Genomic DNA, 113,141 nt, shown 5'->3' on the forward strand with positions numbered 1-113,141 from the left:
AGGTTTGGTCCCAGGGCCGGAACGGATCCCTTTAATATTTTTGTGACCTTTCCAGACAGCATCCAACTCTCTAACAGTAGCTAATTCTGTACCACAGGACTCTGATGTACTTATGAAAATGTTATCTGGAATTTCATGCTGAAGTTATGACATATTATACTTGCTGTCAAGGCAGCGCCACATGGGGCAGTTGCCCACAGATCCAAAGGTCCTTAGTTTGGGTCCTAGCAGGTTCTAACACATTCTCCTTAGCAGAGCTTGGAAAAGTTACTTTTTTGAACTACAACTCCCATCAGCCCAATCCAGTGACCATGCTGGCTGGGGCTGATGGGAGTTGTAGTTCAAAAAAGTAACTTTTCCAAGATCTGCTCCTTAGTGGTCTAATAAAGGGGGGGAAGCCTCATCCTCCTCTCCCAGCAAAGAAATACAGCTCCCTGTTCCTCCTCTGCTAGCCTCCAGGAGGCTGAAAATGAAAAGGACTGCCTTCAAGTTGATTCCGACTTATGGGCGACCCTATGAATAGGGTTTTCCGGGGGGGGGAACAAGCTAGTAACTCTTGAGGACTTATTTATAAGGCTGGATTATCCATTCAGCCACTTACCTTGATGGTACAATGGTGACAACAAAGACAGAAACAGATTCTGTGTCATTCATAGCTTTTCCGAGTGATAATTCCTATGCCATATAACAGAGGTGGGGGGAACCTTTGGTCCTCCAGATGTTGCTGAACTACAACTCCCATCATGCCTGTCTATTGCCCATGCTTGCTGGGGCTGATGTGAGTTGTAGTTCAGCAGTGGGCCAAAGGTTCCCCACACCTGCCAAAATGGATCATGTGAATGGGTGAATGAATGAATAAATTTATTTTGGTCCATGACTAGCAAACATGTGAATGGGTGTGGACTGTGCCACCTTCTTACATTATTACTAGTTGCAATTTTAAAAGTGCCCAACAACAGTTTCAGTATATACAATTACTATTCGCATGACCTTAATTTTTATTTGTCTCTCTGTCATATCTAATAATTCATTGCCAATTACCATTCTGTCACTTATAAATGTTCATATAGCCATAAAAAATTAATTTGTGTGAAGAATGGTGATACAGGTATCAAGATGTCAGTTTAAGGTGAACTGTCATCGCTGTCCTTTGTGCCCTGCCATCCAATGCAAACTAGATTCATCTTGCATCAAGCTTTGCCCTATCTTCATAAATCATATTTTGACATGTTTCCATCAGCAGCAACACAATCCCAGTTGATCTGTTACCTCTTTTAGACGCTTCTTTAGGAATGTGTTGGTCAATATAATAATTCCTAGCTCACCCCATAAGGCTAAGGGTTACTACTCTCCTCTGCAGCCAAAAAAGGCTACTAGAGTGGCCTACAAAGATCAGTAATAAGACAGCCCCTGCCTTCAGGCTTACAATCTAAAAATCAAGACACAAAAGGACAAGAGATTAGGAGGAAAGAGGAAAAATTCAAACTCAGCCACTAATTCTCAGTTACAGAGTTCTTATGCCAATCAGCTTGAATGGAAAGCAATTCAAGGAGAACAGGCCAAAAGTTCAAGGAGAACAGGCCAAAAGAACAGGCTACTCTCTCAGCTGAGCTGATGGAGTGGCTCTGCCTCCTTTTTCCTACCTGTACTACAGGTACTACTGGTGTAATGGCTGCTGCCGGAGGCAGCTGATGGAAGAAAAAGCCTGATTAAGGTATCTTAATCAGTCCTACAGTCCAAGGTCTGAGTGTAAAGGCAGATGAGGCTGCTATCTTGCTGAAGCTAAGCAAGTCTAGGTCTGGTCAGTGCCTGGATAGGAGACTGCCTGAGAACCAAAAGTATGCTGCCCTGGGTTTGTGTAATGAAAGAAAGGTGAGCTATAAATGTAACAAACAAATAAACTTCTCAGCCGAGCTAATGATGGCCCTTCTTTCTTTCACTTATAGCTGTACTGCTGTTTCCCAGTCATAGCAGAGGGAGGTCCTTGATGGAATGCTTCCATGATGTGTGTTCTGGCCTCTTTCATCAGTACCTTCTCTCCCCCCCCCTTCTTATTCTTGACATGAATCTAGGTATTTCTGTACCTGTGCACACATACACACCTTTATTTTATTTTTATAGGAACTGCACAAGTACAAACATTAACTGCCCTTAGTTATGTATCACAATGGGTACAATGCAGGGTTGTGCTTTTTTGGCCATAGGGAGGCAACAGTTGGTGCACTAGAAAAAAAAATACACAAGTCTTACATATTTAGCTATACTGAAATTCTGATAAAGAGGTGCTGTGCAAGATCTGTATATAGTAAACAAAATTAGGGGGGGGGAAATGTCCTGATATACTTACTGAGATTAGGTTTCAAGGTAATCCTGCAACATGTCTTGAAATCTTGAGGGAATAGGCCCTCTGATTCTGAGCTGCTGAAATGCCATCATCTGTACAGGTGAAAATCAGTTGAAATAGGCATGTTTGTATTGTTTGCGCTGCCGGAAACAAAATTGCTAGGTTGTATTAAGACAAGGAGCAAATGAGAGCGCTATTGCACTCAGGTCCTGTTTGCTGACTTCCCTCAGGAATCTGTTTGGCCACTATAACAGCAGGACACTAGACTAGACAGGCTATTGGCATGATCCAGCAGGCTCTTATAATGTTCTTATGGGCAGTACTCAACAAAATAATTGCACTAATGCAAGGATTAGAGCTAGCACAATGCGACTTCCCCCATTCCCCCTGTGTGTGCCCCACACATCCCCAAATCTGCTCTGGTGGGTTGGGGGGAAACCCAGAACAGATTCAGGGCTGTTCAAAAGGGCAAAAAGGAGGAACGGGAACTACAGACCAGCCAGCCTAACAATCCCTGGGAAAACTCTGGAGCAGATTATAAAGCAGTCAGTCTGTAAGCACCTTGAAAACAATGCAGTGATTACTAGGAGCCAACATGGATTTATGAAGAACAAATCCTGCCAAACTAATCTTATCTCATCTTTTGATCGGGCAACCTCCCTTGTAGACTGTGGGAATGCTGTGGACATAATATATCTCGACTTCAGCAAAGCTTCTGACAAAGTGCCACATGATATTCTAATTAGCAAGCTAGCTAAATGTGGGCTGGATGGAACAACTAACAGGTGGATCCACAGTTGGCTCCAGAATTGCACTCAAAGAGTGCTTATCAATGGTTCCTTCTCAAACTGGGCAGAAGTAACAAGTGGGGTACCACAGGGTTTGGTCCTGGGCCGAGTGCTCTTCAACATTTTTATTAACAACTTGGATGCATATCAAATTGGCATATGATACAAAATTGGGGAGCACAGCTAATACCATGGAAGACAAAAAAAATTCAAAGGGACCTTGATAGGCTGGAGCATTGGGCTGAAAAGAACAGAATGAAATTCAACAGGGATAAATGCAAAATTCTACACTTAGGAAAAAGAAACCAAATGCATAGTTATAAGATGGGGGATACTTGGCTCAGCAATACCGCATGTGAGAAGGATCTCAGAATTGTCATTGATCACAAGTTGAATATGAGCCAACAGTGCGATGTGGCTGCAAAAAAGGCAAATGCTATATTAGGCTGCATTAACAGAAGTATAGTTTCCAAATCATGTGAAGTATTAATTCCTCTCTATTCAGCACTAGTTAGGCCTCATCTTGAGTACTGCATCCAGTTCTGGTCTCCGCACTTCAAGAAGGATGCAGACAAACTGGAACAGGTTCAGAGGAGGGCAACAAGGATGATCAGAGAACTGGAAACAAAGCCCTATGAGAAGAGACTGAAAGAACTGGGCATGTTTTGTCGGAATTCTATTGAGTTGAGTAACGGAATGGAGAGTATTGAACGAGCTTACGTGTGTGTGTTTGAATCTTTGCTAAGATTCTACCTTCCCTGCAAATTAGTCAGACAGAGACTTTAAGCTTTAAAATAAGAAAGAACTACTTTATTCTGGAAGTACATGCTTGATAGGAAAGAGTCCTATATCTAGCTAACTAGCTATGTTGGAGCAGTCTGCACTGGTCCCAGTGCAGCTCTCATGCTGGTTGAGAGGGAGAGACAAAGGAAAGATGTCTGCTCCCATCGCGCGAGAGAAGAAGGAACTGGGATGGCGGGAAGGAACTGGGATCAACATCCTGTGCATATCAGTCTAGCAGGAGGGGGAGAGACAGCAAGGAACAAAGGACAGGTATAGCCTAGCAACAAAGAGGTCTCCTCCCTAGCTACCCTTTTTAACCCCATGCAGCCTCAACCCACCAAGTTGGAGTTGAACCTCATACATTCCAACATGTTTAGCCTGGAGAAGAGGAGATTGGGGGGGTATGATAGCACTCTTCAAGTAAATGAAAGGTTGTCACTGAACATCTGTCTGGAAGTACCCCTTATACCACATATGTCCCACTTGCCTTAAAAAAAAAAAAACACCTCTTGAATCAAATCATTTCTAGCCTGCCCTTCAATGTTGATTTTCAAGGCAGTTTATAAAACTGCAAATACATCAGTAAAGAAAAAGATCAACAAAAGCAGCAATCAAAAGCAGCATAAAGACTAGCTCAAACTTTTTTAAAACTCTGGGAGAATAAAAAGGCCTTTGGCTGATGCCAAATGCATAACAGGATGTCTTATTGGGGAGAGAAGTGGGGCACCACATTAGACAATGGTGTTCTAGTTGCCACCCACCACACTTCAGACAATGGGGGCACCCAGAGTAGAGCAGCAGGCTGCATTCAGACAGCAGTTTATTCAGTTTTCCAGGTGTTTCCTTACCTGATAATTTTCCACATTTTATTTGATCTTTCACACGCCGTAAAGGCCACATCTGGAAATCTAGCAGAATATAGTGAAAGTTTAGTCCTCATTTCCATGCTAATTGCTTCCAGAAAAAAACTATTTACAATCCCCTTAACCCAGAAAATCATGTGAATAAAGTGACAAGTGGGGTGGAATACCAGCTTACAGTTCTTTCCCGCTATGTTCATAGGGGAATCCTGGGGGAACAAAAGTGTGCATAGGTGGAAAGGCTGGGGGAATAGCAACATGTCCAATGATAGTAATTGTGTCACAGGATCCCTGCTGATGTGAATGAAATTTAGCATAAGATGGCAGAATATCAGTCAAAAGGCCACAGTTCCATAATACAACAGGCAGTGCAGTGCGAATAGGAAAGTTAGAAATCGGGACAGAAGGGCTACCGTCATCATCAGTAAAACTAACACAATAAACCCCATGTCTGAATGCAGTCATAGTCTCCAACTTTTTCAGACCCGAGACCCACCTTGAACCCCAATAGGCATTTGGGGACCCATTTGTTAATTTTTGCTACAAGGTGGTAGCTCTGCTGTTACAATCCACTTTAGATCAGACCATGACCTGATTGTGGGTCCTGACTTACCATTTGAAATCCAGTAACAATCAGCAGTTGTCCTCAGCATACTTACAAATCACAGTTGAAGCAGGCATTTCTTCTGATACCTGTGAGGCCAGCTTGTTGCAAATATACTCAAGGCATGGGGATAATTTTTTCTGGAACCCAGCTCTGAAATCTCTTTTCAGTACTAAGCTGAGTATTGGAATGGATGAAACATAAATAGATAAAAATGCCTTTGAACATATGCAGAGGCCCTTTTCGTAGAAGTGGATAGGCAGATTAAACAGAAGGCTCATCAGTAGCCCCTTAAATTTTAGAATTAAGCATTTTTGCAGTGACAATGGCTGACTTGCCAGGATTTCAGGTCACTGGGATATGGAGGGAAGAGGCACTCTCCAGTGACGCTCCGTCCGGTGCAGCGTGCTATTGCAGTTAAGAGAACCAGACCGCCCCCCTTTACCCCGGTCGCCTTGACACACACACACACACACACACTCACTCACTCACTCACTCACTCACTCACTCACAAAAACAAGCCACTACCTCTTTAAAACATTGCAGGCACAGTGTACGGTGCAGTGTGCTGGACCATGTGATAGCTTGTGAAAGGCAGTTAGAAGCTGCAGGAGCAGAGACTTGGGGATGAGAGCTGCCTGCCTGCATCAGATTTTCAGATTCACCGCAGTGAATCAAGCGCTCCTTGCAATCAAGGGAGTAAAAGTTCGTGCTGTCAGGAAAGAAGGCAGGTTTCATTCACCTCCAGGATGCCAAGAGAGACACGAGGGTCTACCTGAGCCATCTGAGAGCAGAATGGTGCCTACGCTCCCCCAGCCTGCTTGTCCTGGGTGTGAAGTGTTCACTTGGCGGAGGAAACACTAACACACATTGGACCCTGTGCAAGAGAAAGTGAGTCTGATTCTTGTACTTCTTGCTTGTTTGGGGCAATCTCTCTCTCTCTGTCTCTGAACACATTGTGCAGGGTGATTTCTGCTATTTCTTTATTTAAGTGATGGAATTTAATCTTGTGGTCGGGAAGTGTATCGAGGCAGACATATCATTTGAAGGGGAAATCCCAGCAAGGAGGTGCTGCTGCCTTTGTTACAAAAATCAGGTCTAAGCATGACAAATTTTCCCGTGGAATTTTGGACTGGGGTGTGTGTGTAGCTCAGAGACAAGACATCCCAGGAGGAGAGAAAAACCAGATTAAGGGGGGGGAGGAGGGGCTGGAGATAGTCAGAGGTCAGAGGGGTGAGTGTCAGGAAAATGTAGGGATGCACAGATCAGGAGATGGTCATTATTCCTCAAGTAAGCTTCTCCTCTCTGACCCACAGAGAGATTGTGCCACCACTGCCCCTTGAAATGCTACTGTTTTCATTCTTCCAAAACGAAGTCTGCTAGAAGAAAACCCAAAAGAAACAGAACGGTGATTTTTTTTTTTAAGTATTGTAGCATCTTAGAGGCTAGCTGCCTTATTGCTGCTTGAGCTATCGCTAGGCTTTAAAGCTGTGCACAAACAATTGTTTCACTGAAGCAATGGGAATGACTTCTCTGCTTGCTTCCTCTGTGGCACTATCACCGTGATCACTTTGTAACCATAAAAATGTAACATGACAATGGGGGCGGGGAGAGTGGGGAGAGTCTCCCTAAAAGAGGGGAAACCACATTTCCAAAAGTACTCTGGACATGTATGCGTGCGGCGGGTAGGGTGTCATTTTTCATGCCACCAATTGGCACCTTTGGCAGTCACACTAATGCATGCACACACCTATTGCAAGATTGCATGTCACACCTCTGAGGGTTTCTTTCAGCATAAAGTTTTTTCTAGGTACAAATGGAAACATGCTAACCCCATTTAATCAGAAACCACAATGGGCCACCCAACCTGAACTTGTGTGTACTGCCCCAAGACCCATTTCTTTGCACAATAAATCTGCATTTGCTTCCCATTTGTTGTGTGCAATTTGCATGTGTTCCCTCAAGGTAGCTGTCATATTGCAGAGGCGTCACATTTCCCAAACATTCATACCTTTTCAGTTCAATATTTTGTATCTGGGGACAGGTAGTAATTCCCCTGGACTTTGCTTTTGTTGCTGTTGTGGTGTGGTTGATATGGGCAATGTGGTTGTATAAGTGCACCTATTGAGTATGTGTCTGTGAAGTGATAATAGCAAGTGCACCTTCCTCATCCACTTCCTGCCACTGTTTTGTGAATCTTTGGTTTTCTTTTCTTTAGATAGTATATGCTACCTTGTCTTCCAACTCCTGTCTGGAAGATGCACATCTTGCTAAATTTTATGTTTTAAGAGGCAGCAAGCAGCTTGACTATCCCCCCCCCACATCTATTATGTATGGACAGGACATTGCACTATTGTTCTGCAAACGTTACTTGCAGAAGAGTCCCCCTATTAGCATATTTTCTGGGATGATATGGCACCCTGGGCTCCTACTGGGAGAAAAGGTGGGATACATATATATATAAGCTCCCAGGTTCAATCCTTGGCATCTCCAGTTGCAAAAACAACCAGGAAGAAGCAGGTGATGTGAAAGGCCCCTCTCTGCCTGGAGAGCTATTATCCATCGCAATAGATAATATTGTGTTAGACAGACAACATGGACAACCTGATCTAAGGCAGATACCTATTTAATACTTCCTATTGTAATTCAGAGAAGGAGGTGATTGTTGGATCAGATGATAAAACTGCCTTATGGCTCCTACAGAGAGAGAAAAACGGACACTAAGAATGAAAAGGTTGGGAAGCACTATTTAAAGTATGCTAGATACAAATGTAACCCTAAGAAATGCTACAGGTCTATATTATTGGCAATGCAAAATGATGCATTATACTATTGAATGGGAACTGATGTGCTTGTCATTCCTGTGAGTCCCAAGCACTTGGAAATAACCCATATTGATTTTGGTGAGACTGACTTACTTCCCAATGTAACTGAGATATAACAGCTCAGGTGCTGAGTCACGCCAAATATGTTTTCTGGGATGGGGGAGCTTATGAAGCAGCTGCACACTTAACAGTGACACATCAAGGGCAACTACTGATCTGCAGCCATGAAAGCACTGCATGTAGCTTTCCATGGGAAGAAGATTAGCACAGAAAAGAATGCAGAGAAATGACAGGATGTTCCAAATTCATTAATCCACCACCACCTTAGCAATATGCACATTTTGCCTAAATTTCATGGTCATTGTTATGCTGATGCATTAAAAATCAGTGGAAGAGGCTCTCCTGGCGGTCCCTGCATTAAATTAATGTGGGGACCCATGGGAGAGACTTTCTGGTGGTGGCTCCACATCTGTAGAGTGATCTCCCCACTGAAGTGCATCTTGCCTCAACCTTATATTCTTCTAGATGCCAGTTAAAATGCATCTTTGTGTTGGGCTTTTAGAGGCTTAAGAGACTAAGGCTACAATCGAATACTTGTCTACTCAAAAGTAAGCTCCATTGAGTTCAATGGGACTTACTCCCAGGTAAGTGTGTATTGGATTGCAGTCATTTTATGATGTTGTTAATTAGGCTATTTATTTAATGTTTCTGTTTATAGTGTATTATGCTTTTATCTTGTTTTTGTAAACTGCTCTGTAACCTTTGGTGAAGGGCAGTACAGAAATCTCTTAATAAAATTAATAGATAAATAAAATGGGAAGAAAACAGGGATTGTAAGAGCATAAGAACATACTGGATCAGAACAAAACCCTGTCCCAGGGAAGGGGAATCAGTGGTCCTCCAGATGTTGTTGGATTCTAACTCCCATTGGTCAGGAAAGACAGGAGTTACAGTCCAACAACATCTGGTGTGCCACAAGATCCCATCCTTGGCCTATCTAATCCAGTGCCTATTTCCCAGAGTGGCTAACCAGGTGCCTATGGGAAGCCCAGAGGCAGAACAATAACCCACTGCCATTCCCCAGTGACTGGTATTCAAAGGAATGCTCTGATCCTGGAGGTAATAAACAGCCATGATTGCTAATAGCCATGGAATGTGATTTATCAGGGAGAAAGGTTATTAGAATATTTGGGGCAAATAGGGAGTGTCCTTGATAAATAAGGTCTTGGAGCATTTCTAACTTGTCAGTATAGCTTTACTTACATAAAGACAAAATTCTCCTCTCTGCTGTCTTCTGCAAACAACATCTGGAATACAGGTGTTTTTTGGGAGGGGGAGGGGATACTTTGGAAAAGCCTGATAATCTTGTAGAAGCAATGCAAACTATATTCATTTAAACAAGACTCTTGTGAATCATCTCACCCCTTATATTCCCTGTCGATCACTACGCTCTGTAGGTGAGGGCCTCCTGCAGACACCATCTTATCAGGAAGTCCATTCCATGCAACAGAGGAGGTGGACCTTTGGTGTTGTGGCATCCACCCTTTGGAATTCCCTCCCCTTAAATATTAGACAGGTGCCATCTCTGTTATCTTTTCGGCACCTACTGAAGTCCTTCCTCTTTCACCAAGCCTTTTAAGTAGAGGACAGCCAGTGTGGTGTAGTGGTTAAAGTGTTGGACTACGACCTGGGAGACCAGGGTTCGAATCCCCACACAGCTGTGAAACTCACTGGGTTACCTTGGGCCAGTCACTGCCTCTCAGCTTCAGAGGAAGGTAATGGTAAACCACCTCTGTATACTACTTACCACGAAAACCCTATTCATAGGGTTGCCATAAGTTGGAATTGACTTGAAGGCAGTACATTTACATTTTTTTAAGTAGAGACCTTATCCCAGTCTGTGTTGGAATTGCTTTTTAAGGTGGTTTTAAAGGTTTTTAAAAAAGATGTTTTTAAAGATGTTTCAATATGTTTTTAAATATGTTTTTTAAATATATTTAAAGACTATTTTTAAGATGTTTTAGAGTGTTTTTAGTGTTTTTGTTTGTCACCCAGGGCTCCTACTGGCAGGAAGGGCAAGATATACATTAAATTAATAAAGAAATAATATGAATAGGTATTTGTGGGCAAGGGTGACCTCTTAGGAACCTTTGCAATGCTATTCTCCAACCATGTGAATCAGCAGCATTGAGAGATGCTCTCTTAGACATTACTTGAAAGCTACCTGCCTGCTGAACAGGACAGATAGGGATCGAAGGTGGCATTAGGGAAATCCTAATCACTCATTGCAACAGCCAGAATGAGCAGAAGGGCAGGTTCTCTGCGTAGCAGACTCACCCAGATTACCTTGCCTCTTCCTATGAAGTTCCTGATGGCGTCCAGGCTAGCAAGGGATGGCAAATTGGAGCTGGAGCTTGACAGGCTCAGTCAATGGTATGGGAAGAATAAGGGAGCCTCTGCTAGAACTGGGAAATCCTTGGAGTTTTTTAGAACTTGTGACGGAAAATGTGAAGTACAAGGAAATCTGTAAACTTACTGACGTATATTGGGGGAGGGGAGGAGATCAGGCTATATAGTGCTGCTCCTATTTTTAAAGTTGGCATTGTTTCATTGTAATTTTAATTATTTAACTATTTTTGGTTGCATATAAAGTCACTATATTTGTGTATGGTTTTATTATGGTAGGGCTATAGCTCAGTGGTACAGCTCATGCTTTGCATGCTGAAGGCCCCACATTCAGTCCCCAGCATCTCCAGGTAGTGCTGGGAAAGACTCATGTCTCAAATCCTGCTGCCAGTCAGTGTAGACAATACTGATCTAGATGGACCAATGGTCTGACGTAGTATAAGGCAGCTTTTCTCCAGCAGGAGAAAAAGCAGGGTATAAAAGCAATAAAGAAATAAGGTTGGGTTTTGAATGCTTTGGTGGTCTCTTCTGTCTTTAAAACCTATTAATCCGTTGATCATTTCAGGCAACATAAGGGTCCTCAAAGCACCATGCCGCATAACATCTCAGGCTTCCAGGCTGTCTACATCATCATAGAGGTGCTGATTGCCCTTGTGTCCATACCTGGGAATATCTTGGTGATCTGGGCTGTCAAAGTGAACCAGTCCCTACGGGATGCCACCTTCTACTTCATTGTCTCACTGGCAGTTGCAGATGTTGCTGTGGGAGCCCTTGTCATCCCCCTTGCCATCATCATCAACATTGGACCGCGGATAAATTTCTACAGCTGCCTGATGGTAGCATGCCCTGTCCTCATCCTCACTGAAAGCTCCATCCTGGCCCTGTTGGCCATTGCTGTGGATCGCTACCTCAGAGTGAAGATTCCAATGCGGTAAGAGTTTTGGGGAGAAAATACTGAGTTAGATTTTTGTCATATCCAGTAAAATTTTGCAAATATTATATTGGATAAGAAGGAATCGACGCTTCTTCTATGGAATCATGTGGCTTTGTCAGTATTTCCAAGATCTCAGGGTCTGTTAATTGTTTTTATTGAAAGGACCTGGTCTACTGAGGCATTTGCCAGGGCCCAGTGGGGCTGATGCCTTGCTTTTCCTTGGGTGCTCCACAGTGCCTGCCATCACTTGGGACCCTTTGAACAATTCCCATGTTCAGGCTGTGAGTGATGTTGTTTTATGTAGCCAATACAGTGCCATACATACATGAAGGAAAGTATTAGCAGACTTGGGGGAATCCCAAGATTTGCAGAAATGAACTTTTACTGGACTGCAGGAGAAGGGGGAGGAGAGATGAGCGAATAGCTCCCCACCTGTCAAAAATAAATGGAGGATATTTTGTTAATACCTCTTGTGTTGATTCTGTTTTTTGTAACTTTGATGGTTTATTTTGCATCTGAAAAATAAATTATTATTTTTTAAAAAGAAACAGAAAGAAAATAAAGCCTGAAAGGGAGGGGGGACCCCAAAGGGCCCAATGAGCATGCCCAATGGAAACAGAATGACGATTGACTTTTTGGGGGGGGAGACAGAAAACTAGGGGGAGAGGGAATGGAATAGTATGGCTGGAATCCTGACCAGCAGCACTTCACACTGCAACATTTTATTTCAGATTCCATTTGTAGTTTAGGATATACAGGTAATTAAAACATTAGAGCTCACAGCTGGGCTGCCTGTGTACAGCACGGAAGGAGCTTCTCATGGAGTTATATAGGAGAGCAAACTCTCTGTCTCTGTCTGTCTGTCTGTCTGTCTGTCTGTCTGTCTGTCTGTCTGTCTCTCTCTCTCTCTCTCTCTCTCTCTCTCTCTCTCTCTCTCTCGTGTGTGTCTTTGTGTGTGTGTGTGTGTGTGTGTGTGTGTGTTAAAAGAGCACATGCCCTTCCAGCCTGACTTTGAGTGAAATGGGGGAATACAAAACAATTTTGAGCCATTTGGACATTCTGGAAGCCGGCAAAAATGAATTTGCTTTGTATGATTTGGACCATTTAACTCTGTGTGTGTGTGTGCATGTGTGTGCATGTAGAATACCACTGAAGGAATCCACAAACTGACATGCAGAGACACAGGTGCAGATATAAAATCTAGGTTAACTGCGGGGTAAGAATCTTTTTTGTGAAGTGCACCTTATTTTGGTCGCTCATCTGGAATACTTAGTGGTGTCAGTGATGTAGCTGGCCTATAGCATTTGAATCTGGTTAACCCTATAGATAAGTACGTGTGACTCTGTATTGATTGTAAAGCACAGAACAGAGTGTGGAGTTGTTGGCTGTGCTGTGTTTCTTTCCACCCACACAGTTAGCACAGTTTGCTTTAGCACCAGATCTCAAAATAGGATTGATAAAAATTATATTTGGGTTACAGTGAGCTTTAGGTATATATGGGATGGTTGCTAACCCCCTCCTGTGGCTGAGAGAAAGGAAACCTACATTCTTGGAAAGGGGCTTGAAGTAAGTCTGGCTTGGACAACCTGGCTATCAGGAATGTGGGAATAGCCTGGTTTTAATGAGCAACAGCCAATAAAAGAAAGCAGAGACAGGGCTGATGCGAGGCATTTTGCTGCCTGAGGCAAAGGATTCCCACACAGCCCCTGGTGCACCCCAATTCTACAATCAGAAGCTGAGTGGACTAAACTGACAGCTAGGGATAGAAAGATCTGTCAATTTCAGTTCTCTCAATTTCTCATTTTTCCAATCTTGAATTCAATTCCCCACATTTGTGAATTTCTTTTTTTAAACAAATCCTCTGAAAATTCTTCAGCATTTGAGTGTGGATTTCTCCTACTAAACACATTTTTCTTTGCAATTTTGACTAAAGTACACTTTTTTTGCAACCGATGACTCCTAATATAATTCATTTTGTATTCACTAATATCTTCATTTTTATGCACACTACCCCCTAATATATGCATATTTTGTAAACATTGTTTTGGTTGGAGAACTGCACCACAAAATCCGAATATGTGTGAATTTCAAAGGGGATGGCTGTGTTTCAGTTCTCATATTGTTTCAGAAAGTGCAAGTTTGAAAGATTAGCCTTCAGATGCAAACTGAATCTAACTCCTCCCCCATCCCTACTGCCAGCTGAATCTCTCTTCAGCACTGGTGAAAAGATAGCATCTTTCACCACATCTGAATACATTAAGTTAGCTTGTGTGTATGTGTTCAGAATAAGCCACATGGCATAGACTGCTCTGTCCTTCCACCCCTTGATGCCTCTCTCTTTGCTAGCATCTGCCACCTGAGCATTGTCTAATAGTAGAGCTGGCTGTATCCATAGGGTTCTTAAATTCATGTCTCAGGGTATCAGATCTGTTCAGTACAAAAGGTCAATCCAGAGGGGGCCCTGCATGGATTCTCATTTGAAACTAAAGAAATATCCACTCATCCAAATTAAATATCAACCTCTTGTCTGCCCTGCTGATCACGTGAAGGGAAAGGCTGTTTACTTACTATTTATTTATTAGTTCAAAATGTTTGCCCCACCCTTACAAGGGTCTCCTCCCCAATCTTATCTGCATGACAACACAGTGAGGTACATTTGGCTGAAAGATGATGGTTGGTCCAAGGTCGCCCAGGGAGCTTCATTGCTGAGGCAGAATTTGAACCTGGATCTCCTGGGCTTAATCAGACCTTCTAACAACTATGCAGAAGCGGCTCTTCCTCAGTTGCCAAGAAAGCTTTCCCTTAAATCATTTGGGGCAGAAGCCATGGAGAAGTGTTCTCTCCAAAGTATCCCTTTTTGTTTCAACACAGCTTACAGCATGTGGGACAAGCCAAAACTGTACAGAGCCATGCCCGAATGCTAGGAGGGCACTTCACTTGAGCAGGATGAGTGTACCAACATTAAAGAGGAAACAATGAACCTCTGGGTGATTTCTGCAGCTCTGCTAGGGCAACACTGATCTCCTCCATTGCAACAATCACTCTTCGCCACTGCCAGGCTTCAAAACTGAGAGGGACCATCGTTTTTAAGAGAGTTTAAAATAGCATTGCTTCCCATGGTGAACTGCTCAAATATTTATTTGGACCTGTCGTCCTGTCCTTCAAATAGGTTTTGCATGGTGTTTTTTTGTATGTGTGTAGAAGCACTACAAAAACTATAGCATTTGATAGAATTGAAACAATAGTTGGGGGTTCAGAAGATAAACATGGACACATATTGTAAGAATGCATGAAGGTCATGGAGCTATGCTGGCTAGCCCTGCCCCCAACATGCGCAGTGACCACACCCCCTACCATCTGTGCATTCAACCAGCATGTGAAGGAGCTCTATGCATATATACTGATGTAGGCATGTAGATTAGAGTTCCTTCACATTTATTTATTTATTATTTGATTTATATCCCGCCTTCCTCCTGGCAGGAGCCCAGGGCAGCATGCAGGGGACTCCTGGCAAAACAGGGGCCCCCTTGCATTGAAGAGCTCTGTGTGACTGCATCAGCATGCATGCAGAGTCCTTTCACATGCCAATCTAATGCATGAATGGCAGGGGGCGTGGTCACCAGGAAAGAAGCTAGCCTGCGCAACCCTTTGCTCTCTGTGATCCTTCAATACATAGAGGTTGGATCATCTGATCCCCAAATAGGATGAGTTTGCACACCATATTCAGTTATGCCTCTATCATTTTTAATTTTCTGAAAGAACCACTGTCAGTTTCCAAATGTGGGTATTGTTGCTCCCTGGCTGCTGAATGAGCCACACGGGTGCACAGGGGTGTTGAGACTGCACAGCTGCAAGCCCTCCTCTTCCCCCTCCCCCCAACTAGGATGACCACATGTCTTACTTTACAGAGGATAGTGCTCTATGTGGATGGCTGCCACATGACAGGACAGCCTTCTATTTGAAGGCGTCCTCTATGTGAAGGAAAAACATATCAAGTCTGATTTAAAGGTAAAGAATCATAAGAGGGAGAGCAGAAACCTTGACATTGCCTGTCATCAGTTGGCACTTGGACCGTAGACTAAGCAAGCACATGGGTCCCCTGGTCGCAGCCTTCCTCACCTAGGTGAGCGGTACTGCAGTTCTATTTGCATTCTAGTAACTATTCCCAAATCTGTATCTATACATATAAATTAGCATAGGAAAATTTAACGCAAATCTAAATGCAAATTTCATGCGTTTTTTGTCTTCTTTTTTGGGGAAGCATTTCCTCTTTTATAGCAATGTGTAAGTTCCCCCTACCGTCCGTCCCCCCCCCCCCGGATAGTGATGCATGGATATGTGAATTGGTGATCAAGTGAGTTCAAGAGAGCCATTTGTCTTCCGTGTCCCTCTGCCGTGCTTTGGCATTAGAGGCAAAGGAATAATTAACTGCCCAGCTGGTAACCATATGAGAAATATTCTCCATGGCCTGTAGAAAGACAGCCAACAGTGTAGAACCATTATGTAGCATCGTTCATTTCCATTCTCTCCTCATTCTAAGCAACTCTGCAACATCCCTGTTGGCTTCAGGCCAATTCAAGATTGTTACATTATACGTGGGATGTAAATTGAGTTGTTCTTTTGAGTGCAAGGCAGACTTGGGGAAGGACTGTAGCTCATGGCAGAGCATCTGCTTTGCATGCAGAAGGCCCCAGATTCAGTCCTCGGGATCTCCAGCTAGAGCTGGAAGACAACTCTGTCTGAAATGCTCGAGAGCCACTGTCAGTCAGATTGTTGAACCAATGGCCTGACTCGGTATAAGGCAGTTTTCTATGTTCCCAACCCGTTTAGAAGCCACAATTTCTCTTAAGTTTCTCAGGAGCTTTTTTAAGCAACTTTTCAAAGGTTTTGCACTACAAAGATTCCTTAGATCAGGGCTTCTACTTGGGTTGACCTTCTTGAAAATGGGACATCAACTGCCCAAAACAGAGGCCCTCCCTAAATAACAGAGCCTGGGACAGAAGATGGTTCAAGGAGGAGTTGGAGTCCCTGTGCTGTATGAGAACCTAGTTTTAAAACAATAGAATTCTGATTCAGGGGGTATTCCTGTTGGAAATTTAAAAAAAAAATAGATTAAAAGATCAGGATGTGTGGTCTTGCCTGCTGTTTCCCCACTCCAGACAAGAGAGCAGCCAGAGAGCTTCCTGCAGAGTTTTTGTTGTATACAGCAGTCAGTATGACTCTGCTATAGTGCACAGCATTGACAGATAAGTCAAAGCCTTGTATAGTTGATAGGGAAGGGCAGAGCCGGGATCGATGAACTAGATCCCCTTAGCAATGGCAGCAAGCTGGGAGAAGGCAGTTGGGGAATATTGCAGAGATGCTGTCACCATGCCCATATGCCCCAGCTGATGGCAGGGACCAAACAGATAAATGCCAGGAAAAGCTTCCCAGCAGGCTGTTGCAAACCAGACATGAGGACAGCTGCAGCTGCAGCACACTAGGAGCCCAGCCGTGATCAGATTCTAGAATGCGTAAGCAGCATCGTGGAAATTTATGCAGAGATATTCTCTACTCAGAGGCGCATCGCAGTCCTTCTGCCCGAGCCTAACCCAAATCTGTCTGTCTGCTACAGCCTCGTGGGACTCTTGATTGACAGCAGAAAGACAGGATCAAGCCCTGGGCATCAAGGGCAGAGCAGAGAAGGCATACCCATTGTCTGTGCCTCCATGGATATAGTTTAAGCACTAATATCTTATCATGAGACTGTGGAGAATCCAGAACCAGCAGATTCTCCAGAAAAAGAGAGGACAGGTGGTCCTCTGCCTTGCCTATAGCTCCCTGCGTATGTAAAGCAAGATAACTTTCTCTGATTGGATTTAGAAGCATGAAGGGCATTTTCCACAATAGACTGAGAAGCTGCTGCCTGACTAGGTCATTGAAAGGACAAGAGCCTCTACACCTCCTTGTGACATGTTCTTTCTCAAATGTACACAGAGTCCCCCTCTCCAATCCTTTGGTCTGGTTATCAGCTGCAAACAGACTGGGCCCCACTTGCAACCTGCCTTCATGCTTGCTTAGTGCTACTGGCACCGGTGGTGTTCTGCCAGTAGAGGCTAATGCTCGTTTTCCTGTGTGACTGGTTGCTGGAGCCACTGGGTCATTCTGAGCACGCCCAAGGGATGGTGACTCATCTCCAAACAGGTTTGCAGCCTTCTGGAGCTTTGCTGCCTAACACTTGCTTTTCATTTCATGACTCACAAAGAAGGGTGGTCTCTTTGTACTCAGGTTTTTACTGGAATATTTCTTTTGTCTGTACATTATGACTTTTAAGCATAGGCCGGCGATTAACCCCCATTTTCAGCAGACATGGATATAGACATCACACCAGCCAGATCACTGATGGGAAGGGGATGCACTGTGATTTGTACTCAAGCCTTTTGTAATTGGCCTCATCAACTGTGCAAGTGCTTGCAGGTGCTCAAGTGAGTATGGGTGCTTTTTCACAGCAATAGTGGTGCTAAACATAAGGTGGGAGGAAGACTAATGTGGGAAAGTAGTGCAAGCACAGGGATTGGCGCTACTGTTGCTATAGCTAGTAACAATCCCACTAGTCTGTTTGCACTAGCAGCAATCATGGCATTTGGCAATGACTGTAGGGCTCAGGTATGCTTCATCCTACTAATTTACTGCACCTGCCACTTGCAAAAACCTCCAGGGCCCCCTCCAGACTTGTGTTTTTTTTGTGGATGTATTCTGCAACACGTCATTGATGCGGTCATAATGCATTAGTGGTGGATTTATACTGGACTGTCCACACTTCATTCCACTTTATTAGTGTTCTGCAGTGCTTCCCCAATGTTACATTGTCTAGACTGTTGCTGCAGCACTACAAAAGTGGGACCGCACCCAGAACACTTGTGGTATGAAAAGTTATGGGATTTCAGCAGGAAACTATGGTACATGCACCAATTAGAAACAAAGCAGTCTGTCCATCCCAGAACCTTTGTAGATGCAAACAACATTGAAAGTGGAATGGCATATAACTGCACAAATGAGGACAATCATGAGCACAAATAATAAAAGCACAATAAAAGTATATCTGGAGGGGTCCCATGCTGATTCAGCCTCAAGGCATAGTTGCATTACAAATTTAGGCTAGGGAAACAGATAATGACCTCCCCCCCCCGATGGCGGTGGTTTGAAAGAAGGTCCCTGGTGTTACATACTCTCATTCTACTTTTGCCACTTATATACAGGGTTTGTGGGCTGGATATGTTGTATTTCAAGGAGGTGAACTGTTTTCAGCTTGCCTAAAAACCATTATCTACCTCCAGTTTTATATTGGCTTTATATCGTTGTGAAAGATGAGGGAGAAATTTGATTCAGTTTGCATTTAAAGTCAGATCTATCAAATTTGCACTTTCCAAAAGTGCCTGACACTGATTTTATGATTTTATGCATTCTACATTAAATTTTACCCTTGTAGTCCCCTTTAGTACCTCTCTCTCTCCCTCTCTCTCTCTTTAATTTATTTTAATGTTTTTGTGATTTTGTTTACAATTTTATTATGTACGTGTTTGATTTTATTTTTGTAAGCTGCCCTAAGTGCCCTATTATAGGGTAGAAGGGGGGATTGAAATATTTTAAATAAATAAATAAATAAAATATGAGAACTGAAACCCAGCCAGCCTTCAGAATTCACACTAATCCTAATTTTGCAATGCAGTTCTTCTCCAACTAACCAACATTTACAAAATGCATGTGTGACATAAAAGTGAACATGTAATATTAGTGAATTTTTAAAAAATGTGTACAGTAGTTAGTACAGTAGTTAAAAGAATGTGTTTTATTTGGGGAAGTTTTGATGATGATGATTTTCTGTCACTTCACAGAATGGGAGGGGCCTTGGCTTAATGGCGGAGCAGTTGCTTTGCATATACCAGGCATCCTTTGCTTGAGACCTTGGAGAGTGAACATTACTGGACTAGATGGACTACTGGTCTCACGTACAAGGCAGTTTTGTATCCTAGCCCTGATTTTGCCATGCCTATCCTGGTGAAGCACTGGTGTTGCTATTTTTGTACATGATGTCATATCCAGAAATGGATTCTGACACAAGATTCAGATGCTTTCAGTGAGTAAGTGAAATGGATGCACTTCTTCTTAATTGGGCTGGTTCATACAGAGCTTTAGTGCGGGTCTGGTGCCACTCACAGCCCCTTTTCATTTGCATGGATCACACAACGTTGCACGCAATCAGCAGCTAGATTGCAGTTTTCCCCTTTAAATCCGTAGTATATCAGTGCTCTTTTAATCTGAAAAGGGAAGATAAAAATGACTTCAGTTCGTATCTCTGAGTGCTTGTAGATGCTTTACTCCGATGCTTTAGGTGAGTGTGTCAATCGTTCCCCTCTCCACGCCCACTCCCTCCTCCTCCCTTCTTTCATTTCATTTTCTGTTTGGCTGCTGGCTCCCATTCTGCAAGCCTGCTGCAAACTGTGCTTTATATTTCTTTCTCCTCTAATTTGTGCACAAAAGCACAACACTGTTCAAACAAATATTTGCATTCCAGGTGGACTGTAGCAGTGAAAATACATATAATCACACTTTATCGCACTGGAACAAACCGGTTGCCAAGGTAACCAGAGGAAGTGAAAATTTGACCTTAAGAGGGCATGGTCATTAGGAAGCTGCGTGATTAATCCTTTCCCTTCAGTGTGAATGAAAAGCTTCGGGTTTGCAGCTGGCTTTGAGCCACCTATGTGGACTGTGCAAACAGAAAATGGAGGTAAAAGCAGCGTCTTTAATGGATAAGCCCTCTGTCCAGAATCATGATCCTGGGATTGGCCTAACCGTATAGGCAGTACAGGCAGCTGCCTGAGGGAGCAGAATTCCAGGAAAATCTACTAGAGGGAACACAACCCCCAAACCAGACTTTTGGGACAAGGAAGTATGGAGGAATTCTTCCACCTCCGCCTCTGCTACCACATGTTTCCATTGCAACCTCTTTCCTCTCATACCATATTAGTAAATGGAGTAAAGTCCCTTCCTTTCACTTCATTCAATTATATCAGGGGTGGGGAACCTCAGTCCCAGGGTCTGAATGTGGCCCCTCTATCTGACCTTTGGGACTCTCCTCAGGCCACATCACCTATCCCCAAGCTACACCCCTAAATGACCCCCCTCTGCACCCTCCTTGAGTGTTTTTTTCCTGAATGAAATGCGTCCTTGGACTGTGACAATGCATCTTGCTTGCCTGGATGGAGGATATACAGACGTGTGAGGTGCAGGTGTGAGTAGACATCTGACTTTTACTACACAAAGGTAAGAGTCACATCTGTTGCTCTGTCCATTGTTGTCTCTGGCCTTACCCATCACTGGCCTCTGGAAGGTTTCCCATGAGGAACTGAGGCCCTTGGGCTGAAAAAGGTTTCCAAGCCCTGACTTGTATGAAACGGAGCCTTGGGCCTTGGTTGGAACTAGGCACATGATGCAGCAGCAACCTTGCTACATTTGAGCAGGGCTAGTCAGTGCCTGAATGGGAGACTGCTTCAGAAAGCTTATGTGTGGGACCTTTCCACTGAGGAAAGACAGGTTAGAAACCTAATAAGTGAAATGATTTTTTTGAAAATGGAAAGGGACCAAAAGTGGGGAAATCCTTGAGAAGGAAACATCACCAGCACAACTGCTGGCCACACAGAATTGGGGGCAGTGGGCGTGGAGCACAGCCGCTTTTTCTCTAGGACAGCAAAATCATTTGAACTGACTTTGCATTTCTCTCATGGGGTAATGCAGCCTGATCAAATTAAGGCAATGTACAGTCAAGTGTGTGTGAGTGACACCCCCCCCCCACTCCCAAACTTCTTTGGGTGCATTTGGGTGCATTTGTTACTTTGTTCCAGTTCCACTGTCTGCTGACAACTCCCCTGCAGACTTAAAAGAAGTGATCCCAGTTCACAGAGTGCTTTGGAATGCCCTTCAGTACATGTCGGTGTGAGAGAGCAGGCTATTTGCAGTACAGACCTTATCTGCTGCCCTCAGACAAGGATGCTGATTGCCAGAGGTTTGCTTATTTCTTCCTTTGCGTCAGTCGCTGCACTAGAAGATAGTACATGCGAAGCAAAAGCAGAGAAGACCCATCTGCTCAGGAGAAGAAACTGCGGTTCAAACTGGTAGAGCAGAACTGCAGAAGCGTTAATCCCCGTCTACCTCTGAATTGTACACAGAACGTTAAGGAGCTCAAAGACTTCCACAAAGTTGTTTGTCCCTCCCCTGGCAAAAGGGCACTTCTAGCATTTGAGATTTTGAATGCTAGCCATGACCAGGTTTTCATCCTGATGTATCACAAGCACCTGAAAGATCTGGACAACTCTGTATCCTCTAATAAATAGGCTTCTGCAGCAAAACTAGAAGAAGCTTGATTGGTCAGGGAAGGTCTAAATCAGAACTGCCTGGTGTCCTCCAGATGTTTTAAACTGCAGCCCATTATTTCTGACCATTGGCCATGCAGGCTGGGGCTCCTGGGAACTGTAGTCAGAAACATTTGGAAGGCACCAAGTTGGGGAGCACTGCTCTAAATCTCTCCCTCCCCCATGCTCAAACCAATGCCTCCCAATTGCCAGCTGATCTTGCACTTACTGCTCCTGCTCCTGCGCTTGCTGTTTCTGCTCCTGCCACCAACTGGCCCTAGGCCCGAAGCCTTGGCAGGGCAACTTTGTTTACTGATACTACAAAACAACATGCCGGTACTGTACGGGGAAAAAACACAGTGGAAGCCCTGCATGGTAACAGTTGGAAGCAAAGCAGCAAGGCCAGCAGGAACAGAGGCAGCAAATCAGTGGCGTGGTAACAACACCAGACATACTGGTGATTTGATAGTTAATTCTATTCCTGTCACAAACCTAACAGCAGTGTATAGGTGCAGGTACTGTGGTAGTTATTCAACCTCTTTATGCATGGCATCACTGACAGTAACCCAGGATTAATAACACAGTATTTATTTGAGAAACAAGGAAAACAAATTCACAGTAATGTAATGTCTGGGATGAATATCATTAGACCTGGCAATGCCCTAAATCTACACTGAGCAGTAGCTCAGTTAGCAGAGCATTTGCTTTGCATGCAGATGGTTCTAGGTTCAGCACCTGGCATCTCCAGTTAGGACTTAGAGAGAATCCAGTCTGAAATCTTGGACAGCTGCTGTCAGTCAGTGCAGCCAATACTGAGCTGGATAGACAAAAGGACTGACTCAATATAAGGCAGCTTCCTTTGTTCCTATGTACCCAGTTCGTTTAACCTGTTCTCCACCCTCTTCCTCTTTTAGCTATCAAATTGCTAACTTCCCCACCCATCCCCAAATTGTCATTCCACGCCCCCTTCAACTCCACCCTCTTACCTTAAAATTCATTTATTACAGTAGGGCCCCACTCATATGGCGGGTTACGTTCCAGACCCCCGCCTAAAAGTGAAACCCACTGAAAAGCGGAACTCATTCAGTAAAATGGTGCCCGACACCTGAAAAATGCTGTAAAAGTGGAACAAGCACCATATGAGTGGGGCTTTACTCTAAATGAAAGTCACCATATCAGCGGAACGCCACAAAGTGGGCCGCCACAAAGCGGGGCCCTACTGTATTTAGATGCTTCATAAAATCAGTTATCAAAGCATCATGCAAAATCAGTTAAAAAATAACAATAATGCAATAAAAATCCACAATGAATCAGCAAATACGGGAGCTAAAGCCACCAACCAATCCATAGGGATTAAAACAACCTCGCTCAATAAGGATATTGTAAAGCTGGAAAAGGTACAGAAAAGGGCCACCAAAATGATCAAGGTGTATAAACTTTCGCGTGGTGTGTGAGGAAAGTAGGTAGGGAGAATTTGTTTTTCTCCTTTCTCTCATAGAAGTAGAGCCTGGGGTTATCCAAGGAAGATGAATGGTGGGAGATTCAGGACAGCCCAAAGGAAGTACTTCTTCACACAGCGCATAGTCAAACTATGATGCGCTACCACAATGTATAGTGATGGCCTCCAACTTAGATGGCTTTCTCCTTGCACTTTTCTCCTTGCACTTTCGGTGAAGATGAAAGTGATGAAAAACTCCTGAAAGCTAAACAGTAAAGTTTGACTTCCCTGATCCCCTTTTAATCCAAGCATCACACAAGAATCTGGCAACGTTAGCACAGCAACCAGAAGCAGTTTGCTTGTTGCTTGTCTCTCTGTGTCTGACGTTACCTCTCAAATCATTTCTGTTTTGTTTCTGACTCTTTGGGAGACTGCTTTCCCTTTGCTCTAGCCAGAATGCCATGATCATTTGGACTTGTCTGCTTGAAACGAAAGGTGGAGATCAAGGGGGGAACAGGAGCCTTTAAAAATCGAGCCCCTAACAAATAAACTCCAGAGTCTGCACAGAATAGAAGGGAAAATAACAAGATTGCCTCCAGCTGGCTTTTGTTTGATGTAAATTAAGAAAGAAGCTGAGTAAAGCCACCCCAAGCTGGATAGCCTTTGCTTGGTATTTTGCAGATTGCAACACACAGCTGGTGAGCAGCTGCTGGAAAATAGCGAAGGAGGGTTCACATTTGCAGCCACAAGGACCAACCCATGGCCTTCCTCTTTGGCTGGTCATTGATAAGCTGTAAGTAATGGATGCCTCCAGGCTGTCGGTATTTTGCGGGAGAGATTCAAGTAGAAATTTGGGTTTGCACAACTGAAGTGGATTAAAGCAGTCTGCTACCCTAGCACAAGTGTGGGGAACTGGATCCAGCTGGCAGGTCGGATCCTGGGTTCACTCACCCTCTGCAGGCCACTTTGAGGGGTTGGTGGGGCTGACATCACCTGACATCACTATAACTCACTACAAGCCTTGCTTTTTGCAGATTTGGCTTTGCAACAAAGTCCCCCACCCCAGATGCCTTGCTCTCACTGTCAGTCAGCTGATCAGCTCCCAGCTATGAATTGGCAGTCACCTGCTCCACACCTGACATCAGAAGTCACATACCAGGGCAGGTGGGGGAACCACATCAGGTAGAGGCAGGTGGGTGTGGTTTTGGGAAACAGCCTCAGGGGACAAACTGAGACACATACTGAGCCTAATTAGGCCCATGGACTAGAATTTTTCCACCCCTGCCCTGGTGCGGTGCAATTTATCCACTTTTAGAAAGAAGCAGCCATTTTGTGGGTTTTGCAGTGATGGGGAAATGTACTTAAAAGTGTGGGATGAACAAATTACTAACAGGAGGAAGTACCTTGCAAGGAAATCAAGATGAATACAGGATGTATATTAACTGTCATATAACCTCCCCTCCAACAAATCAAAACAAATGCTCAACAAAGACCAGATATAATCTAGCCTCAGCATAAGCATTGTGCAAGCAAATCAGGATGAATGTTCAATAAATGGGTCGTCTGGAGGAGCCCAATGATATTTGACGGCAGAATCCTGTTTAACTGCACGCATACAAGTGGAGTGGGCGGAGGCTGTAGCTATTTCTAAGCCATCTGAGCAAGGCTTTATGGTCAGTCCAAGATTTCAGCATGTGAGAGGTGCTACTGCAGCTGGGAGTACTAATGCTTCATCTTATATTTCCAGACTTCAGGAACGAGTGCCTGGCATTCTGTAGCCAAAATACTTATGCACAACAGAGAGGTTCCAGCAGACTTCGGAGAAGGCTGAGATTTGTAGAAGTAGAAAAAATATTTAGGAAAAAATCTTGAAATGAGGGGTGCCTCAGGATAACCCCACCAGGATTCAATGGCGTGGATGTTGATGAGGAAAAACAGAGAAACATAGGAAGCTGCCTTATACTGAGTCAGACCATTGGTCCATCTAGTTCAGTATTGCCTACACTGACTGGCAGCAGCTCTCCAGGATTTCATGCAGGATTATTTTCCCCAGCCCTGCCCGAAAATGCCAGGGATTGAACATGGGGCCTTCTGCCACATGCAAAACAGATGCTCTGCCACATGCAAAACAGATGCTCTACCACTGAACTATGGCCCTTCCCTGAAGCTTCTGCTGTGAATGTAAATTCCAGAAAAATAACTTGGCAGAATGGAGTGGTTGGAACAGGATAGCAGAGACAAATAACCCTTTTTCAGGTGTACATTCTACTTGCATGCAAGCAAACGTATGAGGGGGGCCCTCTGGCATGCCACTTGAATCCAGTTTACAGCCCTCTAGAAGCCTGAGGGGGAAAGTCTGAACTGGGGAGCCTCCTCTACTGATGAACAGTGGCAGCTGGTGGCTCCATGTCAGTAGGGCAGTGGAATCTGCTCCCGGTTTTAGTCTGAACTTTCAAGAAGCTGTCCAAGGTGCCGAAGTTCCTTGATAGTTCAGACTAAAACCCAGAGCGGATTCCACTGCCCCACTGACATGGAGCCACCAGCCACCACTGCTTGTGAAGGCTCCTTGCACAGTCCAGAGCCCTGCACAGTCACCAAGGAAGCCTCCCTGAGTCCAGGAGGCTCTCGACTCCAGACCTTCACCCTCCAACATGTGGAAGGCTGTACATTGGATTCAAGTGGCACACCAAAAGGGGATGAGGCTTGGAAGCTATAAGGGCTACATGAGTCTATAGGAATTTTAAAAGGCCCATTTCATTGTCTGGACAGGTCATGTCTTGGTTCATACTGGGAAGTTATTTTAAAATGTCCCTAAGGGTGGAAGTGAGAGCTCTCCACAGAAATCAGTGGAGACACACAAGATTTTTTTTAGGCTCCAATGTGTCCACTGTACCACACACCCTAAAAGTAGCAGCACAAACAGTTCCTGCGCTTTCTAACTCAGTTCTTATATTTATTTTGAAACATTTTTTTAAAAACCCTGCTAATCAGAGGCAGAACAGGGCACCACTGCGCAACCAACCATCCACCAGCAGCAGCAGTGTTGCTGCAGCTTCCTGGGATGGGGCAGGGTGAGGTTGTGGCAATGCAGACACACCAGTGAAGCCAGTCTGGTGCTCCTTCTAGCATATTTGCACTTCCCCACCCTTGTTGCTACCCTGTTCTGCCCCTTCACCCTCCCAGTAAGCAGAAGCAATACTGCTGCAGGGAGGTTTGTTCTGCCATGGTGCTCTGCCAGCTGCTTCTGCTGATAATGTAAATTCCAGAGCTCTTCCCAGTTCATTGAACAGATCGTAGAGTGGAAGGAGCTGTGGCTGGGAGTGAGTGATTTATGACAGCCCTGTTCACAGTGAATATTGAATGGTGTATACTAGGGATGGGCGAGAACTTCAATTCAGTTCGCTTTTAAAGCCAAATCTATCAAATTCACACTTTCCGAAAGAATATGAGAACTGAAACACAGCCATCCTTTGAAATATGCAATTATTTGAATTTTGCAATGTAGTTCACCAACCAAACATGTTTTCCAAAATGCATATTTTAGGGGGAAGTGTGCCTAAAAATGAATATATGAATGAAACTAACATACAAAAATATATTATATGATAAGAATTTGTTTGCAAAAATGTGTACATTAATCAAAACAGCCTACAAAGATGTGTTTATTTGGAGAAATTTGCACTAAAATGCTAGAGAATTTTCATGAGGATTTTTTTAAAAAATTCACAAATTGCTGCAGAAATGTGGAGAACTAAATTTAAGGTTGGAAAAATGAGAAACTGAGAGAACTGAAATTGATAGATCTTTCCATCTCTAGTGTACACCAACCCTTCTGTGTTGTCCGGCAGTATTAGACATCTGTTGTAGGTTGGGGGCTGGATTGAAGTTGAGGGAAAACTACATCCCTGCAATGTTATCCATTGTTTTTTGTTCCCATATTGCAGGTTGGGCTGAAAGGTAGCATACAACAGCCTTGCAGTATTGGTCACAGGCTTAGGCTGGTTTGGATACTTAATCAACAACCTCCTATACCTCTCAGGTGGCAGTCAAGGTCAATCTATTGCCCCCTCAGATCTCTTTCCAAGCCAAATCAAGCACTCAGTTGCATGCAGAAGCCTCAAGCTCTATTGGCTTGCATGCAGACACGTTCCATTTGTAAATATTCAAAAACGAAAACCAAACAAACACATCAGGCAAGTCCCAAGTTAGAATCAGGACTCCTGTCTTTGATGACAACTTTTGTTTTTGTTCAACTCCTCCAGCTACAGGCTCAGGTAACACACTCACGCCAGAAATATACGACAACAATTTGTTGATGGACTCCACTAGCATACTAATAGTGAACTCAGTTCTCTGAGTGCCACTCCTTATGTAGCCGAGACAGCACCATCCATGCACAGGAGGGAGCTATTATCAGGTTCAGGGAACCCCAAGTTTTACACAAATACCAAAAATCTTTAGAAAATATGCTAAGGGGTGGGGAAACAGCCTAATGAGGACTAAGCAAGTTCAGTGGACATGGAATGGCAGTTGTTGGCGGAGAGAACCAGAAAACTAGGAGGGAGAATGGAATGAGGTATTCCGGAAGAGTGTATGTTTGGAACCCTGAACAAGAGCATTCCATGGTGCAACATGTTGTTGCAATCTCAACTCTCTTAGTTCTGAACATGGAGGCATATGAACGGAGGCTTATGAATGGAGATTTCCTGAAGCAGTATAAAATTTATTTCCCACCCTTCCTCCCAATAGGAGTTCAGGGCAACAGCCCAAGGATGCTCTCTCTCTCTCGCTCTCTGTAATCTATAGTTGTACTTTTCCCGACTTGATGCAATGCTGCTGACTGAATACATAAACCACAAGAAATGTACAATTCTGAATTCAAAGTTATTGGAGATGCAAGAATGAGAGCATCTGTCAGGAACCCCTCCCAAACAGGAACCTGTCTGCCCGCTAGTTTTCCTGCAGATCTAGGATGTAAATAAACACAGGGAAATGTTGGCCTCCTTGCTTGCCTCTGTGCAAGGGCTAAATGCTGTCATACCTGCAGGGAAGCCACAGGGGATCTCATTGTTCAAAATGAAACCAAGCAGCACATTTAAAAATTGTATTTCTGGTTTGAGATAGTGAGTAATGAAGAATGCTGAGGGATTGTGTCCTGGGAATAAAATGGAGGCTCAAATTAGTCCTCCCAGTCCCAACATAACATTTGTAGAATAATACAGGTCAGCGATATAATTAATGGTATTTTGAAGCCTGCAAAATACCACCAACAGTTCACTCCATAACCGGTGTGTGTGTATCTATATGAGACAGAAACAGATAATATGTATCATAATAGAGAGCTGATGGGGACTTCATCTCTGGGCAATTTAGTTCAAAAGATAGAAAGAGAAAGATGGAAGATCATATGAAAGAGGCATTTGCTGTTCATGGTGGGCACACTCATTCTCTTGTTACCTTTGGTAAGCATATTTAGTAGGGTTTTGTTCTGTTTCAAAGCCCTGCAAAAGTTATTTAACCTAATGAAGGCTGAGCAATCCCTTTACAATTTCTAGAAAATCTCTCTCTGCAAAAATGGGGAGAATTTTTCTGCTGCTTTCTTGGAGAGAGATATTTCTGTTATTTTTGGGGGGGGGCTGCAGTGTCGGCTGGTGGTTCCATGTCAGTGGGGCAGTGGAGTCTGCACTGGGTTTTAGTCTGAGCTTTGAAGAAGGTTTGCAAGGTGCTCCTTGAAAGTTCAGACTAAAAACCAGAGTGGATTCCACTGCCCCACTGACTTGGAGCCACCTGTCACCACTGGGTTGATGCTTACCTTACTAAAACCATACAGGGTAGCTGAGGGTTTTCTGTCAGTGGTCACCCTGGAAGCATTCCAGGGGGTGCAGCCTGCCGATAGCTATGGAGAGAAAAATTCTGCTGGATCAGGCCAGTGGCCCATCTAGCCCAGCATCCTGTTCTCACAGTGGCCAACCAGAAGCCTGCAAGCACATTGGCATTCTCCTTCCTTGTGCTCCCCAGCAACTAATATTCAAAGGCATACCATCTCCACTGCTGGACGTAGTACAGAGCCATGACTGAAAAATATTTTTTCAGATCAGTTCTAATTTGACCAGAGGCAACAGGGGAGAAAACAGAAATATGTGTGTGTACAGTATACATCTGGCAATATCACTTTCAGCTCTCTTAACAGCTATTGTCTGTCTTCAGCCTCAGTGGACTTTAGGGGCTGCCATGCCCACCAACCCAATTTGCATAATATGCAAATCTGGGTGCTAATCCTGCAGATAAAGTAATTTAAACTACGGTGCTTAATTTGTGTAATCTCATGCAGGTGCTCCATACCTATTTCTACCAAATATCAGATTGCCAGGTTCTGAGCCCAAGAATTTGTTCTCAGTCCCAGAACTCAACTGAGCTCATTGTCCTTCCACAGGAAAATCCATTCCCAAGCTTACTTCATTTTAGCAATATAATAGGTGGTCTGGGTATGAGCAAAGGGGTTGTTGCCATTGCTATTCAGAAATCCTTGCTCATCTGCTTCAAACATCCAGAGATCTACTCTTGATTTTTGTTTCTCCTTTCCCTCTTTTGCAAACCCTTTAGAAAAACCCATTTGTGTAAGAGCAGATTATAAATATGGATGGGCAAATCTGTCAATTTTGGTTTCACTCAATTTCTCATTTTTCCAAACTGAAATTCAGTTCTCCACATTTCTGCAGCAATTTGCAAATTTCTTTTTTAAAAATCCTCATTAAAATTCTTCAGCATTTTAGTGCGTATTTCTCCTAATAAACACACATTTGTATGCAGTTTTGACTAAAGTGCACATTTTGCAAGCAATGTTCTCCTATATAATGTATTTATGCATTTTATATACATTCATTTTATGCACACTTTCCCCCAATATATACATTGTTGTATACGTTGTTTGGTTGGAGAACTCCTCCACAACATTCAGAGAACTGCAAATTTTAAAGTATAGCTGTGTTTTGGTTTGTGTACTGGTTCAAAAAGTTTGAATTGTGTAGTTTCCTATTAAAATGCAAACAAAACTGAATTTCTCCCCCATCTCCCATTATAAATAATAATGACTTGCTTAGCTTCACTCTACCAAGTGCTAAAACAAATACTGGGGCAAAGGCTTTCTGGAGTTTTCTGAATTACAATGATGCAACCTCTTTGGTCAAGGAAATGTATTGGAAAAGGGAACAAAGGAACCTCAGTGAACAACCCACAAGGAAAAGGGGAGGTGATGAATTTGGACCTGTATAACAGCAAAAGATTTGCAAGCAATGAGTGTCTTTTATTGTTGGCACTGGCAGACACTGTATTTCAGGTGTAGCCAACATGGTGCCCTGCAGAAGTTGTTGGACTACAACTCCCATCACCCCTGACCACTGGCCATGCTGGATGGGGCTGGGAATCCAACAAAAGTGGAGGACACCACATTGGCTACCCTTGCTGTATTTATTTTACACTCCTCTTCCAAGGAAAGCATAAATGGAAATCACACACACAAACACACATTCTGTATCCTCAGAACAACCCTATGGAGCCGATTAGGCTGAGAAACAGTGACTGGTCAAGGTTTTTGGATGAGCTAAAGGGAACTAGAACTCAGGTATCATTGGTTCAGATCTGACACTTTAGCCTCCACCCCATACTGGCTCTCCTGTAGGTTGTGATGAAAGAACATTTCCTCCCGTGGATCAGGTGCCAGGAGACTGTATCAGATCAGTCCTGTGTAGCCTAGTAGTAGTATGTTATGATCTATTTAGTTATATTCTGCAAGTTGATCTGATGCCCTTGCCATTCCCATTTGACTCTTAATCATCAACCATGAAGGAGCTACACCCAATGTTTTATTATCAGCTTCTAAGGTCAAAGCAGAGAACAGCAGTTCTTCCACCTCATCCACTTTTGTATTACTTGGAATTAGTGATAGCAGCCACTGTTGCCAGGATTGTCATTTCCTTTTCCTCACCTGCTTATTGTTTGAGAAACTTGCCCAAGCCTGTCCTAGACATCACCAGCTTAACTAGGAGGTTGATTTGCTCTAGTGCTCTTGCTTTGGGATCCGCTCCAAGTCCCCCCCCCCCGGATGCTCCTTTGGTACAGGAATTTGTACAGTTGGCATAGTGATGGGATATCTACGGTGGTTTCACAGAAGAGGCTTAAAGCAGTTTTTTCCTAATTTGGTTTGTAATACGAATATAAAACCTTCACTAGCCAGAGTGCACATTTGAATTGCAAATGCCCCTTTGTTTGCTTTTTATCAGGTTAACAACATGTAGGCACATAAATCAGCCTTCCCCAACTTGATGCCCTCCAGATATTGTTGGACTCTAACTCCCACCACAACAAGCCAGCATGGTCAGCGTTAGAGACAATGAGAGTTGTAGTCCAAAAGATCTGGAGACCACCGTCAGGGCTGGCACAAGACATTGCACCATTTGAGGCAGGTGCTACCCTCCCTGCCCCACTTATTCCTCCCTTCCACTGTCTTACTTGTTAATTGCTTTATCACTGCTAATATGGCAGCAGAACAAGCCATTCCTCAGCCTCCAGCTGCCTCTCCCCTCTGTGTCACTCCAAAGAAGGGCAGGGGTCATTCATAGCAAGGCATTGTGGGCTTTAGTGCTGAGGCCAGAAATTCTCTTCTAAATTTTGCTAAAAGTGAAAGTAAACCCCAGCCCTTTCTGAAAGTGAGAAAGTGAGAGCTGGATTTAGGAATGGGGGAGAAATTTGATTCAGTTCTCATTTAAAGGCAAACTTCCTGAATCCACACCACCTGAAGTAATATGTGAACCAAACAGCAGCCATCCTTCAAAAGTCGGACTTCTCCAAATTTTGTAGTGCAGTTCTCCAGCCAAGTAATGTGTACAGGAATACATATACTAGGGCAAAGTGTGTCTATAAACACATATAACATACAAATGCATTGTATTAGGGAAAATAGCCTTGCAAAAATGTGTATCATAGGAACAATTAGGGATGGGATCCATTGGCCAGCACTGGTTTTGAAAGCATTCCGTCAACCTAACAGGCTGGCATCAGTTTGAGTTAATTCTTTATCCACTAGCCGCTGCTTTTACCATTCCAGTCTTTTTTCACCTAGAAAAAATACTGATGTTAATATTGATTTTTTAAAGGGAAATATCAATATTTTGAAAGAAAAAATGATATTTCCATTAAAATATTGATATTTTGAAGGAAATATTGATACATTATAATTTTTTTAATAAATTATTTTAGAGCCGGATTTTTTTTTTAAAAAAAGCCTGTTTTCAAAAATGGCCATGGAAATTCACTACATTAAAAATCCAATCCTCAATGATTCAGAATAAGTGAATTAATGAAAAATAATGGGCTCCTACTGGGAGAAAGGGTGGGATATAAATCTAATAATCAATCAATCAATAAAATTCAAATTAGCACACCCTAATACAAAGATGTGTAAATTAGGAGGTTTGCACTAAAATACTGACAAATTTTCATGAGGACTTTCAAATTCACAAACTGATGTGGAAATGTGAGAACCAAGCTTAAGACCGGAAAAATGAGAAACAGAGAGAGACCAAAACTGATATCTTTGGCCATTCCTAGCTGGAGACCAAGGCATGGCTGGTGTTACTTCATTAGCAGTTCATGGTGGTGGACACAGTGGTGGCAGAGAGGAGGAGGGCAGGGGGTAGCTCTGGAGAGCAATATACAATCTGGCAGATGGTGGATGGCTGCAGGAGGTGGCAAGACAAGCAAATGGGGGGGGCTGGGAGGATGCCAATTCACCATGCCCATCCCTTCGGACAATTGCCATTTTGCCTAATGCTTTGGGCACCATGTTGGGGAAACAAATAGTATGAGCGAGGCTCAAAGATGATTTAAATTCATGTGCCAAAAGTGCCCTAACACTTTGGACTGCTGTGCTAAAAGCCCACGCCCCGATTCATCCACCTGGGGCACCAGTGCCAGAAGTGATCCTGGCAGAGAAAAGCACTTCAGAAGAGAGGCTGCAGGGAGGCAAGCTCTGGGAGGAGGGAGTGATCATCTCTCTCCAGCCACACACTCCTTTTACTTTTAAATGTGGATCTTCCATGTCGCTCTTTGCAGGTGATTGGGGGCAGTTAGATGTTTAAACACATGGAACTGCTGCTGTCACCTCTAATTTAACACCAGATCTACACTGGTGTAGTATGGAATAAGAGACAGCCTTAACTCTCTGTACTTTTGTTTTCACATCTTTACCAACACTCTTAACTGAAAATGCAGATGATGTCACTATCATCTGGAACGAACCTTGAGAGAAAGTTGTGATTCTAACCACTGGAAACCCACAAACATGGTGCTTATCTTCAGACCAGAGACGCAGAAGGACATGTTGCTCTTTCCTGTGTGCCCTGATATCAAAAAGAGATGCATATGTTTATAAATAAATAAGGAGGGAAATAATAATAAATGTCATTTTCCTTTCTATTCCTGATAAGTTACTAAACAAGATAATAAAACAGTTATCCTTCAGTATTATGTTTCCATAATGTCAATGATTCCCATGAAACAGTTACCTAGAGGGATGATGAGTTGTCACTCACTGAAGGTCTTCAAGCAGAGGCTGGAGAGCAATCTGTCGGGGATGCTCCAGCTCTGGTTTTCCTGCATCGAGCAAGGGTTGAAAGAGATCCAGATGTTTTGGACTACAACCCCCATCAGCCTCAGCCAGCATAGCCAATACTCAGAGATGATGGCAGTTGTGGTCCACAATATCTGGAGGGCACCACATTGGCTGTCCTTGTATTTAATGGTCTGCTAGGCTGCATCTCACAGCAAACAGCAAAATGGGGAGAGGGTGTGGCAGAAGAGCTCTATTGTGACTGACAGGTCTAGCTTGAAATAAAAGGGAATTCTTTTACCAGCACTTTCTAACTGCAATGGGTTGGAGGAGGGAATGGCTTTGTAAGAGTGAAACTTGCATCTCTAAAGTTGAGGAAGAAGCCAGGAGGGGAAGGGAGACCACCTTCATGACTGCCAAATCTAGCTTGTAATTGAAGGGAATGGTTTTACCTAGAAAGCAAATCCCTTTAAGTTCTTTCTACCCCAAAATCAACTTAAGGGTGCCTAGTACAAAGCTTCTGGATCTATCTATCTGCAGTTTGGCAGGTTTTTTACCCTGGGGCCCCTCTCTCATATCTGCAATTTTCAGGCTAATTGCCCACAAAACACTGGTACACATAAACTGCAGCAACTTCTGATTCCCACCCTTCAAACTGGTTAAGCTGCCCTTGTGGGAAAACCACTGCACCTATCTTTCTGAAATGTGGCAGCTTTCATGCTCTCAAAAGAGACAACCTTGCCTGCAAACTTCATCCAATTCTAGCCTCCCAAAAATTATGACTTTCATATTTATATATGACTATATATATTCAGTGGCCATGCTGGCTGGGGCTGATGGGAGTTGTAGTTCAAAAAAGTAACTTTTCCACCTCTGAATACTGCTTACCATGAAAACTCTGTTCATAGGGTTGCCATAAGTCAGGATCAACTTGAAGGCAGTCCATTTCCATTTCATATATATTTTAAAAGTGTCCAGCACAAAAGCCTCTAGACCCATTTGCCTGTAATATGGCAGCCATAATCCACTGTGGAGGGGCTACTATGTCTGAAAATTTCATCCACTTCTGTCAAAAGGAAAAAATAGATAGCTGTTTTTTTATTTCCCAATAGTGAATTGGAAATGGGGGAACAGGATGGGGACAAAGCAGACTCTGACCACTGAGGCAAATTGGACAGACTCCATATTGATCGGAGCCTAATTGGGCTATTTTACAAATTGCCAAATTGGAGTCTGAACTGAATCTTATGGTGTATGCATACCCCCATTAGGCAACATCATTGCCACTCTACCCCCCGTGCATCACTATTGGAGCACATGCACTGCATGCAAAAGGGCTCAGGTTCAAGTCCTGTCATCTCTAGGTAGGGGTGGGAAAGACTCTGGAAGGCCACTGCAATTCGGTGTGAGTAGTACTGAACTAGATGGGCCAATGGCCTAACTCTGTGTATGGTAGCTTCTTATTTTTCAGTAAATTCCATTTCAAATAGAATGCATCTGTTCACAGTTCACACATCAAATGCACACCAGGAAAGTTGAAATGCAACCTTCTATCCTGGTTATCTATTCAAGAGGCACATATGAAATAAGTGTGGTAGAGATGTGATGGTTTAAAAAGCAGAGTCACAATAACTGGGATGTCTCATGGATCAATTTCTTATAATTAGGTCAGACATGGCTGTAAATTTACTAGGAAATAGTCACTGGAAACACAATAAGAAAAGAGAGCTTGGTGAAAATCTCTGCAGTTTACGAGCAGACAATTGGGTGGGTTGTATGCGTGTGTGATTGACGCAGGATCATTCTTGCTACAAAGCAAGTTCTCCAAAGCCACCAATCAGCCCAATGAAAGGTCCTAAAAAGAGCCTTCAGGGATACAGTAAATGTATGCTGGGAAAAGCTAAGATAGGCCAGTAGTATAAATCTTCCTAAATTCTGCTCTAATCTGCAGCAAGGCTCTGTTTTTCCTGTAGGGAGCAAGGAAAAATTCCAGACAGCTTTTGCAGCTAACTTGTGGCATGGGAAAGAATCTAGGCAAACACTATGCCTTCCCCACAGCCTATAGCAGTCCCAGGAGGGTGATGGAGATTAAAATGTTGCTTCTAAGATTTTAGGATAACTGACAGATTGATGAATAGGAGAAGAGACCAATGCATTTCAGCAAAGAACTGATACTTGCCAGCATGAAGGCAAAACCTGTTTATGATCTTATTGTCCCGCTTCATGAAAGGAAGAATGTGATGCATACCCTGAGGACAGAGCTTGGAAAAGTTACTTTTTTGAACTACAACTCCCATCAGCCCCAGCCAGCTTGACCACTGGATTGGGCTTATGGGAGTTGTAGTTCAAAAAAGTAACTTTTCCAAGCTCTGCCTGAGGAAAAAGATGGCAGGGCTTCTAACAAAGATTACACCTTGTCTGAAGGGGGAGGGGGATCTTAATTATATACCACAAACAATCAACTGCCATCATTAAGTTTGACAATGCTTTAATTTGTCACCTCTGGAAATTCCAGCCAAGCATCAAAGACAGAGTTCCATGAAAGAATCTCCTTTAAGAGTTGCTATTCATTCTTCCTCTTCTTCTTTCTGCTTATCCCTCTCATTTTGGAGGTATCTTATAAGGGAGATTTTTTGAGACCTCACTTTAAAAGATACCTTCAGAAGTATTTATAACTGAATACAAGGATCTAAAAGCCTGTTCTCAACATTCTGTCACATTCTAGTGTGACCAAGAGACTGAAGCAAAAATGTGGCTGTGCAGGTGAAGAGACAGGGCTAGGCAGGTAGGACGGAGCTACTAGGTGCAGGGAGCAGATTTAATCACCACCCCAAAGGTGTCCTTAAATGCACTCCTTCAGTTTCTCCCCATATGGGTAGATTGCTTCCATTTCCATCTATGGGGCCAAGTAAAGTGTTGGCATTAGGGGACACTTATAGTGAGGGCACCTATAGCCCAGCCCTCACTAATAAAGAGATACACAAAGAACATTGCCCATTTCTTCAGGAGTTGTGCGCAAATGTAAAATCCTTCAGACTCATCCTTTCTATCATAATGATGGACATTTTAATACTGCAAAAAGAAACATGGGAACAAAGTTTTAAATTCCAGCCATCTGGGCAATAACTTGTCCCTGGAACTTCTTCTGGTATGGAGACCTGATGCAGTGTGACAATGGGGTATAGTTTCTACAGGGACATAGATCGCTTGGGGATGCAGGTCTGTGCTTTGGATCTCACACAGTGTGTTGCCAAGAAGTCATGCCCTCTTGCCCCAGCTGTGAGCCTATTCATCAGCTGGAATGTGATGCTATTAGGGATATATATGAATACAAAGTGAGGTTCGTCTGTGTGTCTCATTGGGTGTTACTGAGATCACCGTGCCAAATTAAAATTGATTGTTCTACATGGCCTGAAACCTTAGCTAAGGTAAATCAGGGAAACCCCATTGGCTTTATTACTGATGCCAGCCTGCTGAGTTTGTTCAGTACATTCCAGTGCTTGTCAACACTTATGAAGCAGAACCGTCTTCCAGTTGGATCAGTAAAACACAGCACAGCTGATTATTTTTTAGCCCTTAACAGATATCTTGTTAACCATGAAATGGAGCGACTCATGACGTAACCGCATGTGCAGATGCTGGCAGGGCTGTGTGGGTGGGGCTCTGCTGCTCTCCTGGCTTCCTAATGCCATGCATACATCGCTGCTGGTTACTGAGAGGGGGAGGGGCAAGGGAGTTTGGCACCATGTAGCACAGCAGCAGAGCCAATCTAGTGCTCCCAGTGCTGCTCCCACATTGTGCCAAGCTCCCCACTGCCTTGCCGTCTTGGTAGCTGGCAGCAATGTTCAGCATTGGGAAGTCAGGAGAGCAACGCAGCCCCACCCATGAAGCTCCACTGGCCGCTACTGCGGCCTGGTGAAAGTTGGCTTCTCAGCTATGCCAAGATCAGGGGTGATGCTTGCTAGGAACTTAAAGGACTTGGGGTCATAGAATCATAGAATAGTAGAGTTGGAAGGGGCCTACAAGGCCATCGAGTCCAACCCCCTGCTCAATGCAGGAATCCAAATCAAAGCATTCCCGACAGATGGCTGTCCAGATGACTCTTGAATGTCTCCGGTGTCAGAGAGCCCACTACCTCTCTAGGTAATTGGTTCCATTGTCGTATGGCTCTAACAATTAGGAAGTTTTTCCTGATGTCCAATCGAAATCTGGCTTCCTGCAACTTGAGCCCATTATGCCGTGTCCTGCACTCTGGGATGATTGAGAAGAGACCCCGTCCCTCCTCTGTGTGACAACCTTTCATGTACTTGAAGAGTGGTATCATAGCTCCCCTCAGTCTTCTCTTCTCCAGGCTAAACATGCCCAGTTCTTTCAGTCTCACCTCATAGGGCTTGGTTTCTAGTCCCCTGATCATCCTTGTTGCCCTCCTCTGAACCAGTTTGTCTGCATGCTTCTTGAAGTGCAGAGAGCAGAACTGGACGCAGTACTCAACATGAGGCCTAACCAGTGCTGAATATAGGGGAACTAATACTTCATGCGATTTGGAAACTATACTTCTGTTAATGCAGCCTAATATAGCATTTGCCTTTTTTGCAGCCACATCGCACTTTTGGCTCATATTCAGATTGTGATCAATGACAATTCTAAGATCCTTCTCACATGTCATATTGCTGAGCCAAGTATCCCCCATCTTATAACTTTTGGTTTCTTTTTCCTAAGTGTAGAACTTTGCATTTATACCCGTTGAATTTCATTCTGTTGTTTTCAGCCCAATCCTCCAACCTATCAAGGTCCCTTTGAATTTTGTTTCTGTCTTCCACTGTATTAGATATGCCCCCCAATTTTGTATCATCTGCAAATTTGATAAGCATGCTCTGTACCTCCTCATCCAAGTCGTTAATAAAAATGTTGACGAGCACTCGGCCCAGGACCGAGCCCTGTGGTACCCCACTCGTTACTTCCACCCAGTTTGAGAAGGAACCGTTGATAAACACTCTTTGAGTATGATTCTGGAGCCAGCTGTGGATCCACCTGATAGTTGTTCCATCCAGCCCACATTTAGCTAGCTTGCTAATCAGAATATCATGGGGCACTTTGTAAAAGCTTTGCTGAAGTCAAGATATTATGTCCACAGCATTCCCACAGTCTACAAGGGAGGTTACCCGATCATGGCACATGGACCACAGTTTGGTCCATGGCACAAATTTCCCTCTGGGCAATTAAGATGGCAGGTGGCTGGGGCCTCGCCAGTACTGTGATTTGCAGTGTGACCAATTATCACATGAAATATCTTGTTTAAAAGGGTGGAAGGGGGTCCAGCACAAAAGACCTAGGGCTTAGGTCCCTTAGACCACCCCTTAATAATTCTCTTGGCCAGGACACTCCAGACTGGCATTTTGCCACATTTCCACACTTTAAAGCACCCACCCTGCAGTGGCCGCTCATGTGTACTCACCCTGAGGCTCTCTGCAAAGACATATTTTATGCTCCCCATTGATACCAAAACAGTTCCATTGTGCCTGTGAAAGAATACTATGGGCAGCCAAGCCAAGATTCTTATCTCAAAATGTTTGTTGAACTGGTTGAATTGATGCTGGGCCAGTTGCCATCTTGAAAACAAGATTGGTGTCCCTTTAGATAGGCCAAGTGTTCTGTGCTAAATGGTGTTAGAAAGCAGCGAACAGAGCAAGTCTGATGTGCTTACACTAGTACACTATTTGACCTTCAACTAGTTTCGGTTTCTCCACAATATTGACTTAGCAAGATGATGGCAAGTGACAAGGGCAAAGGAGATTAACAGGAATAAGTAATTGTCTGTGAAGGAGGGTATTTTGCACAAAGAGCCCCCACATCTGTGAGTCTGTGATACAGATGTTTCCAAGTTGGCTGTTATCCTGCACATACATCATAGCTGGGGCTGGAGAATTTCCATTTGGTCTGAGCTTCTTCAGACTTAAGCCATTTATATGGCTGACAAATGACTGGAAGGGGAGCGGCCGTTCATTAATCTCTTCCCCTTTTCCAAATGTTCTGCCTAACAACCCCTGCTGTTGTGCCTCTCCAACCTCCCTCTCACAGTCCTCCTCTAATATTTTTCATCACTATTCAGACTTTGTCCAACATGATCTTCATTATGTTGTCTGCAACAAAAGATTGCAACATTCACATTATTCAAACAAAGGGGATGTATTCCCAGGTATGTGCCAATTTTTTTGGGGGGGTTGCATGAATAATTTGTGGGAGGTGATGGTGGAAGAAAATCCTCTGGGGCACTGGATAGAAATCTTATCCCAAAGGCAGGATCAGCCATAAACAAGACCCCCTAGATCATGGGCAGGGAATCCTCAGGCCAAGGGGCCAAGTGCAGTTCTCCAGGCTTTTCTGTCTGGCTCTTGGGATTCCCCTCAGGCCACACCCCTCTCTAGCCCTGCTCTATACTATCCACCAGTTCTTTTGCCTGGTTGGAGTGAGTGTAATGATACCTCTTGCTTGCCTGCGTGGAGAGATGTATGCGTAGAAACCTCTGACGTCTGCATGGCTGGTACAAAGATAAAAGTCACTTCCATTACCTCACCCACCGTTGGCCTGCAGCCCCTGGAAGGTTGCCCATGAGTGAATGCAGCCCTCAGGCTGAAAAGTGCTCCCCCATCCCACTACTGTAGATCAATGTGTACAAACAAGAGCACACCACAATGTGCCACAAGTAGTGAGGTCAACAAGAGCAAATAGCTCTTGTGTTTTGTTCCTAAAAGATCATGATTGTTTATAATGTTACAGCTTCTAGTCACCCATTCTTTTGCTATATGCAAATTGCCAATTCAAAATCCAGGATCACTGTTGATGTTTAATGGTCCAGGAATAGTATTTTTGGGGAAACTCTCTGTGTTTTTGAATGAGATACTCATTAGAGCTTGAAGAAAGTGTCACTCCTACATCTGGTAAAGGGAAGATGTGTATATATGTGTGAGAGAATCAGTAGCAGCTGACAGTTTGGGGACACACAATGGCAGTGAGAGAAAGAACTGAGAGTTTCTAGTTAGAATTAGCTGAAACTGGGGGTGTAGTCGGGGTGGTGGTGCTGTAGTTGCTGTCGCAAGGATCATTTGCCTTGTCAAAGTGTCTGTTTGCCTCCACTTAAATTCTGCTTGCATATTTGCAAACACAGCAAAAGCTACAAAGATGTGTCTCTAGTGCTCTCTCATCCAGAGGAAACTAAACCTTGCAGCATCATAAAATTATATTAATTTTAGCATGAACCTGCCAATCAATAAAAGTTGTTTGAAACAGATTGCCATGTGCATGTTTTTTAAATTACCATTTAATTCCCCAATCTCCCCCTTTTTCTTCCCTTCCGCACAGTTTTTACCATGACAATGATTAATTTCAACTTGTTGGAAAATTTCCATCCTATATTCCTATCTCCATAAACACAACACAAGAAAAAACTAAATGAGCAGAAAGCCTGGGAAGAAGGGAACAAAAAGAATGGGATGGGATGGCCGGGGGAGAAGCAAGAGGGGGCTTTTGAAACAAGACTAATCCTGGTAGTGCTGGTGCTGGTTCACCCTCTCTTCTTTATGACATGCCATGGAGTTCTTTGAAGCTGGATGCTGACATACTATGCGTGACTAGTACAACCCATTCTGGTGTAACTACATTCTTTAAATGTCAGAGATCAAACTGTCTTTGGGGCAAGAAGTTGCGATTGTGCTACTAATCCCCCTCTTGCAGAATACACACTGCTACTGCTACTCTGTCTGGAGATTTGTGTCGATGACAATCCCATTAAGAATCAGGTCGCTTCTGTAAACCATGATGACGGCAGTTGAGATAGGGAGAGATTATCATAGAATAGTAGAGTTGGAAGGGGCCTATAAAGCCATCAAGTCCAACCCCCAGCTCAATGCTCAATCTGAGCTTCAGGTGTGTCATGTTCACAGTGCAAATGCCTGGGATATCTTCCTTCCTTTTGTATAGTAAACCTCTCTGTACAAGAACAAAATAGAAGATTCTGTCACCCTGCAAGTTGTGGCCCACACAAGTGGCAACCTCTGGCAGGGCAGGCACAACTAGATTAGGGGAGGATGGGTGGAGAGGGTGATTGAAGATTGGCTATTTGGTACTGTATTTTCTTTACACAGGTTCCAGTACACAGCATTACAAAATTCCTAGTGTGATCCTCCTGGAAGACCTCCATAGTCTGTCCTCATGGGACAGGATATAACCAGAGAGATGTCTTGCTATGTGCCTTTGCCATTGTCACCAAATGGAGAGGTGAGATTGACAAGACTCTGTCATCTCATTGAGGGGTGGGGTACACTGATGGAGAGAGGGGGTGCATAGCTTTGCTGTGAAGCTTTGATAAGCTGTTAAAGATTCTGTTAAAAATAAAGGGACACATGGGAAGGGGCAGGAATTGTGTCGCCTATTGGGAAGAAATTCGATTCAGTTTGTATGGAAAGCTGAATTTATCCAATCTGCACTTTCTGAAACAATATAAGAACCGAAACACAGCCATCCTTTGAAATTTTCACTTTGTGATGCAGTTCTTCAACCAATGTTTACAAAGATACATATATTAGGGGAAGTGTGCCTTAAAATGAATATATTAGTGAAAATAACGTACAAAAATGTATTATAGTAGGAGAAATTGCTTGCAAAAATGTGTATATAGGTCAAAACTGCACACAAAAATGTTTTTACTATGAAAAATTCACACTAAAATGCTGAAGAATTTTCATGAGGATTTTAAAAAAAATAGCAAATTGCTGCAGAAATGTGGAGAACTAAATTTCAGATTTGAAAAATAAGAAACAGAGAAAACTGAAATTGACAGATCATTCCATCCCTAGTCACCTATAATAACAAATTATGTCACTTGAACTATCTAAAAGGTTCTGCATTTTCCAGCAATAAAATACTGCATTTGAAGAAAAACACCTGGATTCTCCATAACTAACAGGCATGCTATTTTTGAGGGGGAAGGGCTAAATATCCTTCAACAGCCAAAGGAAGGTTGCATCCCTTTTGCACTAAAAATGACAGTATGGAAGGACCCTGTGTTCAGGCTTGCAATGGGATCCATGGCTCTGCTATTATATCATTACCCACCTGCATGAACAAATGTCTGTTAACGGTCTGGGGAAATGGCAGAGGTTGACCAAAACTGGGTGATGATCTCCTGAAAGGAATAATGGACCACATTAAAAGAGTGGGACTGAATGTTATTGGTGACAGGAGGATAAGAAGAGCTTGCTGGATCAGACCAAGACAGAGGACATCTTGCCCAGCATCCTGATTCCTACTGGGACCAACCTGGAAGGCTCACAAACAGGGCATCAGCGCAACAGCTGAGCTGCTGACCTCCACCAAACTGTATTCAGTCTCATGTTCACTCAGAATCTGGAGGCTGCATATAGCCATAGCGGTCAACAGCCAGTGACAGATTTATCCTCCATGAATCTGTGTAAACTCCTTCTAAAGCAGGAGTGGGGAATCTTTTTAAGTCCAAGGGCCGCATTGACTCATGGGGAACCTTCCAGGAGCCACATACCAGTGGTGGGCAGGGCCAAAGGCAAAAGTGGGCTGAACAATAGACATGATTCTTATTTTGGTGCAATGAGTTATATTCCAGGCATGCAAGAGTCAGAGGTTTCTACAGCCACATACAACACACACCTCTCTCCGTCCTCCAGGCAAGAAGAGGCATTATCACATTTCAGTCAGGAAATAGCAGTAAGGAGGGTGTGGAGCCGGGCCACTGAGGGGTATGGTGTGAAGTGAGGGGGATGTCCTGAGGAGGAAGCATTGCCTAGGGGGAGTCCCGAGGGTCTGATAGAGAGCCCAGGGTGCTACATTTGGCCCCTGGACCTGAGGTTCCCCACCCCTGTTTTAAAGCTCTCAAAACCCGGGGACCACATTTTGTGGCAGTGAAGTTAAATTATGCAGTGTGTGAATAAGTACTTTCTTTTGTTGGTCCAGAATCGAATGTCCTTCAGTTTCATTGGGTGAACCTGAGTTCTGTTATGGAAATATATATGCAGAAATACTCTGTGTTCTGAGCTGCATGTGTGCTAGTGTGTATTTACCTAAGTAGCAGGCTCTCATCCTGCATTTAGATCACTGAGACTTCAGACTTAGTAAAATAAGAAAAGCTATTTTATTTATAGAAGTACATAGCAGATAGGAAAGTCATACCTAGTTTTCACTAACTGACTAAGTTGGAGGCGCAATGCCCAGACTTGGGTATTGCCCTCATGGCTCAAGAGAGAGAACAAAGACAGAGATGTCTCCTCTCTCCTCAGATAGTCAAAGAAGAAGACAAAGGAAGGAGGGGCAGGTCACTTCCCCGAGGATATCAGTTTACAATGGAAGGAAGTTAGGTAGAGAACAGCACAGGTAAAGGTAGGCAAGCCTAGCCAGCTGGAGGACACTAACACTATCTTCCTGCTGGAATACAAACAAAAGAACCCAAACAGGAGTTGCTCGTGCCCCACTTCCAGCAAGTTCTAGCACTATGAGAGAAGGCAGAAAAAATCTATAAATTTCCTCCACACTATACATCATTTGATAAACCTTTGTCTTCTCTCCCCTTGGTTCCTGTCATTCCCCCCACCCAACTAAGAAGCCTTAAGTGCTTTAGCCTTTCAAGAGGGCCAGTGTGGTACAGTGGTTAAAGTGCCAGACTGGGACGTGGGAGACCAAGGTTCAAATCCCCACTCAGCTGTGGAATTCACTGGGTGACCTTGGGCCAGTCACTGTCTCTCAGCCTAACCTACCTCAAAGGGTTATTGTGAAGATGAAATCAGGAGGGGGAGAAGCATGTTTGTTTGCCACCTTGAGCTCCTTGGAGGAAAGATGGGATATAAATGTATGTATGTATGTATGAATGAATGAATGAATAAATAAATAAATAAATGTCAGGAAGGTGATCCACCACCCCACCCTCACAACCCATTTGGTTGCCCTTTTCTACTCCTTTTCCAGCTCTACACTATTTACTTTTTGAGATTAGGCCATCCAGATGTAGCTGTACCATAAATTTGTGTGATGGCATTAAAATATTGCCTAGGTTTTTTTTAAAAAACACCACCCTCCTTCCTAATGATACTTAGCATGACATTTCACTTTATTTTACCCATTACTTGAAAGTGTATTTTATTTATTTATTTATTAAATTTCTATACCGCCCCATAGCCGAAGCTCTCTGGGCGGTGCATAACAGTCAACATCAAAAATACAATGGCTCACATATAAACAGATTTAAAACTTTTTTAAACTTTAAAAATATAAAAATTCCCAGAAGAATCAAGACAGTTTTCAACACATACTAAAATGCTAAAATGCCTGGGAAAAGAGTGGAATACTGAGTGGAATCTTTTCTGTTACCCACCACAACCCTGAGATTTCTTTCCAGTGGAGTCACAGCCAATTCAGAGCCAATCAGTATATATGTGTGCTGTATACTGACCAGGGTTGATATCAGTTTCCATATGAATTGTATAATGAGGTTTGGAATTACAGTCTCTAGCCTTATTCTCCCTCTACCTACAATTCCAACAATGTGATTTGGATTTTCTGCTCCAGTGTGCATTGCTTTACACTTACCTATATCAAATCTCATCTGCTGTGTTGTTGCCCAGTCAGCCAGTTTAGTTAGCCAGTCTGTTTGGGCTTTCACCATCCTGAATAATTTGATGCCTGATCCCAGGACATTTATTAATAAATAAAATAACACAAGCTACAATACAGATCTCACTTTCCTGCACTGTGAAAACTGTCTATTCCTACCTTCCACCTCCTGTATTTTAATTAGTTCCCCAGTACATAAGAGGACCAGTCCTCAAACCATGGCTTACTTAGTAGCCTTTGATAACTCACTGAGTAATTCTTTACATGTCTCCTAAGAAGTAAATCCCACTGAGTGCAAGGTATCTTTAGTTCCTATTGAATGTGCCCAGGACTGCAACCTGAGGAATTTTTCTGAGGGGGGGGTGAGTTGAAAATGCCTACTCCTATAAATGTCTTTATTTATTTATTTATTTTATTGTTTGATTTATATCCCGCCCTTCCTCCCAGCAGGAGCCCAGGGCGGCAAACAAAAGCACTAAAAACACTTTAAAACATCATAAAAACAGACTTTAAAATACATTAAAACAATCAATCAATCAATCAGTTTATTCGACCACTTGGTCAGCATATACATTAAAACAAACATCTTTAAAAACATTTTTAAAGTTTAAAGACATCTTTTTTTTAAAAAAAGGTTAAAAACATATTAAAAAACAATTCCAACACAGACGCAGACTGGGATAGGTCTCAACTTAAAAGGCTTGTTGAAAGAGGAAGGTCTTCAAAAGGTGCTGAAAAGATACCAGAGATGGTGCCTGTCTAATATTTAAGGGAAGGGAATTCCACAGGTTAGGTGTCACCACACTAAAGGTCCATTTCCTATGTTGTGCAGAATGGACCTCTGGATAAGATGGTATCTGCAGGAGGCCCTTACCTGCAGAGCGCAATGATCGACTGGCTATATAAGGCGTAAGACGGTCTTTCAGGTATCCTGGTCCCAAGCTGTGTAGGGCTTTGTACACTAAGACTAGAACCTTGAACTTGGCCCATCAGCAAATGGGCAGCCAAGGCAGTTCTTTCAGCAGCGGGGTGACATGTAGGCAATACCCTGCCCCAGTGAGCAGTCTCACTGCCACATTTTGCACTAGCTGCAGTTTCCAGACCAACCTCAAGGGCAGCTCAACATAGAGCACATTACAGTAATCAAGCCTAGAGGTTACCAGTGCATGGACAACAGTGGTCAGGCTATCCCGGACCAGAAACGGCCCCAGCTGTCTTACTAGCCGAAGCTGGTAAAAGGCACTCCTAGCCACTGAGGTCACCTGGACCTCTAGTGACAAAGATGGATCCAGAAGCACCCTCAGACTACGGAACTGCTCTTTTAGAGGGAGTACGACCCCATCCAAAGCAGGCAACTGACCAATTATTCCAAGTGGTCCGAAGCCTGGTCGGTCCAGTTGCTCAAGAGCCCTTGGAATGTTCAAAAGCCTCCTGTGACAATTTAGCAAAACACTTTGCTGATAAAATCGAGCATCTAAGAAGCTCGATTCCGCATACCGTGAATGCAGATAGTGGACCGGAGTTGACCAGTCATAATGTGATCCAATGGGATCAGTTTCGGCCTCTTTCTTCTGAGGATGTGGACAAGGTACTGTCAACTGTGAAACCTACCACCTGTCTCTTTGATCCTTGCCCGTCATGGCTCTTGATGAGCTGTAAAGAGAAATTGGGCGATGGGATCAAGGCGGTGGTAAATGCATCCTTGAATGAGGGTGTATTGCCATTAGCCCTCAAGAAGGCAGTTATAAGACCAATTCTGAAAAAGTCCTCCTTGGATCCCCAAGATTTAAACAACTTTCGCCCAATTTCAAATTTACCATTTCTGGGCAAGGTCACTGAGCGAGTGGTGGCCAATCAGTTGTCAGCGCATTTGGATGAAACGGATTATCTAGATCCATACCAATCAGGCTTCAGGACTGGACATGGAACAGAAACAGCCTTGGTTGCTCTGGTGGATGATATGAGGAGGGCATTAGATAGGGGAGAACTCACATTTCTTGTCCTCCTGGATCTCTCAGCGGCTTTCGATACCGTCGACCACGGTATCTTGCTGGATCGTCTGGAGGGATTAGGAATAGGAGGTACAGTATTACACTGGTTCCATTCCTTTCTCTCCGGTAGACAACAGCAAGTAGCATTGGGAGATGAGGTTTCAGACCCTTGGCCCCTCAATTGCGGTGTGCCACAGGGTTCTATCCTTTCTCCCATGCTATTTAACATTTATGTAAAACCGCTGGGAACCATCATCAGGAGGTTTGGGCTGCAATGTCACCAATATGCGGATGACACTCAGCTCTACCTCTCATTTAAGTCCTCACCAGAGTCGGCTGTGGAAACCATGTCCAAGTGCCTGGAATCTGTGAGTGGATGGATGGGAAGAAACAGGCTAAAGCTGAATCCTGATAAAACTGAAGTACTGCTCGTGGGAGACAAGGGAAGATTGGGAAACATCGACCTGATATTTAATGGGGTACAATTGCCCATGAAAAATCAGGTCCGCAGTCTTGGGGTGATTCTTGATTCCGAGCTGTCTATGGAGGCCCAAGTTTCATCGGTGTGCCGAGCAGCTTGGGGTCAACTGCGCCTCGTTCGAAGGCTGCAACCCTATCTTCCTGTTCACCAGCTCCCACTTGTAGTGCATGCTCTGGTCACCTCTCGTTTAGACTACTGCAATGCGCTCTACGTGGGGCTACCCTTGAAAACAGTCCGGAAACTACAGCTGGTACAAAATACGGCGGCTCGTTTACTCATGAATAGCCGCCGATACGATAATATTACTCCAATGCTTTACAATCTCCACTGGCTTCCAGTTATTTTCTGGGCTCAATTCAAGGTGTTGGTATTAACCTTTAAAGCCCTATACGGTTTGGGCCCAGTATATCTGACGGAGCGCCTCCACCGTCATAAATTGTGCCGCCCTACGAGATCTGCCACACAGGACCTGCTCTCAGTCCCGCCAACTAAAGTGGCTAGGTTGGTGAAGACTCGGGAGAGAGCTTTCTCTGTGGTGGCCCCCTCGATCTGGAACTCCCTCCCAATAGATCTTCGACATGCCCCTTCCCTAGAAATATTTCGCCGGGGCCTGAAGACTTGGCTCTTTAACCGGGCCTTTACAACCTCTGAGACTTCTAGGGTAAATTAGCCTTGTATTGAAATGCTGATAATTTATTATACTGAACTTGTATGTAATGTATTGACTATATCTTATTTATTGTATTTTATCATATTTTACTGTAAGCCGCCTAGAGTGGCCATTGGCCAGATAGGCGGCCTATAAATTAAAGTTTATTATTATTATTATTATTATTATTATTATTATTATTATTATTATTATTATTATTATTATTATCTGAACTCGGGAACCACTAACCCACAGTGCCTCCGTCTTGCTAGGATTCAGACTCAGTTTATTGGCCCTCATTCAGCAGACCACTGAGTCCAGGCAGCTGTCCAGAGCTTGCATGGCCTCTCCCGATTCAGATGTTACAGAGAAACAGAGCTGGGTATCATCAGCGTACTGCTGACACCTCGCCCAAAATCTCCTGATGACCTCTCCCAAGGGATAGACGTTAAACAGCATGGGGGACAAGATGGTACCCTGTGGTGCCTCACAGCACAACTGCCAGCAAGCCGAAAGACAACCACCCAATGCTATTTTCTGAAAACAACCTTGGAGATAGGATCGGAACCACTCTAAAACAGTGCCTCCAATACCCATCTCACCAAGTCGGCCCAGAAGGATACCATAGTCAATGATATCAAAAGCTGTTGAGAGATCAAGTAAGAGTAACAGGGTCGCACTTTCCCTGTTCTCCCAATAAAGGTCATCCATCAGGGTGACCAAGGGTAATTCAATCCCATAACAAGGCCTGAACCCAGACTGGGATGGGTCAAGATAATCTGTTTCATCCAAATGAACTTGCAATTGCTGCACCACAACCCTCTCAATCACCTTCTCTAAGAAGGGGGTATTTGCATCCGGTCGGTAATTGTCACAGACAAATGGGTCCAGGGTGGGATTTTTCAGGAGTGGTTGGATCACCGTCTCTTTCAGGGTGGCTGGAACCACTCCCTCCCGCAATGATGTGTTGAGCACACCCTGGATCCACTTAGTCAAACCCCCTCGGCAAGCTTTACTAAGCCAAGAAGGGCAAGGGTCGAGAGGACACTTTGCTGGCTGCATCATCGCAAGCACCTTGTCTACGTCATCAAGCCACATCAACTGAAACTGTTTCCAAGAAGTTGCAGTAGACGTTGCATTGCACACCTCATTGGGGACTACAGTAGGTGTGGATGGAGCATCAAGACTGCTATGGAGGTGAGCAACTTTACCCTCAAAGTGCCTTGCAAACAATTCACAGTGGGCCTCCAAAGGGTCTAAAACTCCATTTCCTGGAGTTGATGTGAACAGACCCCTGACAATATGGAAAAGCTCCACTGGACGGCTACTTGAGGATACGATGGAGGCACAGAAGTGGGCCTTCATCTCTGCCCTCACCACCATTCAGTAGGCACAGTTATGTTTTACTCATGTCCGATCAGCCTCACAGCATATCTTTTGCCACTTGCACTCTAGCCGTTGTCTAGCTTGTTTCATTGCCCTTAACTCACTGGTGTACCAAGGTGCAAACTGGGCTCCACAATGCTGGAGAGGGTGCTCGGGGGCAACCGTGTCAAGAGCCTGCTGCTCCTTGCTGTTCCACACCATGACAAAGGCTTCAACAGGGTCACCTGCTCTGTCTACTAGGAACTCCCCCAGGGCATTCAGGAATACTATTCCATTAGTCTCTGGGGGTGGACCATCCTAAAGGATCAGAACTATAAGTCTAAACTTCACTAGGAAGTGGTCTGACCATGACAATGGGGTGACATCCACCACCACCCCATCTCCAGACCACCCCTTCCTCCATCTGGAGCAAAAACAAAGTCTTTGTTGACACTCAAAGAATTCTAAAGGAAAGAGGCAAAACTTTCATTTGCAGAAGCCACCATGATTCTCCCACTGCAAGACGCATTCTTAATAACTCTAACTTTGGTGTCACTTTTTCCACCAATTTATCTGGGACAGAAGTTGTACTAATGGACATGTCATTTTCTGGATTCCTCCTAGATTCCTTTACAAATAAAAAGTGTGTTACACTGGCTATATTCCAATCCTCTGGCATGGAAGCTCATTTTAATGACACATTATATATATATAAAATATATATGGAAGATCAGCAAATTCATATTCAGGCTGCTTAGACGCTTGGGTGTATACTGCCCAGATCCAGTGATTTCTTAATTACCCTTCAAATGTCATGTCTTGTTACTTCTATATAACTTACTTTGTTAGATGACTTTCCCCAAAACACTGCATTGAGCATGGGTATCCACCCAACATCTTCTGAAGTGAAGACCAATGTAAATAATTCATTTAGGCTGCAATCTTAACCCCATTTACCTGGGAGTAATCCCAATTTGATTCAATAAGGCTTGCTTCTAAGTAGACATAGAAGGTTTGCACTCTTGTCTGAGGGCCCAACCATCTCCTTAGCTGGTTTCCTAAAAATACATTTTAATTTTATTGTTGTTAAAATGCCTTTAGCAATGTGATCCCCAAATGCTCTTTTTAAAAAAACAAACCTAGCCATAACAATTTACTTTCCTTTTGCCAGAGTTTGTTTTGTTGCAGCCATTGAGGAGTGGGAGTGGATAATTGTACATTGTGATGATGTCTCAACATAGGTAAGACTGTTCCAACATGTTACAGAAGAGAGGATCTCACTCACTCTTCCCCCGCCTCCTGCAGGCTTTAAAGGGTTTGCATAATTACATTTTTGTGCACGTATTTTCTGTTTATCAGAGCACTTTTCACATAACATATTCAGTGCATGGAAGGGAGGGATTCTGTGTACCATTTCTGCTTACAACTTCATGGATTCAAGCTCAATGTGTGCACACATGCTCTGTGCATATAACTATGTTTCCATCAGAAATCTTAGAAAAGCAGGGTACCGACAACTGAATAGAAAGAAGCCCATGGGCACATAGTTGTCTACATTAGAGTCTATGCACACATTAAACTTCATGTATGGAGGTTTTGAGCAGGGGTGGCACTTGTGGGCCCCTTCCCCCCTCCATGTCAATAGTGCTGTGGACACTTGGTTAAGTCTCCTACAGTGTAATCCTGTGCAGGTTTACCCAGAAGTAAATCCCACTGTGTTCAAGTCCCAGGAAGGTGTGCATAAGATTGCAGCAGAAAACCTTTACTACCTCACAGTCCTTGAGCCTGGTTCCTTTCCATCTATAGACCATGCCTACATTTTTATTATTTTTTAAAACTTACATCTCACTTTTAGATCCTAAGATTCCACAAGGCACCTTATAAGGTCAAAATAAGCAATTTAAAGTAAGCATTAAGAATGGAAAGAAACCCATACAAACAAGAATAGAACCACAGAGCGAGAGCTCAAATTAAAAAAGAAAAGCCGGCAACCAAATCACCCACTAGACTGAGACCTTACAAAACAGAAACATTGTACCCATCTCCCAAAGACCAATAGGGAGGGATCAAATCTGTCAGAGGATTATGGATACAATTGTGCAATTCAGCATTTTGTAAAAGAAAGGGGTGGGATCCAATTCCAGGAAGAGTTAGCACTTTTACTGGAAACACAAAGATTTATTTTCAGAGATGCAAACCTAAAATGAAACGTGAAATGAATGTTGGTCTGGAGATATTCCTTAAACCTTGTCTCCATGAGGAATTATGGCCTGGTTCAATTCTCTTTGAATTGGGTCAATTCCTTAGAAGAGATTTGAGGAGGTAATTCTCCCTGCAGTTAAGACTAATGAGGCTTTGATAATGGATTTGGCAAAGAGAATGCACTCATAAAGACTCACTTTTCCAGTCTGTATTTGAAAAGATATGTGCCAATCACAGTATCGACTTCACTTGAAACTGTAACCATAAGATGGAGATTTGCCCCCATGCTAGTGGTGGGAGACATTTAATTCAGTTCACATTTAAAGGCAAACATGCCTAATTTGCACTTTCCAAAACAATACACAAACCAAACACAGCCATCCAGGCGCACCATTTGCAAACGAGGGGCCCAATTGGGAACCTTATGGCGGGCGCCGATTTCCGCGAAGCAGCAGAAACGGAAACAAGCACTGATGCTTGAGGGTTAAAAAAGGGGCAATTCCCCCACAAGCACGGCCCCCCTGCTAAGTCTTTAAAGCGCAATTCCCCCACGAGCACAGGCCCCCGCTAAGTCTTTAAGGCGCAATTCTCTCATGAGCACGGGCCCCCCGCTAAGCGCAGGGCCCAATTGGACCCAATCGGTCCAATCAGTATTTTGCCAGCCCTGCAGCCATCCTCTGAAATGCACACCTCCAAATTTTGCAATGTAATTCTCCAGACAAGTTATGTGAACAAAAATGCATATACTAGGGTAAAATGTGCATAAAAGTGCATATATTAGTGAAAATAACATACAAAATGCATTATATTAGGGGAAATTGTGTATATTAGGCAAAACTACATACAAAATGTGCATAATAGGAGAAATTTGCACAGAAATGCTGATGAATTTTCATCAGGATGTTTATTATTTAAAGGTGCAATGATGTGGAAATGTGGAGAACTGAACTTAAATTGGAAAACATGAGAAGTTGAGAAGAACCAAAACTAATGGATTTGCCCACCCTTACTTACGCACTATTGTCAAATATCTTGTTCTGCTCAATGGAGAAAGGAAAAGCACAGGAGCAAAATGCAGTTGCCTATTCTACGTAAGAATCTAATTACAACAATCAAATTAATTTCTGTCAACTTTTATCAAATCACAATCATTTTTTAATTCTGCTCAACCTAAGCATTCAGAAATCAATCCACTGCGCACAATCTGAGCTGGTCTGGGTTTCTTTGGGAAGAAGGGTGGCATGGAAATGTAATAAATGGAAATTTATTTACTTTTAAATAAAAGTAAATCAATCAATAAATCTCCTCCTTGCTATACCAACCTTGTTTAGCTTGTTAGAGCCAATCCAGCATTCCTACTGGTGCATTTCCACAACGCAAGCCTCACCACCATATCGCCCTTCCCGCTCTTCATCCTGTATGCTGCTAGCCCAGTCTGAGGGAGATCAGGTAATCAGTGCAGCCCACCATACTGTCCACTGCTGCATATGACCTTTTTCTCTCTAAGGTGGAAGTGGAACAGCATATGGCAGCCGCCTCCCTCCTGTCAAGGTTTGCTTAAACAAATTATTTTGGAACCTCAGGCACAAACAATTCCACAAGTGCCTCGTCTTGGGAATAAAAACATATTGAAAGTGACTATCTGAACTATATCAACTGCTTTAATATTGTTGCTTCCTCCCTGCTAAAAAAGATCAGCACAGCACATGTCTTGTTTCTGTTATTTGGGCTGATTGCAGGTGTTGCCACCACTCACTCTATGCTACCAAATTCTTCCCAGCTACATAGGAAGTGGATTGGACTGAAAGACCAACCCAAATTGTGTTTGCATTTTGACAAATGTGTAGGACAGTACAATATCTCAGAGAGGAGGTCAGGTCTCCTGCTCCCCTGGTGCATTCACTATAGCTGCCCAATTTCCCTGCTTTTTAAAGTTTGATAGAAATATCTGTGGGCTATAGGTATGTTCTTAAACCGCAAGGTTTTTTGCCTATTAGCGAATATTCATGGGTAATAAGGATATTGAAGGTTATGAAATGTGATGAATTGGAAAAATGAGAAACTGAGAGAAACCAAAACTGACAGATTAATCTATCCCTAGTTCTGAAGGGCTGCCATTCATAGCTGTCAGGCTGCACTTGTGTGCAGCCTTGAAATGGAAGACCAATGGAGCAACATTATCAAGCAGAATCCAAATGGAGAAGAATATCATGTTTCCAAAACATTCACTCATTTTAGTATGTAGGTATGTATCTTGAGATAGCTTTTAAAATATACATAGAGGAGAGCATATTCATTCAAAAGCAAGGCCATTTACCCAAATAACAAAATTGGTCACAGAAGAATCTCATGGCTCTGCTTAAGGACAGTTTCATGATGTGGTAATTAAGTCAACACAGGGAAAGACAGCGATCAGGAGTAAATAGGTGGTCAACAGGGCAAGCCCAAGACATTTTGCCTCCTGAAGTGAAGGACAATATGGCGCCATCACCCACAAGCTGATCAGACCGAACATTAAAAACTTACTAAGACACAGGCAATGGGACATCCATCATACCTAAAGGCAGGAAAGGCCATTTGGCGCACAGAACTCAGTCCTTCAACACCTCATAGCCACTGCCTGCCCCCCAGCATTTGCCACCTGAAGCAACTGCCTCACTTTGCCTAATGGTAGGGCCAGTCATGATGGAAAAGTTTGCTCTTGGGGAAAAAGCCAGTGTTCACCGGAGATTTAGGAAGTATGCTGGAAGCACATGAACTATTGAAAAGGAGGGTTTTTTAAAACAAAACAAAACAAAACAGAAGTAGTAGTAGTAGTAGTAATGCAGTAGTTCTTTTCATTCAGCACTTTGCATTCTCAAGTGTGACCAGGTATCATATTAATTTCTAGGCAGCAAAGGAAGAGGCCTCCAGGGCTTTGTGAGACATTTCCCAATCGTGGCAGATGCCTCCCTGGGGAGGTACTGGAACAAATTAATCATGTAAATACTGTTGGGAAGATGGAGTTTTCCTGAGGGCAGAGGAATGGATCTACGACAGCACACTTGGTAGCAAATTGGTAATTACATGTATGAACCCTTGGGCGGCAAGAAATATCCTTAGAGACTATAGACAGACTAATGACATTGGTAAATGAGGATGTTTAGATTCATTCTGACTGAAATGACAAGAAGACCTTCATTTGGGACAGCTGTGATGCATATAGGCACATTCATGGTGCCTCTTCTATTATCTCATGGCCTCTTTAGAGATTACTTCTTAGTGCTATAATTCTTAGTGCTACAGTGATAGGAGCAGCCCTAGTCAAGAGATCAATAATTAGGAAGCGTGTCAAGGTAGAAATGATCATCTCAAGGAGGAATCAGACCCCAGCTTTTGGCTTCTGTCTCCTGTTTCCATTCTTCATTTCAGACCATTCTTCATCCAAGGCCAGGGTATGACACAGAGATGATTTGTATTCATTGAGGTATGGAATGGTATAGAAAACGGATAGCTTCTGTTTGTGGTGAATGAGTCATATGAGCTGCACACCAAGAACAGAAAGCTGAAGAAAATGACAGCCAACATAAGTCTTCTGTTTGTGTAAATCAGCTCATAGTACATTGCCATTTAATTTCTCCAGAGGGAGAAGAAATTCTCTAATAGTTTCTCAAGGGTGAGACTGACTATTAGCAGTGGCAGTAGCACAGCTTCCTTTTTTAATAAGGCTGTTGTTGCTGCTGCTGCTGCTGCTGCTGCAAATGGCAGCAGTACCAACTGTGTTAACAGTCTAGCCACCATTTTGCATTCTCCACATTGGGTCAGACCTAGCATTGTCAAACGTTTCTGCCAATATGAAGGGATGTGTTTTGCCAGAGGCAAGAGGTTGGGGGGGGATTTCAAAGGCAATTATCAGATAAGTGGAAAAGATTTACAATGCTTTAATTGAGAGCAGTTGATGTTTTTACAGCAGGCAAGGCTCTAAACAGGTAAAAGCAACTCTTGAGCATAGTTATCTTATGTCTCCGTATCTGTTGTTGGAAACCCCAGATAACAATGGAGAGATCCCAGCTGATGGCCAACAGATACACAGCACCTCCTCCTATCTAGGTCTGTGTTGAGGCTCCCTGAACAAAAGTTAGGAGTTAGGGGGCATGGTTGTGAGGGGGTGTATTGTGACTCTCATGAAGTGGCCCTGCTCTTCTGAATTTGACACTGCACTACTGCTTAGAGTACTGCAGAAAAGGCTGCTTCATAGCATGTAAATTTGCTTGTAAGTTTAAAAGCAGGATATGACATCTCTGTGATAAATATATAAAGAAATATATTTGTCTTTTTCTCCATCTGATTGTAACAATTCCTTTTTTTTTTTTTGCTGTATTTCTATCAATTGCAAAAGTGGCTGCTTCTTTTTGCTCTTCTTGAGCAAATGTGGAACTGTGGAACAGTCTCCCTGAGGAGGTGCGCCTGGTGCCGACACTGTTGTCCTTTCGGCGCCAGGTTAAAACCTTCCTCTTTCCCAATGCATTTTTAACTTAAGTTATTGATTTCTTTTTTGTTGTAACTGATTTTTGATTGTTTATTGTTATATATTATATGTTTTTATTGTATTATATGTGTATTTTACTATATTCTCTGTTGTTCACCGCCCAGAGAGCTTTTGCTAGTCGGGTGGTATATAAGTGTAATAAATAATAATAATAATAATAATAATAATAACAATAACAATAATAATAATAAATGTAGGGAAACCCCTGGGAGTTTCATTTGTTAATTTTAAGAATACACAGGGCCGGTTCTAAAGGGTGGCCAGGTGGGGCACTGGCCCGAGGGCCCCTGGAGCTACAGGGGGCGCTCCGCTCTCCTTCCACAATCCACTGAAGCATCCACTGACCGCCATCCCCCCGCTTTACCTACCTTCCGTTGATTTTTCAGGCATGCAGATTTGCCATCAATCGAGATGGCAGCTGAGGTTTCCTTAAGGGGCTGAAGCCTCTGCCGCCATCTTGGTTGATGGCACACATGCGTGCTACATGTGCACATTGCTGCCATCAACCAAGATGGTGGCAAAGGCTTCAGCCCCTTAGGGAAACCTCGGCCGCCACCTTGATTGATGGTAAACCTGTGTGCGCCGCAAAAAACAAAGGAAAGGTAGGTGAAGTGTGGGGATAGCGAGGGGATGGTGGGCAGCATGGAAGCTCCTGTCTTGCAGTCCGCAGATGCTTAAGTTCTGCGGATCGCAGAAGGGGAGCGGAGGGGCCCAGGGCAGGCTGGTACCCAAGGGCCCCGGCATGCTTGGGGCCGGCCCTGAGAATACACATATACATTTGGATTCTGTTCATAGAACTTTATGTTGCAGCTTCATAATATAATGATGATACACATGATATAATATACATTATATTATTATTGTGTTACATGTATGCTTCCAAGAAAGTTTAATGTTAGATGAGTTTATTATGTATCTAACACATTATAGCCCTCCCTCCAAAGAATTCACACAATATGTTTGTTATAATTGATTTTAATGTTTATTGTTGTAGGTTGCTTTGCAAGGAAAGCAACAGCAGCAGCAGCACTGGAGTTCCCTAGTAGTGTCCCATCTCAAAGTATTCAATCCCTTAAGAACAGACCATGTAAAACACACCAGTTTTGACACTTATGACCATGATTAAAGATTTAGCCACCAGCCCTGCATCCAACTTTTCACTATGCTATCTCTATGTATGACTAAACTCTTTAGAGAATGCCCCCTCAGAAAAAAAGCTTAGAGCCAGTGTGGTGTAGTGGTTAAGATGTTGGACTACAACCTGGGAGACCAGGGTTCAAATCCCCACATAGCCATGAAGCTCACTGGGTGACCTTGGGCCAGTCACTGCCTCTCAGCCCCATGAAAACCCTATTCATAGGGTCGCCATAAGTCGAAATCGACTTGAAGGCAGTACATTTCCATTTACATTTAGTGCAATCCTATACACGTTTGCTTAGAAATAAGTACCATTGGGGCTTATGCTCAGGTATGCAGGTATAGATTTGTAGTATATAGTAAGAGGAATGGATGTAGCTGTACCACATTCTTCAGGAAAGGAGTCATTCTATTATTACTTCGCAGCAATCTCTCACTGTTTAAGAGCAGCTAATTTCTGTCAAAATATTTGAAAGATGATCTTGGTCATACATACCCAATACATAGATGCTAAGTGCTAACAATAAAAAGTGGTCCTGTTATCTGTGAGCCCCTCAAAGCTATTTATGGAGCTATTTGGATGTCATGGAATGTTCATGAACCTTCTAATTGCCAAAGGTGACGCTATAAGCAATGAAATGCTGACAAATTGTGCAGTTTTAGAGAGGGAAGAAAAGGTCAATTTGCTATAAGAAGCAAGTAGCATAGCAAGAGACCTTTGTGGGCCAAGGAGGTCAGAAGCAGTGAGGGAGGAGGGGTTTTGAACTGCATGTTAATTTTGAATTAGTAAGCTAATTCTCTGATGGAAAATGTTTTAATAGTAATAACAATGCTATAGAATCCATTAGATAGACTACTGGATGCTTTATGTGACAATGGTCTTTCTTTCACAGTTAGTTTCATCATGGTTCAGCTTCCAGTCCACTTGTCACTGAGTTGGTATGGCACCAAGGCACATCTTTTCTTACATCTGTGTTAATAAAGAATATAACACATTCTTCATTTAAAAAGAGCATGTGTGAGCTGTGTAAAAATATCTTAAACCAAACTTGTGGTTTTATAGGAGTCATTCTTAATTACTGAGCATCTAAGGCTGCTTCTGTTGTCAGGATCATCTAAAGTTAAACTTCCTGTAAGTATTATTATCTCAAAGCCTCTTGCTAGTGCATTACTCGTGATGGGGGCATCGGATATAAAGACTGTTGATACCATTTTGAGATGTATCTTCATTGTCATCTTTACTTATTTTCCCTCTCCTTTCAGAGAACGAGTGAAAACTTATTTAAGCTGGAAAGAGGCACGCAACTGTGTCTGGGATACTGTGTGGGGCTTTTGGAGCTCTATTTAATATTGGACATGGGAGGCTGTTGTTAAGCGCTTTTATCTCTGACATTCATTGGAGGTTATGAGGCCATTTTTAATATAACTCTGCCCTCTTCCTTGTGAAAAATGGGCAGCTCTGCTCTGCTGATCATGATGATAGTGGAACATTTTCTCATGACCAGGAGCAAACAGAAGGGGACAGCAGGTGGTAGTCAAATCCAGGGTCCTCTGGATTTCCCATAGCCTTTTCTACTCCCCACACGTCGTCTTGTTTTCACTTTCTCATCTTGTTTATAAGCTGAATTCTAAAAGTACATCCAACCATTTTTCCTTCCACAAGAATGAACATTTGCCAGCAACTTCATGATGTGGATCCCTCTACGTTCTGGTTTCAAAGTCTGTTCTTACTGTGGGACAGGCATTTCTGGTGGGCATGTAATCTGTACATCTGTTGAACCATACCATGATGAATGTTGGTGACTGGAGGCAGTCATTGCAAGGTGGGTAAAAAGGCACTTTATAGTAGGAGAAATTGTATGTCCTGTGAAGTAACAGTTAACAAGTCCACTCCATCTTCTACACAACAGCCCTTCAGATATTTGAAGGCCATTGTCACATCTCCCCTTAATCTTCTAGTTTACCAACTCTTTCAGATCCAGTTCCAGATCCCTCAACATTATGGTTGGTCTCCTCTGGGTATGTTCCAAGTTTGTTAGTGCCTTTCTAAAAATGAAGCTCCCAGAATTGGACACAGACCAGACTGGAACTATTAGGTTAGGCAAGTAGGTTGTGTTAGAGAGCGTTAGAGAGCGTAATGGCTGATAGGGGAATTGAACATCTCAGTATCGCAGGCTCTCCGTTGCTGGACCATGGGTGAGTTCCCTTCACAGCACTCAAGGCAGAGCAGTTTGTGCAGAACATCCCGAAACCACATGGAGACTGTGTACCTTGAGTCACATTTTCCACACTGCTAGACCAAAGGGACTAATGTGATCAACATAGTGAGGATAGCAATAGTATCACCAGCTATCTCTGTGCCAATCCCCTGAGCTAGAAAGCCCCTCTTCTTTGAAATATGTCCCATTGCTGTTCCTGTATTGATGCACCCACCACTGAAGGAGTTGCTATCTATTTATTTATTTATTTATTTATTATTTCAATTTATATACCGCCCTTAGCAGAATAGCTCTCAGGGCGGTGAACAAACAAGATAAAATACAATATATCATAGTAAAAAATCACAAAAACATGTACAAACAAACAACAGAAAGCACAACAAAAACGAAATACAACACAAATTAAGAAAGATACATATTAAAAGTAGAAAGATTAAGAAAATTAAAAGATTAAAATGCCTGGGAGCATAAAAAGGTCTTTACCTGGTGCCGGAAAGATAGAAGTGTAGGCGCCAGGCGTACCTCTTCTATCTAAGAGCCATAGTTAAGGCAGCAACAGAAGATGACATCACTCCATTTCTTCACCTTGTTTTGAATCATGACACATTGTTTCCATCACCTCTAGCTGAGCATGTGCTAAAACACACAACATATTCCTTCTGAAGGATCAGACAAAGCTAGTAGTGCTCAAGTAGAGGGACCACAAAACTTGCTCAGGCATTGCCAACACAACAAAAACAATGTCATCTATAATAACCTATTATGGGTCACAGTGGTGATTTGCATCCCTCAGGTGGATGAAACTAGTGTGAGTGCCAGTAGTATAATGGTACGTTTTGGTGTGTAGAAGCTCATAATGACAGCCCCCATAATCACAATTCAAAGTAGAGTCCAAAAATACAGAGAGATACACACACACACACATACATATATACATTCACTTCCTAGCAGGACATAGCATAATACCCAATTTATTAGGATCAGCTGACAGTCATAGAATAGTGAACTACCAAAAGGTGATGTAGTGGGTCAGTATGTTGGAATTTGGCTGGTGAGTTCTGGATGCACATCCCTGATCAGTCATGTGGCATTACTGCAACCCTGTGCATAGTTACCAGGGTGGAAGCTCTAGGGCTGTGCACAGATCTCCATGAACCACCTCGTGGCTCCAATCTGTGTGTGTGTGTGTTGGGGGAGGATCAGACCAACTTATTCTGGGTCCACCCAGCAATGTCCTGTCCTAGCTCAGAGCCACTCCTAAATAAATGGGGGGGTAATGTTAATTAGAGTGAAAAAAACCTAATTAAACATACAGGTGGGAATGGGGTGAAGAAGATATTGCATCTCCTTCCACCCCCACCCACCTGAGAGCAGGTCAATTCTGCGCAATGCTGGTTTGCAAGGAGCTTTTCTGCAGGAAAACACCCTGTACAACACACTCCACATCCCCTAGTATCACTCAAAACACCACCACTGCACTGACAGAATCAGGGCACTCAGAAGCTCATAATGCTATGACAAATGCTTTCACAGCAGCAGGCACTTTTACTGATTTTAATTAATTTTTTATACAAAAAAGGGACCCTGAGAGGAATCTCAATAATCCCATGGATCAGAGGAATCAGCTCGCATTAGCACTTGTTATATTAAAGAGTGCACTAAAATTTTTATTTATTTATTTATTTAATATCCATCCTTCTTCTCAGAAGGAGCCCAGGGCAGCAAAAATGAGCCTGGAGATGGCTGTTTCCGATCTAAAAAAAGTCACCATCTCTTCACACTTCCCATGGAAGCAAGGAGTTTTTCACCAGCTCCTTTATTTAGCCAGTCCTCTGCCCTCAGAGGTCCAATTCATTCACCTCTGCTTGCCCCATGAACCTGTCACCGTGTACTTTCCCTACCTGTCTTCTGGAACTACTGTGAAGGATTGGGAAAGTGTGACTTATAAAATCTTTCTCATTATAAGTGAACCATAAGGTAGGGAGGTAATATTCTTTAACTGGTGGACGTCTGCTGGCTTAAACATTGAAGTCCTTGTGGCACTTCCAATTTAGTTATCTCCTTCCTTTTCTCATCAAGGCTTAATTTGACTTGCCAGATGACAGCCTCAGTGCCTATAAAGGTAAAGGTGTCCCCGCACTTATAGTGCGAGTAGTTTCCGACTCTTAGGGTGACATCTTGCGACGTTTACTAGGCAGACCGTATATATGGGGTGGGATTGCCAGTTCCTTCCCCGGCCTTTCTTTACCCCCCAGCATATGCCAGGTACTCATTTTACCAACCACGGATGGATGGAAGGCTGAGTGGACCTCGACCCCTTTTACTGGAGATTCGACTTCCTCCTTCCGTTGGAATCGAACTCCGGCCATGAGCAGAGCTTCGGCTGCGTTACCGCCGCTTACCACTCTGCGCCACAGAAGGTCTTATACTGGTGCCTATACTGGATCTATATGTTGTTCTGGATCTATTAATGTTGCTTGTTTGGTTTGTTAGATTCACCCTTCTCTCCATCCAAGCTCCAAAGAGTGCTCTTTACCCAAAAAGGCCATCTTTCCTTGTTGCTTGATTAATCTTCACTGTAAGGCCTTTCCCACTGTCAGTGACTCACATTTTTAGGCTCTACAGTATACAATAAATAATTTTATAATATGCAATGATTTATTGATGGCAATGGGTGCAGAAAAAGCTATTAAAGTGCACTAGTGGAATGTTATTAGAACAAACTGCTTGAGATGCATCACAGGATTTTAATCTGCACTGGTATGAAAAGTAAATCAAGTATAGCATCTCCTTAAGTTACCATGTAGGTTTTGACAGGCTGAGGCTGACATGTATTAATGGGTGATGGCAAGAAGTTGGGCCTACTCAGACTCATGCTTTGCTTCAATCTTCTATTACAAGGGGAACAGTAAACCACTTAGAGGTTTCTTACAATAAATTTTGTGAAACAAATAAAGGGAATTCGATTGACCTGGGAAAAGCCAAACAAATGAGATAAAGAGGGACTTGCCCAGGATAGGTAAAGTGCTATTTAGAAAGCACTTAGCTATGTTGTACGAGTTCAAGTCTCCAGGGCCAGATGAATTAAACCTTTAGGTGCTGAAGGAGGTTGAGGACACTATTTCAGAGCTGATGATTGTAATCTTTGCAAATTTTGACTAAACATGAGAAGAAATTTCCTGACCGTCAGAACTCCCCCTGGTTGTTATTTAAATAACAAAAATTAGACATATTACATCCATACGTACATTTACTTTATCACCCTGTTTGGCCCTTAGTTCATGAAAGACAGAATAAAAATACAATGGATAAATCAAGTAAATCACTTTCCTGGTTGTCCCTAGTTAACTATATATATAGTTTATATCTTTGGTGGCTATCCCAAATATGAGTGTGAGTGTTGTCAAACCTTGAAGTCAAATAGATTTTATTGTGGCATCAACTTTTGCAGACTAGAGCCACTTCATCATGTGAGTTCTAATCCATGTAAGCTTATAAAACTCCTCACCCAGCCTTTGCATTCCCCTCATTCCACAAATCGCAGAATTAGGAATTCATGGTCAGTGTCATAATGTGTGATTTCAACTTAAGCAGTTACACAGGCCTCAGTGAGACACTGTTTACAGTTCAGAAGGATGTGCTTAGATTCATTGTGGAGGAATAAGGAAAGTATATCAGATTCAATCAAACTGACACCTAGGGCAGCTTTGGATGTGAACTTTACACACCAGAAGTGCCAAGTATATATGGGAGTCCCCCAAAATATTATGGAAATAGGGAATTAATTGATTATTAGAGTGGGGAAGGTTGCATATATAGTATAGAGGTAACAGCCTACTTGCATTGATATAAAAGAGTTCTTTTCCGTGCATGACTGTGTACATGTGTTATATCTATAACTACACACGCACACACACAGTTACAAGACCTCACAGCTATACAATCGTATTTGGATGACAAAAGATTTTATGGCTATCACAAAACCTGTGTGCAGAAAGAAACAGGCACCCTGGAGTGCTGGTTAGGTGAAAGATGTCAAAAGCTTATTGGAGTTCTGTTAAGAAGCAAACAGATCCCAGAATCCCTCTCTATCCATTTCCAATTGCCACAAAACCATCAACATTTACAAGCAGTCACCCAATCACTTGGTGCTGTGTGGTCAGTTCAGAGCTATATGCTGTGCTGCACCTGAATAGTATGCAGGAGATCGTAAGCACCTTGATGTTAATGCCACAGACTAAGGCCTTTTGAGACAATGGCTTGGTTTGCACAGAACACTCAGCCAAACCATGCCTTTGCACAAATGAGCAAGCATGCAGGCTCTCAGAGCAGAAACTGTGACTGCTCTGCTATTCCTTTGGTTGTTCTACTGCTGTGCTAAGCTAAGGCATAGTTTGGCTATGTGTATTGTACGAATCCTATTTGGTATTTTAAAAATATAAAATGGAATAGGAAATGGTTTCGTGGTCCTATTTCTTAGCAGAGATATAAATGCAAGCAGTAGAGTTAGAATATAAAAAAGTCCACACCTTTCCCACAGACGTACTAGTTAGTCAAATAACTCACACGCAGAGTCTTCTTAACATACCAGTTAAGGATTAAAAGCAGTAATTATTTTGGGAATACTTTTAAAACCCATGACCCATTTCCACAGCCTTCACAACCCACTTCTAGGTCATGACCCACAGGTTGGGAAACACTGCTCTAGACAATATCCTTCAAGAAAGATAGCAATTCTCTAGTGGGATTATCCCATTTCTCCAGCACACCAACTGAAATATTTTGAAAATGTGATCCTTTCCCCACTGTGATCCTAACTGCTGTGATTGCATGTGAGTCACAGATACTATTGCATAATGCCTTTGACATAAACAGGCATGAGAAACACAACTCCTTCCACTCCTAATTCATTTGTTTTTGTTTGGGTGTACAGCTGTACATCTTAATTTGTTTTTTAAGCATTCACCTACTGATGGATTATTGTTAGGTTGTTTTTTTAAATTCTCTAATCCCTACCTCCATTCTGCCATTTCAAAATCTTTACTGGATTAAAATATAAATCCTTGCTGAATGTGCAAAACTAACATTATACTTCCTGTCCAGCTTCATCTCTGCACCCCATTCAAGTACAGCAAGGCTACCACAAACCCTGCACAAACCTATTACACTGGGATGGATAGTGTGCAACTGGCAATGGAGGAAGGCTAGTGTGAATATAGCATTATGGACCAAATCCAGGGTTTATTGCAGAGCTTGGAAAAGTTACTTTTTTGAACTACAACTCCCATCAGCCCAATCTAGTGGCCATGCTGGCTGGGGCTGCTGGGAGTTGTAGTTCAAAACAGTAACTTTTCCAAGCTCTGGGTTACCTGGAAAGTGCCACTGATCTTGCAAAACAAAGTGAATGGATTTACAGACAGACTGTCTTCCTCCTGTAGCATTTGGCAGGTAGGTAGATATATTATTGATCTTGTCAGTACAGGTTTGTCTTGTTTTGCTTCTCATCCCATTTTTTTAAGATAAGAGGCTCCATTTAAAGTTATACCTCAGCTTTCAGCAATTGTGCTATATGCACATGGCATCAGTGTGAGGAAAGTCAGGCCATCACCTGCTTTATACAATATCTGATTCTAGCATGGACTACTTGCAAGAACAATCATCGAGTAAGAAAACTGAAACAGACTGTCGGGAAAGGGATTGTAGTGTGTCTTCCTGTCCTGCATCCCTAAAGAGATCAGGCTGAAAATTCTGAACAAGTATCTGCATGCATAATTGTAAGCCATACACCAGGAATGATTAACCTTTTCAGCAAACAGACAGCATTCATTTTTGTGGAGAACCTCCTGGGATCCAGAAGCCAGTGAAAGATGAGGTTGGAGGTAATTGTGGGTGGTAATTGTGCAGCAGAGCGAAAAGAGGGTAAGTAGCTCCCATTTATTCCATTATTTAAATTGAAGTAAAACAGCTCAGAGAAATAACTAATAAGGGCAGCCCAAGGTCACCCTGAGCTAGGAGCCAAATCCTGAAAGAACCTATATCTTAGGAGACAGATCCTAGGAGAAGGAAGTGTATAGAAAGCTAGTTTTCAACACCGCCCTAGCAGGAAAGCTTCAGGGGACACTGTAAACAAGGCTAAATTCCAGTCGGAGAGAAGGCGGAAAAGGAAACTCCACCGATACATACAGGGAGAGAGTCAGCTCAGTCCTTGCTAAAAAGGGCAGCTTCAGCCTTCCTGAAACACAACCACAAGCTCTCTTTCCCTAGGTTAAAGAAAGGTCAGGCTGTTCTAGGTGGGAAAACAACAAACACAAAAGACTTGCCTGGAAGGCGCAGCCCCTTGCTGAGATTAAAAGCAGCCAAAAGCTTAAACAGCCCCGCCCCTCGCTCAGGAAGGAAGCCTGAGAGAATACTAAAGAGTTAAGCCCCAGCTGATAGCCATCAGCCTCAAGTAACACATCATTGGCTGGCAGCAGTAGCTGGGAGGAACCAGCCACACATATAAAGTCAGAGCACCTAGCGAGGGAGCCTGCTCCACGAGCTAGAGGGAGCCCCAGCTGACAAAGCGTCAAGGCGAGTTAAGCAGCAGGGCGAGTTAGGCAGCAGGGCGAGTTAGGCAGCAGGGCGAGTTAGGCAGCAGGGCGAGTTAGGCAGCAGGGCGAGGAGGCCAGGGCCCCCCACTCTGCCCGTCTGTTCCCTGACCTCAACTAAACCGCAGTCTCCAACCCATTGACGTAATAAACCTTAAACAAAACTATGCAGGTAAGAAGCCAGCAGGGGTGTGGGGGCTTTCCAGTGTTTTGCACCGCCTGCAGCATGTACGACTATCTGCCTGTTGGACAGAAGTCGTGGGTGTGCTCTCGGTGCAATGAGCTCCTGGCTCTCCGGGAACGACTTCATTTCCTTGAGGCCAAGGTGGCAGACCTGGAAAAGCTGAGAGAGGCAGAGAGGTGTGTGGAGGAGGCCTTCAGGGACGTTATAGCTGTGTCCCACTCCAACGATGATAGCTCTCCTGCTATCATGGACAACGATGGTCTCGGGGAAGGAGAGCATCCAGCTGAGGAAGAGGGAAACGATCCCTTAGAAGGGACCCATTCCTTGGGGGATGAGCAGCTATCCTCTCGTGCCGAGGATATATCTCCAGGGGGTGGAGGGATCCTTGTAGTGGGTGATTCGATCATTAGGAACATAGACAGTGGGGGGTGTGATGGGCGTGTAGACCGCAAGGTGTTTTGCCTGCCTGGTGCGAAGGTTGCGGATATCGCCCGTCGTTTAGATAGTTTGGTAGACAGTGCTGGGAAGGAGTCAGTGGTCGTGGTGCACGTTGGCACCAACGACATGGGAAAATGCAGCCGTGAGGTCCTGGAAGCAAAATTTAGGTTGCTAGGTAGGATGCTGAAAGCCAGGACCTCCAAGGTGGCTTTCTCTGAAATGCTACCGGTTCCACGCGCAGGACCAGCCAGACAGGCCCAGCTTCGCAGTCTCAATGCGTGGATGAGACGATGGTGTCGGGTGGAAGGGTTTGGATTTGTTAGGCACTGGGGAACATTTTGGGACAAGCCGGGCCTGTACAAAAGGGACGGGCTCCACTTGAACCAGAATTGAACCAGACTGCTGGCACTTAAAATTAAAAAGGTGGCAGAGCAGCTTTTAAACTGACTGAGGGGGGAAACCCGACAGGAGCTGAGAAAGGTCCGGTTCGGAATAAACCCCCCCCTGGGATAAAAACCAAAGAAATGATGAAATTTTAAAAGGGGTAGGCCTAGAAGTAGGCATTGTGAGAGCAGGGGCACAGGATATAAATTCAGAAGAGCAAAATTACCACAGGCCTAACCACAAGTGCCAAAGACACTTGAAGAGAGACACTGCTTACAAGTGCCTGTATGCTAATGCTAGGAGCCTGCGAACCAAGATGGGAGAACTGGAGTGCTTGGTCTTAGAGGAGAGCATTGATATAGTGAGCATAACGGAGACCTGGTGGAATGGAGAAAACCAGTGGGATACGGTTATCCCTGGATATAAACTATATCGGAAGGACAGGGAAGGACGTATTGGTGGCGGAGTCGCTCTATACATGAAAGAAGGCATTGAATCCAGCAAGCTCGAAACCCCAAAAGAGGCAGACTCCTCCACAGAATTGTTGTGGGTGGTGATACCATGCCCCAGGAGGGACTTAATACTGGGAACAATCTATCGTCCCCCTGATCAAAATGCTCAGGGAGACCTTGAGATGAGATATGAAATTGAGGAAGCATCCAAACTAGGAAATGTGGTAGTAATGGGTGACTTCAACTACCCGGACATAGACTGGCCGCATATGTGTTCCAGTCATGACAAAGAAGCAAAGTTTCTAGATATTCTAAATGACTATTCCCTAGACCAGTTGGTCATGGAACCGACCAGAGGGACGGCAACCCTGGACTTAATCCTCAGTGGGGACCGGGACCTGGTGCGAGATGTAAGTGTTGTTGAACCGATTGGGAGCAGTGACCACAGTGCTATTAAATTAAACATACATGTAACTGGCCAATTGCCAAGAAAATCCAACACGGTCACATTTGACTTCAAAAGAGGAAACTTCACAAAAATGAGGGGATTGGTAAAAAGAAAGCTGAAAAACAAAGTCCAGAGGGTCACATCACTCGAAAATGCTTGGAAGTTGTTTAAAAACACTATATTAGAAGCTCAAATGGAGTGCATACCGCAGATCAGAAAAGGTACTGCCAGGGCCAAGAAGATGCCAGCATGGTTAACGAGCAAAGTCAAGGAAGCTCTTAGAGGCAAAAAGTCTTCCTTCAAAAAATGGAAGTCTTGTCCGAATGAAGAAAATAAAAAAGAACACAAACTCTGGCAAAAGAAATGCAAGAAGACAATAAGGGATGCTAAAAAAGAATTTGAGGAGCACATTGCTAAGAACATAAAAACCAACAACAAAAAATTCTATAAATACATTCAAAGCAGGAGACCATCTAGGGAGACGATTGGACCCTTGGATGATAAGGGAGTCAAAGGTGTACTAAAGAACGATAAGGAGATTGCAGAGAAGCTAAATGAATTCTTTGCATCTGTCTTCACAGTGGAAGATATAGGGCAGATCCCTGAACCTGAACTAACATTTGCAGGAAGGGATTCTGAGGAACTGAGACAAATAGTGGTAACGAGAGAGGAAGTTCTAAGCTTAATGGACAATATAAAAACTGACAAATCACCGGGCCCGGATGGCATCCACCCGAGAGTTCTCAAAGAACTGAAATGTGAAATTGCTGATCTGCTAACTAAAATATGTAACTTGTCCCTTGGGTCCTCCTCCGTGCCTGAGGACTGGAAAGTGGCAAATGTAACGCCAATCTTCAAAAAGGGATCCAGAGGGGATCCCGGAAATTACAGGCCAGTTAGCTTAACTTCTGTCCCTGGAAAACTGGTAGAAAGTATTATTAAAGCTAGATTAACTAAGCACATAGAAGAACAAGCCTTGCTGAAGCAGAGCCAGCATGGCTTCTGCAAGGGAAAGTCCTGTCTCAGTAACCTATTAGAATTCTTTGACAGTGTCAACAAGCATATAGATAGAGGTGATCCAGTGGACATAGTGTACTTAGACTTTCAAAAAGCGTTTGACAAGGTACCTCACCAAAGGCTTCTGAGGAAGCTTAGCAGTCATGGAATAAGAGGAGAGGTCCTCTTGTGGATAAGGAATTGGTTAAGAAGCAGAAAGCAGAGAGTAGGAATAAACGGACAGTTCTCCCAATGGAGGGCTGTAGAAAGTGGAGTCCCTCAAGGATCGGTATTGGGACCTGTACTTTTCAACTTGTTCATTAATGACCTAGAATTAGGAGTGAGCAGTGAAGTGGCCAAGTTTGCTGATGACACTAAATTGTTCAGGGTTGTTAAAACAAAAAGGGATTGCGAAGAGCTCCAAAAAGACCTCTCCAAACTGAGTGAATGGGCAGAAAAATGGCAAATGCAATTCAATATAAACAAGTGTAAAATTATGCATATTGGAGCAAAAAATCTGAATTTCACATATACGCTCATGGGGTCTGAACTGGCGGTGACCGACCAGGAGAGAGACCTCGGGGTTGTAGTGGACAGCACGATGAAAATGTCGACCCAGTGTGCGGCAGCTGTGAAAAAGGCAAATTCCATGCTAGCGATAATTAGGAAAGGTATTGAAAATAAAACAGCCGATATCATAATGCCGTTGTATAAATCTATGGTGCGGCCGCATTTGGAATACTGTGTACAGTTCTGGTCGCCTCATCTCAAAAAGGATATTATAGAGTTGGAGAAGGTTCAGAAGAGGGCAACCAGAATGATCAAGGGGATGGAGCGACTCCCTTATGAGGAAAGGTTGCAGCATTTGGGGCTTTTTAGTTTAGAGAAAAGGCGGGTCAGAGGAGACATGAGAGAAGTGTATAAAATTATGCATGGCATTGAGAAAGTGGATAGAGAAAAGTTCTTCCCCCTCTCTCATAATACTAGAACTCGTGGACATTCAAAGAAGCTGAATGTTGGAAGATTCAGGACAGACAAAAGGAAGTACTTCTTTACTCAGCGCATAGTTAAACTATGGAATTTGCTCCCACAAAATGCAGTAATGGCCACCAGCTTGGATGGCTTTAAAAGAAGATTAGACAAATTCATGGAGGACAGGGCTATCAATAGCTACTAGCTGTGATGGCTGTGCTCTGCCACCCTAGTCAGAGGCAGCATGCTTCTGAAAACCAGTTGCTGGAAGCCTCAGGAGGGGAGAGTGTTCTTGCACTTGGGTCCTGCTTGCGGGCTTCCCCCAGGCACCTGGTCGGCCACTGTGAGAACAGGATGCTGGACTAGATGGGCCACTGGCCTGATCCAGCAGGCTCTTCTTATGTTCTTATGTTCTTATGATCAATGGGTGTGATTCTTACCTTTGTATATTTTGCTACAGTGATGTAACAGTCAAGAGTTGTTGTTGTTGTTTTACACCCATTCACATATACAGTTCTCTCCATCCAGCATTATCACAGTTTAAGGAGACATTCCAACCATGGCAAAAGCAGTCAGGGAGGGCAGACAGCCAGTAAGGGGTGTGGCCTGGGGAGGAAAGGGCCCTAATGCAGTGGAGGCTGGTCCACAGGGCGGATGAAACACTGCCCCACCAACCTCAGTATGTCCACAACCAGCCTTTACCTGTCTGCCTCCCTACTTACAAGTAGTCCATAGGGTGGCCCTGGCTGTCAGCTTCTCCTCCAGCTCCTTACTGTTTTTCCCTTGTACAAGTCTGCAGGGGAAACAATGGGGACAATACTAGAATTAGTTGGCTCTGCTTGTCATTGGCCCTGGCTCCACCTACTGTTGGTCTCCTTGTCTTCAGCCCTACCAGTCCCAATGGGCACAAGTCACTCTGCCCTAATTAAAGTCCCATGGGCTAGATAGAAGAGTATGGAGGGGCACATTGGGCCCCTGGGCCTGACGTTTCCCCCACCCCTACCCTACACATTAGGAATAATACATTTACTGCAAGGACTAGGAAGAAGCGACACTCAAAACAAGTTACTGCTGCACAAGAGCAACAGACCGTCACGTGTGATATTATCACAGGCAGCTAATGTGTAAGAAAGAAAAAAAGATGGTAAATTGCCACCATTTTTCAATACGCAACATCAATACATATGGAGTAAGGTGGGGAATAGGACATCTGCATAAACTGAATCAAATGTGAGGGAGGAAATGTGGGTTGTGTGTGTGTGAATTAGTCCCAAGCCTCTTTGTCTGCAACATCAAAACACAGGTCTGTGCTGATGTTTCCACATTGGGTCCCCTCTCAGTGATGCCTCTGATCACCCAGCAGATGTCCAAGGCAGAGCCAGAAATAGCAGCCAACAATAGAGCAGATTCCTTGCCTGGAGCTTTTACAGCCAGGCTCCTTCCTTGCCCTGGCCCTTACGTCTCTCAAAGGAATTTTAGGCTTCCACTGAACATAGCTCCAAGGATTCCCCTATTTATTAAACAGGGCCAGCTCCAGGTTTCTGGAGGCCCCTTGCCCTATTGCTTTCCTCCTAAAACCACCTCCTCCCTCTTGGCTTCACCCTTTTAAAGTAAAACAAAACCTGAACGGAATGACTGGGCTGGCAGAGGAATCATACAGGAGAGAGAGAGAAGGTATGCCAAAGCTCTGCCTGTAAATTCATCGGGGGCATTCCTGCTATGCCTCCGGAGTCCCTGCTGCTTGCTCTGCAGCAGAGCATGCCATGCAAGGAAGCCTCCTCTTCCTCCATTGCTCGTTCATGATCCAGCCTGTCTTGGAGTTGCTGCCACTGCTCTTTCCTTCTGCCCTTCTCCTGGAGGGCATTTAAGGGATTAATACCACAGAAATTATGAGGCCTAAACAATCTCAACATCAGCACTGAATGAGACAGTTGCCAAGTTGAGGAGACCCTCTGGGCTCAGCTTTTCAACTCCATGGTATTAACCCCTCAGTTTCCCCCTCCACCCATTAATCAGAGAAAAGGAGAAGCTAGTGGGGAAAAACACTTCCTGTCCATTGGACTAGGATAGGATTGGCAACAAGCAGCAGATCCCATTCTGCTGGAGCCAGTGAGGGGCCCCTCTGCATTCCTGGGCCCTTGGCCAGTGCCCCACCTGGGCCACTGCTGGAGCCGGGCCTGTTATTACATGACTCTGTGTGCTATGTTTATGGCCGAGCAGATGGCGTCTCAGATCAGAGATTATAACTCAAAGGTGTTGTGTGAGCCAGGCAGTTAGAAAAGAGAGGGCCTGGGGAGTATCAAACAATCCTTGGGAAGGAGGAGCCCTTGAACAGAAAAATATGTAGCTTCCACTAAAGGCTGACTCATTCATCCTCCTCCCTACCGTATGTTCAAAGTAGGGATGGGTGAGAAATTAAATTCAGTTTGCTTTCCAAGCCAATTCTATCAAGTTCACACTTTTCGATACAGTATGAGCAGGGCTGGCATCAGGCATGACTGGGCCCTTGGGCACCAGCCTGCCCCAGGCGTGTACCTCCTGCCTGTTCCCCCTACCTCTGTCCTGTATTCGCTGCGCATACTGCACACACAGGGCTACCATCAACCCTGCCACCATCTTGGTCGATGGCATGCATGCACAGTATGCTGTGGGCACGCACATGCCTGCCATCAACCAAGATGGGGGTAGGGGCATCAGCCCCTTAAAATAGCCTCCACCGCCATCTTGGCTGATGGTAGCCCTGCGCACACAGCACGAGCAGCAGCAAAGACAGGACAGAGGTAGGGGGAGCATGCTGGAAGCTCCCTCCCTGTGATCCACGGCAGGGAGCCTGCTGCGGATTGTGGAAGGGGAGCACTACTCTCCCACCCTAACTAGAGGCCTTTCAGGCCCAACCTGGCGCCCTTTGGTGCCTGCCCAGAGTATGAGAACCAAAGCATAGTAATCCTTCGAAATTCTCACTTAATAGAATTTTGCAATGTAGTTCACCAACCAAACAATGTTTACAAAAATGCATATTTAAGAGGAAAGTGAGAATAAATATGACTATATGAGTGAAAATAACATACAAAAATGCATTTTATGATGAGAAATTGCTTGCAAAAATGTGTACATTAGTCAAAACTGCATACAGAATTGTGTTTATTATGAGAAATTCACACTAAAATGCTGGAGAATTTTCATGAAGATTTTATTTTTAAAAAATTGCAAATTGCTGCAGAAACGTGGACAACTGAATTTAAGATTGGAAAAATGAGAAACTGAGACAACTGAAATTGACTGACCTGTCTATCCCTAATTCAAATACAGTGATATGTAGTAACTAGAGTGTTGGCCTTTTTCAAGGTACATCTGGGTTCGACCCATGTAGCTCACTGGGCCAGACTGAGTAACTTACCTCAAAGGGTTTTTGTAAGGGGTGGAGCACACACCTTGCATGCAACCTTGAGGTCCTTGGAGGAAGGCCAGGATAAAATGAGATAAAGAAATGAATGGCATATTGAACATCAGTTATGGACTTGATAGCATAGCCAAACTCTCAGTCTGAGAGTTTATCATTTGAAACAATGTAGCCTATGTGTCAGATATGTATTTTGGATTTCTCCAGCTGACATTGGCCTCCTATAAAATCCCACTGCAGATATTCCCAGTTTAGATAGGTCTGGTCAGGTTTGATAGGTCAGGTCAGGTCCCAGTCCTGGGAATGGTAAGGGTCTGTTTCAAGCTTGTGGGATTACAGCATCAAACAAACTGCTTTCCAAACAAACTCTGTGTTTTATTTAAGATTCTCTCCCTCTGGTCAGAGGAAGTTATTAGTGCCCTTAATGAATTCTTGGTTCTTCCCAAGAAGTACAACACACTCAGGCTGTATCTAGTGGTTCTGTCATATTGTTTCAGAGGCAGGGCACCAAGGGATATTTAACCGAGAATTCTCAGGACCTCATTAAACCTTGCCCATTAAACCTTGCCTATTGAATTGAGGCTGCATGCAGATGTTCACAGATTAACTAATTTCTTTACAAGGGCTCTCCTCTGGCCTGGATCCTAACATAACATAAGCCTGCTGCAGGGTTCCTCTTTAGGCCAAGGAGAGCGAGGAGTCTGGTGGCTAAGTTATCCTTAACAAGCTAGATAACCTAAATTGCTTGACTTCATAATTTAGCTCACTTTGTGGATAATTGTCTGAGCTTGTACAGTCCTCCTTTTGAGTCTGTGCTGTGTATCCAAGAGACTTCAAAGTTCAGAAGCAAGAAGACGAAAGGAATAAAGAACAGAAACCGAAATGGAGCAAGATCAAAAAGCTTTTGTCAAGGGATTTTCAGAGGCGACAGTACCACTCTGGAATACTAAATTCAATTTGCTGAATTTCAGATTTGCCCTCAAGGTCCTACACTTTTGCTTCATTTTGTTGATCAGCTCAACATATATACTGTCTGAAGCTGTGATAAGAATTCCCATGCTGAGCCATATCACTAGTCCATGTAGTGTAGTGTCCTATTTGCCAGATGTGGTCTTGCAGATTTTTCAGGGAGGGCCCATTCATACAGCAAAATCCATATTTTCCATATTTGGCTGGTGGCCTTGAGGTCCATACATGTCCTGTTTGTGGTTGGATTATTGTAAAAACTCAATTATCAAGCATCCACATGTGTGGGATTTTTTTTTTTTTTGTCTAAACTGTTATGAATGGACCTTGTTTTTCCTCATGAGTATAGCTCACTAGAAATTCAAGTTCCCTTATTGGGAGAGTAGTGAGACCTTTTGCTGGAGTTAACCTGCATGTCACCCTAAAGTGTGTACAGATCTACCCGTAACCCAATAACTCACACAGAAAGTAAAATAAAGAGCATTTTTTTAAAGAAAATAAACAATCAAGATGACAGCAGGGGCATTAGCCCATTAGAGAAGCATTGGACGCCATCTTGGTTGATGGCAGGTATATGCATGCAGTGAGCACAACATTCACTGCAATGGGAGAGGTAGGTGAGGCATGCAGGTGGGTGTCATGGACCTGTGCGGTTGTATGAGGGGGTGCCTGGGAGCTCCCTCTCTGTGATCCACGGTAGGGTCAGGAGCCCCCTGGCAGCAGGGGCCCTTGGCCAGGGCCCAACCTGACTGCCCTTTGATGCTAGCCCTGCAATTAATAGTGAGCAGCATTCTAACTATTATTCATTCATTCTATACTGCAATCTCAACATCAGCTCTGAATGAGACAGTTGCCAAATTGAGGAGACCCTCTGGGCTCAGCTTTTCAACTCCATGGTATTAACCCCTCAGTTTCCCCCTCCACCCGTTAATCAGAGAAAAAGAGAAGCTAGTGGGGAAAAACACTTCCTGTCCATTGGACTAGGATAGGATTGTAAACAAGCAGCAGATCCCATTCTGCTGGAGCCAGTGAGGGGCCCCTCTGCATTCCTGGGCCCTCGGCCAGTGCCCCACCTGGGCCACTGCTGGAGCCGGGCCTGTTATTAAATGACTCTGTGCTATGTTTATGGCCGAGCAGCTGGCGTCTCAGATCAGAGATTATAACTCAAAGGTGTTGTGTGAGCCAGGCAGTTAGAAAAGAGAGGGCCTGGGGAGTATCAAACAATCCTTGGGAAGGAGGAGCCCTTGAACAGAAAAATATGCAGCTTCCACTAAAGGCTGACTCATTCATGCCCCACCCACAGCAGCTATGCCACACTCATAGGCAGATCCCAGTGGTATGTATGCACAGAGAAAGTGCAATGCTTCCAACAGTGTGGGAAATCAATTGTAATTCCACTTATAAGTTAAAATGGAAGAGCAATGATTGGGTTGCGTTAGAAGCCACCCGACCAGAAACAACCAAAGAAGCAAATGACTGTTAGTGTATTTTAAGATAACCATTCATTGAGGTTATTTAAAAAAAAAAATCACATAGTAACTACACAATGATCCAGGCTTAAAACATACCCCCTTTTCTTTTAAGCGAAGGGACTTGCGTCTTTGACATGCATATCTTATATTACATTTTAAAATATCCACTTAGTATATAAAAGTTAGTGAGTTGCCAAAGAAATAAATGCCCCTGGTGAGGCATAACCACATGTGGGCTCAAAAAGAGAGTGGATGACCTTGCCAGATCCTCCCTCTGCACCCAAATTTCATCAAATTCCTTTTGGAAACCCGTTTTTAGAAACTGTTATATTTCCTTCCCTGTTTAATAATTCTGTAGATTTTGTTACATGAAGATTTTGTCTCATAAAAGTTTTCAAGTGCCTTCAGTGGTTTTGAGGGTGAAGAATTTTAATTGTTTGCTGGTCACAGCTCTCACAATTTAGGCATAGTCAATTTATGTATGTACCATATTCGCATCTGTGCTCAAAGCAGTTCACATAAAAAACAGTCAAAATATAGTAGTATCATAACAATGCATAATAGAATGTATAATATCACTACAAAACAACACTAAAAAATTAAACAATTAGATAGTGCTGGAAGAGGAGACCCCCAGGTCAGAGAGCACTCACCAAGCTACTGGGGAACAACAAAGGACAAGTACGAATAGCTCTGTGACTAATGACGCAGCTGGGTCAAAGCCGAAAGGAAGCCCAGAGGCTAATGTGCACAGATGCGAAAGGGGAGTTCGGAGTTGTACGACAATAGGAACATGGAATGTGAGAAGCATGAACCAGGGATAGTTAGAAATTGTCAAGCAAGAAATTGAGCGTATCAACATCACAATACTTGGCGTGAGCGAATTAAAATGGACTGGAATGGGACTGTTCCAATCAGGCAACTACAAAATATTTTATGCAGGAAATGAGAAATTAAGAAGAAATGGGGTTGCTTTAATAGTGAGAAGTGATGTAGCAAGAGCAATTAGGAGCTACAACGCAAGGTCTGAGCGAGTGATATCAATGAGATTAAATGGGAAACCTATCAACATAACCATCATCCAAGTCTATGCTCCACGGCAAACGCAGAAGAAGAGGAATTTGAGAGATTTTACGCAGAAGTACAGGAAGAAATTGATCACACACCAAAACAAGATGTGCTGATAATCATGGGGGATTGGAATGCAAAAGTAGGGAACAGAGAAGAATGAGGAATTGTGGTGAAATGGGGCCTAGGAGACAGAAATGAAACAGGAGAAAGACATTGAATTCTGTGAAGCCAATAATTTGTTACTTGAGAACACATTTTTTGAACAACCAAAAAGACGACTATACACATGGACATCACCAAATGGTCAATATAGGAATCAAATTGATTATATAATTGGTAGCAGAAGATGGAGAAGTTCCATACTTTGTGCAAAAACAAGACCAGGAGCAGACTGCGGTACAGATCATGAACTGGTCATATCGAAAATCAGAGTAAAGCTAAAGAAGAACAACAAAGCAATCATAATGCCAAAATACAATTTAAATAACATCCCAGAAGAATATAAAGATCAAATAAGGAACAGGTTTGAGGCTTTAAACTTAGTTGACAGAGAACCAGAAGAACTATGGAATGAAGTCAGAGACGTTATCAGAGAAGAATGCAAAAAGACAATACCTCTAGTTAAAAAGAGAGAAAGACCTCAATGGATGACTGAAGAAACTCTTCAAATGGTTAAAGAGAGAAGCAAAAGCAAAAGGACATAGGAACACGATCATAACCCTAAATGCAACAATACAGCGACTAGTACGTAGGGACAAAGAGAACTATTACAATAGTTACTGTATAGAAATAGAAGAGGACAACAAAAATGGTAGAACAAGAGCCCTGTTCCAAAAGATTAGAGAAATGAAAGGGAAATTTAAACCAAGAGTAGGGATGTTGAATAATCAACAGGGAAACACACTGACTGACCAAGATGAAATAAAAGGAAGATGGAAGCAATACACTGAAGAACTCTATAAAAGAGATGCCAGGATGACAGATTCATTCATGGAGGAACCATATGATGAAGAACCAGAAATTTTAGAATGTGAGGTCAAAGCTGCTCTTAAGATACTTGGAAGAAACAAATCACTGGGAATAGATGGCATACCAATAGAGTTGCTACAAGCTACTGAGACTGAATCAGTCCACATTTTGACTAAAATCTGTCAAGAAATATGGAAATCAAAACAATGACCCACAGACTGGAAGCATTCCATATACATCCCAATTCCAAAGAAAGGGGATCCCAGGGAATGCAGTAATTATCGAACTATTGCCTTAATATCCCATGCAAGTAAAGTAATGCTCAAGATTCTACAACAAAGGCTCTTGCCATATATGGAGTGAGAAAAGCCAGACGTCCAAGCTTGACTTAGAAAGGGAAGAGGTACCAGAGATCATATCGCAAACATACGTTGGATAATGGAACAGACCAAGGAATTTCAGAAGAAAATCACCCTGTGCGTTATAGATAACAGCAAAGACTTTGACTGTTTAGATCATGAAAAACGATGGAATGCTTTAAAAGAAATGGGGGTGCCACAGCATCTGATTGTCCTGATGCGCAACCTATACTCTGCACAAGAGGCTACTGTAAGGACAGAATATGGAGAAACCGATTGGTTCCCCATCGGAAAGGGTGTGAGACAGGGGTGTATTTTATCACCCTATTTATTTAATCTGTATGCAGAACATATCATACGGAAAGCAGGATTGGACCAAGATGAAGGAGGTGTGAAAACTGGAGGGAGAAATATCAATAATTTAAGATATGCAGACGATACCATACTACTAGCAGACACCAGTAATGATTTGAAACGAATGCTGATGAAAGTTCAAGAGGAAAGCACAAAAGCAGGACTACAGCTGAACGTCAAAAAGACTAAAGTAATGACAACAGAAGATTTATGTAACTTTACAGTTGACAATGAGGACATTGTACTCAATACCTTGGCACAGTCATTAACCAAAATGGAGACAATAGTCAAGAAATCAGAAGAAGGCTAGGACTGGGGAGAGCAGCTGTGAGAGAACTAGAAAAGGTCCTCAAATGTAAAGATGTATAATTGAACACTAAAGTCAGGATCATTCAGACCATGATATTTCCAATCTCTCTATATGGATGTGAAAGTTGGACAGTGAAAAAAGCTGATAAGAGAACAATCAACTCATTTGAAATGTGGTGTTGAAGAAGAGCTTTGTGGATACCATGGACTGCAAAAAAGACAAATAATTGGGTGTTAGAACAAATTAAACCAGAACTGTCACTAGAAGCTAAAATGATGAAACTGAGGTTATCATACTTTGGACACATAATGAGAAGACATGATTCACCAGAAAAGAGAATAATGCTGGGAAAATAGCAGGGAGTAGAAAAAGAGGAAGGCCAAACAAGAGATGGATTGATTCCATAAAGGAAGCTACAGACCTGACCTTACAAGATCTGAACAGGGTAGTTCATGACAGATGCTCTTGGAGGTCACTGATTCATAGGGTCGCCATAAGTCGTAATTGACTTGGAGGCACATAACAACAACAACAAAGATTTAAGCGAGTATAAAGCTCGCCTATAACTCAAGTAAAAATATCCAATTACTTCATATACAAAAGTAGCCCCAAAGTGGATAAAATTAGTACCTAGCAATCCACCACCACCTTTTATGCCTCAATCCAAAAAGCCAGAAAGTCCACTCAGAATTCTTCTGGAAGCAGCTCACTTATGACAGCTCCTTGGGCTGGACGGTGGGTCAAGGCAGGTGGAAACAGCCATCCCTTGATAACAAAGACAGAGTCTCTTGCCTCACAATTTGATAAACCTCTTTATTTTAGCCCCTCAAGTTTTGTAAGCTGTTAAAGCTTTCATTTGTTTCTTTTTTTAGAGTTGTTTTTTATTTGTATCATTTTTTATGAAGGATTTGACAGCTTCCTTGCTGCAAGCTACTTTGAAATTCAACTAAAGGTTATAAATATTTGAGGGGGGAAAACATTCTTCAAAAGAAAGAAAATAGGATCTACCCGAGTTATTTTTGTGCCGGTCTTGTCTTGAAACCCCTGACAAACAGTTTTGCCAGTTAACTGCACTGATAAATTACAAAAGGCAAGTCACAGAATGTAGTTGAAGCTTCTGTACAAGAAAGATTTGTATTACTGTAAGTACATTTACTCTTTTTCCTCATAATACTAGAGGGCATCAAGAGATGCTTGTTGGACAAGAACTTTGCTGGAGGCCTTTTCCAAGTGCCTCTGCTGTCAAAGTTATGCAGCTGGCAACCAAGGAGGGAATTTGCCACATCAGCACTAACCCAGACCTATTTTTTTTTTAAATGACCAGCATGTTATTTGAGATGGTTTTTCTGTGCCAAGCTTCTTTCCAACGTATCTTCAAGTAGCAAAAAGTCCAAAAACGCAACCAAGGATGTGAAATCAGAAGAACTCTGCTTCCCTGTTTGTTTGGGGTAAAACATGGGCATTTTTAATCCCAATACATTAACATTGGTCAGGATTTTTAAAAAAGCACCATAGTGGCAAAAAAGCAATAGATTTCTTGGGATATTTTTTGCCCCAGGCTCTTTTTGCCCTTAAGCCTATATGACTGCTGCCTTGCCCCCACTCCTCTTGCTAAGCAGCAATGACCCACCTGCCAGGAAGGTAGAGTAGTGTCCAGTAGGGCAGAGAGGCGGCATTGCTTACCTGGCTTCTCAAGAGGGAGAGGGGGAGTGGTGGGTGTGTCAGTGAGGTGCAGGTACACTGGCAGAGCCATTCTGATGTTCCTGCCAGTGTACCTGCACCATACCAAGCTCCCTGCTGCCTCACCCCTCCCGCTCTCAGTTACCAGCAGCAATCTCTCTGTTGGGAAGACAAGTAAGCAATGCTGTTCCATCTCGCTCCACCCTTCTGGTAGATTGTAGAGACTTTCTGATAGAATCCCAGGACTGGGAGGAATCCTGAGAGGACACCCAGCTCAACCCCAATCCCACAACAACATTTCTGATAAAGTTCTACTTGTCAGGTAGATTGCTTCTGCTCAGAAGCTGCTCAGTAAAAAAAGAAAAAGAAGCTGCAGCTGCTGCCACCTATCCAATGCAATAAAAACATAAGATGAGCCTGAGGATCTAGTCCAGCATTCTGTTCATGCAGAGGCCAGCTAGATGTCTATGGGAAGCCCTTAAGTAGAATAGCACTCTCTTGCTCGGGCTCCTCAGCAACTCTTCTGATCCTAGAGGTACCTGTCAACTCTAGTAGCCAACGATATTGTATCTAATTCCTGAGAGCTGTTGAAGTTGGTGGCCTTTGCTGCAACGTATGGTAGCGAATCCCATCATTTTCATAGTCTATGATTAGGGATGTGCAAGAATTCTGCCCAGTGAAGATTTGGTACTGAATTTTCCATTAATTAACTTATTCACTATTGTTGCGGATTGAATGTTTATGTCAGGATTTTCTGCGGCTATTTTTGGAAATGGATTTTTTTTAAAAAAAAATCCATGTCTAAAGTATTGATATTAATATCAGCTTTTTATCAATATTTCCTTCAATATATAGATAAATTTACTTCAATTTATCAATATTTCCTATAAAAATATCAATATCAGTATCAATATTTTTTCCAAGGGGAAAAATACCAGATTGATAAAAGCAGCCACTTGTGGACAGAGAACAAACTCAAACTGATATCAGCCTGTTAGATCGACAGAATGCTTTTGAACCGGCACCGGTCAACAGATCCCATCCCTATCTATGATTTTCTTCTCTTTTCTGTCAGTAATATTCAGTGGCGAAACATTTACTGTATTAAGCTGTAGGTGCAGGGGCACAAGCAGCAGTGGCTGTAACTACTCTGTCTGGCTGATTGCCCTTTCTGAGCCCCTGAGTAGGTCAATGCCTGCCTTTCTAATCTATAATCTTGAAAACATGCTTAACTATTCCATACTGAACAGAAATGATTTGCAAATTTTAATATTATGTTAATAGCTGTCTGGTGGCCATTTTGCATTACTATGCATAATATGTTCAGGGGCAGATTTGGTTCCATCCTAGTTACACTATTGGCCAGTTGTATCTGGAAATAATGTTTTCTGATGTGGAAGCTGCTCTAGTCTTCCTATATGTCAGGGGTGGGGAACCTGTGGCTCTCTAGATGTTGGTGGAGACCAACTTCCATAAGTCTGTCAGCATCACCAATGACCAGGGATAGTCCAGCAACACCTGGATGGCCACAGGTTCCCACATCTTCTATATATGTATAGTGCATGGACTTGTTGTGGTGAGGGGAAAGTATTTTACACAATCTCAGAAGCACCATCTTCTTTCCTATTGCTTCATGCATTCTAGAGCAAAGCTCTTGCACTGCAATTATGTTTGGGGTGTGATCCAACTGAGACTAAAATCCTTGTGTCACAGCTTGGTCCTGGTCGTTTGTCCAACATACAGACAAAAATCTTAAATCCTGTTTTTGAATTTTTCAAAATGTATTAGAAGGGCAGAGAGAGGACTTGTGTTATCCCTAGCTGTGAATCTACAAGCTTGGTGCACAATGGGATTTATACTTACTAACAGCTTGGCATCAGGATTGAAGAAAACTATTGCGTGAATGCAGTCAGGTGATTCAGCTTGCTGCAACATCAAAGACACTTAGGGATGTAATCATTGTAAACAGGCAGGCTGCTCATTTAGCAAAAGTGCACCTCATACAAGCATCTGATCTTCAGAAGCTCCATGGCAACAGCTCCACTGAAATTTATAGGACTAAATTCTCGCTTTCTCACTGCCATGTGTGAAATTACTTCTATAGTTGAGGCAGTGACAAAAGTCCAACCACTATCATTATTTTTCCTAATCTTAACAATTTTTGGGCAATCTCTTAAACCAGAAAACTACCTCTTGTTTTGTGTGTGTTTGGGTTATTTCTTTTGGGGGGGGGTTAATCTTTGAATCTGGCTGTCCTGATGGTTAGAATTCTATTAGAAAGATTTTGTGTTCTGTTGCATTTGATGAAGTGGGCTTTAGTTCATGAAAACTAATGCCACGATAAAGACAATTTTCTGTTGTTTCTATGAAGGCAGTAAAAAGGGTGCTACATCTCCTCCCTCCCCCCCATGTTCCTCCTTTTCCCCTTGTCAGAAATGTTTCTTATTACTATTTCATAAGGCATCTATAAAATGATTTCCTAATCATTTAAGAAATGCTTTTCTTCATTTATGAAGAACAGATTGTGGTGATGCACTTCTGCAGCCAGGGGGTCTGTGGCACTCCTCTGTAGAATGTCTTTGCGGTCTGGATACAAAGTGCAAAAGTATAGAGGGGTAGTTCTCCGGAAGGCTATGAGGCAAGGAAGTTCCTTGCCTGCAACTGAGCACAGAAATATGAGAATTTAAGTGCCCCTGGTACTTTGTGCTTAATTTTAAACAGGTGTGTGTGTGTGTGTGTGTGTGTGTGTGTGTGTGTGTGAGAGAGAGAGAGAGAGAGAGAGAGAGAGAGAGATCCATTCTGTTGTTGTAGGATGCACAGGGCTGGCCCAAGACATTTTGCTGTCTGAGTGAGGAGGAAGGACAAGATGGTGTCCCCCTTTCATTTGATTGAAGATTAAGTCAAATATTACCTAAGGCTGGCAGTTGAATATTACTTCAGTGCTGGCAAAGCAGGCCTGTAGCTGGGTGGGGGGAGACAAATGGGGGTGCCACCCCCACAGAGCTGTGCTTTGACCCCTATTGTTTTTTGGGGAAATTGTCTTCTTTTTAATTTGTGACTTGACAGACAATGACAACTTCCAGTTAAAGAATGATGGCTTGTTTTGAGAACAGGAGCAATTTAAGAGTAGGACCCTCTGAAAAATTCAGTGTATAAGTTAGGGTGAGTGCACAACAAAAGCCTCATCTGGAAGAGCCCCCAAATGTCTGTTCACTCAAGATTTTCCCTGACTGCGGATGGATTTTTTATGATCACAATTGCCCTATAATTACTTAAGTGATCCTGAGAAAAACAGCCTGTATTGTAACATGACCCTGGAAGAGTTAAATATTAGAACTTTGTATTATGGGCTACCACCCCTTGAACATTCCTGCGCTCTGCTTTTCATTTTCATTTGTTTTCTCTACCCAGCCAGCAGTAAAAAAGCCTGTTTGTTTGCCTGCAGTAAGAAATAAGATTTTGTTTATTCTGCAGTTATTATAACGAGTAGAGCAGGAGTGGGTGCTTATTGCTAAAGAATAAAGAGATAACTTAAAGTGATCTGGCTACCCTTTACTCTTTTAAAGCACTCACTATACTCACAATCATAGCGGCTATTTTTTGTTGAGTAATTCATGGCAAAGGACAAAAACAGCCCTAGATGAATGGAATTATTGCTGTGTATACTACAGTTAGCTTTCTGATTTTCCCACAGTGTGCAGCTCAGCATGAGGCTTTTCAAGGTTTGTGGACAAAAAAATCAACCCAGCAGCCAGTTAAAAAAAATAAATCCAATTGCTTTCCACAATTAGTTTTCAATTGCTTAGTTAGTCCTTTATATAGCAGCCAGTTAAAAACCTTTCCCTTGAAATAGGAAGGTAAATCTAAAGATCAGGAACAAGACTAGAAGGAGGGACTCTCAAGGAGGAGTTAACAAACATACCCTAAAGTATTGGTTTTCTCTCTGCCTTTCTATAAATTTGTATTATTATTTATTTATTTATCTATTTATACCCTACCTTATGGCCAAAAAAGAAAAACACGAAAACAGGAATACATCCATAAAACAATACAATTTACAAAATTAAATAACAAATAACATTATTAAAAAAACAGTGATGACAAAACTTCCAATGAAAATACAGTGTGGTGCAGGCGCCTGGAGCGGCAGAAAAATCTCAGGCTACCCCCAACAAAGCTGTGGGTTGGTTCTCTCTCTTTCCTTCTATACTTGCAAGTCCGACACCTTCAACTGAACTTCTAATCAGTTTCTCTGATGGCAAAATACGAGTAAGCTTTCCCCAGCACCAGCCGGTCGTGCAGAAGCAGGGTGGGTCATGGCCTGGATGTCGTTCCCCATCCCGCCGCCGTAGTTGTAAGTGACGGTGGCGGCCCCCTGCTTGGCGGCCACATTGATCTTCTCAGAGAAGGTGCAGCAGCTGCCCCGCTGGATGAGGGTGAGCCATGATGGCGGCAGCGGCCGGGACGGTGAAATTGGTGAGGGGGTTTCAGGTGTTGACAGCGATGAGCCCCCCGCAGCACCAGCACACCGGCCTCCCACCGCAGGGGCGAGTCCTGCCTGTAGACGCCATTCTCGCCAGCACTCCAGCCGCTCTGGTTGCTGCCGGGCAACTGAAGGCGGTGGCGGCTCCATGGTTTATTCCCTTTGCAGGCGTGTAGCTCCTCTTCTTGGGTGGCAGTGCTTGCCCAAAGCAGCAATAACAGAAAGCAAGAGAAGCGGCAGGCATCTCCGCCCGAGCTCAGCAGCGCCAAGGCACCACCAGCACCCAGCTTTACTTTATGTTCGTTTTTCAGGTGGAATCTAAAACTGAGATACGTAATGCAGCATCAAAGCCAAGCTCAGAAGCTCACTTTCATTACCAAAGTATTTCAGTTCATAAAGAATCAGAATACAGGGACAGACTACAGGTGAAAGAGAACTATAGCTATAGGCAAAGGCAAGCTTTTGAGTGTGGTATTCCTGGAGACCTTTCAAAAAAGGGTGAAACAATTCACCAAATTAGGCTTCACTCATGTAAGTTAAAACATTCTCTAGGTAAAGGAGGAGTGAGGGGGCAGGTCATGGACTTTCCCTTCCCCTGGCTGGCCCACATGTCTTCTCCACCAGTGTGTGTGTGTGTGTGTGTGTAGATTGGCTGGTGCTGTGTCTCTCCCTCTCCCCCAAATGCCCCACCTAGAAATGTGGCTGTTCTACCTATCAAGGAAGGCTAGCTACAGGGCTGTCGCAATGGGACAGCACCTGAGGGCAGAAAGCTACCATATTTATTTATTTATTTATTTATATGAAAATAAGTTTCATTAAAAAATCAAAGCCGTTTACAACAATTATATATACATAACAAAAACCACATAAAATTAAAATTACAGATCACCAACTAACTATTACAGAAAATATTTTCCTTAATTGTCTGCCTAAGCCTGATGTCATAGAAAAGTTTTCAGCAGAGATTTAAAGGTTAACATTGAAGATACCTGCTGAATCTCTGATGGAAGAGGTGCCTGGGCTCCCACTGGGAGGACGGGTGGGATATAAATCTAATAAGTACGTAATAATAAATAATAAGAACATTTCACAGGATTAGCCGATGACACTATAGGCTCAGTTTCATGTTGATGTCAAATGAGCCAAACCAGCTTGGTGGACAACCAGTGACATTCCTACAGATGATCTCAGTGATCGAGCTGGGATATAAGCATTCAGGACTTTGTAAATTAATACAAGGACCTTGAACTTGTCTCAGTAGTAGATGGGCAGCCAGTATAGATGTTTTAACAATGGTGTCACATATTGTTGGCTTTATCCCTCCATCAGCAATCTGGCCACTGCATTCTGCACCAGCTGGAGCTTCTGCACCAGGCCCAAGGGCAGCCTCACATAGAGCGCATTGCAGTAATCCACCCTCGAGGTTATCAACATATGGACTATATGGTCAGGCTATCCTTGCCCAGGAATGGCTGTAGCTGGCAAACCACACAAAGCTGGTAAAAGACACTCCTACCTTAGGGGCTACATCTTTATGCCATTCCTGCCCCCTCCAAAGCATTTTTTGTCTGAGGTGACCACCTTATTCTACCTAATGGTATGACCATCCCTGATGATGCTGAAAAACTCTCCAGTTAAAAGTATCTCCATATAATATTTTTCATCCACCAGGCAGCACATCCTTTTGGTGCAATTGTAAGAACCAATTCCTGTCTTACTACTACCTGCCATTTTATGCAGTCTGTCTCCCTTGAGTGACCATTATGAGCCCCCACCATCACTCTGCTCATTTGCTTTGTAAATCCTTGCTATGAACTGTTTTCACAAAGGACCAACTGATCAATTACCTTCTCCCCTTGGGAAAGTCCATGTCTGAGAAAGTCCTTTCTGAGAACAAATTATCACATGTAAGATTCTGAGCAAGGGAGTACATGGGTACCAAATCCTGGCAAATGCCAATCCTTGCCAGATGCATGGCACATCAGAAAGCCTTGATTCTCACTCTTCATGAATGAGACGAATGTTATATCCTCTTACTACTCTTTCCTGGAGTTGGAACAAATATTGTTCACTACCCTGGATACTGGGCTGACACAGATGTTGCAGATTTAGTTTCTGCAGCCTTGTGAGCACAGATTACACACCCCAATTCCTGGGGATTTTGGCATTGTCTGTATCCCTTTTCATTAGCCCTAGTGCATTCCTACTGGAGCATTGCCGCTTGCTTCTGCTTCCTGCCAGCTGATACTTCTAAGGATGTTACTAACCTCGGGCACAATATACATAGAGTACTGCTCACTCAACCATCATCTCAACATTCCAGCTTTATGTATGGGAGTGTATGATGTATCTATGGTAGACACCCATTTAAGGTTTTAATGGGTTTGGGACAGACAATAGTCATTTCCAAGAATAATATAGGACTTGAAACCCTAATACCTTGCAGAACATCTCTTCCAACATGAGCTGTCCCAGACCCTGAGGTAATAATTAGCAGCTCTCCTTTGAGTGCCCCCTTTGAGAGATATAGAGAGAGCCTTTTCAGCTGTGGCCATTATGGAAAACTCTCATCAGTGAGGTTCAACTGGTGCTGGCACTGACATCTTTTCAGCGCTGGGTATCATAGAATCATAGAATAGTAGAGTTGGAAGGGGCCTATAAGGCCATCGAGTCCAATCTCCTGCTCAGTGCAGGAATCCAACTTAAAGCATTCCTGACAGATGGCTGTCCAGCTGCCTCTTGAATGCCTCAAGTGTTGGAGAGCCCACCACCTCCATAGGTAATTGGTTCCATTGTCGTACTGCTCTAACAGTTAGGATGTTTTTCCTGGTGTTCAGCTGAAATCTGGCTTCCTATATCTTGTGCCCATTATTTCATGTCCTCCACTCTAGGATAGTGCTGGTAATGTTTTTTTTAATGTTCTGAAGGAAGATTATTGCCCACGATGTGCACACTCATCTCTTTGGTCTCATTGTCACCTATAGTCAAAGGTGTGTTGGAAATCTCAAAGCATTACATACACCTGAAAAAGCTGCTTATTTAGTTGTAAGACAGAAGTGGTTTGTATGTACATGCAATTGGCAGTGATGTCTCTTTCATGCTACCTGCAGCTCTACAAATATGTTTGTCCCCAAGCCTTTCTGGGAAGTCAGTAAGGGAAACTGGTTTATTATCTTGCATGGACAAAAGAGGTATGAACTGTTGTAAAGAATACTTTTTTCAGTCACATCACAGCAGGCAGTTTGTACTAAAACCTCCTTAATAAAATTGGACACCAAATCTTGTTGTGTTAAAATTTCCTCTTAACCTCTCTCCAATCAGCTGGGAGCTTTCAGTTTAGAAAATGATGCCCTTCCTCCATGCAGTTCATCTGCATAAACAGGGAACACTAAATCCTTGATTTTGCCACAGCAATACGTGTTTTGAGCTGAAATGAAATTCTGATAAAACATCTGGTTGGGGTTTGCTTATCAAAATTATGTTGTTTTTCTCCTAGAAGTAAGTGGCACTTCAGTGCTAGGCTGATTGAGCTTTGGAGTTGTGTAAAGTTTGGGAAAAGGGGACTTCCATTAACCACCAGGTCCAGTAAGATGCCAGTGTGGCTGGTCAAGGGTTTCCAATAGCTCCTTTGACTCTGCTTCTTAACTACACTGGTACCCTCTTGGACTTGTTGGCATCTTTGCTGTGGTATGCATTCTAGCTGAGCTTCAATTATTATAATTTTGAATAAACCCATGCTTTCTGGAGAGATTTATCATCTTGACTTTCCCTTTCAACTTCCTTTTTATTAGTCCGATATATTTATTTTTAGAAGTTTTATCTTTTGAAGTCAGCTGGGGCTGTGTTGGACTTCTTTGGCACTTGTCCGCTTACATATATGTTGACTTTGATAACATTGTCTTGATCTAAAAAAAGAGAGAGAGAAGTAACTTGTCCCTAAGATCAGTTTCTATAGCAGAGGACTGGAAAGCAGTCAATGTAACACCAATTTTCAAAAAAGGATCCAGGGAGGATCCTGGAAATTAGAGGCCAGTTAGCTTAACACCTGTTCCAGGTAAATTGGTGGAAAGCATGTTTAAAAAATACAATGATCAAGCATGTAGAAGAACAAATCTTGCTGAAGAAGGATCAGCATAGCTTCTGCAAATGTAAGTCTTTGGGTACTTCCACACAGCACTTTATTACAGGCTCAGTGCTGCTCATACACATACATTTTATGCAATGTCCACACATTATCCTTATTAAAAAACTGGCCCATTCTACACACACATACACACACACTTTTTTTTTACTTAGGTATTCTGCAGAATTGGGGAAATAATATGGTATGGCATTTTGATGAGAACAGTGTTGTGTGGATGCTGTAAAAACTTTGCATGCATAAGCAACACCTTTTAGAGTTATTTGAGAGTGTTAGTAAGCATGTGGATAGGGGTGATCTGGTAGACATTGTATACTTGCATTTTCAAAATTCTTTTGAAAAAGACAGTGATCAAAAGTACCTGAGGAAACTTAAAAATAATGAAATAAAACCACAAAAGGACCTTTTACAGGTGGATAACTGGTTAAAGAACAGGGAGCAGAGAGTAGAAATAAATGGACAGTTCTCAGAATGGAGTGTTGAGTGAGTGGGGTTCTTCAAGGATCTGTATTGTAGCCAGTGCTTTTTAACTTCTTCATAGGGATGAGTAGCGAGCTGAAAGGGAGCCAAAAAGGACAACTCCCATGAGGAAAAGTTACAGTGTATGGGGTTTTTCTTCAGAAAGAAAAAAAAGAGTAAAAAGAGACATGTTAGATGTTTATAGAATTATACATGGTGTGGAGAAAGTGGACAGAATTTTTTCTCCTTCTCTCATAATACAAGCTACCCAGAGTTATCCACTGAAGTTGAATGGTGGGAGATTCAGGACAGACAAAAGGAAGAACTTCTTCACACAGATGGTCACCAACTTAGATGACTTTAAAAGGGAATTAGACAAATTAATGGAGGATACAATTATTAATGGCAGATTAATTATCTGTGGGATGCTGGATTAGATGCTGGACTTTGGTCTGATCCAGCAGGACTCTTCTTACATTCTTATGCTATCACAAGCCCTACACAATACACTTTCTTCAGATTAATCTGGTGTAACTACAACCCTTGCTTTCATACTTACAGTTAATAATGCAAATTAAATACCCACTCTACAGATCATCACAAAATCCACAAATTACACTACTCTTTAATCACCCTTTTGGTGATGGAATTACTGTGATTTTGTATCATGTAGCAGAAACTAAATCTGTACTTACTACTTTGAATGTGAACCTCCTAGGTTGCATCTAATTTGTGTTTCATTTTTGAGTCACTTAAGGTGATTAGAGTACGCTGGACAGTGGCTCTCAAAGCAGAACAACTCTGGCTTTCTGTACACTTGGGTATTTTCGCTGCTTTGGGCCTGGCACTTTTACAAAATGAATTTCCTCTGACATGCCCTTGCAGGTACATTAGAGTTGATTAATCTTCCATAAATCACTGGCCTTGGGCTGAATAAAGGTGGTGGTTGTTTGCTGATTGCTTTGCTCTGCCCCCTAAACACCCCCGACTGCTTTCCCTATGAGATCATTCTCAGACTCAGCAGGAAAAACTAGAGCTCCCTTTGTATAAGCAGTGTCAATGAAAAAGGCAGAGTAATTGCTCTTGTCACCCTATTATTGCTGCATTAGATTTGCCAGCCCATTGCATTGTGGGAATTTAATTTTCTCAGAAAACGATATAGCATCATCACACAAATGTAATTGTGAACCTGTCTCTGAACAGGACTGGCAAATGGAAGAAAGATATTTTTTGCTGCCCTTTCATGACAGTCAAAATCAGCTGTCTGAGGCAGTTGCCTCACTCTGCCAAATGGTAGGTCCGGCCCTGATAGTGGTGGGACTTTTTTGAGTGCACTCAATTCAAGCTGTGCACAAAACGTGAAGTATTCTAATTACCACGTATAAGTGCACAGAATATTGCAGTGAGGAGTGTGTGTCTTTGATATTTTCTCTTGTACATTTTTATAAATCAGCAACACACTCCTTGCTGTAGGAAAAAACAGAAGTACTGCATTTGACTTCTAGTTGGTTTTTAATGCAAAGATTTCAGTTGCTCTGATTTTTTGGGTCTCAAGTTCTTACAGCACTTTGCCTATTTAAACAATCCTGTACTGTAGGCCACTCATACTATTCCAATGTTACAGATTGCAACTAGATTTAGGCCACTGAGTTCATGGCTCAGCTGAGATTCAGACTGGGGGCCTCGAGTTGAAAGCTAGCACTTGGCTAACTACAAAAACCTATGAACTTTAGGGTCAAATATAGGGAAACACATGAGAGTATTTTCACATTAGACATACAATTAGTTATTTATTTTATTTTATTTTATTAAGCTTATATACCACCCGACTAGCAACAGCTCTCTGGGCGGTGAACATTAAAAATACAATAAAAATAACAATACAGTATATCACAATACAAAACTGTACAAAAAACTGTACAGTCTAAAATCAAAATATAATAATTTAGAATTAACAGGAATTAAAATGCCTCAGAGGAGAGAAAGGTTTTAACCTGGCGCCGAAAAGATGATAGTGTCGGCGCCAGGCGCACCTCCTCAGGGAGACCATTCCATAGTTTGGGGGCCACCACTGAGAAGGCCCTAGATCTTGTCACCACTCTACGGGCTTCCCTATGAGTCGGAACCCGGAGGAGGGCCTTCATAGTAGACCGTAGTGTACGGGCCGGTTCATATCGGGAGAGGCGTTCCGACAGATATCGTGGTCCCGCGCCGTATAAGGCTTTATAGGTAAGTACCAACACTGAATCTGGCCCGGAAGCATATTGGAAGCCAGTGCAAACGGGCTAGCACAGGTGTTATATGCTCAGACCGCTTAGTTCTTGTTAGCAGTCTGGCCGCCGCACTTTGCACTAGCTGTAGCTTCTGAATCGTCTTCAAAGTTAGCCCTACGTAAAGCGCATTGCAGTAGTCCAGACGCGAGGTTACCATAGCATGTACCACTGATGTGAGGTCCTCCTTACTCAGATAGGGACGTAGCTGGGCTACCAACCGAAGTTGGTAGAACGCATTCCGAGCCACCGAGGCTACATGAGCCTCAAGTGTGAGGGAAGAGTCTAAGATGACTCCCAGACTACGCACCTGTTCCTTTAGGGGCAGTGTAACCCCATCCAGGACAGGGTATATATCCACCATCCGATCAGAGAAACCATCCACCAACAGCATCTCAGTCTTGTCAGGATTGAGTCTCAGTTTGTTAGTTCTCATCCAGTCCATTGTCGCAGCCAGGCAACGGTTCAGCACGTCGACTGCCTCACCTGAAGAAGATGTAAAGGAGAAGTAGAGCTGCGTGTCATCAGCATACTGATGACAACGCACTCCAAAACTCCTGATGACCGCTCCCAGCGGCTTCATATAAATGTTAAAAAGCATGGGAGACAGAACCGAACCCTGCGGGACCCCACATTAGAGAACCCACGGTGTCGAGCGATGTTTCCCAAGCACTATCTTCTGGAGACGACCCGCTAAGTAGGAGCGGAACCACTGCCAAGCAGTGCCTCCAACTCCCAACTCCGCAAGCCTCTCCAGAAGGATACCATGGTCGATGGTATCAAAAGCCGCTGAGAGGTCAAGGAGAATCAACAGAGTTACACTCCCTCTGTCTCTCTCCCGACATAGGTCATCAAACAGGGCGACCAAGGCAGTCTCAGTGCCAAAACCAGGCCTGAACCCCGATTGAAATGGATCTAGATAATCGGTTTCATCCAATAGCGCCTGGAGCTGGTCAGCAACCACACGTTCCAGGATCTTGCCCAGGAACGGAACATTGGCTACTGGTCTGTAGCTGCTGAAATCCTCTGGGTCCAAGGAAGGTTTTTTCAGGAGTGGTCTCACTGCCGCCTCTTTCAGACAGCCAGGGACCACTCCCTCTCGTAAAGAGGCATTAATCACTTCCTTGGCCCAGCCAACTGTTCCTTCCTTGCTAGTTTTAATTAGCCAAGAGGGGCAAGGATCCAGTACCGAAGTGGTCGCACGAACCTGTCCAAGCACCTTGTCCACGTCCTCGAACTGAACCAACTGAAACTCATCCAACAAAACATGACAAGACTGTGCTCCGGACACCTCAGTAGGATTAACTGCTATTAAATAGGAGTCTAAGTCCCGGCGAATGCATGAGATCTTATGCTGGAAGTGTTCAGCAAATTTATTACATCGAGCTACCGATGTATCTGCCGTATCTTGTAGGCCTGGATGGAGTAGGCCACAAACCACTTTAAAAAGCTCCCGTGGGCGTGAGAGAGATGACTGAATAGTGGCGGCGAAATGTTGTTTTTTTGCCGCCCTCACCGCTCCTACATAGAGCTTAGTAGAAGCACGAACCAGCTCATAATTGCATTCGTCGGGAGTTCGTCTCCATCTCCGCTCAAGCCGCCTCCTGTCTTGTTTTATCGCTCTCAGCTCCGGAGTATACCAAGGAGCTGTATGAGCTCTACATAGGAGAGGGCGCGCAGGAGCGATCGTGTCAGCAGCCCGGGTCATCTCTGTATTCCACAGATCAGCCAGGGCTTCGACAGGAGCGCCAGTCTTATCAGCCGGAAAAACCCCCAGAGCCTTTTGAAAACCTTCAGAATTCATTAGTCTCCGGGGGCGGACCAATTTAATAGGTCCCCCACCCTTGCAGAGGGAAAAGGCTACTGAAAGTCTAAACTTCAGCAAGCAATGATCTGTCCATGACAACGGGAGAGATGTAAAACTCCCCACATCCAGATCACTATCCCCATGTCCGGTAGCAAAGACCAGGTCAAGAGTATGCCCTGATGTATGTGTTGGGCCACTAACATATTGAGACAGCCCCATGGTTGTCATGGCGGCCATGAAGTCCTGAGCTGCCCCAGACAAAGTAGCCTCAGCATGAATGTTGAGATCTCCCAGTACTAATCGTCTGGGGGATCTCAACAGTACCTCCGAGACCACTTCCGTCAGCTCAGTTAGGGAAGCCATTGGGCAGCAAGGTGGGCGGTACACCAAAAGGATTCCCAGTCTGTCCCTCTGGCCCAGCACAAGGTGCAAACACTCCAGACCAGTGATTGCATGGACATGGTGCTTGGTGAGTGAAATGGAACTCTTATAGACCACAGCAACCCCACCTCCCCGACCCTCAGATCTACCATGATGCTGAACCAGATACCCCGGTGGGCAGAGCTGGGAGAGACTAACTCCTCCCTGTTCGCCCACCCAGGTCTCGGTTATACATGCCAGATCGACCACCTCGTCCATAATCAAATCATGGACGAGGGAGGTTTTATTATGTACCAATCTGGCATTAAAGAGCAGCAACTGGAGATCTGAGAGTTGGCTGATAGGACAACCAACAACCCTGCGGGTATGAGAAGGACCAGAACGCGGCACAGCCACTACATGTCTGGGCCGCGTTCTCCTTACCTGGCACGTCCCTCTCATATCACCATACCTCCCTCTACCCGTCACTACAGCAATTGGGCCCCCCTCAGGTCTCCCCTCTTGATGATAAAATCTCTTCCCGAGGCACATGATAAACTATAAATACAAAAAACTCATATACATAAAAATACACATTCACTCACAACATACACTCATATAACACCCATTCATCCACTTCAAACCCACACAGAAGACACAGTCCCATATTCTGTGCGCCCAAACACCAGCTCTAAGACCGTTCTTCTTCCCACGTAAAACACCACCTGGGGCCTGGTCCTGCAAGGTGCCCACGTGCAGAGCAGGAGCCCAAGAAGGAGAGAGCAGAGACACCAGCCAAGCAGCAGCAGCAAAGCAGGCAGATGGCTCTCCCTCCCTGGGCGGTGATGGTCCTCTTCCCTTGCAGGCACTGGATCTCCCAAGCCCCCTCAGCCAGCCGGCTTATATATCCCCTCCAAAGAAGGGACAGGTGGAACAGTATCAGGCACAGCTGGCTGAGTACCTGGAGCCTGGTCCTGCAAGGTGCCCATGTGCAGAGCAGGAGCCCAAGAAGGAGAGAGCAGAGATGTTGGCCAAGCAGCAGCAGCAGCAGCAAAGCAGGCAGATGGCTCTCCCTCCCTGGGCGGTGATAGTCCTCTTCCCTTGCAGGCACTGGATCTGTGGCTTTGATTCTCTCTGATACTGTTGGTAGAATGTGTGGTGGATGTTACAGTGGGTCAGAATGTGCAAGATACATCAAATTTCCATTTGAGTCATCAAGGTATGGATTTCCCTTACCGGACCTCCTCTAAGACCAATCAAGGGGGAGGTCTGTTAAAGTGAATCCCTGCCCTGATTACTAGGAAAAAGGTGGGGAGGGAGAGTTTTGACAAGAGAATTATGGGCATTTTCACACGTAAGTCTTTAACTGGTTTGTACAGCTGCACAATGTGATAATGTGATACCATTGTTTTTCATCCATCCATTTGTTTATTGCTTCATTTTGAAAAATGCAATCTTAAATTTAATTTTTATTTAATTATGTTGTATATACTTCAAGAAATCTCAAAGTGGTTTACATCTCAACAAAAAACAATGTATATTATATACAAATACAAATTCCACATTTAATAAGTTGCTGCTGCTGCTAATCACCAGTTGGCCAATAAAGATGGTTCTGTGGCAGGGAATTGTGGGGGAAACATCTTGCCTGAATTAGGGCCTCCAGGCTGTGAGACTGTCTGTTCTCACATCTGAATCCACTTAATTTGGCAGTTAGTAAGAACACCTGCTTATCAACCTGAGACTGGTACATCAAGGCCACAGGCCTGGAAAGTTTGGAGAAAGACTGCACAAACGTTAGGAGCAAAAGCTCTGGAAAATTTTATCATCAGAAAGCCCTCTGATTAGCTAATTAATTTCTGGCTATTGCTAGGCTTTTTCCCAACAGAAATAGAGCTTAGATTTTGGGTCTTCCCCCCCCAATGTTCCTTGGTGTTCTTACCTGATGTTGGGGTTCTATCTTCCTATTGCTGTCCAGGCCTACATCTCTGAGGGAGATGTGGAACTATGAAGTTACTCTGCCTGTCTTCCTATAATGTACGAGTATAGAATAGGCTAGACAGATTTGTTATTTTTATCCTGTGAGTGAACTCTCTGTTTTTGTATTTTAACTAACCTTCTGGGTGTTTGGTTTAAGGAACTATTTTGCTGCTACATTTGTTGCACTTATAATTTTATTTTAATAAAAACTACCTCTTATTTACCAGTGTGTGTTCATTGCAGGAGAATTTTGGCTCTGAATCTAGCACCTTGGCTATTTAGCCACAGACTAATGTATAACTGGGTATTTTGCCTTAAGGCTCCAAGACAAAGAGTGCAGTTTTGGCTCTTGTCTTTTGGAATCCTTGACAAGTCTATTTCTGGCACTTTGAGTTTCCCTGTGGGTGACCAGGTTTAAGGGGTGGTGGGCAGTGTACCTACTTACAGAGTTAGTGTTAGTTTAACTCAGCCCTGGTAAGGGAGACATGGGTTGCGCCTGGCAAGGATCAACTGCCCTGGGTTTGGGAGTTGACTCCCCCCATCAAGTACTTTATAATCATCTCCACAATTTTAAGCAACATAATTAAGTAATACATCTCTAAAGAATGTTCATAAGTAAAATAAAAACAAAGGAGAATCATATACAGAACAAACATACATCAAAATATGAGTGCAATATAATTATAATATATATATTTAAAATTTCACATGAATATTACAAAAAAGCATCCTCACATGTAATAATACAAATCAGGAGTTCAAGAACCATACTGATATACCCGCTCATTCAACAATTACTTTTATCTAAATAATACAGACTTTCCATTCAGAAATTCCACTCTCCTTGTACCCATCATATCACGGTGTCTGTTCAGTTCTCACTTCAGCCAAACACTCAACCATTCAACAACAAATAAACATGTACAAATCCAAGAGATGAAAAGCTAACAATCCAATAATTTTCTCCCCATGTCTCCACTGGGGCAAACACCCTGTCCCTATCTCTCCGCTAAGGATATTTAACCATTCCCCACCAATAGACTCTTTTTGCAATGAAATTAGAGCTGAATTCTCCCTTGGAGACTTTTTCATTGTTGTTTGTCTTGTTAGAACACAGGGAGATACTTCAAACTAGGTTAGATTGATTGTCTATCTGTCTCAGTATTGTCTGCTCTGATTGACAACGAGTCTCCAGGGTCCCAAGTAGACAAGGGTCTTTTCAATTGCTTGCAGCAGCCTGTGCTTTTTAACTTCATTTAGGAACTTCTGCATGCAAAGCATATGCACGCTACCACTGCACTTTGGCCCCTCCTCACACATTGAGAACTGAAGTGAGATGCAACCTGACTCTTAAGTTGCCTCTTAAGACCTGAATACATATTTTGTTTCTTATTTCCACAGCTACAAGAGTGTGGTGACACCCAAGCGTGCTGGGATGGCTATTGCTTGCTGCTGGCTGGTCTCCTTGCTCGTCGGGCTGACCCCTATGTTTGGCTGGAACAACTTGAACAAAATGGAGAAGGCCCAGGAGGTGAACTCCAGCCAGGCAGAGTTCACTGTCAGTTGCCAGTTTGAGAATGTTATCAGCATGGAATACATGGTCTACTTTAACTTCTTTGTATGGGTATTGCCTCCATTGCTCATCATGCTCATCATCTACCTGGAGGTGTTCAAGATCATCCGCAGGCAGCTTAACAAAAAGGTTGCATCCTGCTCAACGGACCCAGAGAGGTATTATGGGAAGGAGCTGCATATCGCCAAATCTCTTGCCCTGGTCCTCTTCCTGTTTGCTGTGAGCTGGCTGCCTCTGCACACACGTAACTGTATCAGCTTTTTCTGCCCTTCATGCAAGACCCCCAGTATCCTCACCTACATTGCTATTTTTCTTACACATGGGAACTCTGCCATGAACCCTATCGTATATGCATTTAGGATTAAAAAATTCAGGACCACATTCCTGCAAATCTGGAACCACTATTTTTACTGCAAAGTGGACAAGAACATGAACAACATTGACAACACTGACATTGCCATCTAGCAGTCATCTGGGATCGGGCTGGCCCGCAGCCTTTAAGCCACATGGGATGCTCTATAAACATCCCTTTCATTGTCCAAATGGCCAAGTTGGCTTTATCTCCATTGTACACAATGCCTGCTCCTGGGCAGAGCTGGCAAAGCCCAGAGCCAGTCAAGGGCATTATTTATTACTACAAGCAATGTTCATTGTACCATTTGGTATTCTAGGAGCTGTTCTTTATTCTTTTCTTTTTTTTAAAAAAAAGGTGACATATTTATGCATTTAAAGGAGAATTATACCAGCAGGTAACTGTGACTTATCTTTCATTCCAATAAAGAGGAAATAAATCTTTTGTGTTTTTATTGATGGGCATTTGTTTTTCAGCTCTTACTATAGAGATTATTAAATAAATAAATAAATAATTGCACTTATGAGTTGCCTATACAAAAAATTCCTCCAGACAGTGTACACAGCTCAAAACAAATACTGTAAACAACATACACTCGAGCAGATAAAGGGTTGTATCTAACAGTGCCACTCAGCCGATGGTAAGGTTTTTATTAGTGGAATAGTGATTGTCCCTCCTGCCCTGCAGCCCCCATCTCCTGGGGGTTTGACATAAATAATGCTTTAACCAGACCCTGTCAGGAGTCCTTATCTAGACAAAGAAGCTGCTGTACTATTTCCTTTGTTTTTATTTTTTTGCCACGATCATAGCGTTGAATCTGTGTTCTTTAAGCCCTGCTGAAATTAATGGAAATTAATTAGCATTACGGCTAGGTAGCAAAGTAACCTCTACACTTGTCACAGGGGATTGTTTTTATGTCCTGACAACAATTTCATTTAGCAATTTTAGCAGTGCAGCTGCCTAATGTAGCCTAGTTCTGCGGACCTACAGGCTAATGTAGCTTATTCCTACAAAATGAAAGAATATAATAGCAATGCAAGCTGGCTTGTGTGTATTGAATTGCTCCTTGCTGGAAATAAATGCCCGTCCTCAGAGCATGGATTCAATCTTGTCATTTTAGGTAGGATCTGAGATCAGGCTCCTGTCAGAAGCACCTCCCTTCTCTTTCTCTGCATATACATGCCCTGCTGTGCCCCAGAGGCAGAAAAGGAATTCAGGAAACCAATCAGATAAATAGGTTACCTAGTAAATAAAAGGAACACAGATACACCAGTCTCCTGAACCCGCTACTTAAGTTGATAGCTTGAAGAGTCTCCAGGAACATCAGTGCAGTTTGCAGGTGTAGGCCATCCTGAGAATGAATTAACAGCCCAGAAGCTAAAATTAACCAGATGCCATGACTGTTTATAAGTTAGCATACACTGTGGACCCATTTAGTAAGCAACTGCATTCTGCTCAAGTCTCAAAAAGGATATTATAGAGTTGGAAAAGGTTCAGAAGAGGGAACCAGAATGATCAAGGGGATGGAGCGACTCCCTTATGAGGAAAGGTTGCAGCATTTGGGGCTTTTTAGTTTAGAGAAAAGGCGGGTCAGAGGAGACATGAGAGAAGTGTATAAAATTATGTATGGCATTGAGAAAGTGGATAGAGAAAAGTTCTTCTCCCTCTCTCATAATACTAGAACTCGTGGACATTCAAAGAAGCTGAATGTTGGAAGATTCAGGACAGACAAAAGGAAGTACTTCTTTACTCAGCGCATAGTTAAACTATGGAATTTGCTCCCACAAGATGCAGTAATGGCCACCAGCTTGGATGGCTTTAAAATAAGATTAGACAAATTCATGGAGGACAGGGCTATCAATGGCTACTAGCCGGGATGGCTGTGCTCTGCCACCCTAGTCAGAGGCAGTATGTTTCTGAAAACCAGTTGCCGGAAGCCTCAGGAGGGGAGAGTGTTCTTGCACTTGGGTCCTGCTTGCGGGCTTCCCCCAGGCACCTGGTTGGCCACTGTGAGAACAGGATGCTGGACTAGATGGGCCACTGGCCTGATCCAGCAGGCTCTTCTTATGTTCTTATGTGTGTTTGTTGAAAGTAGTCCTACTTGAATATTGCAAGTATTATAGTGCTACATTTCCAGGCATCCCTTCTATCTAATTGCCCCGTTTTAATTAATGTCTCTCCAGAGTATCCCAGGTTCTGCCTTTCCCTCCCTCCAAACAGAAGCATGTCTGTCAAAGTGACTAAAGTGCAATCGCCAAAGGAAGTGAAATGGAGAAAATCTACATCAAATTAATTAGGCGCATGTTGAGGGGGTGAAAATAGTGCAGCAAAGCAAGCAGATAAACTACTGTATCCCCTGTCTAATTAGACCACAATAAATTGGCCAGTGCCTAACAGTAGGTATCACCTTGTAAAAATGGGAATGGATACATCTTCTTAGAAGAGCTAAGCCAAGTATGAATGTCTGAGCTGGCTAGAACAAGTCTCCTGGCTCTTGTTTTGCACAGGCGGTTGGGGTGGGGAAAGGACATTGGATGGCCTGGACATCTTTTTTCTTGCAGGGAACAGTCAAAGGGGTTTGCAGAAGAGGGAGAGGTGTATATGCTGATGGCTCACTGGTGGTGTAATCTTTTAGCTTCCCCAGATGACCCTTCAGTTACTGAAAGAAAGAAAGAAAGAAAGAAAGAAAGAAAGAAAGAAAGAAAGAAAGAAAGAAAGAAAGAAAGAAAGAAAGAAAGAAAGAAAGGACAGTGCTGGCAGCTCATAATACTAGAGCCCGGGTCATCCAATCAAGCTGAATGGTGGGAGATTCAGAGCAGAAAAAAATAAGTACTGCTTCACAAAGCATGTAAAACAATGGAATTTACTACCTACCACTAGCAGGGCTGGCAAAATACTGATTGGACCGATTGGGCCCAATCAGGCCCTGCGCTAGCGGGGGGGCCATGCTCGTGGGAGAATTGCACCTTTTTAAACCCTCGAGCAGCAGTTTCTGCTGCTTTGCGGAAATCGGCACCCGCCATAAGGTTCCCAATTGGGCCCCGCGTTTGCAAATACCAGCCCTGACCACTAGGGATGGACAAATCTGTCAAGCTTGGTTTCTCTCAGTTTTTCAGTCAAGTTTAGTTCATTACATTTCCACATCAGTTTGTGATATTTTAAAAAAGTTATCTGAACATTTGTCAGCATTTTAATGTGCATTCCTCCTAATATACACATTTTATATGCAATTTTCCATAATATAATAGATTTTATCTTTTATTTTCACCGATACATGAAGTATTATGCACGCTTTCCCTTATCATACACATTTTTGGTTGGAGGACTGCATCACAACATTTGGAGAAGTATGACTTTCAAAGGGTAGATTTTTATGGTTCACGTTTTAATTCAGGACATGTGATATAGGTAATTTGCATTAAAACGTGAGCCAAATTTCTCCCTCATTCCCACCTAGATGGCTTGACAAGGGGTTTAGACAAATTCATGGAGGATAAGGCTATGAATAGCTACTAGTCATGATGGCTCTATACCACCTCCAGCATCAGAAGCAGCATGCCTCTGAACATGCCTCTGGGAACATTAGCAGGAGAGGGCTATTGCCTTCTTCTGTTTGTGGCCTTTGCTTCCTAAGAAGCTTTCTGGTTCATCACTGTGAGAACCAGAAAGTTGAACTACATGGGCAGGGGTGTAGTTGTTCAGGGTCTCAGAGGGCCTTAGACCCTTTACCTTTTTTGGAACAAGGGTCCCAGCAGGGTCCCTAGGACTCCAGCATCCTACTAGCCAATGGGCATGAAAGGGGAGTGTGTTAGTCACTGAGAAGAGTCTTCTAACATATTTAATTGTCCTTTCCTCTGATTGGAGCCAATCAGAGTGAAAGAAAGTGAGTCAGTCACTCAGACTCTTCTCAGTAGCTAACACTCTCCCCTTTCATGCTGATTGACTCCTAGGGTTGTTGTGGGAGAAGGCATTAACAAGGATCTCATTCTCAACCCAGCAGCAAAACCAGGGAGAGGGAGTGTAACTGTGACTGTTATGAAGGGACCCTGCACTTCTGAGTTTGCCACTACTCTACTGTACATAGGTCTTTGGTCTGATCCAGCAGGGGGTTCTTTTGATCTTAAAGGTGAGCAAGTGAGAAATCATCAAAATAAGTGCTGAGAATACACAGCAAGTACAACAGGATGCAAATAGCTCTACTATACTTTATTTATTTAATTTTTATACAGCTTCCTAGAAAAGAAGCCTCAAAGCAGTTTACAGTATTATCAAAACTCACAAATACAATAAAATGGTGCATTAAAACAATACAAAGTATTTTAAAAGATCTTGTTAAACATCAGTATAGACTAAAACAACTAACATAGTAATCACAATAGCTACTGGCAGATAAAAGCACAGAAATACAATGGAGACTACCAGCTCCACCCTCTAAATACACAAGCATGTGTGTACAGATAGCAGCATCACTCCCACTTCTGCTGCTAGCTCCCCAACTTATGCTCTTACCAAAAGGTGGGGCAAAACTACACACTCCCCACCCCTAGAGCTCCCTCCTCCCACCAGGGAGCACCTTCCATCCCCCCATAAGCCCCCTAATAATTAAACAATAACTTTAGTGTCTCCTCCCAACACAGCGTTTCCCAACTAGTGGGCCACCAGATGTTGTTGGACCACAATTCCCATCTTTCCTGACCTTTGGCAATGCTGGCTGAGGCTGATGGGAGTTGTGGGCCACCAGATGTTGTTGGGAAAGGCTGTCCTAACAAATGAATATTACCCAACCAAGCAACATGGCCAGGTGGTAAGGAGAGGAAATCAGGTTTTGGTGCATGTTTTTGAACTGTACAATAAAATAGCAAAATGGTGCTACTCTGATTAGCACACAACATCCTCCCCTGCCATAAGAGAAAATAAATTGAGTTCCAGTCACTGTGTGTGACAGGAGCCAAGCTACCGACACAATGTTTATTAAGAGGCTGCGACAAAGAAAGGGAGGAAAAGGGATACAGACGAGGAATAAGTGGCTATTTTAATCTTCTCCTTTTCCTCCCTTGTTTAGAAGATAAAAATGTCTGTGCCTCCACTTTGTCATTTGGAGCTGTCTTTGGCAGATGTAGACTATTTACACTCTGTGTGGGTGAACAGAGATTGCGGCACCTTGCAGCAATCATAAAGCAAGAGAGAGGCAGTTGAGACAGGCCTTCATTTCTTTTTCTCACACAGTATAACCAATCTGAAAACCAAACACAAAACTCTTCCACTGGGCCAAGTAGCTCCTAGTTTGTGGATGAGGGTGGGAACAAACTCGGCTTTCAGCATGAATGATTTACTCGTAACAAAACATGGCAACACTAAAAAGGGAATACGATTTGGGCAAAATTAAGCATTTCTAAGTGCTACTGAAAGCAACATGCTCGCTTTCTTTCTTTTAAATGATATGCCACTTTCCACAAAACTCCCCATTGAAATCAAATGGACCATGCTTAACTTTTAAAATTTGACTATCTTTTAACATTTGTTCTGTTAATACATATAGAATGAGGGTCAATGCCAGCTGAGGTGGGAAATAAGTACAGGCTGAAAGAATGAAAGGAGTGTAAAGTATCAACCACACATTACACCTTTCTGAGATAAATTTAATGTTTAACAAGATAAAGAGGGAGGAGTATTGTGGCACCTCTAATGTAGTTATTGTGGCATAAGCGTTTGTGAACTAGAGACCACTTCAATCGAATGCATGAAACATTCACCTTTATTTAGTAGACACACACACACACAAACTATTGAGAAAACTATTTTTTCTCACAGCTACAAGAGTGCGGTGTAACATTACTATGCCAAACTCACATTTGTATGCAAACGTAAACATTTGAGCTTTGCATAGAAATACTACAGACTGTACTTTTTACATTTCATGGCCTCTTAACATCTAGAGGCACTCTGTCCCCACTCCCTGCTCCATTTTTGCATTCCTAACGAACCAGCAAAATCTGCCTGTTCTCTGATCTATAAGGTTTATACAGCCATGTTGTCCCATGGTGAAGTCTCCATGAGATGAAGAGTGGAGGGGGACACAGTGTGTGCCAGAAAATTACAAACTGAGAACACATACATTGTAATTTCTACATATGAAACCCTGTGCTATGGATTCATTGATTGATCTCAAGCTAGTCACTTATTGATGGGAAGGGCCATAGCTCAGTAATGGAGCATCTGCTTTGCATGCAGAAGGTCCCACTTTCAGTCCCTGGCAACTCCAGATAGATCTGGGAGAGACCCCTGCCTGAAACATAGGAGAGCCCCTGACAGTCAATGCAGATAATACTGACTGAGCTAGATATACCAATGGTTTGACTTGGTATAAGGCAACTTTCTATGTTCCTATGCTGTACCTTAACAGTAGAATGTGGCAACCATGCCTACTAAATGGTGTAAATGCAATATAGTGCATATTGTGCCTTTGGTTATTTTATTTTCTGCTTGCATTGCACCTCCTCCTGTAATATGCCATAATTTTGGAGGGCCCATTCCTGATAAACTGTGACTTAAATGGATCACTGGTATTAATTAGTAGATTATAATTCTGTTAAATTCTCAACAGTTGTTAAACACTGCATCACCTTACAAGATGATCAAACGTAGACATATATGACATCTTTACTAAAATTATTTCCGTGATGAATCTCTGCCTGACTATAAGTAGGTCAAGCTCAAAGGGGATTTATAAGGAAGGGCTGGTTTGACTAGGAATGTAGATCCAAGCACCAAGCCCTGCAAAAATGTCCAAGCAGTGTCAGGATAGATAGATCTGCCTCCTCAGTTCAATTGTTGATACAGTTTTGCTCTAAAATATAAGCAGATTTTGAAGGCAAAAAAAAATAAATCTTACAGAGATCAGTTGAGAGACCTTGGTCTTTGTATAACACAAAAAGATTGATAGGAAGTTTTGGGAGCTGGTAGCCACTGGTACACAAGCATGTAACTCTGCTTTAGATGCACATATTCCAGCTGGTCTCAACACTTTTTGGCCGTTTATGGCAGCATACAGAATGAGTCATCTTATGAATATTCACATCCTGAATTAGACTCACTCCCAGTGTAGCCTGTAATTTCAGACTAGAGCATAGACAATTGATTGACACTCCAACTTTGGGGAAAACTCCTGGGGAGGATATGGTGCTGTGTGAGGTATTCAAATTGATTGCTCCCTGGTGGTCCCTGATCTTAGCAAGGCTTTTTTTGTTTAATTTACAATATCTGTGGTGTTCCCCTAAACTGGAAACAAAGCATTGTATCTATTCAATTTATAAAAAGGGTAACAGGCAGGAGCCTGCTAATTATTGCCCAATTCACCTTTTGGATTGGGCAGAGTTGACAAAACTTTTCCACCCAGAATATGCAGGGTTCTGTAGGGCCTACAGTACAATAGATCATTGTATCACCTTGAGGCCTTGATTCAGAAGTACACTAAAAATTATAGAAAACATCTCTATATTGCCTTTACCTCGGCCTTTGATTCTAGTGAAAGATAGTGGGAAAAGCTTGAAAGGACAGATATTGACAGATGGTTTTTTTAGGTTACTGATTGAACTATATTCTAATCTAGAGGCTGGAGTGAGAGTGGGCCAACAAGGGTCTCCTCCTGACCCTGTTTCAATAAGGAGATGTGTTAAACAGGGCTGTCTTTTGGCTCCTTTTCTGTTTAATTGTTATGTCAATTATATTGTTCCAGCCACAAAGTCATGGAATTTCTTTTCTCCTTTGCTTAACAGGTGTAAAGTCCTGATCCTGCTGTATGCTGATGACATGGCACTCATGTCTTATGCTGAGTTTGAGTTTAGAAGGATGGTGGTGAGATTGGCTCACTACTATGAAAGGGAGACGTTGAGAATTAATTATGATAAAACACAAATTGTGGTCTTCAGCGGTAGCAACACCATGCACAGATGGTCAATTAATGCTTGGCAAATATAGGAATGCCCCCTGTTTAAATACCTGGGTATTTTTATTTCAAGAGTCCTTGTTTTGGAAGGCACATTTTACGAACAAACTCTTATTGATCAGTGGAGGCTGTTATAAAATTCCTAAGGGTGGCCAATTAATAGCCCCTGCACCCAAAATATTTCAGAACAAAGTAATTACGAGGCTCCTGTATCAGAATGAAATTTGGGGATGGAATGAGACAGAGCTTGCCCACCTGGGAATAGTCCAGAACAACATTCTAAGGAAAATTTTGGGCCTCCCCCAGGGTACACCCCTGCTGTGCACTTAAGGTTGGAGATAGGGCTGCCCTCAATTATCCACAGTCCATCCGATATTGTTGAAATATTTCCAGAAGCTTAATAGCCTCCCCAGGCTTAGGGTTAAAAAAAATTAGTTAAATCCTGTTATTGTCACTACAGGAAAGGGAACCAGTAAGCAAACATGTTGTCCCATATCTTGCCAATGTATTCTTTGCCCTCGTTTGTGGATGTTAAGTCTTGGGACACAACTAGAATTCATGACAGACTGGCTCCTTGAGTGGGATACCAATGGAGATGTCAGCCTTCTCCCTGTGGCACCCTCATTTTAAGAGAAATGAATGTTTTTCACGATATGTAGCTGACTTCACCAGTGCACCAGTTAAGGAAAGCCTTTACAGTAATACCTCAGTTAATGAAGAACATGCGTTCCTGGACATTACTTCTTTAACAGAAACTTTGGTACCAGAGGTAGGAATAACATGGAAAGAATAGGGATAGGTTCCTATACCACAAATAAGAAGAGCAATTCAACGTACTTCAGCAAACTTTTTATTCAAAGCTAACAATATGCATGTCTGAAATGAAACAGGCCTGGCCTGGCAACCAAGAGGCCTTCTGCATCTTTAAAAGTTGTGCAGGGGGAAGAAAGAATTCCCCCTTGTGGTTTTTCCCATTACAGTGTTGCAAGAACACCTGCACTTGGCTGACTTTCTCTTCTCCTAAAGATACAGGATCAGTCTCAGGCCCTGAACCTGGCAACCCTAATTTGTACTCATGGAGACTGTTTACAGTTTTGGATGAATGTGTGTGCACATGGATGGGAGCTGAGACCAGCAGCCTAGATTGTGTTCCTCTTCCCCTTCTCTGCATTGACATGGCATGTCTGTCACAGACTCTGTCTCTCTGTGTGTGGTAGCTGCATTCATTCAACAATGCCATTTCAGAAGAGCAAATATAGTCACAACTGTTGTACTATATCACCCACTGTTTGCCTGGGAACAATCTGGAGAGGCCAAGGGGCAGCCCTTTCCCCACCAAGGAGCCACCCTGGGGAATTTGCTCCTGATACTCCACAGGGCACTTGCATTCCATTATGGATGATGTTTGTGGAACGCAGAGGACCTGACCCATTGGTTATGGAAATATCATGCCAGTTGGGATTTGCAAAGGTGTTCAGAGGTCTAAGGGCTGGATTGGCTATAAATTAAAGACTGTTCTTATTAATGTTCTTAGAAGAGCTCTGCTGGATTTCTCTAGAAAGGTGATCCCTTAGGGAATACTGGTCTATTTAGGAAAAAGAAGGTCAGGGCCTTCACCCATTACTTCAGCCTGTGAGTTATATATGTAATGTAGCTCACAAAGGTTCAACAGAGGAGGGGGAGAAACTATGCTCTACTGCAGAGTTGAGGAACCTTCTTGACTCCATGGGCCAGATTCTTATCAAGATAAAATCTGTGGGCCAAATTTGACACGTGGATGGCTGGGGGTTAAATCCTGCTGTACTGGCTGCCCACACCAGTTACCTGTGGGAAACTAGCCTGTACAGCCAATGCAGAATTGTTCCCACCCACCCCCTGCCCATCAGCTGACATTATATGGTTTGAGAAAAATGGCCTTGTGAGCCAAACTGGACCCCTTTGTGTGCCAAGATTGGAAGCTGGAAGTTCCACAAGCTGGAAGCTCCCCAGCCCTGCTTCAGACATGCAGATATTTATCTGTACTTACCGAGGCACAATATCCTGTAAGCTGTATATTTCCTTCTGCCAAGTACCGGGTATCTCATTCCAGAGGGAGTGGGAGGCATTCATAGATCCATCCATTCCATCTTTGGAAGGTATTTTCTATCTCAAGCAGCAAGTTAATGTTTAGAAGGAGGCCATATATATATATATATATATATATATATATATATATATATATATATATATATATAAATGATGAGAAGCCATAGCTGAGGAGGTTGAACAAAGGTGAATAATGGTGGCACAGAGAAGGCCAGGGGAGACTTTTGAAGAACAGAAAAAGGTTAAAGAAGTTGAGATAAAAAATTGTAGCAAAGTTGAGGGGAAATTAGTGCTGGGAATTAAATTGAAGTACTAGTGGAAGGCCAAGGGGACAAGAAATGGGTACTGAATTTAGCTGAGTGAGGGCCACTTTCTTATGTTCATGTGGGGAGCTATTCCTCTCCCACCATCCTGATATGGACTCCTGGGCTCCTGCTGGGAGGAAGGACGGGATATAAATCAAATAATAAATAAATAAATGAATAAAATATGTAAAACACAAGTTACCATGTCAGAAAACTCGGATTTGGAAGGATTTTCTTTAATGTCATTATTATGGTGGTGATTTTCATGTATGGATGATATCAGACAAATTGGCTCCTAATGGAAAACAGAGTGTTTTAACAGAGTGTTAAAGATACTCTGAAGACTTTGCCGCCTTGGATAGGCATATAATAACCAAAACTATGAACTGATTCTGAAAGAGTGGATGGATGTACCATGTCAGAATCCAGATGGGGAATCATATATATGAATGCACATCAAAAACTCTCTGCATTTGGAAAGCTCGCACTACAGGGTGAAAAGAACCAGCTTACTCTTCTTCCTGACACACTAGCTTTCCATGTGCAGGGGGAGGAGTGCTATGAGTATTCAAACATGCAATCCACACCTTCATTCTCATTTGATACAGTACCAGGTGGACTACTCTACATATTTTTCTAGAATGTTTAAATTGGCCCTAAGTGGATTTAAAAAGGCATGGGGTGAGGGTGGGGATTGGAGGATGAAACAGTTATTTTGAGAACAAGAGTGTACCATATGGCATCCTGCAAGACAAAAGAAGCGGATGCCCTCACTGTAATTTGGGCCCATAATAATCTTCTATCTGGCTCATATGTATGTCACATGCTTTGGTTCTGAAGATATAGATTAGAGATGGGGAACCTGTGACCCTCTATATACTGTTGGACCATAGCTCTCAGCATCATCAACCATAGATCATGCTGGCTGGGGGCTGATGGGAGATGGAGCCTGACATTTTGGAGGTAGGAATGGATGAACCTGTTGATTTTGGTTTTTCTCAGTTTCTCACTTTCCCAGTCTTAAATTCAGCTCTCCACATTCCTGCAACAGTGCTAATTTCTTCTGATACCCATTTTTATATGCAGTTTCCCCTGATATGCACATTTTTGCAAATAGTTTCTCCTAATACAATATATTTCTGTATGGTAACAACAGGGTCTTAGAGATCATGCTGCTTCCCGCTCTGCTCATTGTGGAGGCAGGCTGATATCACTGCCTCCTCTCCAGGCCAAGTGCAGGAGAGGATTGAAAGGAGGCCCTTCCCTATCAGATTGCTGCATGGTTCAGTTCTGACCATTCTGGAGATAGGCTTCCATTGCTTCTAGTAGAGCTCCACCAGAGCTTGGAATATTATTTTTAAAAAGGAATAAATTACAACTACTGTTACATGGCCCCAAAAAGGAATAAATTACCATTATAATTATAAATGTTCTGAAAGGAATTGATTACTTTACCGATACTCAAAAGTAATCACTACAATTACACTTGTTACTTAAAAAAACTAGAATGCCTACAGGGTGCTGGCCTTGGCTGCTGGACACCTAAGCCGCCTAAAACAACATTAAAAATAAACAGACACACACAGAGAGTGCAATAATTCTTTTTATCTGTAAGATAGCAGTGGTGGTCTCTCTGCTGGGAAAGGAGGCAGAGGCCACTTCTCAGATCTTTGCACGTCAAACCAAGTGCACCCACCCACGCACACACTCTCTCAGCCAGCACGCGTAATCTCTCTCACTTAACCACCTCCCGGACCCTGCCCTGCCACCAACTAAGGGACACCCACCCAAGCAAACATTTTCCCCTGAGATGCAAAAAAAAATATTGCAAATGCAGCAAAGTAGCCAGGGAGGGCAGCAGAGACCTGTGTGTGTGCCAAGTGCAAACACAGTATTCACACACACACACACATCATCATCATCTTTCACCTCCACAGTTCTTTATCTCCATTTTGCTGCTGTCTCCTTCTCCTTTATCCATGTTCTTGCCCTCCGGCTCCTTTCTCCCTCCACTCCATTCTTCTCCATCACCATCCATTTTTTTAATTAAACAATTGTTTTCTCCACTCCACCCTTGTCTTGCTCTCCACCTCCTCCCTCGTTGCTTCCTACCCACCCACAGAGCATGAGGGAAGAGCGACACTGCACAGAAGCCCAGTTTAAGGCACATGACTTTTATCCACAAATCAGACGAGCAGAAGACTTCCCCTGCTTCCCCCCTAAGTAATGCCCAAAAGTAATACTGAAAACATTACAGTTACTCCACAAAAGTAATAAAATTACTCCTATTACAATCAAAATGCAAAGGAATTACCCACTCCTTCCTCAAAAAAGCAATGAATTACAAATAATTTGTTTTTTGTAACTAATTACTTCCAAGCTCTGACCTCCACTCTGGGGCAGACACAAGATGAAGGGTGGGTGAGACCAGGATACAGTGATCAAGAATGCATGCTCCGTCTGGCTGTAGCTGAGCCTCCTTCCTATGCAAGGACAGCCTGTGATATGTGCCAAAGAGGCACCCAGTTTATCTTAATGTGGAACACCCTGACTTTGTGTTGGAAAGACCAAGGACCACAGGGACATTGTTTCCACTATCTGTTGCTTTGTTGGTCCTTCCTATGTGCATGCCCACAATATTAGATGAGTGCGCTAATCTGTGTGTAAGATTCCTTGTGTTTTTAAGAAATTTAATAAACTAAACTAAATATGGCAGGACTCAGTGATGGAAGTGGGGAACTGGTTTATAGATATATGTCATTTCCTATAGATTTTAAAAGCTCATCACCAGATCCTGGATTCAAAACAGTATCCGTACACATGCAAAATATATGAATTCTAGAATAATGCTTTTAGCAAAAACTGGCACATTAGTTGGTAACAAATAGAAATTATCAGTGCTTTCAAAAATGTTTGAAGTCAGCTCCAGTTTTTTGTGCTTAATCATTTCTTAAATTTGGCAGCTTGTACTGTGCGTTTGTGTAGGGTGTTAGCAACAGTGGCCGGGAGCTCTAGCCCCAAGAAAACTGGTGCTACGGTGCTATCTACTGACCAGAACTGAGCAGTCTTGAGATGGTTGGTTGTTGAGGAGCACAATGGGCCATGGAAACATAAATGAGATTGATGGGCAATAATCACCTGGGAAGAAACAAATGCTCTTAGACAGTTCACTAGAACCATTATTTCATGCAAGGTCTCATTCAGTGTGATCTCCTGGAGTGGAATAATATTGCATCCCATGAAGGGAAAGGTCATACATAGTTTCATTGCAATTCCCAGTGTCTTCTTTCATGAGTATGAATTCATCATCCTCAGTGAGTGATTCATTTATTTCTGCTTTCCTACTACTGTCCTCAAATATTTAGCAAGCATCAGATACAGAGGTGGGGGGAAATCAGTACATTCAAGACTTTGTATCTCAGTTTGATAATTGAGATCATCCGGAGGAGCGCTGTTTAGTTGTTTCCTATGTTATAGAGGCCAAAATGGCCTCAGCTAGAAGTCAGGCATTTAGTGTCTCTGGTCCCATACTGTGGAACACTCTTCCAGCAGAGATTCAGTAGGCATCCTCACTTGTGACTTCCAGGTGTCTCTTGTTATGGTGACAGGCCTTTGAAGATGTTTAATTTTTAATTTTTTGATTAGACATTTTTTATGATCTGTATTGTTTTTAATGGTGTTTTGTGTTTTAATGTTGTACACTGCTCTGATATATTATTAAATGGCAGTATAGAAATACTGCAAGTTGTGGAAGTATCAGAATAGTCAGAACATATCTCATACATGGAGGTGACAGATGAGCTTTGCCTGTTTGGTGTGTGGCTGACTCATCTGACCTATGTTTCTGAAATAACAGTGACAAAAGAATTTGGCAATTTTCCCTTTGTTCTTGTACACAAGGGATAAGTAATCTATCGCCTTTGGGGCTCTCAGCCTAATTTCATGCAGGCATTGCACAGACTTCATTTGGTTGACAAGAAGGGGGGAAAGGGGAGCGAAAGGGGGGGACTAGCAGAAAGGCAGGGAGAAAAAGGGGGTGCTGGTAACATATCCACCTGATACAGACAGCGGCCATTGTCACGTATGTGTCTTTAACTGATTTCTGCATTTTCCCAATTTCTATAAACTCAATGAAAAAAAGCCTACACTGATCAGAA

The 113,141-nt window shown here is 43.2% G+C and overlaps 1 protein-coding gene and 1 long non-coding RNA gene across 4 annotated transcripts; one reads left to right on the plus strand and one right to left on the minus strand.

Moving 5' to 3' along the window:
- Positions 1 to 1,659: 1,659 nt before the first annotated feature.
- Positions 1,660 to 5,896, minus strand: LOC133387304 (uncharacterized). The gene is made up of 4 exons (XR_009763447.1): positions 5,435 to 5,896; positions 4,764 to 4,823; positions 2,348 to 2,436; positions 1,660 to 2,223 (listed from the first exon to the last, which is right to left on the minus strand). It is a non-coding gene; the product is annotated as an uncharacterized LOC133387304 (long non-coding RNA).
- ADORA1 (adenosine A1 receptor) lies at positions 5,514 to 99,088 on the plus strand. 3 transcript variants are annotated; one of them, XM_061631813.1, is made up of 3 exons: positions 5,514 to 6,270; positions 11,176 to 11,541; positions 98,126 to 99,088. In XM_061631813.1, the coding sequence occupies exons 2-3, from the start codon at positions 11,201 to 11,203 to the stop codon at positions 98,760 to 98,762; spliced, it is 978 nt and encodes a 325-aa protein (XP_061487797.1). In that variant the 5' UTR covers positions 5,514 to 6,270; positions 11,176 to 11,200; the 3' UTR covers positions 98,763 to 99,088. The 3 variants fall into 3 exon arrangements, with proteins under 3 accessions (XP_061487797.1, XP_061487796.1, XP_061487798.1); XM_061631812.1 differs by lacking the exon at positions 5,514 to 6,270 and adding an exon at positions 8,007 to 8,113; XM_061631814.1 differs by lacking the exons at positions 5,514 to 6,270; positions 11,176 to 11,541 and adding an exon at positions 65,560 to 65,630.
- The last annotated feature ends 14,053 nt before the right edge of the window (positions 99,089 to 113,141 follow it).

The sequence above is a fragment of the Rhineura floridana genome, chromosome 6, assembly GCF_030035675.1.
Source record: "Rhineura floridana isolate rRhiFlo1 chromosome 6, rRhiFlo1.hap2, whole genome shotgun sequence".
In the NCBI taxonomy this organism is placed as follows: domain Eukaryota; kingdom Metazoa; phylum Chordata; class Lepidosauria; order Squamata; family Rhineuridae; genus Rhineura; species Rhineura floridana.

Bases quoted from the DNA above. Each gene is read 5' to 3' on its own strand.
- ADORA1 (XM_061631812.1), top strand. From the start codon at position 8,070: ATGGCTCCTACAGAGAGAGAAAAACGGACACTAAGAATGAAAAG. The intron at 8,114-11,175 runs GTTGGGAAGCAC...TGATCATTTCAG, and splicing joins CGGACACTAAGAATGAAAAG to GCAACATAAGGGTCCTCAAA. The intron at 11,542-98,125 runs GTAAGAGTTTTG...TTATTTCCACAG, and splicing joins AGAGTGAAGATTCCAATGCG to CTACAAGAGTGTGGTGACAC.